The sequence below is a fragment of the Strix aluco genome, chromosome 3 (assembly GCF_031877795.1).
Source record: "Strix aluco isolate bStrAlu1 chromosome 3, bStrAlu1.hap1, whole genome shotgun sequence".
Classification (NCBI taxonomy): domain Eukaryota; kingdom Metazoa; phylum Chordata; class Aves; order Strigiformes; family Strigidae; genus Strix; species Strix aluco.
In genome coordinates this window covers 88,300,992-88,445,170 of record NC_133933.1, presented here as the reverse complement: position 1 = coordinate 88,445,170, position 144,179 = coordinate 88,300,992, and the positions used below count along the sequence as shown (strand labels likewise).

General features: G+C 37.7%; 1 protein-coding gene across 1 annotated transcript; it reads left to right on the top strand.

Annotated features, from left to right (window-relative positions):
• Window positions 1-29,833: 29,833 nt before the first annotated feature.
• FUT9 (fucosyltransferase 9) lies at window positions 29,834-143,812 on the top strand. Its single transcript, XM_074819518.1, has 2 exons — window positions 29,834-29,958; window positions 134,286-143,812. Exon 2 carries the CDS (start codon window positions 134,294-134,296, stop codon window positions 135,371-135,373), a length of 1,080 nt encoding a protein of 359 aa, XP_074675619.1. The 5' UTR covers window positions 29,834-29,958; window positions 134,286-134,293; the 3' UTR covers window positions 135,374-143,812.
• Window positions 143,813-144,179: the final 367 nt, after the last annotated feature.

Sequence of the window (144,179 nt, the reverse complement as noted above, 5' to 3'; positions counted from 1 at the left end):
TTCTTATGTACTTGTAGAGAGCAGTCATACCTGGTAGTATTTTGCACCTAAATAATACAGATTTTTATAATTTTCCTTCTTGCAAAAAATAAATTAATTACCCTGATTATCTCACAGCTTGTTGCTGTGTCTGCTGTAGTTTAAAGTAATCTTTGTTAAACATGGGGACCAGAATTGTGTATGCTATGTCCGAGGAAGTCCTACTGCTGTCTCTATTGGTGTCTTATCTGTCTGTCTCGACCTGCTGTATCTTACAACTTTACGTTCTTTTCATGACCACATCACATCAATGACTCATAGTCATCTTGTGATTATTAATACACTCAGTGTATTATACAGCTGTCATGTGTTGTTTGTTCATTCTCTGAGTCTTTTCCCAGGAGGAGAAGCATGTCCAGAGATGTGTCAGAATTTAGTGGCTCTTTCCTTTTTTGTTTCACCGATTGTTCTATGGTACATGTCACAGCACATTTTTTTAATTGCTGTTTTAATTTTTCCATTTGAATGAAAAGGTGATGACATCGGTGATTGTTGGTAGTTCCTGAGCAGTTAAATCCAAAGTCTCAGACCAACCACTAAGTTTTGTCCTTCACATAGAAATGTTTTGTCCCTAGTGCAAAGTGTTGAAGAAGCACAGTTGTTGACCATGTTCTTATCCTAATACTCTGTGATGGCCATTTAGGTAATCTGGCAACAAAGGAAGAATTTGGCACCAAATTCTTCAAGATATAGACAGAGATCTAGCATCAAATAAATACCATATAGCCCCCACACAACAGCTATGAGCTGCTCACAGATGCCATTATTAGTGCAAAAAATAATCTGCAGTATTTCGTGCCACCTGTAATTAGCACTGAAGAATTCATACCTTTTATCCCAATACACCTATACTGCCTTGATACAGTCAAGAGGAGAGGAATGTGTAACTACAGTTAAATCACTCTGAAACAAAGGTCTTCAGTCTCTTCGGTGAGAGCTGATATGGTTGGTCATACTTAAACAGGTAGCTCATTGATTTCAACATGGGTGAGGGTTACAGAAAGAGGACCCTGTTATCCACAGAGAATAAGCACAGCAGTTCTTGTGTTAACAGACAGAAGAGCCAAATGTTCTCAGGTCCTGGAACTTTAACTGAGAAAGGAAAAGAGGTTAGCTTGACTTTTTTTTAATCTAAACCCCCCTTTTCAAGGAATATAAAGGAAAGGCAGATTTTCAGATGACTATCAATTCCGGGAAGAAACATGAACTTTGATATTGGTAATGAGGGTATCTAAACACAGAGTTCTCAAGATATTCTTAACTGACGATTTTTAAGTTGTTTTTTGCCAGAAAAAATTCACTCAGAAATTCAAAAAAAGTTAAAAATATTCAAAATAATAAAAAAAATACAATGATATGCAATCATGAGAAGAGATTATTTTTAAAATATGGAGTAAGAAATAAAAAACCTATATAAAATACCTTGATGGTTTATTTTAAATATTGGGTGAATTATGCAGCCTGTTTTCTTGTTTTGTTAATGAAGTATCAGGACCTAAAATATATTTGCTCTTTCATGAATATGCAATGAAATGTTAAATGTTTGCAGCAAGGTTTGGCAGTGTGAAATTTCCTGAAAACTCACCAACCTGAACACTTAAAAGTACTTTGGATCCACCAAGAAGTCAAGCACAGGTGCTGATAAGCTGCTCTCTCCCCCTTGAGGCAGGATTTCTAGTGGCTTTTCTTCTTTTGGTCAGGCAATGCAGAAGAGCAGTCACTATGGATGAAAGAGTTCATGACCTCAGTCAAATAATGTCTCAACCGAATAGCAGATAGAGGTGTTCAAAGGTTTCCCAAATAGGCCAGTAAGGTGGTAGAACAGAATTGGAGTAATAAGTATTATAGAACACAACTACTTGTTTTGCAGCTGTCACCCAAAGCAGGACCTTTAGTGTGCTCAGTGAATTTGAAAACATTTTTCAGCCTTGTTACACACCAATTTATTTGTAAAAGATCAGTCATAAATAGAATTAGACTAACTGTAAAACACTGTAAAATGGAAGCAGTTTTGCCAGATAGAAAAGAGAAAAATCATCATCTTGGAGCTCTTCCTTTACTTGGAAATATGATCAACCCAAAGAATGGACATAGGATCTGCTTTTTAGCCCCCTCACTGGGTCAGCTCAATGCAGCACTGGACCCTTCCCACACTTTCTTTCAAGAATGGTCAGAAAATGATCTGGCCTCACCCTCTCTTGTTAGTAAAACTGTAATCAAATCCTTTTGACAGTAAGTTTTTTTAAGTCATAGAGACTCTATTTCAAACTGCTGCTGGTAGCAGTGTTTTAATTAGAGCTCTGAGTCATGTCAGGACTCTGTGCGGCCCCGCTCCTGGAAAGACACAGGCATAGCTGCACAGGGTGCGTTTCTGCTGCTCAAGTGTGAAGGCTGCCTCGTTATTCCATGCTTCTGTCAATTGTTCACACCAAAATCACAGGCTGGAAATTGCAAGAGCTAAAAGGCAGATATTCCTCCTATTTAGTTACGCTGGTGGAAGGGAGGCACAGCTTTTAAGGAGAGCTGGAGTGGGGAGCAGTAATCCTATCATCTGTCCCACTCAAATTCCTCCAGGCACGTACATCAGGGCTGGAGATGTGATGCTACGCAAGACAGTGTAATTGCTTAGATGACTTGTTTACAGGTAGAAAGGTGCCAGAAAAAACTGCTCAAATGGCTCCAGACTGTGCACTCCATCTCCAAGTCCAGTGTCTGCCATTAGACAACCTGTAGCATGCCCTGTTTTTCTTGTTGGTGATGCCAAGTGTTTCATCTGACTTGGGAGGATCCCAGGGTTTTTCCTATAGTGGCCAAGTCAAAAAGAGCAAATTGCCTTTTATTTTAAAAGTCTCTTAACTTTTATTAATTTTTTTTTTACTTTCAGATCTTAAGATTCTCCAGTTCAGCAAAAATGAAGATATTAAGAGTAAAGAAACGAGATGGACGCAGTGTGTCTAAGCCCCAGTCTATGAAAACATAAACTTGTACTTGTTGCTTCTGTCATCCAAAATAAAAAGAGACTTACTTAAAACTTAAAAAAAGAAACAAGCTTGAATCTGGTTACCCACTCTGTCACAAACCTAACTAATGTTTCCAAGCACATATTAAAAGTACGGAGACTGCAGCGTGAGATGAATACCAAGCATATCCAAGGGATTAATGCAAAACCTGTCAAGTGTCACAGTTCATGCCTGAATCTGATCTTTGGTAGCCCACTGAGGTTTGTACTACTAAATTAGACCAGTTTTTATAACAAATGGCAAACGAATGGGGAAATGTGACTAGCATTCAGCAAAGATCATTACTAACATTCAGCATAAAACATCACCGGTAATTGTTTGAAAAAAACCGAAAGTGTAACTTTTTTTATTCTTAAATATGCTGTGGTAGCTCGAGCTCTCAGTAAGGTTATTAGGGTACCCCTGTACAAGCATCTGCACAACCTATAATCAAAGGATATTCTTTGATGTGTAGAGAAAATACACACAACAAGCTGACTGGATAGCAGCAAGAAAATGATGATGGCATTGTAAGCTGTGGTTGCAGCTTTTTACAATTTGTATTACGTCTTATCAGACAACCGTAATTTCTAAGAGCAAAAAATGTATCATCTTGTCCAAATCCCATTAGAAAATGATAGATGAAAAATAGTTAGCTGTTTTCTCTTGCATTCGAGGAGAATTTCAGGTTATTCCTGTTTGTGTTATTGAAAGTTAGGTTTCTTGACAAATATGAAATCCTGGCAGAAGCTGGTATTAAAGGTATTCGAGTGAAACCATTAGTGCTTTCCTTTTCTAAACAGCCAGGGCAAATGATTCTCTTTGCATTTCTTGAAACCATTTTAATTGAATTTGGAGCCAGCTCAGGTCTCCCAAATTCAGGCTCTGAAGATCCAGTGGAGGAGAAAATACCAAACAACACTTGTAGACTGAATGAATTATCAGCAAAAAGCCTGATGCCGTAAAATGTTCAGTGACTTTGATTCCTGTTTAAATCACAGTAAGCTGTGATTGTTCAGTGTAATTGGCCCCAGGTGTCTGAAGCACAAGATTGCCCTTTAGTATGAAATATTCCCATCCTTGTTAGCACTAGTGGAATGTTAGAAAGCTGTGTAATTCCATAACAGCTTGATTTTATGTACAATAGGAAGAAGAGAATGCTAAATCTTAGAAATGTATAGAGATTCAGGAATTGTAGAAGTTGCTTTGGAAAAGAGTACATTTCAGATTGCTAATATTTGCAGGAAGTATCTATTTTCAATCAACATTTCTTTAGGCCGACATACCAACATAAATTGCTGTGTCACTGTATTCATCCAGTTTATATGTTAGTCACCTAGAGGAATGTAGGAAAGATTGTGCTTGCTGTCTCCAAAGCTGTGAGCAAGCAGGAAATATTAGACCTCTGTTTTTAATAGCATGATACAAAATATTATTCAATTTCTAAAATGCCTTGTGTAACTTTAAAATATTCTCATGTATGAATCCATAAACTCTATGAATATTTCAATTAGCATTCCAAGTATAAAAACACCATGATTTCCTCTAGTTAAGTAATGTTTATTTGCAAGTCTGAGGGTCAGTGGTTGATGGACAGAGTATCAAAGGATTTACTTGTACAATGGCAGGCGATTATATGCAGATTTCATTCCATAATAGGAATAAATACAGTAACTTATCCAAATCACAGGAACACTCCCTTCTCGTTTTCAGATATGTCATAAATCTTGCTCTGGTACAGAAGCTCATTAATAAGAAAAAAAATAACAAACTCTATGAGCATAGCCACTCCATCTTGAATATCTGAGTTCAGATGTGATCACCAGTAAAATGAATAGTCTTTCCTTAGGAAGAATGGTGTACTAAAATAAGCAAGAGAACAGCAGGGTGGTATGATGATGGCATGCTTGCAAGACGTTGTTTGCACCGATCACACCTGAGATTTAATTGCTTCCATTTAAAGATATGAGGAATCTCACTGTCACTGAGGATGAAAAACATAGTAATCACGAGCTGACAACAGATCTTCAGCAGACGTCTGCTGTCATAATGCTGCAGCACTCATTGGGGGATGTATCTTCCCTTTGTTGTTCGACTTTACAGTTTGTGATTATGGTCTCCCTTAAACTGTGTTTTGGGGTACAGCAAGTATTAAAAGCAATACGGATGGGCTAGAATGTGTTCTTTCTGGGCTCAAAGGACCTGAATCCTCAGTATTGCTAGCGTGGTCGTGCAAGTCCAGTCTCTGAAGCAACTTGTTTTGTAATCAATTGCCCAATGCACCAGGCAATGCACCACCATGACATAGTGGCAGAGCTTCCCATTACAGCTGAGATTTAATGACTAGGACTGGAGCTACGAGACAGTAGTTTTGGAAACTACCTCTGTGCCAAACTTGGATGTGACTTCAGACTCTTTGAACAGTATGATGAACTGCTGCAGTTTATTTTCCAGGTTCCTGGTGTATTCTGGTGACATTTGTCAACTTTCCCTTTGTCCTTTGACAATAGAGTCTATATTTTTCCACTGTAATGTAAGTTAGTACTTTTACAGGATGCCATCTACACAAAAATGATTTCTCCTTATAGTGTGGTATATCATAGTAGTTAATTATATTGTAGCATTCAGGGACTATTAGGAAAGACATACATCCCTCTCATGTCTAATTCAATGCTTTGATTTCCAAAAGGTGCCAAAAAGCTGGTTCATATGGGGAAATTATAAGAACTATGACCTGTGGAAAAAAAATGGTAGAGAAAAGAAATGAAGAAGTTTAGGGGAAAACAGAAAACCAAGTGAAACATGAAAGAGAAATTATACATTAGGTTTTCCACACAGTCTAAACAGGGCAAATATACATAATGGATTATTGTGGTTCATTAAAAGCATTTTATAAGAATGACATGTATCAAACAAAGCAAGAAAAATGCATACAAACAGGTCTAAAAATAAAACTGATAGGCTGAGTGAATCATTGAAGAAGAAAAATTCAAAATAATGGGCAAACATGACATTTGTATCTGAAGATGATATAGTGCATTTTATCAAGCATAAAGAATACATCTGAAAGAATGTGGAGACCAGTAAGCTTTCTGTACAATCAGGAAAAATTGTCTGAGCATGAGCAGGCTAGAACTGCATTAAATACCTGTAACTATTTAACATTATCAGTCAACAAAACCAGAGCAATAAAAATGACTGCTCCCCAGCAGGTGGCAGTGAAGTTAATGTACTCTAATCCACCCCAACATCTTTCTACAGTCTTCATAAAGATTGGTAGATTTTCATACTGGAGGGCTTCCTCCTTTTTCTAGAAAGTCCCTATCCAAGATCTCAAGGAATGATAGAACAAAATAGGAGTCAACAGAAAAATTTCAAGTATCACAAAGTGCTGCCACTCAACACTGTCTGGCTAAAAAGAAGGTGCCTTTCTCATAAACACTGGGGAAGGAAATTGCACAACATTATAGAAACTTGGCTGTATCATAATTACTTCAGAAGTTTTGCTGCCTAAAACTGCTGAGAACTTGAGGGTTTTTTCCCTAGTTTGTTTAATCTACTTTTCTTGAAAAGCTTTGCAATTCAGACTAATACACACCTTTTATATTTTCAAAATCATACGCAAAATATTTTTAACATGACTGCTGACAAAGCCTCTTTAACATGGTTAGTGTGAGATACATGGTGCAGTCCTGGGGAAGCACAGCGTGATAGATGGATGCTGTACAGGCTTACCAGCCATCCTGATTTGTATGCAACAATTCTGTCCTCATTCTGAAACTCCCGCATTATGTCAGGGATTATGATTGTTCTGAGACTCCTGATCCCTAGGAGAGGCATGCAGAAAAATATCTAAAAGTGCTACAGTGAGGCAAAGTTGTAAAGGAACAGCTGGAGGAACCAGACATCAACAACAAAACAGGGAAAAGACAATCCCATAGGCCTTAGAGGGATAATTGAATGACATCCTCTGTCTCTAGCATTCCTGATATTCTGCCATTCTTTCTTCCTTGTCTGTTACTATGTCACTGCAAATAATAACCCTCTCTTTAATAACACGGAAGAGATGCATACTTGACTATTGTAATGTTTTCTAAATCACTCTACCTTCAACATTTGTCTACTGCGTCCCTGAAAGTATGCTGGATACTGAAAAATCCTGTTAGCTGACATGATCTGTTGTAAAGAAATCTTGTTTTTTCCTTTGTATATGTTTAAATTTTAAAGTACTTGTTTTAAAAAGTGATCTGTATGGCTGTCCCATAAGTGAACTTGTTTAAATTTTAAAAGTAATTTACAAATTACTTTTCTGTACTGTATGTATTAGTTCATTAATAATGGATTTCCATGTGATGCTTCCTTATTGTTTTTTTAATGGAAGAAATTTAGCCAGTTACTTTTCTAATTGTGACTTGATTATATTCCTATACAATAGACTCCCTAAGCTGAAATTAAACACAATTATCTCTCTGAAGTGTCAGATCCCCTGAAAATGTGTATCTAACTGGTACAGCAGGACTGCTGCCTGTGCATTCACACAAGAAGCTGAAAGCAGCCCATCAGAGAAATGATGAATTTGGGATGCTATGTTTATTAGAATTGAATTCTGTGGAAAGTAACCAGGCATACTGGCAAAGAATAATATTTCAATCACAAAATAAGTCAGTGAAAAACATATTTTTTCAAGGTACTTTGCTGGGAAAAAAAAAATTTAAAAGCACACAGAATTAGTTTAATTGTCAGAGGAGTCTAAAATTCAGCTGTTTGGAAAAAATAGCTAAGGCTGGCTTCAAAGAGAATGCAGATAGTTGCACAGATATACAGATATTCTGACCAAAATTCTCTGCTAAAAAATATTAACATTGCAAATCAGAGTTTCTCAAAAGCTAATAAATGACATAAACAAGGTTTTCTGTGGAAGCCTGTGTATATATTATTCAAAGGGTTTTCCTGAAGGACCCTGCCTCATGAGCTTCCTCTTCATAGGATCAAGCAGGGATTCAGATATGCAGCACGATGCTCTTTAACACTTAAAAGAAAAGATTAGGCAGTCAGTGCAGAAGGTTGTTCTCTTCTGTATGGGTCACCATGCAGAAAAGGACAGAAACATGCAGTTGGCAGTGTGGTGGCAATTTGTTAGATGGCAAAAGAATATCCAGTGGTGTGATCAAAGAACTGCTAGGCTTCTGAAGGAGGGTGGTTTTGAGCTATTCTCAACTCGTATTCTCTTTAGCTTATATTTACCCTCCCCCCTGCTTCTTCTGTCTCTTCCTTTTCTGTTCCTTTTCTAATCTCCTCCTTTCCTTTTTTATGAATCTTCCTTATCCCTTCCCACCTTCCCTGTGTCCAGTCAGGTAAACCTCTTTTCTACATTTTTTCCTCATTTCTCAGAGCTGATCATATTATGGGAACTTAGTTACAGAGACTGGACCCACAGCACCACTGAAAAGGCAGGAGCAACAACAGATACAGAAATATTCTTGTAAACAGGAATATCTTCCTAAACATCTTTACCCAGGCTGGACCATGCTTGAATGTTTGGGGTAGCAGGGACAAGGCAATAGTACAGGAGGCAACTAAGAAGACAACTAAGCAAAAGCATCTTCAGAGGACAGAAACAATGAGTTCTATCAAGTCATACATAATTAAGTTAATAATATTTCAAAAAGCTTTATATTTTATTCAAATTTGGAGAAGTGTTCATAAAATCAGCAAAAAAAATCATATTCTTATTACCTCAGAAATCACACTGCCAAACATCAAGTCCTTGTTCCATAGCACAGAGACCTAATGAGATACCTTTAGGGAAGACTTTTAAAATGTGCAAAATAATATTAATTTTGTCCTCTGAAAATTTCCAAATAATTTGAGCTGAAACTACCCTAAATAAAGAAACATACAAACCAGCCACCTATAACAAGAACACAAATGTTTAAAATCTGGCGATATTTTCAGAAAGTAGGAATCCTAGGCCAGAAATTACTGGGAAACTTTAATCATTAGCCAGTGTATAACCTTGTCAATAATACTGAAGGGGGAAATGATCCATTACTAAAACTGATAAACACAAAAATTACAAAAACTGTGTCTATATTATCTGCCTGTCCTCCAGGACAATGCCTAACCTTCACCAATACGAGTACAAAATAACATCTTTTGTTAGCTAAGCTCTTTTTTAATATTGATTGATAAAGACCTTTCTGCTGTTGATGGTAAATTGTCGATTACACTCTGATGATTCCCAAGCTCTAGCACAAAAAAGTTGTAGTAGGGCTTTGAATGGTCAAAATGACAAAAAAAAAAAGGTACAAATTATAAAATATTAATGTATCTTTAAATTGTGTACAACATTTGCTGACAACAGTCATTTTTTGATAAGTATCAAAAGAATGATAATTTTTTTTCTTCAGATCTGCCTCATAACAAGAATGGTATTAATATTACTCAACACAAAAAAAATACACTTTGGTTAACACAAACTGCTGGAACACCCCAGCAGAGCTTGGTAACACATATGTTATAGTTTTGATTGGCTGTGGTCTCATAGCTCTGATCAATAAACTAATTGAGCTGTATCAAACTGGTCTTCTGGGCTTTTACTCTTATTAGAAATAATTCATACTCAAATTTGGAATAAACACGTAGAGGAAATGGGCAGAGTGATGTCCCCTCTGTGAATAGCCTAGATACAGCTTCTCTCTCATCTCACCTCATAGCTCATTCTGGAAGGATAAGGGCAATTTCTTTTCAGAGTTGACACTACCCTGATGTTGCTTAAACTCTTACCTGTTTGTAGAGCAACTTTCTTTTTGTCCTGCAACAGTTTTACACATGCTGTCCTGCTCTACTAATATTCCTCACCTATTTTTCTGTGCTGAATCTTTCATTGTCTTCCTAAAGTTTTTTTCTTCAGTGCCACATTTTTCACTTTCATTTATGAGGGCTTGCAAAAACTCAGTCCTGTGTTACTTTTACTGTATGCTATTGTTATACTATGCATGTGAAATTTCAAATATGAGGATCAATAATACTTGCATTTTGATAAAAAGAACTACGGGAGATAATCATGTACATGGCTTTTATTTCTTTTTTTGGTGGCTTTCAATGGCATTGAGATCTCTTTGAACTGCATTTAGAAGATTTCACAGGAGTGTCTGCTCCAGGACTAATGGAACCTTTTCCTGTCAGCTTCACTGTTGACTTAGCAGTGTCTCCAGAGCTTTATTTTAAAACAAATTCCAGCAGCCATGCACATGTTGTCATCTTCTAGTAGCTTTAAAAATAAATGCAACAATGTTAAATGTGGATTTTGGGGAATTAATTCCTATATACAAGGTTGTACCTTCAGTTAGTTCAGCATCAGGTCCTTTTTTATCCCACATACAGGTCCTGCTCACATTATCACTTTTTATACCACACAGAGTATGTTTCTCTGGAGATACATAGTCCTGTACATACTACTGAGGAGCTCCCTTAAGAAATCTGTTAGGCACAAGCGTCAGGATCTGAGTTTGTACTTCTCTTGCTTCTGGTCCCCACTGATTAGTTTCTTGTTTGGAGAGTCTTTTGTGGTTTTGCATCAGATGTACAGAGAGAGATTTTCATTCCAAAGAACCTTGTGCAGTAGTGCAACAAAGAGATATGGGCAGATCCTCCTTAAGTAATCAAAATAACATCAAGATGAAACTAAAGTTTAGGAAGTGCTTCATTAATGTTTATTCTATTAACATCAAGAGGTTTTGTCCTTATGCTCAGCTAGGGCTTTAAAAGATGTTAATTTTAATAATTATGCAGCAACACTAAACTTTTTATGTTGTCATAATGAAAGGAGGTGTATGTTGTACTGCTGCAAGTTGTGCAAACCTTTGAGTATCATAATATCATTAGCACTTCAGTTATTAGAGATACAGGTTTTAAAGAAAGTGATTTTATTTGTGTTTGCAAGGATTCCTAGGATTTGGTGGTTGAAAAAATATCAAATGCTGTGACTTCCCTGGTAGCAAGAACAGTTCTTCAAACGGTAAACTTTTTTTGGAGAAGGGACAACATCTTTTGCACTTTACACACTTAGGTTATGAACCTACTAAAGTTCCTTTTAAGGTCACAGGTGGGAGTTAAAACTACTTTAATGACCACTTTTCTTCTTCCTCTCAGCTGCACTTTTCAGGTGAGACAAATGTGCCATTTAGCAAATGCACCCTGACATTTACTGTCCTGCCCACAATTAACAGTGATTCCTTCACTAAAGAGTTAACTGGGTTTTTTGCCAGTTAGTACTACTACATTTCCTATCAACAAATAACATTTAATCTGCTTTTAGAAGTGATTTAAACCTGCACTAACTGAAACTCTGACTACCTAGAAAGACTGTGATGGGAAGGCCCCTGAGTTATGCTCTGACAAAAGCACATTTGCCATGAACTGAGGACATGGAGAAAATCGATCAGTTGTCATTACTTCTTGAGAAACATACCATAATTCTTGCAAAGAACGGATGAGTTGTCCTGTAATTAACCCAATTGATGGTAAAGGGTTCACAGGACATTTAACACAAAAACCACTAGAATTGACTATCAAGGTGTGTAAACAGAAGCAATGAGAATATGGAAATAACTTGCTGAAGAAGTGTTTAAACCTGTAGTAAACTAAACCACGTGGGTGCCACTCACCCTGTTTACTCTGCATAGGAGATAGTCTTGTGGACTGGCTGGCTGAGCTACACTATTTAGTATGTAAGCATTTTAGTATTTGCCAACACTTATCAGACTTTTCTCTTTGAGCATCTGGCAGCAGCTGATTAAAATGACTGAAGACCAGCATCTTAAAGTCAAAGTAGCATGTAATTGCCAAATAGGACATAAGATTTAGGAGTATATTAACACAAAAAAGAGACCAAATGCATCTTCTTCTGTATGAGCTCAGAGGGCCTATCTGTTGCTCTAGCCTGTTTCTGTCCCTTGGTTGGGAGAGCTAGGGTGCTTGCTGGAGGTAGCAGCCAGGTAGAATTCAGTTGTGAATATTTTATTATATAGTAAACACTGAAATCAACTGATAACTAATATGTCAGAAAATTTGTATATATGTATATATACAAATATACATGTATATACATATATACATTTTTATATATGTATATAAAAATGTATATAGAATAATTCTTGGAAGAATTCAATAAAAATACGACAAAAACATTTAGATTGTTAAGTATTTGGTATCTAAAAAATCACGCTATATTTTCTTAAAGGACATGGTGTTTCAACACCAATTATAGGTGATAATTTCTCCCATAAGTTTATGATTAGCACAAGTCTCCATTCTTGTACTCAGTAAGTCTGTAATCAAAACCAGTGTAATGGCCAACATATTAGTGAAGCTATACTTCTACCCCTTCTACATGTGTTCTTCATTAATACATCAAAACTTTTCCCCTACAAACTGTTAAAAGACCAGTAATGAATAAACCATTCAAATAAGCCATGCAGCAGAGCTCTATGTTAACAACAATAATCAATACCTGAATTTCCCACAGGAAGGAATTCAGTTTATAAAGTTATGCACTTCAGGAAGCATTTGGGCAACAGACATTCTTGGTGCTTCAAAATGATGGCAGGGAGTCTGAAGCATGCTGTTAACACCCTTTTGAGTAGATGTGACTACAGTTTCAACCTATTGAAATTCCTGCTGCGTTGCTTTGCATTGCTTTGTATTTAATCACAATCTTTATTAGCATTTATTCATTGTAACTGTACTTTATTCATTTATTCACTTAAATGGTTATGCAAAATTGAATATATAAAACTGTGGCAACATCTTTTATGAGCAACAAATAAAAATTAAGCCTGCTTGCATTGCATGTGCATGTCTATTCAACAGATGCCCTGTTATTGTTTGATGGATGTCTGTGCCAGAAAAAGAGCTAGAAGCATATTCTGTTTAGTTTAGAAATAATTGGTTCTTAAAAGATTTTCAGTTTTCTATTCATCAGATACACACACATATGTATATGCATACACTCATTTTATAGTAAACATGTCATTTGTATTTGCCACAGTCAGAATTCTGATTAAAAGGAAGCACAACAGGTCAGAGTCTCTGCTGCTAAAAGTCAGTCTATTTTCACCGCTGCCAGTCATAGCAACAGAGTAGTGCTGGTACAGGCAGACTGAGAGTATGGCCAGTGTTTCTCATAACTCTGTCAAAATAAAAGTTCTTAACTTTAACTTAATTTTATTTTTCCTTGTAATTTTTTCCATGTCAGTCTAGGATGCAGTTTTCTATTTTCTGCCAGGGAACAGAAACAGAAAAGTTTTCAAATTCATACTCTTTATTACTCTATTGTACCAAATTCTGCAGTCACGTTCCCAGGATTGGTGCCAGTCAGATGGGAATAAGCCACCAAACTTTACTTGGTGGGCCAGAGTCTGGTTTCCCATGTGTGTTGTTAAAAAATCAGAGGTCACAGGTATACTATCCCATTTTGAAAATATGTATACATAACCAGTCAGAATGATATTTGTTCTCAAGTGAGAGGTACTCAGCCCACTACTAGCACTACTAAACATTCCCAAAAAGCATGGCTAGTTGCACCAACAGCAGGATTCCTTTTGTTCTGCCAGCCAATGTTTCAAACTGGCCACTGGAGAGACCATGTTATATATCCAGTAATGAGACCCATGGGACATTTATCTGCATGCAACTCCAGAGCCTTTTCTCTTACTTCTGTCCTCCAGAAGGATGTGTCTGGGAATTATTTCTAGCACAATATCTCTTTGTGCCTGCAGTACTCTGGCGCCTCACCAGAACAGAGATGGTACAGGTAGAGGGTTTACCTCAGGTATAAATGCTGAGCTTAAAAGAGAATTTTGAGGGGGAAAAAAAAAAAGAATCAAGAACAAGGTTTTTGGTCAAACAGCTGCCTCTTCAGGCACTTAATTTTGACCCTGCTTCATGGGAGTTACCTACTCTCCTTTTAGTCAGCAAAGCTCGTATGGCATTTAATTCCTTAATTCTTGAGCACAATGAACACTTCTGTGTCACTTTTATGCCTAAAACACAGTGGGACACACAAGTACCTTTAGTCTTCATAAGCTGTGGGGTTCTGAACTAGAGCATATGCTCTAACCACATGGCATAAACCCACAGGAAGAGATATCCCTGACCACTCAAGAGTCAACACATTCACTTTGCACTGACCTTGAGCCAGGGACAGTATGCATGAATTAGTAGACCATAAATTTGAGCACTGGCTTGGAATAAATATTTAAAGCATTTATATAAGTAAGAATTACATAATCACCAGAGACTAATATTAGTATGTCACATCATAACCTATAGCTTGAGAGCAAAGATGGGATGACACATGGGAGACTGAAACTTCCACCTGTGCTATGAGTGGTTTGGCCCTTTACAAAAAGGTATTGACTTCAGTACCTAAGTCTAGGAAAGAGTTAATGAGGGCAAAAAAGTATGTCTACCGAGCTTGGATTTAGGCATCTCTGTCTCACAAAGAAGGGGGCTTTAAGCCAAGTTCTTCACTTCAGTAATTCCTCCTAATTACCTTAGAAGTTCTGTACACAGGGTTTTGTGAATCCTGTTCTGAGGTACCTTCCTGGTCGTTAAAGTATTTCTCTAATTATTGTGTGGAAAATGTACTTACCTAACTTGTGGCTGGGGATGCTGCTAAGTAGAACTTAAGAGGTAGTTTGGCTCACTGCTGTACTGAACCACAATTCCCAGTATGAGTCCAGGCCTCTGAGATTATTAAGTGGGAGAAAAATCCTCTTTAAAATAGTCTTTCATGCAGCAATTTCAGACTGATGGAAGTAATTCTGAGAATTCTAAATTACTCAAAGTAATGGTGATAAGAACTTAAGTGGCAACTAGAACCAAGCTACAGACTTGAATTTTGGGGCCACTAGGGACCACTAAACTCATCTAGTCTGACCTGCTGCCTAGTGCAGGCCAAACAATTTCATCTAATAGTTCCTGCAACGAACAGAAATATTCTTCCCTACAGTGCAAGTTAGCATTAGTCAATCCCTTAGCTTGTAGCTGAGCAAGAACATAGCCCTTAAGAAGACATTCAGTTTTGATTTAAACACTTCAAGCTTGAATAAACCCTTTTCCAAATATAAAGAAAAAAACAAAGAAAATACAAGGAAAACCAAGTCTCCACACTGCTACTTATTGGAAGGTAAAGAAACAGTAAGGACAGTAGTTACAGTTGTGAGTTGCATAAGAAGCTGCTGTATGAGTCCCGTGTAAGCCAAAGATGTATTTCTTTGTTTATTTCCTTTATTCTTCTGTACACCACTGAGGTTTTAAAGTAGGTTAATTCTGAGGGCTGAAAGTGTTTTCCTAGGGATTCCAGCCAATATAGCTTTGGACATATTCCAAAACCACTGCAACTAATAGAAACCTTTCATTGTCTTAGACATGCTTTGGAGACAACTCAATGTCTCAAACATTCTCTAAAATATTGACACACACACTAGCCAATGAAATGAACCCTTTATGACTAATTTTACACTTACCAATAACGAAGTATTAAAGTTAAGTGGCATCTTGAAACTCAATTTAAATCCTACAAAAAATAAAGGAGAAAACCTTAACCTTAGTACATGGTACCTAACTTTGCAAAAAGAAGCTTCCTTCTGCTGCCACTTATACTGAAAGAAATAAGTAAAGCAAATGCTAAGATAATCAAAGACTGATCATAATATGAATCAAAATCATATTGCAAATATATATATGTAATACATATAGTAGCTTAATCTGAACTAATAATGGAATATATTTTATATTAGCATTTCATTGTCTCTCAGAAGATACAGTAGATAGGCTGTTGTCACAAAGAGACAGTCCTGAGACTGTTTCAGAGGAGAATTTGGTCTATTGAACTGATGTGGTGTGAAGTTACATGTCCAAAAATAATTACAGGATCAAAAATAACTGTCAGAGAAAATTGCTGAGGTCATTTGACTCCCTCCTGGAATTTGTTCCAATAAGTTGAGAATAAATGGAGTATCAAAATCTCAGAGATAGCCTAACAAAACCTAATTACTTTCAAGAAACTATTGAACTCTCTGTCACCAAAGCTTAAGGCTCAGTTCTCAACTACCATAATGCATCCCTGTGTAACCTCCTTCATCAATAGTCTGTGGTAAGATATAAGGAAACTTTGATTGAGAGACTCCTCTGTCACTTTAGATTCAGTTCAGCATGAATAGTCCAATATAGAAAGGAAAATAATTTATATTAGGCATGGGGCCATCTATCCCTTCTTAACTCCTCCATGGAGTGGTTTAGGAGCTAAATTACAAAAGTCTGAGTCTCAAAATAATCTCTGGTCTCCCTGATCAGCAAAAATGCCACCGTCCCCCATCACCCACCTTGGCTTTTGATGTGTCATAATTGGTAATTGTAGCTCAAAAGCTGTCATGGAGTATATTTATGGTAATTTCAAACCAAGCAAGAAGTCATTTGCACTGCTATATGCTGAGTTGAGAGACATCCAATCAGCTAGTAGAAAATGCTAAGGAGAGAGCATCAAACTTTAGACAAGCTTGAAAAATTTTTAGCCTGACAATATTTTGTATCAGAAATGCCTCATGGTTTGGCTGTTAAGCAGAGTAGAGCAGACTTGAATTGTTTCAGTGTGGAGCAATGTAGTTCTGAGTAAAGTGAACCTTCATTCGGTGCATCATTGTTCTGCAGTAAAATGATGACCTTCTGTTGAGTAAAGGGATTTGATTGGTAACAGAAAACAGTACAATGAGCAGAAGATCCAGAGGAGAGCTCACAAAGAACAGATAATGTTAGATGAATGTAGATAACAGCCTTCTTTCTTTGACAAAAACACCACTTTGCACTTCTTAAATGTGCCAGAAAGCATTTTTTTGCTATCATCAGCCAGGAACCTAGGCTATTTTCATTAAGGCTTCATTTGTGGCATGAATATTTTTTGTTAAAATATGTTAAATGAAGAGAAAAAAATGGTTTTTTTCAATCCTCAAACAACCCCAAGAAATTCCAAGGATGTTCCTCCAGCCCCTCCTATGAACAGATTTAAGAGATGCATGCTGAACTGTTGTCTCAGATGTCCAAATCTGTAGTTAGTTCTGCAACCTATTCATAAGGAATTAAAATATAATAATTTCTTAGTAATCACCGCTTGCTTTAAATCATGTTTTATTACTACCATGTATACCAAAATATTATTTTATAGTTGCATGTCTTTAAAGATAGCCTTCTGTTTTTCAGGTGGAAAGTGTAAAAAGTAAGTACTTTTAAACATTCTTCTGTGTCTTCTGCAGTATCTGTTCATTACTCAGTAGCAGCACAAGTTACATGCATTGTATGCTATTACAGCATAAGATGGTTTACAGTCAATGCCATCAGCTGGAAAGTGTTTGATCCCAGCTCAATGGTTTGCCAAGGATTGTGTGATCCTCAGGGGTTTTGCAGGCTCGCAAGATTTGAAATACATAGACATTTTACAGAGTGCTTTGTGGTGCCTGCTGAGTGGTTTCCTGCAGGTTGCATCAATTCACCACACTAATCAACTGATGACAATAAACAAGAGTCATTTAATTACTATTAAAGACCACTTTCTGCCTCTGGATATAGATAAGTAACTGCCAGTGACTTTAAAAGGAGGTACTGATGTGAGCCTGAGCCTAGAATCTAATTCTATGCAGTTTGGTTTTACTCTTTTGCTTAATGGTTTGGCTGGAAGTCCAAAGACCTAGATCATGTTTTCAGGTGTCTTTCTTTGGCTGCAGCAAAACTGATTTATCAAAATGTTCCATCAGCATTCTCATGGCCTTATCTCCCAAATGCAGACGTTTTCCGGTATTGGAGTACCCTCAGCATACCAGAAGTGAGCATCAAGAAAGAAAACTCCATTCCACATGCAGCCTGAGCATGACCACACCTGAAAACATTGGTGCTGCAGATCCACCAAATCATGGTCTGCAAGGCAGAGGCAACACTCCAGAGCACTGCACATGTTGTTTGGTTTTAATTTTCTAAAATTTTGCAGTGCTGGCAGAGGTCACTATTACTATTATACACTATTACTATGGTCCACATGCAAACGTGGAGCCAGAGTCTGCCCACAGCATGCCAAACAGGGAAACACCCAGATGTACTGGCATGCTTTACACTCCCTGCTGCAAGTTGCCTAGCAAAGACCCTCCTCTCAGCCTCACGGTCCAACCTGCATTTATCTATTAATTTATAGCAGAGCTTGGGACATCATTAGCCAATCAACTAAGTCCTTCCTTTGAGTAGTGAATTTAGACTAAGACTAAAAATAAAAAATGTCACTCTAGCTGGTGAGATATCAACACCACATTGGAACTTCTACAGTAGGAATTTAACTCTTGGAAATTCATAGGAAATTATTCAGCATTAGAAATTAAAACACTGGAAAGCTCATTATACTTTTAGGCCTTCAAACTATATTGCATTGGATGACTGATACAGCCCAAAGAGCTCTGAAGTTGTATCTTTACCATGATTACTATGGCAGGCTGAGGAACACACCTTTTTGCTCCTCATCATTGGTAGCAGCCTGGTATAGCTTGGTCTCCAAAAACTAGATTCACCTCATCTAACTTTAGATTCCTAAATGGGGTAACTAGTGTGCCCCTGTAGCCAAGTAAATGCAGCATCACCGTGGCTAGTAACAGGCTGCAGGCTTTTTAATAACTGCAAGGACTCAGGATGAGGCTTTTCAGACTCTCCTTGTCTGATCTTGCCTTTGTCAGTTACAAGGTTTGTTTCATCTTGCTTAGTTGAAACTGCAATTGGCTAATGACCAGGTGGACATTACCTAATTTATTTCAGTCTTGTTTAGCTTTGTATAATTTTGTGCTGCAGCACCTATTGCTGTTGTAATGTTGATATATTTCCTGTAAGTAATAGATACTGGTTACAGGTACATAGATTCTGGTAGTTAATCTGTGTAGGATGAATTATCTGTGACTCCAGAATAACAACATGGTGCAGTGCAATACAAGTGCAGGATGCTAGCAGGGGACATGGAAGTGTAGGCCCAAGCCCAGGGGCTTCAGGGCTGTATACAACTTGCCTGTTATCAACTACGGAGCACTAAAGGCATGCAGATCCTGGACCTCAGTGAAACTGATTTTAGGAGTCACCCAGAGAACAAGGAAACAAGTATCTGATATATGTAATAAGTACAATATAGAAAAAATTCAGAAGTAATTTGAAATTGCAAGTCAATAGACAAAGAGCTAGGTGTAGGCTTTGTTAGAAAGCCAGAATAGCCCCAAATTTACACTCTGTTGAGGAGGAAGAAACCATCAACATCACTCTCCTCCTGACTTGAAAGGTTAAGTATTGAAGTAACCAGACTATAGAAGTAAAGGGGAAAAGTAAAAAATGGTATGCAGTGAATGGAGAAAAAATGACTTAATGAGTGAAAGATAATAATAAGAAAGAATTTTTGTAAATATTCAACCCAAGACATATGGGGACTGATTTATAAAAGTGCTGAGTGCTCACATTTGTAAGCAAAGTGTTCTGGATATACAAAATGCTACAGGAAGCCTAAATATTCTAAAAATAAGGTTTCCCAGGGCCTTATTTTTAAACACATTTAGGCACCAAAAATTGCAAAAATCACACCACAGGGATTTTCAAAAGGACCTGAGAAGTTAGATGCCTAACACCCATGTTAGCATCTCCTTAGGCTAATGATCTCCTTGGACTAATTTGCCTACCTGCACTTTTAAGATTTTAAAAAATCTGTCTTCAAGTATCTGAAAGTTGGCAGCCTAAATGGATTGATATTTTTGACAGCATTTGTCTAAGTCACACTGTGCCTCAGTTCCTTTTGTTTAAAAAGTATAATAATACTATCTCGTGTCACAGGGCTGTCAGGAAGATATATTGAACTAAAGGCTTTGAAGCACTCAGAAACAAGAGTGAAAAAGCTATTGAAACATTTTAGCATGTGATCATGTGCAGGTTTATCCCACAGTGCAGTGTTTGGGTAATGTAGACAAAATACAGCTCAAGCTATAGCTAGTCAGGAAAATCAGGCCTGTGCAGAGGATATTGAGGGATGGGATCTGTGCTTTTTCTTTTTTTTTTCCTAAAGAATATATGAATACAATAAAATAAATTATTAAAAAAATATGCAGCCATCCTTAAAAAATTCTTCCAAATGTCACACCATTATCTGAGCCAGAGTGACTTTAGCACCTTGAGACACACATCATCAGGTCTGCTATCCTGATTCACAACCTACGTATCAAACAGAAGTTTAAAAGGCAACTTCATCATGGTTCATAAGGACCCAGAGGAGAAGATTTCTGATATTTGGGACACTTTAATCTGACAGAAAACAGCATAACAAGATTCAGTTTCCGGATAAGCTGAAGACAGAAAAGTACAAATTAGGAAGAAGAAACAAATTTTGGCAAGGAGAGTAATTAATCATTGGTACAGCTTACCAAGGGAAGTGGTAAATTTATCATAACTAAGTCTTTAATTCAACACTGAATGACTTTCCAAAGGATGGGATGCAAACAATAAATAGGATAAATAGGGAAAAAAATTCCTACCTGCAGAGGAACATTGGCTGCCCTGCGATATGCATGCATCTAGACTAAGTCAGTGTCATTGACTCTGGGCTTAAAATGAATGTATCTATACTTGGCTGACTTTCATGATGAACCAAAGATGGGCACATACTAGAAGATGTACAGCACACAGTCACTGAACTAAACACGCAGCAGCTATCTTTGGGGCATGCAGAGTGCCTTTTTTTATTCAGGAAAATTAATTACAGATAATTATTATGTATCATTTTTTTAACATCACATATCTGCACTGCTCCTTAATGAATATAAATTAAAACACTGTCCTGGACTTCTACTCCATCATAAATTAAATAAGAAACAGCTCAAAGAAGGAAAGAGTAAACTACATTATAGTTTGAAAATTGTTTACAATCAGTCATATGCAATGGCATTTCTGGTTTTTGCTTTTGTTGTTATTTGCTTGTATTTGCTTTCAATGTCATTATTTCAAAATAGTGAAGGTTTTAGATGTTCCTCATCAAGAGTAATATAGATAACAAGAGTAGATTTTGTAACTGGTTTTTTTTCCAATCATTAAACATAAATAAATTTATAAATAAATGTATGCCATTAGTTTTGACATGGTTGTATCCCTTTGTAGCAACCATGAATTTACATCCTAATTTATATGTTCCTACAATTCAATGCAGCTTAAAAGATAGTTAGGAAACCTTGACAGAGAACAAGCCACTTTATATTGGACATTCTGTCTGGGATGGTTTAGTGACTGAAAAAGAGGGAAGAGAAATTTCTTGTGCTAGCCACTTTAAAATACTTGCATTTCAAAAAGTCACATATCCATTGGTTTTCTCCTGAATAAAATTCCAGAGGGGAATTTAGAGTTCATATAAATTCAGGTAGTTGCATCTAGACTCTGATTTGCAATAGGTTATTCAGTTAGTCATTTAAAAAGAACATGACAGGACCTAATCTTGCCTCTTGTTATTCATGCTGCAGATAGTCCTATTGCAGTCACATTACTCAGATTCATCAGACACAGTATTTATATATTCAATATTATTCAAATAAAGGGGAGGTAATAAACTGGAGCTGCGATGGGAGTACTGCTTCTTTTCCAAATCCATCAGCTAGTTTTGCAAGAGAGATTTCCTCTCTCCACAGACCTTGCCTCTCTTATGTCCCTACACCATCACAGCCACAACCGTAATTATGCAAATTAATACTTTTTGATTTTAATATTCTGATTAATCTTCTGGTTTTGGGTTTAGTAATAATTGCTAGGTTTCTGGAAAGTGTTTACCCAGAGGAGTGAATTAAAATGGATTTTGTGGATTGACATCCAGTGTGATTGATCATGTTCTGAATGCACCAGTGGAGTTCTGGAGTTTGTCTGTATTCAAAATATACTAATTACTGTATGGATTTTCCTCAAGTGGAACTTTGTGGAAAAAATTGTAATCACTGCCCAACTTGTTCTTCAATCTTATGCCCTCACCAAAAAGCTGAAACTTTTCCAAATGTACTTTCTTAGAAGTTTCAATCTGTTAGATGGAAGTGGATTTTGTGACTATTGTTTCTCTAATGATTCATGAAGTATATGAATGATTTTATGTACTTAACTTCAACCAGCATAAACAGTTTAAAAAATTCTCCTACTTGCTCTGCAAATTTGCAAAGAAATTTTGAACATTAATTTATCATTAACTGAAATGAAAATCTTTGACTGTATACATACCTGAGGTGGAAGTTTCCAAAGTACAAAGTGGTTTTTTTCACCACATCTCCCGCAATCAGCACAAAGGCAGATTCTGAAGCCCCTCTGTGGGCTACTAACTTTGGTTTATCTGCATGCACAAACATTTCACGGCTGCTTCCCACTCCATTGTATATTTTTCTAACATCAAAGGAGTTCGAGGCTTTTCACATCTCCCAGCTGTCTAGCCTATGTGAATACAGGATTTGGAGCTGACACATTATCATTATTACTAGCTGTTATTTGGAGCCATACTGGTGGACCATGACTCTGTTGTCCTACATACTGTAAAATCTGAGAACACAAAGATGATTTGTGACTTCAAACAGTTTATGGTCCTTCCAGGCAAATGAATGAAGTAAGGAATGTTAGAGAAGAGCTCAAAACAAAGAGACAAATCTATAATTAATCATTAACAGTTGTAATGTATACTCAAGAACAACACTGAGAGAACAGAAGATTAACTCTCACATGGGTCAAAATACTTTCAAAGCTTAATATGTCCCTGCAAGGACACTGTAAAAAGGGTTACTATGAAGTTTAATGCTTTGCTCGTCTCCATTAATTCAATCTCATCTATAAAGGACCGTGTTTCAAATAGCAGACATGTTCATCTTTTCTAACTGTAGCTTCTGCCCAAACAGAATGGCCTCTAACATGAAAAGGGTGTATTTCTATTCCCCTCAGTGTTAGCAGTAAAATTGCCAGAGAAGTTGGGACCTCGGATATTTTCTTCCAGTAAGGCACTCAATAACATTTCCAATATTCTGCCATCTGTACCAATCTGAAATCAAGTTATGCCTACATTGTAGACTTCTGCTGGCATAGCTTTGTGAGCCACTGATAAGAAAATGTCTTCCAGAAGCTCCTGTAATAAGCTCACTTGCATTTAAAAAAAAGCAAAGCAAACACAGAAAAACCCAGAGCTTTTAGCTGTTTAACTTGTTTAGCTGTTTAGGTTGTTTAATTCAGAGGTAATCAGATAAAGTATGCAACATATAGCTTTCACAAGATAAGCTGCATCCTTGCCAGCAAAGAGTTGCTGCTATGGTACACTACTGTGGGAATACCTTTAAATCATTCCTAGTGAAGACATCGCCCTTAGTGAACAATTCTGTTGAGGATACACAGAACAGACTAGAGTTTGCAGCATAGCTGTATTGACTTGGTAGCGCTAGCTAACATTCGAAGAAATTGGTACATTCTTTGTTTCCAAAATCACCATATTTAATATTGAATTATTAAAGAAAAAAATCTATTGATGTGTTTATGCTCCTTTTTTCCTGTATTAAGCTTCATTTTAGTATACCACTGCTGGAATATATATATGAAGTATCAACGATAAAACACTGGCACAGAAGATAGGAGTCAAGGCAGGAGAAATCCATAATTAGATTTTTCTCAGTACATCCATCTTCATTTATCCAAGAGGCCAAAGTCATTATTATTTACTCAGGAATCTCCTTGGAGGGTAGAATTGTAAAGATTTACTGCATATTATGAGAATCTGTAAGTATATTGAAGTTCCCTAGTTCAATTATTTGTCCCTTTTACATTTGATTATAATAGGAAGAAAGTTACACCAGTGCCTATATGTTTGGTTTCTGATTATATCTTCCCTCTCCTAAATTGTTCCTGTAATGGAAAAGGGGTAACTGTATTTCACGTCTTCTCTCACGTTTTGTTTCTTTTTTCACCAGCTGATAGAAGCTTACCTGTAAAGTTCTTTGTGTTTGGTAGAAGACAATCAAATTTGTTAAGAAATTCATGACAGAAAGTCTTAACTAGAGAAGCTGTACTTTTCACAGCCATCTTTTTTTCTCAGTGGAGACTGAGGCTTAGATGCAGCAAATCATGTCTCCCAGACCCGTTTGGATTCATGAGTGAAGTCCTTGCTTTATCTTGGCTTGTTAGAGCAAAACACTTTTCTCAGGATCAATCCTATGAGCTATAGTGCAAAGGCATTTAATTTTAAATTTTAAATCTGATTGTCCTGTATAATGTGAAACTGCTGTTTAGCAAACAGCCTTACTCAATAAAAATGGCACTGTGCACATACACACAAAAAAACCCCAAAACAAAACAAAAACCACCCTAGTTTACCATAGATTACTTCATCTCACTTAATCTTTATTTTTTCTTGATAAAACGTATGGAGCAAACAAAATATTCTGTGAATAAATTAAAGCTACAATAAAGACCAGTAGCTACACTTCGACACAGAAGATATTTTAATAAGTGATTTATTTTCTCTAAAATAAAGGCATTAGCAGATGTTATAACTGTGCCTAAGAATGGAGACTTAAACCACTCAGATATCAGAGTTAAATGTGTTCAACCTGCTGTAAAGTAAAAACTGAGGACCTACAGTTCTTTCTCAGATTGAAATATTAGTAATATTTTTTGTTATTTTTTATCTTAATCATATCCAAAGCCTCGGCCTGGGTTCAGCTCTTACTGTACAACACAGTTCCTGTCTGAATCTAGGATGTACTCCTCATCCCACAACCCTGCAAACTGCAACGGGCCACTGCGCTCATCAAGGTCATTAAGGCTGATTGCACAGCACCAGGTACTGGCATGAGTCAATCCAACTGTAGAGTCAGGGCCAAGTTTAAGGCAAGCCATAACTAATGAACGTCAAGAACAGTAAGTCAAAGGATGATAGATTTTTAAATGGTGCTGTTAACCCCCAAGCCAACAGTCAATTACAAATAGGAAAGTGCACACAAGACTCCTATGAGCACAGGTTCTGGGTCCTCGAAAATGAATGCAGATGAAAAGATAAGCCCTGCCCCTGCAAACACTGGTGGGACAAACTTTATGGAAACAACATCAGTGGAAAAGCACGTTTCAGTACTGCATGTCAGTTTTTACTTAGTGCTTAAATGTTCTTACTTTAAAATAAGCATGCCTCACGTAAATGTCCAGACCATGTTAGGTAAAAAATAAACTCTCATCTTTTTTAACATGATTTTGATAAATATCTACTTTGGTGTTTGGGGAACAGTTTGGAGAGGGGATTGTTTCATTTTGGTTTATTTTTGTAATTTTGTTCTGTTTCTTTTGACCTTTACAATATTCTGCTTAAAAAAGAATCAGTCCCTATCTATTTTTTTTTTATTATTTTTAAAACATCTATTAATATCCACATGATTTCTGTTATGTGAATGAAACCTTTTATCAAACTGTGCTCTCAGAAAATATTTGGAACCTTCAGAAAACAACATAGCATATTTTGAGTCTAAGGTGGCAAGCTCAGCAAGCAGCTTTTGCAAAGGCAATTTATGTAGCAATGGTATAATCAAAAAAGGCTTGCATTTTCTCTCCAATGAAAAAAAAAATGTTTACTGCTCTCACACAAAGGTTTTATAGAAGAGGTGCAACCTCATATCTAAGAATAAACCAGTTCACCACAATGACTCTGAAATATAAGGGTTAATGTTTGTATTCTTCATAAACCAAATGCTGCTATAATTTAAAAACAGAAAATCTTGATAAATCCTTGTACATAAACATAAATCTTTGTACATATATATAAAGAGCATGCAAGAATCTGAAGAGAGCCCTGTAATTTCCTGAAGAACTGACAAAATTCCAATGAAATAATTTTTGTGAAAAAAAAAATTCTGTGGGCATATATGTTCTTGCTTTGATGCAGGCTAAATTTGTAGTCAAAGCTAGGAGAGAGCTAAAGTCATTCATCTGAGAACAGACAGGACCTCAGCAGTTCATTTCCTATTCTGAATCTCAGAGAAAAAAATGTTAACACTCAGTCTCCCATTTCTCAGGAATCACTCTAACTACCAAGCTACTATTACACTGGTCTCAGTTATCCCTACTGAAGTTGTTCATCAGCAACTACAGAGCAAGAAAGGAATAAAAAATTAACTATATTAAAAACTGCTTGAAATATACAAACCCCTGTACTATGTTAAAAAAAAAAAAAAGCCAATTTCTGTGCCGTTCACGCTGGATAAGTTCTTGCTCAGAGATGTCGTTATCTATGCAGAGTCCAAATCTTTCCCACTGACCAGTTTCCCTTCCCTTCCCTCACTACTTCTCTCTCTGTTAGTAGTCTATAGCCCTTGTGGGAGAAGGCAGAAGAAGGATGGGGGGGACAAGTACAGGGGAATCATAGAATGAATCATAGAATGGTTTGGGTTGAAAGGGACCTTAAAGATCACCTAGTTCCAACACCCCTCCCATGGGCAGGGACACCTTCCACTAGATCAGGTTGCTCAAGGTCCCATCCAGCCTGGTCTCCTTCCAGGGAGGGGGCATCCACAACTTCTCTGGGCAACCTGTTCCCATGCCTCACCACCTTCACAGTAAAGAATTTCTTCCTTATAGATAATCTAAATCTAACGTCTTTCAGTTTGAAACCATTACCCCTTGTCCTATCACTACACTCCCTGAGAAAGAGTCCCTCTCCAACTTTCCTATAGCTCCCTTTAAGTACTGGAAGGCCACTATAAGGTCTCCCTGGATCCTTCTCTTCCCCAGGGTGAACAACCCCAACTCTCTCAGCCTGTCCTCATAGGGGAGGTGCTCCAGCCCCCTGATCATCTTTCGTGGCCTCCTCTGGACCTGCTTGAGCAGGTCCATGTATTTCCTATGTTGGGGGCCCCAAAGCTGGACACACTACTGCAGGTGGGGTCTCATGAGAGCAGAGTAGAGGGGGAAAATCACCTCCCTCGACCTGCTGGTCACACTTCTCTTGATGCAGCCCAGGATACAGTTGGCTTTCTAGACTGTGAGTGCACATTGCTGGCTCAGTCAGTTTTCCATCCACCAATACCCCCAAGTCCTTCTCCTCAAGGCTGCTCTCAATCCACTCATCCCCCAGCCTGAATTTGTGCTTGGGATTGCCCTGACCCATGTGCAGGACCTTGCACTTGGCCTTGTTGGACTTCATGAGGTTTTGCATGGGCCCACCTCTCACGCCTGTCAAGGTCCCTCTGGATGACATCCCTTCCCTCCAGCCTGTCAACCGCACCACACAGCTTGGTGTCATCAGCAAACTTGCAGAGGGTGCACTTGATCCCACTGTCCATGTCACTGACAGAAATGTTAAACAGTGCTGGTCCCAGTACCAACCCCTGGGGAACGCCACTCATCACCGGTCTCCACTTGGACATCGAGCCATTGACCACAACTCTTTGAGTGCAACCATCCAGCCAATTCCTTATCCACCAAGTAGATATCCATCCATCAAATCCATGTCTCTCCAAAGTAGAGAGATGGATGTCATGCAGGACAACGTCAAAAGCTTTGCACAAGTCCAGATAGATGACATCAGATGCACTTCCTTTGTCCACCAATGCTGTAACCCCATTGTAGAAGGACACCAAATTCATCAGGGTTGATTTGCCATTAGTGAAGCAATGTTAGGTGTCACCAATCACCTTCTTATTTTCCTAGCACAGAAATCTGCAAGTTAAAGGGATGTTCAGATCTAACCCCAGGACTGAGACGGGAGAAGAGAAAAACACTGAAAGAATAATTTGTTAAGAATTTTCTTGTGAGCAGCATTGAGTCCTGCTCCTACTGGCTTTAGAGATGCCCAAAATTGGACCTACTACTTTTACAACGTCCCCTCTTTCCCTCCCCTTGCCTACTGTGTTTTGTGGCTTGGTTGAGCCTATGGAGACCAGAGGACATCCTCCAGCCAGGGGCTGTAATCTGCCTTCTAGAACATATTTTTGCCAATGGCTACAGGGGAGCAGAAGCAGGTTCCTGACCTTCTCTCAATGATTTAAGAAAAAGATGCCCATCTTAGTAATTTTTCTTTTTCCCAGGGAGTTCTTACTAGTTCTTACTAGCTCTTACTAGAATTGTGGCACTCAGAAATACCTTCATGCCAACAGTGAGCTCACAGTGTTTTGAACCGGTTCCCACCATGGTTATAGAAATATTTGTGCTGTCTTTAGTGAACTTTGGGTCAGGGCTCTCTTTTGGAATGAACCTGTTAGAAGACCAGACCAATTCTCTAAGTGACTGTAGCCCTTACAGCAAATCAGCAGTTTGAAATGTAGAGCTGTGTGGAAATCTACCCAATCTCTCTCTTCCCTGGCTTCACAAGTGGGAGCTGCGATACCTGCACAGCTCTTGGTACAAGGCAGAGCAGAAGAGCATAGTAAATTAATAATCCACAAGCCATTCAGAAACGTCTAGGACAGAGACACTGACACCAGGGAATCATATGTCTGCATTGAGCATCTAGTAAATTGTTTACTTGGAGGGCTGATGAGAAACGCACAGATGAACCTCTGAAACAACTACTTGGCAGGTAAGGCTACTAATGTACTCTAATACAGTGCTATGTTCTCATTATTGCTATATCTTTTCCCCAAATGTACTCGCAGCAGTTTGTCAACATTATATAATGCAGGGAGAGTTCAGAGCAAGGATAAAGACTTGATAGCCAGTGTTTTGTGTGCCTCTTTATTTGACATACTTGATTTACAGGTCTCCTGTTTACACGATAACACTTTGGGATGTTGCTTCTTTTATTTTTAATGTTAAAGTAATTACTCTTGATCCTAAATAAACATCCGGGAAGTCCTTTAGGTTTCAGGAGCAGGCTTGAAAGACTGCTTTTAAGGACTACTCCAGTGTATGGTTTATTTCTCAGTCAGTCAATGCTTATCGTCCTCTATATGTTTTCCCCTTGTTTACCGCCTTTTTTCCCTATCACAGCACGGTTTTGTTTCCTCCTGCCGGGTGGGAAAAAAGAAAGAAAAAAAGGAAGAGCAGCATAGGCAAGCGCTAGCAGCGCTTCTCCCCTCGGCGTTGGGGGGGCGCGGAAGAGGGGCTGGGGACCCCCTGCCCTTCAGAGGAGCAGGTCGCCCTTCCCGGGGGGGGGGGGGTGGAACGCGCAGCGAGGACGCGCCCGCGGGGCAGCAGCGCGCCCGCGCCCACCGGCGCTGCCTGCGCGCCCGCCGCGGCCTCGGGGGGCTCCGGGGCCACCCTGCGGCGGAGGACGGGGGGAGTGGGGGGGGGGGGGAACCGGACCACGGAAGAGTCCGCGGCTCCGCGGCCGGGGGAAAGGAGGGAGGGAGGGAGGGAGGGAGGGAGGGAGGAATGGCGGGATGGATGGATGAGGGGTGGAGGGATGGAGAGGTGAGGGATGGACGGATGGAAAGATGGAGGGGTGAAGGATGGAGGGATGGGAGGACGCGGGATGCAAGGATGAGAAAATGAGGGAGAAGGGATGGAAGGATGAGAATATGAGGGCTGAGGGACGAAGAGATGAAGGGCCGAGGGACGGAGGGCTGCAGGAGCGAGCGCCCGCGCTTCCCAGCTGCTCCCCCTTCGCTGCGCGCCTCCGCGCCGCTCCCCGCCCCCCCTTCTCCGCCGCTGCGCGTGCCCGCGCCCGGGGCTGACTCTCCCTCGCATCCTCCTCCTCCTCCGGCGGCGGCGGCGGCGGCGGCAGCGCCGGGGATGGGCAGCGAGAGCGCGCCCAGGAGCAGCCCGGGCCCCGCCGCTCGCCCCTGCTCCCGCGCCCGCTGCTGCTCCTGCCCCGCCGCCCCCCGCGCCCCGGGGGCAGCGCCGCCGCCGCGCTACCCGCAGCGCCCGCCTCGGACGGGTGAGTCACCGGGCCCTGCCCCCCCCCAATAAAAGCACCTGCCGTGCATCCCCTCCCTCCCCCCTTCCTTCCCCCGCGCCTCCCACCCCGGGGCGGCCCCGGGGATGAGCGCCGGGGGAGCGGGGGGTGGCGGCGGGAGGCACCGCGCTCACGGCCGCCGCCGGGGGAACGGAGGGTCCCGGCCCGGGCTCGCGCCCTCCCCGCGGGGGCGGAAGGTCCGCGGGGCAGCAGGGGTGTCCCCGGGCTCCGCGGGGGCTGGGGGAAGGGGCTCCCGCCCTGCTGCCCCTCCCGGACACCGCTGCCCATTCCCACGGGGGTCTCGCACACGCACAGACACCCCGACAGCCCCGCTCCTCAACCGGGGCCAGGAGCCCTCCGCAGCCCCCCCCCCCCCCTGCCCGGGGCGGCTCGGGGGAGGGGGCAGAGCCTTAACTTTTGCAAGGGACCGTTTGAAGGCGGGGTGGACCCGGCTCAGCAGAGTTGGCGGCTTCCCCGGAGTCGCCTCCCAGGGGGCAGCGGAGGGTCCCGGTCCCCCTCCCGCGGCCGCCCGGTGCAGCGGAGCGCGGCCCTTCCCGCGGGGCACGGGGGGCGGCTTCGGGCGGGACTCAGCGCTCAAATGGACTTTTCTGACGCTTCCCTCAGGAAATAATGAATTAAATAAAGAATAAAGCTTGGAGGGGTGTAGGGGGGGGGGGGGAGGGAAAGGTTGGAGAATTCTGTGCTCGTTTTGCTGTCGTTGCCCATAGCCGAGAGTGCAAATGACGGGATGCTGAGGTTGAAAAGCGTTTTCTGTTTTTTATGTGTCATGATGCACACGGTTGGTTGTAGGTAGTGTAGTAACTATCTGTATCCCAATAGTTCCCTGTCGCAGGGTTGTTATGGCAGCAGCGCTTCCCTCTTGTTTAGCATCTCTGGCTCAGAGTAATGTTAAAGACCTGGAAAGTGCCTTTAAAAAGAAAAAAAAGAAAAAAAAAAAAAAAAAAAGAGCAACCTCTTGCCTCTTTGCCAAATAGCCAACAAGTACGAATATAAGATTCACACTAAATCTTCACTCCCTTCTCCAGAAGCTGGTGCTGTGATAACACTTAAGACTGAAGGAGGCTGGGGGAAAACATTTTTTTTTTTTTCCACAATTCCTGCTTTTTGTTAAATTTTGTTGGAGTTTTTGCTTGGTTTTGTGGTTTTCTTTTTCATGTGTTTCACTTATACTTTTTCATAGTATTCTTTCTCACTTACAGAAGACATCTTAGTCCTGCATTACACTGGGTAAAGGGTTTCAAGTGGTTCTGCGTACAAGTAACACACAACATTTGTGGGAGGGGAAAGCCTGTAATTCTGTAGATTTAGATTTTCTGTACAATTTACAGGATGATGAGTTTTCTTCTTCGATACAGAGAAGAATCTGCATAAGACTCATCAGAAAGGTTTCACCACATCTTAACTGCCACAGCTGGTCACAGTCTGAAACAATAGGATTTAAAGGTTATTATAGAAATAAGTTTCTCTGTCACCTGTAATGGTCACCCTGTTCTCAGTCAAACCACAAATAGTTGTAAGGGGAACACTCTGATTCTGCTTTCAGTTTAATCAATAGTGGTTTTTTGGACACAGTGTTTAAACTGTGAAGCCTTTTCTGAGGGTGAATGTTAAAAACACATGAAATCGGTAGAGGGCTATATTATTTTGCAGTTTTTAATCTGTGCTGCTATAGGTACCATTTATTGTCTTCAGCTGAAGTTTGCTTGAGTAGAGGTTGAGCAGTAAATGATAAGGACAGAAGGATTTTGTTCTGGTAGCTCCCATTTTTAGTTCCGGCAGAATATTTGCAGACTGATATTGATATTGCAGGATGAAATTTTACTGAATTGTCATACCTTGTGTCCAATTGTACATTTGAAATAAATTTGGCTTATCAGTAGGAAAGCAACACGAGTGTGCAACTGTTCGTTTAAGAATGAAAAAATGCTGTCCCAGGATGATTCATGTGTTGAAACAGACTATATTCAGGTTAAATAGGTGAACTAAAATAATGTAGTGTAAGTGATCCGTAACTAATTTTCATTGCTTATAATGAAAACAGGCACTCTTGTCATCTTCAGATTGGAACAGAAAGGTATTGGAAGAGAGATGAAGAACAGCAAAATATATATTTTTAATGACAAACTAAACTCTTGAATAAACCTCAGATATTTCTGAGGGCATACCAGCACATTTCTTCGTATAACTGTGGTCATGATTCTGATCCCAGCTAAATCAGTATGAGATTCTCCCCAGGCACTGCTGTAAGCAGAATCAAAGACATCTCTGCTAACCATTTTTGAGGAACCAGCACATGAAAAGATCATTTGTATTTTTTCCCCATTGCCATAGCTGGAAGGATTTATTCATGTCTTGTATGGAATATTCCACGCTTTACCCTTTCAAGCTGTACTCAAGCCTATAGTTCTTACCTGACCAGACAGCTCAGCTGAGATAATCCTTGCGAGAAAGAATAATGTATGTATAGCTAGGGGCAGTTTTACTGGGACCAACTAGCTAAACTATAGTCATGTTTACTGGAAAAAGGGTTTGACTTTGAATGATATTTTCATATCTGATACCACTAAAATTTCATTTTGCATGGTGGTAATAGCATGTTTCTTAAAATGGCATTATTTGTTTTATGGTTCTGATATGAAAGGACTAGCTGAATTTAATCAAGCTGGAGAGCAGATGTTTCCAAATTTAGTGATTTAAAAATATCCTTAGTGATTTAAAAATAACCTTAAATTGTAATGAAGAAAGACAAATTTGGTCACTCTGAAAAGGGCTACAGCTGAAGTTATTTGTTACAAATGAACCAACAGATTAGTATTAGACAGAGGTAAAATGGAAAAAAAAAAAAAACAAAACATCAACCCTGGCAAAACCAGTCATCACAGGAAAATACACAGTATAAACCTGTAAAGACTATTGCAAAAATTACCCAAGAGGTTCTGACTCCCTTATGGGAGTCGAATGGAAAAAGCCCCACTGACTTCACTAAGCATTAATAGCTGGAGCAGATTCTAAGAAAGGGGGAAAATTAAAGCTAATTTAATTAAGTACCACAAGAATTCTGACAGATAGTTACTAAAACCAGATTGGAAATGTATGGGATTTCTTTGGTTAGGAGGAAGTGCTGGCTCCACTGAACTGGAGTTTTGCCACTGATTTCACTGGGGCCAAAATGTCACCCTGAGAATTATGTTTCAAGTGACTTTTGAAATACGTTGCATGTTATATTTAATCTGGTCTTAATTTGTGTGCTATACTATTAAAATGAGGTTACCTTTGCCAAGCTTGAGTTATTAATTAGTTATTAGCAATCATTTTCCCTTTCCTTTTACATGTTTTTAAATGTCAATTTTTCAGAAATGGCAAGAAGTACAAAATAGTCTTCCTGGAAGAGTGCACTCATAAACTGAATAATTCAAAGCCTCTACTGTCATTGTGCAATCAAATTTTTAATATGATGCTGTCAAAGTCATAAAAAAAGAAAATCAAATGTGACATCATAGAAGACAATGTATATAGCTAACATGACATCTGAATGTTTTAATTTCTCCACTTTATATTTAGTTGTTAATGAAGATAGACTTTCTTTCCTCTGAGGAGGCTCGTAATACAACATATTAAAGGTTCAGAAAAAATGATGTATTTTTGTATGCTATATTTTCTTAAAAAGAGATATACCTCTTGTGAAGAAAAGTCCCTAATGGAAGAAAATGAACTTGTAAAGGAGACGATTTAAAGCCTTCACTGGGAAACATAGAACTGAGGTAATTTGTAGCTAATGAGAAAAACTGTTGTCAGATAGGTTTTCTAGAATATGGTAGGTATGATCTTGACAAGGGACAATTTATTAACTGTTCCTAACTAGGTATGTACTTCTGTGTAAAAGAGGAGACTAATGCGCTTTTGCCCTCAAAGAACGGTCATTTCTGTTGTGTCTTTCTGCAGTTTTTCCTCCTAAATTAAGTATATCTAACGCTAATGAAAAGTACCAGATTGGCAGAAATGGAAAATGAAACTGTTTTTACCCAGCATTTATGGAGCATAGAAAGTAGCAGTGCAATGCAGTGACCCCACACTGAGTTGCTGTTGCAGCCCGGCTTGCCTGGGTATTCGACATGGAGAAAATATTTCCCCACTGAGGACCTCTTTGCTCCAAGTGGTCAGCGTGTGGAGGAAACTTGCCTGGAACAGAATTTTATTTGTTATCCTGAGCCTCTGCCATCCTCAGAGTAACCAGCACCCTTTGAGGCTCCACAGGGGTCTGGCTGGATCCTGCAAGGAGCTCAGCATTCTCAGGGCTGGTGCCTTCAAAAGTGCCGAGTGCGTTTTCCAGATCCCCTAAGAAATGGAGTGAAACAACCAGTTCATTTCACACAGGCCACAAACCAGCTTTCAAATCACAATGATTTTCCGTCACTACTGCATGTTGGTTGTATTTGAATCAGTGAACTAGAGGTGAAAGGCTCCAAAAATGTGATTACCAGTCCCCAGAGACATTTAGTCCTTCAAGGATATCTTACTGAAAATGCATGTTTGTATTTCACAAACTGGAGCAGAGAGAAATGAATTAATAACACACAAATATTTTTCTTTTGTTTTAAAAAAAGCTCTCACTACTTTTTTTTTTTTTAATTTTATAGGGGAGACCGTTAATTCTATGTTGGCAGATATCTGGTTCTGGAATACATATATAATCCATGAGCAGCCTCATACTTGCTCATATTTCATTACCACACAATGCTACATTTTGATCTGACAGTAGACAGTTGTTTAACCATGAACTCCCATACCTGTCTAAATTAAAACATTCCAATACTTATGTTTGGGATGTGGTTTTATACCCCTAATGTCTGCCACTCAGCAGCAGAAAATGTCAGAAAACCAATGAAATAAGTAACAAATAAGACTCTATTATTCATAATGGATTTTTATGTATAATGGCTTATTTTGTATAAATTAAGCCTATTACTCTTTTGGGAAAAAAAAATCAACTTAAAACTATTGGGATTGTTTTATAGTACAATGTAAACCTATTATGTAAGTAAAGCCACTGAACTAAGGGAAGCCACCAATTGAACACCGAAAATGAATATTTAAGTGATACTCCAGCTGTTCAAAGGTCTCTTGTTTTTTCTGCAGATGTCTTCTTCCTTTTAGTTTATCCAGGACAGCAGCTACAGCAGTTTCAAACTGAGAAAATGTGTTAGAACTTAAATTGCAGGAAAACCTGTTTTCTCATTTCAGTGTTGGAATGGAAGTGAGAGACCGGGATCTATAAGGTCTAAACTTCAAAGGACACAATGACATAAAACATATACTTCATTCAAAATTATTTTTTTATTTAGAAAATGAGTGTGGGTTTATTTTAAATATGGAATGTATTTTTAAAATCTTGTATTTATCTAGCACTTTTATTATTATTGTATTTACCTGATAAAACAATCCTAGAAAATATTTTCTGAACTTTAATTGTATATCAACTTCCACTCTAAATCATCTAGCTAACATTAAAACATTAATTTTAATTTTTCATATTAAAATGCACAAATTAAAAATCTGAACACATGACATGCAGACTTGTTTGTGATTAGCAAAAAGCAGTATCAAATTTTGCCTAACGTTTATATTTGTTGATTAGTGTGCTTTACTGGTTAAGAGTGGCTGATGTTCAAATATTCTTTAAGAAAATAACTAAAAAGCATAAATATAGTCCACAGTTAGGGTAATCTAATACATGGTGTCTTTCTTATTGCTTTGAACGACGATTCAAATTGGAGATTTAAACTACTTTGAAAACTGCTAGTACTTACAATAAAGTATTCACTAAGCGTCATGGTTGCATTTCTGTCTTTACATTTCCCCACAGTTTCTCCTGAAGCTTTTTTCACCAATTTGCTTCACCCCAGATGGAGATACTGGGTAGGAGTTAAAAATATTTTTAAATAGCTTCTAAATAATTAAGCAGCATTAACTCTCTGTATGTTCAAAGACTTTCTTCAGATGAGTCACCACATCTTAGGAAGTCAGGTACCAACAGCAGTACCCAAAGCAGATTACTAACCAAGGACAGATGGATGCAGGTGGCAAGTAGATCATGCCAGACACCACGGGGTGAAGCAGGCTCATAAAGCAACAAAACCAGTTTTCTCTACTTATCAGGGTGACATTTCAGAGGTGTTTGAAACCAAAAATGTCTCCTTTTGAAATGAAAGAGGCAAATTTAGAAGTCCTCAAAAGACAAAGTTTCTTTCCCAATTTGTTTTGGATAGACTGAAATGTAAAATACGTTCCAACATATCAGAAAAAAATTTGAATATTTCTTTTTTTGAGGTTTGTCTTTCAAACTAAGACTTAAGCAAGATTAGTTCAATTTTGTGGAGCACTGTGATTTCAGTAGAACTGCATATTCCAACAGACTAGGATTTCAGTGAAGTTTTCCAGTGGCTTAAACTACAGAAGAAGAAATACCTTCCTCAAAATTAAGGTTATGCGGAATGAAGGCATCAATCCTGAAATCATCTGAGTATATGCAGAGCTTTAGGAATGTGTCTATTCCAATAAATTGGCTGATAGAGTACATTAAGTTTCTCGTGACACAGGTACTCTGACTGTCAGAATTGAGTCCTCGCTATTCTTTGGCAAGGCTGTGGGAGTCTTGGCTTAGAGGGAGAGGGTAGAACTGGTGGTAGAACCTGATTTGGAATTCTCCGTCAGAAATATTTTTCAATAGAAATAATTCATACTTTGAAATTAGAAGTGGCATTAGGATGGGTCAATAGTAGAAGATCCCTAATTTAATTTGAAAAATGGAAAACTGTAAACTTTTGAAATTAAGGATTTGAAATGGGAAATATTTTATGGTCACTACTGCTGAATATTGTATTTAAATGGAATGGGAGATCATCCAACTACACTTAGAAAGCAATCAAGTTATTATTATTGTCTGTATTGTTATGTTTAGAATAAAATTTATCAGCTAAAAAGCCAAGGCTATCAACCTAGGCTATACCAATTTTATGATTTATTTAAACTGGCAATACAAGATTTTCACAGACTAACTGATTAAGACTATTATTCAGCAGTTCTAAATACCCATAGTTTAAAGGCCAATGTTTAAGTATAACGAAGTAAGCTTGCTCTGACACAAATGCTAATTAGTTTCTTGCATCTACCAGACTTAAAAAAGAGTTTTTAAGCAACGCTCTTTAGCTGAATGGAGAGAGAAAATGCAATAATATCCAACAAATGCCATTTTGGAGAATAACAAATTTGCTAATTCTAGAACTTGCAATAATTAGAATTTTAAGTGAGAATGCTTGGCCCCAAACAACATTCACCTCAACCACCTACACTAAGAGACAACTGATCTCCTACATTAAGTATTAGCACTGATATTAGAGTTGCAAGGGAGAAGATCAGGGAAAGAGTCAAACTTCACTTCCCGGCCAGTCTCCACACCTCGTCTCCAGCTGCTTACGAGTCACCCTTGCTGAGCAGCCTGACTGGGGAGCATAGGAATGACCAGCTGCCTCCCGGGGGACACGGCTTCCTGGGGGACACAGCCAAAATTCCCCATTACTTGACCTTGCTGAGCCTGGGTGCTCCGCACATGCCTTCCTGAACTGCTGGACCTCCAGCAGTGGCCTGCGTGCCTGCTCACAGCAAGCTGATAGTATTTCAGATTCTAACTAAAGAATATTTAAGGAAAAAGCAATGAGAAGATTTCAAAATAACTTTTGAAATATTTTGGCAGTTAGAATGTACGTAGCTAAATAAAGTGTGTCTCCTTAAGGCCCCATAGAGATGAAGAGCCTTCTTTCCACACGTATGCTAGGACAGGCAAGTTCAAGCAGCTGAGACCATTCGTATTGTTAAACCAATCATAGCGATAAAAGTGTTAACTATAATTACATTTGGGTTTTAGATCTTTCCAGACAAGAGAAGTTTAAGCCTTGCATGACAAGGGGTACTAATTGTTGATGGGAAGGAATTCCAAACTGATTGCACGTTGGAGCGAAACACAGCAGCACTGCTATGAAACTCGGGACTGGAAATTTTAACAGTTGATAATATCCAGCATGAGCTTCAGAGGAATTTAATTTCATGCAGTCAATGAAATAAATAGGAAAACGGTCGGAGTGTGTGTGTACATATAAACTACGATATGAATGAGTCAAGTCAATTCAGTACAAGGAAAGAAGTAGTTGACCAAAACCTGCAAACTACATCAGTGGGTAACCAAAGAAGGTACCAGCAGTCACATTTTTTTCACATTTATAAAATGTGATTACAAAATGTGGAGACAAATGCCAGTCTTAGAAGTACAACTTGAAACTGGGAGACTACCTGTTATTAAAATAGGTTTCTTCATCCCACATCATTTTGACACTTTCAAATAAGCCTAAATTTAATTAGCTCTCACATCACTACATTCGTCTCAGTCTTGTTATGAGGCAAAACAGACTAGCTGTGGAGACAACTCACTTTCTCAAATAATGATTTTGTGACCATATTATGCACAATGTTCGTCGCTGAGGAACAAAATCTGTTTCCTTAACACCTAGGATACACAGGGAAAAAATGTTATGAGTCTGTTGCATAGTTAGCAATGAAGCACTCAGCCATATGAAAATATCATTTTTAATGGGAAATTTTACAGTTTTGACAGTTTTCTATTCTGAAAAGAACAAAAACATAAGTTGAATGTTTCTACATATTAAGAAGTGGAGTTTTTTCAGCCATTAATTCTGCTTGTAGGACAATCTAGTTGTAGTTAAATTTATAAGGTTGATTGTGATAAAACCAAAATAATTTGTTATTTTGTATGATGAAAAAAACACTGCAGTGGAAAGCTATTTCAGAATAGAAGCTTGAAAAATATACCTTTTTCAATTTTCCAAACCAATTTTTTCTGGAAATTTTTACAATTCCAAGAGAAGTTTTGATGTGAAAACATCATTGTCTTTCATTCTTCTCTGAAAAAAAAAAATCATGCAACTTTAGATCTCCAGGAAGAATATGATATCTCACTGGCTGTTACTGGGAAAACCTGCAGCTTTATGTGTTAAGGTATAAAAACACAATAGTCTAATCTGCTGAACAGAATCACTGTGCCTTAACTATATAATTTTTTAAGTATATATACACACTTTAGAGGAATATACAAAGAGAGAGATATATATACACATACATATATATATGCTCCTATTCCTCTTGGTCCACAAGAGCAGCTGAGCTCCTCAGGCACCCTACCCGGTTAAAATCCTCCTCCCTGAAAGTCAGCTTTTTATTTTTTTCCCCCTAATAGAGCAATTTCCTGTGGTGGATTTATGAATTTAATTCTTTTCTTGAACTTTGTTGGATTGGCCTAATTTGTAATTCTTTTTGCTCATATTACTATGCAGATAATATTTTTTCCCTTCACTGCATTGTTATAGAATAAGTCATTTTGATGTTTGTGCCCCATTTTTGTAAGTGCTTAATGCTGTGTAATGGTTATGGATTATCTGTAGTTTTCAGGTAAGTAGAAAAAACGACTCCAGAATTATGCCTCTCCAAAGGTCAGAGACACACAGCTAGAAATGGAAGCCAAGGCACTAGGTTCCCAGTCCGCAGCTCCAACCATGCCTCCTCCTACAGTACAAAATTGTTTTAGCACAGATTTTCCCCAAAATATGGAGAACAATTTTGGTGCCATGAAGGGAAGGTAATATGTGATAATCACAGGCTATTTCAGCAGCAGTGAGAAAAGGCTGGCATAGACTTGAGCGAATAGCCACTGCTCAGTCTAGATAGTAAACTATGCAATCTACTGGTATGTATATTTTTTAAGCTTTCTACAAAGCATTGCTTCAAAATAGTATTTTCCTCCTGCTTCATTACCACCTGTTTTCCATTCTAGTCTGTTCTTTCTTAGTCATTACTCATCTTTCCTTAACTTCTGTGACACTTTTTCCTGCCTTTGTTTCTTTTGTTCCTCAGATTCATTTTATTTCAGTTCTTAATTTTCATCTTTTCCTTTGCATCATTTCCCAAGTTGTCACTTCTTACTTAATTATTGAAAAGTTGTTTTATTTGCCCCAGGAAAAAAGAGGGAGTTTGAAGTTTTAACTAACAATTATCTGTGATGTTTGAGAACAAAATCCACACAGAGACTTACAACTAAATACATTAAGAGTTTTAGACAGTGGAAATGTGACTTGGATGTATTTGTCTGTATTAGCAAGTAATTCAGCACAATAGGAGCAGACCAGTAGATCAAAGCAGCTGGTGCTGAGGTCCTTATATTTAAGGTATGTGATCAATGTGTTTTACCATGGACTAGATTTAGTTTGGTGCCTTGGACCAAATGTTATTACCCTGCATGTAGTCTGAGGCTGTTCAAAGGACTAATTAGTTTAGACCCTTTTGTCCCCACTGTAGATAATAGTACATTTGGTACAGACTGTAAGCAGAGCTTCCAGTTTACTTTGGTGCAAAAGAAATCTAATCCATGCACACCAAGGCTGCTTTGCAAACCAAACCAATGTGTGATAATTGGGATTCACTGCAAACTCATACCACTTCTCCCAGTCAGATGGCAGTCTCCTAGGCTTTGAACAGCAAACTCCACCACCACCTTGCCCTGGAGTTGCCCATTCCTAACACAGTTTTTAATCTTAAAGTTTACATTTGTGTATGTCCTTAAGTCTTCTGAAGACTGAACAAGTCCAAGGACTGTGTAAATCTTTCAACATGCCAGCTCATGGACTAAGTAGTGCAACCAGGCAGCCATTCCTTGGGCAGCTCTGTCAGGCACTAGGCTAAAGAGTCATTCACCTCTTCTGTGTGGGCAAATAAATATTTAATTCCCCCATTCTGACCATGTAGTGACATGGTTCCTACAGGTGTGGCCAGTGTCTTACTTCAGAACAGTCTCTGGGAGTAGCGGGTTGCAGTGCCACAGCCAGAGCAGGGAATCAGCAGAATTGAACCCAGACTGCCAACATTTTGGACAGCACATCTAGTCACGATGTTATTAGGGGAGCACGAGCACATGTCTTTTTACTTTAGAAGAAAAGCTTTATTCCATTTCTTTTTGTCTTCCATCCAGTTTCTAAAAATAAAAAATAAATTAAAAAAAAAGTATGTCTACTTTGATAACATGATCTGAAGCCTGGATGAATAGATCCTTCAAATCCTAAGCAGGGTGCTTAACTTCTGACTGGGTGAAATTTAAAACAGACTTTGTGATTAGCCTTCCCCTCTGTATCAAATTGACTGTTCAGTGTTGTGACTTTACATAGCTCTGTGCTCTGTGTGCAGGTTGCCCACTACCCAATCTGTACCATTTACCTTCCTGGGGGATGGTGTCCAGCTCATAAACACTTCAATGTGGATGTTTCATCTAATGTAGGGACGAGACACCGAAAGTAAAGTAATCAATTGCTCTGCCTTTTTTAGTACCCAAACTTCTTTTTGGATGCAACCATTAAACATTGCAATGTCTAACTGACAGGTACTTTGTTTATAAAGACTTGTTCTCTACCCTGAGTTAGGCTTCCCGTGCAAAGCATAAGGATAGATGAGTAAGAGTGGGGTCCGAGAAATCAGCAAACAGAAGGAGGGATAGCTTCAATGAAATATTGTGGGACAGTAATACATGTACAACCTACACCTTAAAGACATCTACTTTCAGCACTGGAAAAGTGTCTACTGTCCCCTGAAAGTAAGCGTATAAGACAGACCTGCCTTTCCTCCAAAATAATTAGAACATGCTGCTAATGGATGCCCAAATATCCAGTAATTAGAGCACTTACCGTTTAGGTGGATGGCCTTTTAAAAACATACCCACACTTCTGATTTGGAGAAAAAATTTCACTCACAGGCACTTTCAGGTCAGAAATGTGCCCTAACTACTGACTGAATGGTTATTTTGGGATGAAGCTAGTGACTTTCTCCTCTTGAAACTTTGCCAATTTGAATAATTGATTAAATAGCTAATGGAGGAGGAACTTAAACCTGTCCCCCTTTCTCCACAGAAGAGTGGATTAACATTGGTCTGAGGAGTCAATTGCTTGCTATTTGGCTGAATAAATATTTAAAGGCAAACTGAGCAGCTCTAAGAGGGGAAAATGAAAAAGTTGACTTGCCAAATAACAAGTACTTTCTGTTTAACAAGAACCTCCTGGGAGGCAGACAGTCTCAAATCTAATACTCTCTATAGATCAGATGAAGTGGGGTTGTCTGTCTCCCAAGAGAAAATTTCATTTACTGTAGTTTCAAAAAGTCTTGCTTCCTGCCTTTCTTTTTTTTTTTTTTTTCTTTCCATGCACATGATGTCTACTCTGGCAAGCATGTTCTCAGAAAACATATTGGTGCTCTCAGTGAGTGAGACTGCTGCTTCTTGCAAGTGAGTTTGCGCTCCGAGAACCTTGGCAGGGTCAGGGCTTGAGGGACCTGGTGCGTGAGCTCCACGAGCTTGGACATACTGGGCTGCAATTGCGCAAGGGCTGGAAAAGTGTTAGTGGTGTCTGAATGCTCAACTTGGCAGTGTCCAAAGTGGCAACTAAATCCCTTGATAGAGTTTATACTTCATTTTTGGGTGTTAAAAAGCAACACTTAGGAACCTTTAGAAATACAGAGAGGTATCAATAATGGAAACCTTCAGCAAATTTAATGTTTTGTAGAAAGTGCTTAGTATCCAGTTTGGGAAGCTGAAGATCTCTCTCCTTTCACAGATATAGTGCAGTGAGCAATAATATAGCTTTCCCACACTACTTTATCACTTTGTCTTCATTTTTGTTAGAAGGTATCCAAGTCTGTGGCAAAGGCATAAAATAACTTAATGTCCAAGGGAGTAGAAGAATGTGTTAATTCAAGGAATTATGCTTCAGATGAAAGTAAATATCTATCACTTGCCCATAGATACTCATTTTTGACAGACTATTTACTCAAAAAGATCTTGACTTTGCCAGTCCTTTGTCACTCTTCCTATTTAAGAGTTTTAAGTCTTCACATCAGAGACTTTTATCATGTTTGCTCCTGTATCCTTGAAAGCAACTATGTACTAACATGATAACTCAATCTAATCTAGTTTTTACATTTTATTTTACAAAGCAAAACCTCACATAGGTTTCTGTAGTACTAAAAAAGCTTTGCTGAAGTCCTTAAAAATCTGATTTATTCAAATTGAATAAGGCATTCATACTTCCTAATGCTCCTTGAGCCATTATCCCATCATAGATATGATTTTAGTGAAAACGCTAATATTTGTAGTAAGTCTTCTCTAGTATGGATAACGGAAGAGAACAAACCTTTGAAATTTATTACTCCCTGTTTAGACTGAAACCTTTCTGAAGCAGGATTAAATTGACAAGGACATTAGAATTTCCCAGATAATTATTTTGTCAATGGCTGCAGATGTGTTGGTGGTAGGCAGGAGCTAGGCTGCCTTTTGCTACTAACATTATATGACCTACTCCAACCCAAAGAAAAGCATTTTCATGCAAAAATTTTATCTAAATTATAACAAGTTGGAAAAGATTATTTTTCTAATTATATTGTGTAGTTTCATAGTTGCATGTATAATTCCTTTTGGATGAGTAGCCTGCAATTCTTCGATAGACCAGTTTTGACAGATTCTTCCTAGACTTACATTCCAGTGACTAGAATATATTTATTCCACAATATCTCAATCTTACAAATTATTCTTGGGTTTATGTCTCTTTCTGAATTCTGGAAAGGCTAGCTTTTCTTTCTGAAGTGTAGATATACCAGAATGGTTATCATTTCCCATTAGTCAAATCCTCAGCTACTGATTGGTTGCACATTAATATGCCTGGGAAAGCTAACTTTAAATATTTGCATTCTGAAATCCCTGAGTTTTCTTTAAAGGCAGTGAGTGAAGCTAGAGATGTGCTTCTGACCATGAAGTATTTAACTAATTTAAAAGACAGCCTAACCTTCCATGTGAAACCACCTGAAACTTTAGGTTTAAGCATAGATATGGCAATGTATTTTAATTTCTGTATTTTTTCTCTTTTTTTTGTTACTAATAATCTGCACCTTTGCCTCTCATCTTCTTCTGTATTTTCCCATCTTCTTTAGCAGTATTGTGTCACTCAGGGTCATGCTCCTACTTGTAATGCTATAATCGACCCACAGCTGTGAGCCTGGAGAGGTTCAAAATGTACTCATGGGTGGCTTTCCTCTCACTTAACTTTAGCCACAAAAAACTATGCTAACCTTCAAGGTTTCCTCTGTAGTTAAGAGAGAGAAAGACATCACCAGAGGGCAATTCATTGCGTCTTCTGGACCTCTCTCTTAGAGTCTCTCCCTCTGTATAGGAGAGAGTCTATATAGGACTATACATGAGCTTCAGTGAGTACCATTAAGAATATGTCTTTTTTTTTTTTTTTAAATATGATGGTATTATTTAAGACTATAAATTATATTTATATAAGACTTTCAGTTTCCAACATCATCACCTGTGGTTGACTTGGGCTATGTGTAGGGAGCAGGAAAGGAGCCAAATGTGCCACCCCTGCAGTTGGGAAAGCGAAGTATGGTACAGAGATATTTGAGCTGGCAGCACAGAAGCTATTGTGGGGCTAGGAGCAGCACAGCTGTGTTATGCAACACTGCATACTCAGTTAAGAAACACTGCTGAAACCAGCTTAATTCCCTGGCACAATACCTGAATTTATATAAAATGTGTTTATAACAAATAGACCAGTAGAATAGTCTATATATTTAACAAGTTTCTTCCAGTTTACAACTTTGTTCCAGTTTCTGACTTGGTTTTGAACAAACCATCACAAAAATTCAGCAAGTTTAGAGACATCTTGTACAAGCCATTTTCTGTTACAGAATGTATGCTCTCCTGAGAAGCAGTGCAATTGTTCTTTTTGTCCTGCCATTTCTATATGTATTCACATCTATATTAAGGATTATGTCAATCAGGGAAACAGTGAGAACATCCTGATACTCAGTTCTGGAGTAGTAGTAGTAATGCAACTAAATTTAATTACATAAAAGTCCTTTCATTAATTTCTGTGAATGAATACAAGCTGAATGCTAGTAAAGGAGTGCATACTATTAATTATGGCTGAAACGAAAGGATACACAACCTAAATTCCACAATAAATGCTCACAAAACTATTCCAAAGAAAATTTTCTGAAGATGTTCATGACATATCAATACTTCTTTTTGGAACTGCAAGGCTATGGAGGATAAAACTGCAGTCTTCTCTGAAAGTGTGCAGTTATTGTCATTTGGCCAGCTGAATGGATGTCATTTAAATTAGACCCTGTAATATTAGTGCTACATACTGTTTCATATTTTGACTGGGTAGAATCAAATTTGTCTTTGCCAAATTTGTCTTTTACATTGGGATGGAGACTGCTTCCTGTTTCAGTTTACTGTTTTTCACAAGGATTACTCTATGCTGTTTACCTAAAAGTCCTTCTAGTTTGGGAAATTAAAAACTATGTGTAAGGAAATCCTAAACCAATCAAACGTAGGGCTCAACTATTTTATCACTGTTATTCTCAGCAAAGGTGAGTTGAGAGTTGATCTGCTGAGAGAGAATTGTGAATGCCCCTTCCCATTAACTGTCAGGACAGCATGAGCATTTGAACTTCCCTACTTCCCTAACTTGCCTTTGCTCCAGGAGAAGAGCGTGGAGACAGCAGGTTTGAGATCCAGGTCTGTTTTCTTGGAGCAGAAAGTTGACTTCAATTCTTTTATATATACACAAGTGCCTTACTGGACTTTTGGGCTGAATGTAACAAGACACGCAAAAAAAAGGAACTAAAATTGGCTTTATAGCAGCAATATCTTTATATTCACTTTACTCTTAAGAATTCACTGCTTAATTTCCCTACTGCTTATGGGCACATGAAAGGCCTGGTGATACCTAATCTCATAATTTTATGATGTGTGCTGTGAATTTTTTGTCTTAATGCTCCAACATACAAAATTAGAACATTGCATGAAAATCTCAAATGCCATTAGACAGGAAAAAAGAGAAAGCTAGGAATATACACAGTACACTTTCTATGCAAAATCCTTTCCAGCTTCTAAGCCTACTAAATATTACTGTCTTCTTAGTTCTGTTAGCAAACAGATACTATTTAAAGTATTTAGGTTAGACTAGATGTTTTAGCCTGAAACAAATTATGAGCAAGTTATATGAGCATATACTAATGTGAGCAATTGACCTGCCTGATCACCGAAGTTATAACTTTCAACTGACAGGGTGATGAGAGTAGGTGGAAGTTAATCAAGTTAATCATATCTGTAACCAGAAGATGATGTAGGATGAAGTGTTTCCACATTCTGGGTTTCTAGGATGAGTGTATCTGTCATGAATGTAGACTATCGCTCCAAAATACATCCCATAACAAAAAAAAAAAACCACAAACAAACAAACAAACAAAAAAGGAAAACGTATTTTAAAAGTGTCCACATATCTTTCTTCTTTAATCACATGAGCCCATCTCATAGTCTCATATATGTCTTCAGTTACAATTTTTGAGCTTTTTTGGCAGTTCTACAAAACAATCTGTACCACTAGGGCAGTTACAATGGAGCCTGGAGAGTGACAATCATATTGGGTGAATCCACTGAAGTCAGATAAATTTGTGCTTCAGAAATGCGGCGGGAGAATTTTCTACTTTACAGATGTTCTTTATACAATTTGACAAACCTTCAAGTAATTTTTTTTTCTCACCTTTTCTGAGAACTATGAAGTTGTGCAGAAATAAAGGCATCTTTTTTGACTTTTACTTCTTGTGATAAAAAAACCAAGGCCAGTAGGAATGACACCACTCTACTTCGACACAGAGTAACTTTCATGGGCGAGCTGTTAGGAAATTATCTTTCTGAGATATAACTTGAACTGTTTTAACCTTGGGAATCTTAATCCCAATTTACCTCCCATACTTTGATGTTCATATACTTAGTCAGGTAGCACTATTTAGATCAGTGTGACTACTCACCAGTAGGAATATAAATAAGAGTGAGTAATAAGGTGGAAACCTCTAATGCTATAATTATAATCTTTTACAAAGTAGTACTCCCCTTGACTGCTCATCTTCTTGCTTCATACCAAAAGTTAAGCTTTACACATGAATCTTTGGTTAGGTTGTGTGTCTTTCTGTTATGGGATAGGCTGTGGGGAGTTGGTGATGCTGACTCATTATGATTTGATGCCATGAGCTGCAGCTTTCCCAGAGCAGCTGCTTTTTCTGACAAACATAATGTTCTACACTAGGCCTTTGATTTTCTGCATATTTTACTTGCTCATTAGGTCTTGCTCTTTGTATATTACTGCTTCATTCATTGTACTTATTCTACTGTATGTTCCCAGATGGTCAAGTATTTTCATCTGTGTTTTCTATTTTGCTTTTGCAGAAGTTGCTGAAAGTTTGATAAGCATGAGCGGATGCAGGTTCAAAGTATAATTTAAGAAAATAATGTAAGAAAGCGGTCTGAATCACTGGGTGCTCAACTGTAACAAAAATGTGGGGAGGCAGAATACTAGAGGTATACACTTTTCTACTGCGGTTTTGAGAGCTAAATCAGCATTATGAAGAGCTAAAGGTCTGCACATGAGCACATGCCACTTACTGGAAATTGTTCCTCTGACTATCGCTTTCACTTGGAAAATACTCAAATCCTTGGCAGTGTACTGCCAACATTCGTTCTGAGCCCTCCACATGGACAAAGAAGGTATTGTTTAATATCTTGTGTATCTGATGATTTCCCACTTTCACAGGAGAGGTTCTTGTTTGAGTTCTGCCTAAGAAAAAAGGTAGTAGTATTTCTGTCACTTACACTTCATGTTTACTAAGTAATTTCCTTTATCAATAATCACAATGGATTGTATCAGAGTTTTAGCTTTATGTGTTTTTTACTGTTCTAGGAACTTGTCACTCTAAGCATCTGCATATCCTTAATTTATTATCAACACTGTGCTGTAACAGATTAAATATATTATCTACTTGATATCTTTAGAAATTAATGACATTTTCATATTTTTCCTGGTAATAATACCCACAGGCAATAATAATTTCCATTTTTAATTTTATTCCCATATTACTTTCTAGACCATGGTATTCTAAGGACTTATAGAATTAGTGATTTCATGGCAATATCAAATACAGGAATTTGTTTCTTTTTATTTTCAGGTAAATTTTTGGTTTGCTGTATTTTATTCAGATTATTGAATTTTAGGTCCCACTGTGTTTGATTTTTTTATGGTTTTTGTTAAAGTCTCATTAAAATATGGCCTGGTTCACAGGCTCTTTTTTTTTTTTTTTTCGTTTTGGCAAATAGATTTTGAAAATATAAAACTTCAATTCATTTAATTTGATACTCAACTATCTTGTAGCCCAACAGTGTATCCTCTACATGACTCAGGGATCACTGTGCTTTTGACCTATTATATTTATTGCAGGATCGTCAACTGACTATGCAGATAAATATAGATTTTTCAGATAGATTTCACCCTTCTACTTCTGGTACAAGACTGAGAAAGTCCTTGAAGAATTTCGAGCATTGAGTTACCATCCTTTTGTGACCCAATTCTTATAAGATGCCACTGGATGACATTCAGAAGTCTAATGCTGGAGACCAAACTTCAGAGTAACTGAGAGAATTTTCAGTTTTAACATGTATTTTGAAAGATTTTATCTTCTTGAATGTTAGTTGTGGTTTGCAGTTAACATAATTTTACCCCAGATGTTGGCAAATAGTATCAAATGAAGTGTATTTTGCTTTGTACTCTTCTTGTTATTTCAGTTTAGCAGTCTTCCATTTAGGGAGTCTTGCACACATATAGAATAAGTACCAGGCCTCTAGGAAACACCTTCACAGCATCATTTCCATTGCTCTGTGTGACCCAATTGCCTTGTGAAAGGTCAGAGCATCACAGATATGTTGGAGCATTCAGAAACAATCCTTGACGGCCTGAAGATTTGTTGCTCCCTGCTGATTTGAACCTGGTAATTCTGGGTCACAGCACCCAGCAGCAGCCAGCACAGAACCCCGGGTGCCCTCTGGGGCTTCTCTGCTTACACCCATTAGCTGGGGAGCCATCATGAGGAACTCACCATAGAGATGAAGGGAGAAGTTTTAACCTCACAGTCTTTCACTAACACCATGTCAAGCTCCCAAAATAGTCTTGGAAGGTCTGGGATAATAGATCTGCTTCTTCACAGGGGCTGCAGAATCAACCCTGGTGTATATGGCTGTTTGCAAAGGCAGTGAAAAGGCCCCTGTAACATCTGTCCTCCAAGAAATCCTGATCATCTACTGTTTACATCTGCTGAATAAAATCACTTTCTAAACTATTTTCTAATTAAGGAAATGCATTTTTCCCCCAAACCAAAAGAAACCCCATCCCCAAATTCGTAGCCAAAATATTCCACAATTGGCATTTGTCATCTTTGTTACACTGTTTAAGAGGACTTAACTGTTGCATTCAATGTAATTTGATTTCAATGTATTACAGCCGTAATAATCAGTTCATTCTCCAGAACTTGCCAAGTGTTGATAAAAGTGATAAATTTCAGTCCTTGGAAATTAAGATTATTTTTATGATTGTGTCAAGATGTGTTCATTGGATAAAGAAGTAGTTTTTCTTCATATAGATGCATAGTGAGTGCTAAATGAAACTGAATTATGCTGAATATACATATATTTAAATAATATGAAGCTTTGCATGCATATAATTAGATCTTTAATGCTAATTTTAGAAAATTGCTTGGGTATGGTCAGCATAATCTATTTTTTATCAGCACTTCAAATCTATTCTGGCTTTGATTCTTACTATCTCTTTACAGTAACAATCATTTTTATTTATTTAAGAAAGTAATTAAACTCAGTTCAGCATATATTTTTGGAGGTAGTATAAAAAGCTTTTGCTGGGATACTAAATGTAAGACGTCTGTTTTCTGGGTGAAATTATCATACTAATAATTAAGAATCCATTTTTAACTCTAACTTTACAACTTCCTTATTTATACAAACAGCGTTATTTAAAAAAGTTTCTTACAGAGTTCCTTTTGAATTGAGATAGTTCATGCTGATATTCACACAGGTTGTTTTTCAAGACCTTTAAACTCCACTGACTGATATAGAAGAAAAGCAAATACAGTTTCAAAGATTAAAAGAAATTTTCTTATTCTTTATTTGTCCTGAATATTTGGGGGGGGGGGGGCTTTTGCTTGGGGATATTTTTTGCAAGAAACAGAATTTGTGTCAAATAAAGACAAGTTTAAGATGTGATTTTTCATTTTTTCAGATCTCTGTAGTTTAACCTGGACTCCTAAAATTTTACTGTAGTTGAATGATTATGAACATGCCTGCTCTGCCATTTTCTCAGGGAGATAGCATTTCTCTGTGAAGTTTGGGTTGATTTGTCTGCTTTTTAAGAAGATTGAGAGAAACGTGGTTAGTGAAGGACAACTTTATGTCCACGAGGATCTGTCTTTTGATGACTAAAGATTTTTATCAGTAAGAAATTACAGTGAACTTATTCAAAGTGGGTGATTTGATGATCTTTCAATGTTGTGCTAAAATATAGGGATAAAAAGATTTTTTTACTGACTAGAAATAATGGCAGCATGTAACAGAGCAAGAATGTTTATTCAGAGAAAGATCTTAAAGAAAACAATTAAAGACAGAAAAAATGAAATAAAACACTTTTATACTTAGCAGAGAGAGGGAAGGAATAAGAAATACTGGACTGCAACAGCCACTGCACATAAGTTGTTGAAAACACAATGTCTGAATTACCAAAATAATTTCCAAATCAGTTTCCAGATAGACAAATAGAAATTGCTTTTAAAATTAGTAAGGAAGGAAAGCAGATCTATTAAAAACCAATCTGTTAGCATAAATTCTAATGGACAAATGATTTTAAAAAAGAGAGATAACACATACCTAGCTTTATACAGCCTGTTTTCTGAAGTATACAATTGCAAATGTCCCCCAAATTCCAGCTGAAACCTACTGAGGGTAGTCACATATTAAGTACTTGAAAAGACTGAGCTGAACTTTGCTTAAGAAAAGAAAAAAAAGAAAACCGGTGTGGTTGGCAGCAAAAGTGGTCATGTCCATGTCCATGTCATTTATGGCAGATTCACCCTCATTTAAAGAGGGAAATTTGCTTTCTCTTTGCCCTTCTCAGGGGATCATAACCTACAGGGTAGTTTCGTTTGTTCCCCCAAGATATGCATGAGATGACAATTATTTCAAATATTAAACAATGAACAGATGCTAGTTGTGTCACTGTATATGCATTGTTCGTTTCTCATTTTCAATAGGAAAAATTAAATCTGTTTTATGTTAAAAGTAGATTGTTCTTCTTTAGGAACTGGGCACTGTCAGGGGATGGCACCAGATGATATAATATTCAGTTAGATACCCATCTTCCCTGTCTATAGATATGGACCAGTGTCAGCTTTGATGAAGTGAACGCTGTTCTCTGTGCATGTGCAGAGTTTGATGAGCTAAAAATTCCACACCAAACTTCTGTGGAGACCTGTAGTTTGTGAAGCCTAGTCCTTGGGCTAGAAAGACATTCCAAATTCAGGGATCCCATCACAGGACTCAACATATTTCTATGTTCCAGAAAGTCTAAGAAATCTTGTATATTCCAATATATTTAAAGAAAGCATACATAATAAATCCCAAATTAATTTTGTAAATTTCTGAAAATAATCAAAGACATCACTTTTTCTACTAAAGGAATTAACCAAATTTTCAGATTCTGTGCTAAACTGTTACTGAAATATTACATTCCATAAAAAACTATTTTTGTTTGTTCATTTCATTTTGTTGACATGAACAGTAAGCGGAACTTAAATTGTGCAAATAAAGTAAGAGGAAGACACAATCCTCTCTCTACAGAATCTATGGGGTCTGTTGGAATCTGTGAGATGAATCTGATTTAGGGATCATCATTGTTGGACAGGAGGTAACTGAAACCTAGAGTTGCAATTCTTATGTCCTGGTCATGACCACTAGGAAAATGTTAGACTGGCTAAAGAAAGGGTTGTGGGAGGGAAATCTCCAAGCAAGGGGATCATCTTTGACCCTGTAAAATTTTATCCTTTAGCTCCTTGCAACAGCGTCTAACTCTATAGGACTAAAGCTGGTCAAACAAATTAATGAATAATAAAAATAATTTCCACTAGTTCTATTTAAAGGCAAATATAGCAGGTGGAGAATTGTTTCTTTTTAATCCTAAATGAGCGACCACATTAGCTTGAAGCGGGGGCTGTGTTTGGGTACTGAATTAGGCAAAATAGTAATTTCTAAGTCTTGATTTATTAGCAAAGACACATACATTTTTTCATCCCATTTGAGTCTTGCTGATGTTCTTACTAGCAGGGAACAATCTGTTTAATGTTTCTTCTGCATTTATGACATTTTCAGTCTTCTGTGCCTTTTTTAATGATTATAGCATTAAAAGCTAAGAAGAGGAACTATCACATCATCTAGCTTGACCCACCTTCTTTTATTGTTTGATATTCAGCTTCGTTATCTCCTACCTTTAAAGGGTCAATGCTAGAGCCTGTAACTGATCACTCCTGCTTTCAGCTTGAGAAATCTGAGGCGCTGTTACTGCATACAGTTTTGTCCTGTTTTGCTGCCCTTAGTTGTCACTAGATAAAGCTTTTCGTATTCCCAAGAAATGAAGTGCCTCCTGTGAATAGTTCCCTTATACAAGGTCCCTTTGTCTGAGGTCTTCTCACTCAGCAGAATCAGCAGTATAATAAAAATGTCAGTTTAATTTTTAGTAGGAAATGCTTGACTTTTTTTAACAAGAGAGGAGCACTCAATGTTGAAGCAGTCACAAAAGAAAAACGCTTTTCATGATCACTGGAATTAGTGGACAGGGACAGTGAGGGAGAGAGTAAAGGGTGGGAAACTGGCTTTCTTCCAAAACAAGAAAAAGCTACATTTAAGGACATAATTGAGTGATTTGGCATTACTTTGAAGAATTAATGCAGCATAACCTTTTTAAATGAATAAAACCTAAGTGTATAATAATCCTACGTGAAAAATATATAAATGAGTGTTTGAAGTATTAATGGGTGAATTTACAAATATTTTAAACTGGGAAAACAAACAACAATACAATTGCCGTTTGGGTTGAAAACTACAAACACATGCACACAGGGCAGATTATCTACAATGAGGTAGCATTAGAAAAAGTAAATGAGAAAACTTTAAAAAAATTAACATTTTTTCAGCACACTGACTTCACTGCTTGCTTAATAGAAAAGGGTGTTATCAGCTTTATTTCCTTTGAGGATAGGGAAGAAGCTATTATAGTACAGAGTCCCTTGTGCCTATGAGAAAAGAGCTGAAAATAGATTGAAAAATGTGTGGGGAAAGCAGCCATAATCAAAACTAGTTACTGTACAGAAACATTTCATTTTTTTTATATCCCAGCTAATGATACATTTTACACATTTTTCTGTTTACCTAAAGAAGCCACTAATAGTATTTTATGTAAGCACAGAAAGGAGAGAAACTGAGTTATGGCTAGTTTGCAGAGAACTCAAATTCAATAATTGCTACATAAAGCATGCTTAAGCAAAGATATTCAAACCCAATAAAAAAGGGCATTCCTATAAATACCAACAGTGTCTAATTAACAGAGAATCATAGCTGAATCTATGACACACCCCAAAGGTTAAATATTGTTTTGTGTTCCCAGAAGCAGGCGTAGGAGGCAAAAAATAAGAGCTATTCATCACTGAGGCACAGCGAAACTTGTCAATAACAACCTCACAAAGGCCACAACTTCCATCATCTTTATAACCGATAGCTGCATAGCGTAGGATGATTACTGTAAAGCATGTCTCCTGGGAATGGAGTTTTGTAGTTAGGATAGGTAGAAGTGACTATCAAGTGACTAACAACATTTAGATCATTCTAAGACATGTTTTTTCCCTTTTCACAATCAGGCCTGGCATAGCTGTGTGCTCCCAAATATTGGAAGCCTGTACAATGCCCAGACTGGAGAAGGACAAGTTCAAAACACGTTTCAAGGGGTGATCAGCACCAAAATGGGAATTCGGGTCTACACCACTAGGGAGGCAGAGATTTCTCTGTTAGTGATTAGAGCTTTTTACAGCAAAAATAAGACTGGAGTGTTGAAGAGGTGTTTAATAGGGACTAATAAACAGAAGGATTTGAGATGTATGGAAAAGCACACATACCGACAACACCAAACTCATCATTCCCAACTAAGCCTTCTCGCTTCTTATTCCTCCATGGTTTTCTACACAAGGAAGTCAAGCAGAACAGCTGTCTTTATCTTGATTTGCTGTGTTATTGGCTAGGCTACTTCCTTTGACTGCTTTCTCCTTCTCTTGGTTTATAGTGTATTTTCACTGCAAAGTCCATGATACAACAGGAAACAACACAGAAGAATGTATGACATGGAAAAATTACTGAAAAGCTATTGGCAATGAAGAAATGAACAACTCAGACTAGCATTGGAAGAGAATAAGCAGGGAAGATGATCCAGTCAGCTGATAGTTGTCTTATCTACTGCTACCGAATTAGTATCTTGTTTTAATTGGAAGTGGACAGGAAACCAACACAATCCCTCAGAGAAGTCCCACTTCAGTTACTTTTTTCCAAAGAACAAAGTATGAAAATACCACAAATTATTTCCACTTCTTAGCTTTTATTATTGCTTTTCAAGTGCTCATAATATGTTGTATCTTTTTTTTCATGTTAACACATAGTGGCTTTTTTCTTTAGCCTGTTGTAGTAGCATTGCAGCACTCACCTTGCTGCCAAGTACAGTATAAGCTGAATATGACATCTTTGACCCAAATTACAGTTGTTCTGTTGTGAAACACCATTGTGAAGAGAAACTCTTCAAATAAACCGATATAATTGCAAAGTTAATCTAATAAATGTAAAAATACAAGATAAACTATTTTCTTTAACAAACTGCCATCGTCTCCAAAATGCCCTGAATTTTTCCTTTTCCATACTTTATAGAAGTCATCCAAAATTCACTGGAAGTGGAAGCAATCACATCTTATACAAAATGTTATAAGATGTATTCCCATTCATAAATATCTCTGTACTATATTGACAAACTTTTGATGATTAGCATATATTTTAAGTTTATAAATGATGGTTCTGTTTGATTATAGCATAAAGATCAACAAAAGCTAACACAAAGAATGGCATCTTTATTACTCAGTTTTCAGTGTCTTCTCCAGCAGAATGTTGCTGAAGGTCCTTTTTTGCTGCTGGAGTGACAAGGAGCGAATGGTGTAGCTCCCATGGATTTCAAAGGAGTAAGATTTAATTTTTAGAAGAACCTGAATTCCATGTCAGATATGTGACATAGAAGAGGATATGTACTCTTCAATACCTGCAGAGCCTATTGACTGAGACTGAATGTAAAAAGCCTACCACATCCCAGAAATCTTTTTCTCCTTCTAAGTTTTGCAAAATGAATTTTCTGACAGATACATCTGTACTGCTTGGCTAATAATAGCAATTGTCTGTGTAATTGGGAGCATAAAAAGAGGTGGGTACGCCTTTGAGGAAAGCCAGCTAAGCATGCAAACACTGCTTGTAATTGGTACATAAATTTAGGTGATCTAGCTGCATATGTATTTCCTGCTTAATGGTGATATTTAGAAGCTCGATACTTGCCCAACATTCCAGGCTCTAAACAGTAATCCTTTGATGCATTTGACTTTACATTGCTTTTACAAGGCTCTACACTCAAAATGGACTGTTATAAATGAAACATATTATTTCATCCACCTGCCCTTTTCCATAAATATTAATAATAAAAAAGCAGAACAGTATGGAATGATAGTTTGGAGATAATTCACACTATTTTCTCTTGTGTTGTTTCAAATTTAGGCTTGAGCTCCACAGATCCAGCTTTGTCTGGGCTGTCTTCTGCATAAAATGGTTTTGAGGATAGAGTTCAGTTGTCTGCTCATATAGAACAGGTTGCTTTTCTTCTTCAAAATTTAAGTTCAAGGTCACTTCCTCCCATAATTTTCCTTTATCCTCAACACAAAGCAAGCTTAAGTGGTTCATATACTCTGATTTCAAGTTTTTTCAGGATTCTGTTTTGATCAATTAATTATATTTCATCAGTCCCTGCTGAACTGATCAACAACTTCTTCCAGCTACAGCTCATTTTTATTCTAATGCTAACTGTACTTAGATTTAACTTTCTGGAATTCTCTTTCTCCTTCCATCCCATTTTTCCATTAAACTAATTCATTAATTCTGCTCTGTTCTTCATATCTGACAGTTCTTCCTCTCTCTGCTTCACATCATGTAGCCTCCATGCTCTTTCATGTTTCTTCTAGTCCCTCAGATCGTGGTCATATTGGCTACCTACTTCTGTCATTACTGGTTCCAGTTTATGCAGGTCATCGATTTCTGGTAAATCCCAAAATAGAATGATAGGGAATCCTAGTCTACTGATGACTGGTCACATCTTCACAAGGGTAAATAATGGTAACATGATTTCTGAGGTCTGGCTCCATTTCTGGGAGCAAATCACTTTCTGTAGCACTTCGAAGAACATGCAAGGAACAGCAATGCTTTGATGAAGCTGAACCCAAAAAAGAGATATCTGGCTGTTAGGCAACAATCTACAGTTGTGTTCACACCCTTTCTTATTGAAACTGAAGCCCATACAAACCGTAGGAGATTTGCAGAGCAAATACTAAATTAGGATGTAAATACTAAATTAGGATGCAGTCAACATGTACAATGACAGTGCTGATGACCGCTTTTTATTGCTATTTTTTACAGGTAACAGCAGTTACAGATTTAATCCTCATCATTATAACTCTTGACAGTAATTGTCCCATTTATTTTGTGTGGAGGTTTGAAATTGAGACATTATCAGTTAATGAATAAATGTTCTACTAACATCTCAATTATATCAATTGTCACTGCATGCAATCATGAATGTAATCGTATGCATGAATAGTTGCATTGCCATTAAAATGTGTGAAAACTAGATAATTTAGAAAAATAACAGAATGCCTGTTGTTTTATTTTACTACTTTACACAGCTAACATCATTCTAGGAGTTTGCACTCTTCAAGGTTTTGCAAGCATTTGTTGTTTGTAGCATATCATAGCTGTACCATTCTACATGATTTCCATTTCTTTTGAAAAAATACCTTCATAGTACTCGATTGTGGCATACATTTTAATTTTCTGAGTGAATAACATATATCCATAGCTTCTTTCAGAAAGATAGAATCTCATTTTAATGTTGAGAGATGTGTAGGAGAAAGGATCAAAACACATATGCAGGAATAATAATACAACGCTTTATTCATAAACTTAACAAAATAAACCATAAAATATGTTACAATTAATAGTATTTTACTGAGTCCTTGCAAGACCTTTTTTCAGCAAGAAGTCGTGACTCAGGTCCAAAGTTATAGCCCAATTCCCAGCTGAACTGAGAAGAAGCTTGAAACCTCAATCAACAGAAAAGTATTTTCCTGCTTGAATTAAGGATATGAAAGGTACTCAGGGGAATTCATTAAGTTATCAATACTTCTATCATCCTTCAGTTTAAGTATTCCTTTTATCTCCCATTTTTACTCTCATCTTTATTAGGCCTCTTTTAACTTTTCCTAAAGAACAATCAGACCTCTTCAGACCATTATAAGGCTTTTCATGTCCTTTTCCTGACTGAATAAATTTTACCTAAATGGGAGGGAACAAAAATTTCTACCAGATTTCAAAATGTGCGTGTGGAGAAGTTTACCAAGGAGAATATTATTTCCTGTGATAGAAACATTGCCTGATATAAACAGGAAAAAAAATCATTAATTGTTTCTCAAACTGGGACAAATATGATGGCAAGCTTCCCCTGGAAAGGATCAAACCCAAAGATGATAGACAAATAAACACAGGAGGTTTAAGTGATCATCAATTCCAGTTTTTCAAGTCCCTAGAAAGGGAAAATGAAGCTCTGTCAGATGTTATATAGATGTTACAAAAGCTGCTATTACAAGGAAGCTTTTGAAGGTGCATGTTATAAAACAGACCCCAATGCAGATAGATTTTTTCTGGGATTAGTTGTCTGAGACTGATGTTGCTACAACTGATATGAATTGGCTAAGAAATAGGAGAAAACTGAAATAAACTTATTTTCATTCATCCAGCTAAGAATGCAGTTAAGTATAAAAGTATATCAGAGAAGAGGATAGTCAGGTAAGAACAGCAGTAGATTTCCAGATCTCCATTAGATTTCTTTATTTGAAGGTGGAGTACAGAATAATTTTGACTGTTCCACCTACTTTTCTCAAGTGCCCATTTTTGCAATTTGTTTTTCAGCAGCAAATTCTGTATCACTGATTTTGCAGTAACTCTTCAACACTTCTGTTCAATCCTATGGCCCACAGCAACATTATTTAATTAAATCATGAGACCCATCAGCTCTACTGTAGTAAGTGATAGGTCATTCACTGTCATCAACAGGATCAGGATTAGATTTCTTACCCTTGTTTGATTTACTTGTAACTAACTGCTGAGATCACAAAAGCTGCAATCTTAGATACATTTAGCAACATCAATTATATTTCATGGTATAAGAAGATGTGAAAAATAATCTTAATCTGCCTACATATATTCCTTGATGTTATGTTTTTAAACACAAGACATAAAAAGAAATGCATTTTTTTCTGTAGTATAGTTGACAAAAGGTTTATTTTTATATTCTTTAAGAAGAGCAGATATTTCAGACACAGTTTTGACAAATTATAATTAATATCTTTTAAAATATAAAGGGAGAACAGAGAAGAAAAGAATGTTAATCTCAGAGTAGTCATCATTTTTTTCCCTGGAAAGTACTGTAAAAATAGGTTTGATCATTACTATCTTTTGTGTTTTAAAGATTATTGCAAGTTGGAAAGAAAAAAACATGAGAAGCTGTTTGCTGTATGAAAAGGAAGACAAATAAGAGTGATGTGCAGTAACAAAGAAACACTGATATACCAATTGCTGTAAGCAGGTAGCCCATTTTTCTGAATTTTCTGACATCTCGATTTTCAGTTTCACCAATATGCAAATTAGTGCCTTGTGGCCATTCCAGATGTTCTAGGCTGGACACATGGTCCTGATTACTGCAAAGCTGATCTCCAAAAGTTATGCCATACTTTCAGGAGCCTTTATGATATTGCCTGTTACTGGGAAAGACATTGCTATTGCTCTGAGAAACACTATATTCCCTGAAATATAAAATATACAGTAATGACAGTAATACAACTAAAGTATAAAAATACCATAAAACATGGAGTAAGAATTTTATGACAAAATTCTAGTATTTATAGGGTACATGTAAAATAAAGATAAAACCAAAATCAATATCTCTTTTATACTTTCCTTTTAAAAAATTGCTTGTAGCTCACTACAGACTTAGCAGAGCAAAGGTTTAAAATAAGAATCTAGTGGCTTATGGTTCATGGCATTAATTATTTATTAATAAATTCTACATTGTATTGAAAAATTAGTAAAATTATCATTTAGAGAAGGTACATCTTTCTAAAGTTTTCTACTTTAACAATATATCAAAACAAACAGGACCACAAACCCTTTATTTTCCTTCCCAGCTGTTATTTTCTCCAGAAAGCTGATTTTCCTATGGGGTCTAGATGCTTGTATTTTTCATATTCAGAAACTTCCTGCACAAATAAGCATTACTCCCAAAGCATATGCCATCAGAAACCCTCTTCTGACAAAAATCGTTCCTGGTTGCAGTGCCTTTGCAGGTCACAGCAACGTTGTGTGGCAAGAGGAACAGTCTTTCCAGTAGGAAAATGGTGAGCTGTGGGGAATTTTGAACTCTTCCAGCTGACAAGCAGCTGCTGTAGTTTACAGGGTGTTATTTCCAGTCTCATTAGTTACTGAATTGGATTCAAAGTTGCACTGGTTTTGAGTCTTTTTGTGGCCAGGGCCCAGGGTATCTAAACTGAAGTTCCAGAATAAACTTCATTCAATCATGAATGACTGATGATTTTATTCTACTGGCAAAAGGAAACCTTTGCAAGGACAGTAAATCTTATTAAATAGAAAAGAGTGTTTTTGCTGGGGCCAGTCTGAGACTGAGAAATTGACTCCTCCAGGAGGCAAGGGCCGGCACAAGTTTGAGTGTCACCTTCCTTTCCAAGTATAAATTGGATTTTCTTAACCTTTCCATCTGTAACATAAACATTTAGACAAACACTCAGACAAGCATTATATGTTGTAAAACAAAACTGCACAGTAGACACATCTTCCCCTGGGGAGAGGAATGAAAGAATAAACATGTAACAAGCATTAGTCACATTGCTTAATGCACTACTGGAAGACATTCAAATATTCATTGCAAGTAAGCTATAAAGAGATATATAAAGTATAATAAATGTACTATATAACTTGTCAAATAATGTACTACATTCTGAATCATCCCAAGTTAGAGTGAATTTTAAGAGTAGTTCCATGTACAGTTGAGAAACGCAGCAAAATCTTGTCAGAAAGGCAGTTTTGCATGTGTCTTACTAACCACAGGTACAAAAAGCATTCCTGATCTTTTTTTAATAGAATTCCTTTGCAGCACCTGTAATTGGCAAATTGTCAAAGGTAATCTTGACTGACAAACAGTAAAGAGATATCCTCAAGAAGAGAGGCCAAGATACTGTCCTCACCAGCGTCATCGTCATCTGGCTGTTTCCTAGCAACCTTTTAGTATCGTCTCAGTTTTATTTCCATTTCCATAGGGACTGGGGCAGGAGCAGTTAACAACTGCAGCACACAGACACAATCCACCAAGGAACAGAGAGAAGTCAGTGGAAGCTGAATTGAAGGAAATCAGAAGTTACTTCTGTGCTTAGCAGAAAGTTCTTAGAAATACTTGTTGCTACACAGGTGAAGCTTCCATCTCTGGTTGAAAGTCCATATCCACAGTCAGTCACTTGCAGTCTGTAGCTTATAAGCACTAGTTTGTTAGAATAGAATAGACTATTTCAGTTGGAGGAAGGGGCTTACAATATCATCATTTCGTCCAACTGTCTGACCAATTCAGGGCTGACCAAAAGCTAAGGCAAGTTATTAAGGGTATTGTCCAAACGCCTCTTAAACACTGACAGGCTTGGGGCATCGACCACCTCTCTAGGAAGCCTGTTCCAGTGTTTGACCACCCTCTCTGTAATGAAATGCTTCCTAATGTCCAGTCTAAACCTACCCTGGCACAGCTTTGAACCATTCCCACGTGTCCTGTCACTGGATACTAGGGAGAAGAACTCAGCAACCTCCCTCTCCTCTTCCCCTCCCCAGGAAGCTGTAGAGAGCGATGAGGTTGCCCCTCAGCCTCCTGTTCTTTGAACTAGACAAATCCAAAGTCCTCATCTGCTCCTCATAGGACATTCCTTCCAGCCCTGTCACCAGCTTTGTTGCCTTCCTCTGGACTCATTCAAGGACCTTCACATCCTTCTTAAATTGTGGGGCCCAGAACTGCACACAGTACTCAAGATGAGGCCACAGCAATGCTGAATTCAGTGGGATAATCACCTCTTCTGACTGGCTGGTTATACTGTGTTTGATGAACCCCAGGATGTGGGTTGCCCCCTTGGCTGCCAGGGCACACTGTTGACTCCTACTGAGCCTGCTGTCAACCAACACTCCTAGATCTTTCTGCAGGGCTGCTCTCGAGCCACTCCTCTCCCAATTTATACTTATGCTTGGTGTTACTTCATCCTAAGTGCAGAATCTGGCATTTTGACTTGTTGAATTTCATCCCATTAATCATAACCTAATGCTCCAATCTGTCTAGATCCCTTTGTAAGACAGTCAACATACCTCCCAGTTTGGTATCATCAGCAAACTTGCTAATGTTGCATTCAATAACTGCATCCAGATCATTGATAAATACATTGAACAGGACTGGCTCTAGAACTGAACCCTGAGGAACACTTGTTCATGATATTTAATTATTCTTTAGATACAACCACTAATAAAACCTCTACTCTCTAGTTGGCCTAGGGAGTACCATTCCAACCTTGCACATAATGGACATCAGCCCATTACACAAGTGTTTCATACCTCATGTTAATTAGTACAGTAAGTGTGGTGAGCATCAGTCTTTCATAAGCACAGATTAGTTCTTCAGCCATATGAATTGGAGAGAGTAAACAAACCCCTCACTATCCTGAGCTCCTATGTCACACCAAGGCAAATATATGGTCTCAGGTATGTAGTAGTCAAAAGTAGGATATTGAAAATTCATCAGTGGTTACAGCTAGACACTGTGGTTTATAACTGTGCTCTGCTGTCAGAATTAAATTTTCTGACATAATAGTAAAGTTTGTGCTGAAAACAGCAAGTTTGCAGTAATTAGGTTTTATAATAGGGACAGTTTTTCTAAAGGTTTTGATTTTGTATGTTTTTTTTGTCCATTTGCTTGATTCTTTATTTTGCTTAAATGGAATATTTCTGTTTCTCATCACTCCTTACCCCCTGGCATGGGATTTTTGAACTGCATTAGACAGAAGTCAGCTTTGTCATCATTCCTTTTTTAGACCACTCAGTCGTGAAAGGTGAAGCATGTCACATCTTTCTGAGAGTAAATCCAATCTGCCACAGCTTTCTACTCTTCTTAACACTTGTTCATGTGGTGTCATCTTTAATAGAATTTAACTTCTGATGTGGGTTCCACTACAGTCACTGGAAGTTGTTCAGTATCTATTGTCATAATATGTAGGGACAAAGAGAGACCATGAGCTCTCCTCAGAACCGGACAACAGGGCTGTGAGGACAAGTCTGCAGCATGCAGCCGAACATGTTTCTCTAAACATTCCTGCACACTCTGCAGCATGCTGGGGATACAGACCTAATTTTTTGACTGCACAGTTTAGGGGCCCACCTGTGTTTCATAGATCAGAATTGAAGAATTTTATGTGGGGTCTCCAATGCCCATTTGGTTCTGCTCTTTTGACTTTGTTGAGTGGTTGAGGAATCTTGGCAGAGTTGTCAGGATATGAGGAAGAATATAGATGTATCATGCAGCAGCAGTGCTTCATTTCAGCACTGAGTTCTATAGGCCCCATGTTCAGGAAATTACTCAGTATTGTGGTGCTAACAATGTTATAGTGGTGACACAGGAATTTGTACAGATTAGGCCAGAGCTTTCCTGAGGCTATGGAAAAGACAGAGTAGATCAGCAAGCATACTCTCTACCAGGGAAGATGCACACACTAGTAAGACAACTTAAAAATGTAGGGGAATGGGAGGAATCAATTCATTAAAATATTTAATACTATTATAGGAATTATAAGAATTTAATGCTATTATAGGCACTATAGGAATTTCAACATATATGTGTAATGACACTTACTAGAGAGTAAATTATGCAGAACTCCGCCAGTCAGTGACAAACCTTCCATAGACTTCAGTTGTTCCAGGATTTAATCAAGTCATCTCAAGCACCACAGAATTAATGCTTCTCTTTGAAAAGCAGTAATTCAGGCTTTGAGTAGGTAAAACGTTATACCTCTCTCTTGTAATGCATGAAGTGAGTCACAGATTTTAGGCTTAAGTTTACCTTTCAATTAGTGTTACATCATTTTTTACTTGTATACATTATTTATATCACAGGTGCAAATTCTGAGAGTGAGGTTTTGTAGAAAACTGTAGGCCAAGGGAAAGAGCCTTGGACTTCTCCTGTTCCTTGGCCAGTTCTGGTTTTATTACTCTCTTTGGCTTTGCAGCACGCCTTTGAATTGCCTCTTGTGCAGAATCACTGAGTTGTTTAGATTGGAAGGGGCGTCTTGAGAACACCTAGTCCAACTGCTCAGGTTCATCTTCTTTTATCATGAGCGTGATCACTTTCTACCCTTTTCTCTGAGCATTGCGAGCACATTATCCACACCTATTTCTTCTGAGCCTTCTTCCCTTGTAAGGGAACTCAGTCACAGACAGCCATTGGCTCTATACAGAAGGTGACCCAGTTTAGGGCCTTTTCTGAGACCCAGGAGTGAATGGTGCTGGGGGGCTGATACCTGTTGTCCCCTGGGTAAAGCAGGGAGTATTAATTGGATCTGACAGAGAAACCCTCATACCCCTTGTTCAGTCGGCACGGAAGGGTTGGGGGCAGTGTGGGGCAGGGGCAGCCTCTGGGTGCAGAGTTGGAGTCTGGAGGACAACAGGGGGGCAGTCTCCATGGTGCCCAGTTCAGGGCTCAAAAAGGTCTGAGCTCACTGCCAGGGTACGGTGCAGGCCAGTGGCTTCCTCAGAGTTGGGGTGCTGGGGTTCAAGGGCAGTCATGGTGCAAGGGAGCAGCAGCCACACCAATAGGGTGCAGCCCCACAGCACCCAAGCCAGCTGAGCCAAGCAGGGAGATGATGGCAACAGGCCCTGCTGGCAGGCTGATGAACATCAGCCAAAACAAGGTAAAAATCCATGGCCAAGGATAAGCTAGGAAATCCAAATAACTGTTGAGGAACAGGGCTGGAGACCCTGCAGCATCTCTGGAGGGTGCTAAAATGGGGTCCTGGGTTGTGGGCAGAGTTGGGGTAGCCCTGGAGGAGCTGGGCAGGGGCAGTTAGCTCCACAAATGCTCTCACAGCCCTGAGGACTCTCTTTGGCACCCAGACTACTTCGGAATGTGTCATAAATAAATAATGATAATTGGCTGGTGCAAAGCAAAAGAGCATTCACTCAAGCTGAGCAATACCACTTCATTTTTGTTAACCAAAATAAACAGTTGAGAAAAAAAAATCATAAGAGAATGGCTTGTACTGGCAAAATGAATAAGTGGTGTCAATGTAACTGCAAGGTGGTCTCATTAACAGCATGATTTTGTACAAGCTTTGCACAATGATTGTTGAAAAACTTCCAGTATTACTTAGAAAGTTCAAACATACCTCTCTTAAAGTCCACTGGATTCTGGTTTAATAGTTTCTTCCCTGGGGAACTGAATTATTTATAGATTTGTTAAGGAGAATAATGATCTAAATGCAAGAACTGAAGTGTACGTAATTGAGATCCAATTGGAGGGACATTAACTTACTCACTAAATTTAAATGCAGACACTTAAACTGGCCCCAAGATTAAAAGAAATTTTTTTTCAGTTGGATTCTTTCACTGCCAGAAAGTACATTTTAAGAATGAAAAGACATAGCTTTTTCCTTTTTTAAAAAAACAATCTGAGTCTAAAAGTGGAAAGGCAACAGAATGTATTTTTAAGATGACCCAACACTTGCTTACCTAAAATTACAACCTCAGACTGTATTGTAAATACTGCTATAGCTAATATGATTCACTAAGTAGCTTTCCTAGCATGTCACATTAGAGCAGAAGTTCTAGGAGAGTAAAGTAATGAAGGAATTTCAAGACCTGGGAAAAAAAATTATGAATTAGTATGCTTTTTAGTCTGAGCATTGGGAGAGTTCAGTGCATTTTGCTACAGTCAAGAAAATAGATTTATTGTAAATTATATGCCGTTAACCTGTAAAAGTAACTTTCCTTTAGCAGGAGTGGTGTTCTACCAGAGTCTTATTATACTATCAGTTCCTCTGAGTAATAGAGGCTGGTAAACTACCTCTTAAAAATTAATTTCTCTCACTGATAATAGAAACATCACTGGTCCCCAGAAGAATAGACTATACTTGAATTGACTCAGCCTGGAAGTACTGCCTTCTTCCAGTAATGTGTTTTGTGAGTAAATAGTGAAAAAGTATTTGAGATTTTTGAAAGAGAAGTGTTCTCATCTGTTTGACTTCCACAAGATATAATTAACTGAATTCCCAACTGGGCAGTTTGAGCAGTTTCCTTTCTTCAAATTAAACACTGTCAAGAGGTTGGTATCCCTCTAAATAGCTTGTGAGCCCCGCAATGATGCTTGCTTTGATATTGCTTCCAAAGCTACTAGAATGCATCCAAAACAGGACCAAACATGATTAGTTAGGCTTTACATGTGGTGTGTGGTCATTTATCTGGAACTACATGATTTTCAATGGGTAAATGATAGGCTCATATGAATGTCTTCAGACTCACTGAAAGAAAAGTCACTCCATGGAAGACATTAATTGTGCGCTTAGATATGCTGTGCTAAACTTAGTTCTTCTCTGTATCTTCATCTGCAATTCCATATATACTCAGGATAGAATCTCAAATCAATTTGTTTTACACAGTGCCCCCTGTATGTCTATTGGATTGTGCAAATTATAAGTTATAAAATTTCCTTGAAAAACTAGAATAATTCTTCTCCATGTGTGGTCATACTTTTAAGTCCTTTATGAGCAAAAACAAAGGACAAATTCAAGCTCAGGGAACAGTGTTATTAAAAGCTTCTCTGTTTCTAATATTTATTCATTCTCCCTCCTTTCTCTCTTTCCCTCTCCAATTCTACCCCTTACTTCCTTTGTGCTCTTATGTGTCCTCTTTCTTTTTCTTTTCTCTCCATATGTTGTTTTCTCTGTCCTTTACCTTTGTCCATTTTCTTTGTCTCTCTCTAGGATATCCAGTGCAAAAATTTATTAACAGTATAATTTGGATCTACTCAGCTAATTTTGCCCTAAGGTTGCCAGAGATATGTTGAAATGCTCTTGTGCATGGTCACAGAAGTGGTCATACTTTGTTGTTGTGGTTCTAACTGTTGTTTTTAAAGTATCAATCTCCGGTTTGTTTGAGGCAAATAAGAGTTAATCAGAAGCTTGGCATTCTCACAGTCCAGAGCCAAATTTAAAGCACTCTTGTGTGTGATGTGTTGTAGTTAACAGAGATTTATTTCTGGTTTGTCTCCCATTTATTGTGGGTTGGCTGCGTGTTGTAGGACCTCTGCTTGTCTTTAGTAAAGGATGAAACAACTTTTTATTCTGCAGGTTACAACTTTGACCAGTCAACAACTGTAAGTGTAAAAACTCCCATGGTCTAAAATCTAGTTATAAAACTTGCCAGAGATTTTTAATGAATGTTGAGACACTGGCAATATCACCAGTGTTATTCATAATTGGATATTTCTTTTGGCTGATCTTATGCTTGCTTTGAGACCCAAACCAAGATACTATGCAGAATTTTTAAAATCTTTTTTTTTTAAGTAAATAGGAAAAAAATCTGAAACAATGTATTTGTAGAAATTTTAATTTGTAGATGCCTAGGTATGTGATATTTTTTATTTTATTTTTGACTCTTTAACACACTCCTGTCAAAATGAATTTTAAAGATTTAGATTACAAGTCAATGGCTGTAGTCCTGTGTTGGATAATGACATTCTTAATTTTAAAAAACAGTGGTTAAAGGCTAACTAAAGCAAAAATGACGTGGCTTTGCAGGTCCAGTGTACAATACAGCATTTTCAATTTTGAGTGAACATGGAATTCAGTCTCAGGAACAGCCCTAAAGCAGATTACTATCTACTGCACTTTGACCTTAGAAACATCTACACCTACCTTCAAGATGGTATCAGAACCTAGGACCAGAACTGCAATCATTGTATCCATGCCTGGAAGATATTTGCTTTCCTTCAAACACTGAACTGTGTTAAGAGTTAGTTGATTTGATCAGCTTTCAAGAAGTGACCCCCTTCTCTTTTGCTCTCCTACATTCTCTGCACTGCTTCTGCACAATTTCAGTACAGTAATGAAAAAAAAAAAAAAAAAAAAGAGCCCAAGTCAGTACTGACTCTTCTATAGAGCCATTCACTAACACTTATTGTCAGATTTATTTTCATGTGGGTAACAGGAAACATCGGAATTTTTGCCCTAAAAAAAAAAAATTATGAAGATACAAATACAAAACTGCAAAGCACATAAGTGAAGTGAGATTTTTTTGTCATTTTTTACTTCACTTTACTTACCAAGATTATAAGTTCAGACACCCATGGCAGGGAATCAGCAATGATAACAATTATAATTTATTAGGAATATCTAAAGAAACATTACTTCCTGCAAAGATATGAAAAGCTTCCACCAAACTATACACCAGCTCTAATGAGAATATATCTTACTTCTTTCCAGCTTAGTTTGCAAGCTGCTAACGATTCCTTGTCATTCTCCATTCTAGAAAAACCACTCCTAAAAAAAATTAATTCTTCTGGCTAAGCCTGTGGAAAATGGAACAGTTTCAGAAGGAAAAATTCAGATGGCTGTGATTAATGAGGTCTCCTGTTTCCTGGTGACATATTTTAATTACCATCCTTATTTATTTGCTCCAGAATTTTTCTGCCTTAGTAGCAGAAGTAAATGTATATTATCCTCTTGGTCATGACACCCTGTGGCTAAGCATATCATCCTAACCTGAAATTAATGGCTTTTATGTTAATGTCATAGGTTGTGAACCGTGGCAACTCAGAAGACAATGCACTTTCATTTTTGTTAGCAATAACAGCCAGCAGTAGGTCAATATGTATAGGAAGACAATAACATCTTAAAAAGCCACTGTTAATCAGTTAGAGCCTTGGCTCCATACTGATATAATGAAATGAAAATAAGGCTCAAGCAGTTGTTGCAAAGTCTAATTATTAATACAGAGAAGTCAGCATGGGCAGGGAAGCAGTAAAAAACCCATCCCACGAACAATATTTTCATTAAGCAGAAGATACTGGGCATCTGGAAGCAAAATTTCTGTGCGTGTCTCACATGCACAAAACCAAAGCAAGAGAAAACTTAAGGAGAAGAGTCATCTTCCAGTCCATCCAGCAGTATGACAGCTCATGAACTATGTTACATGTCAAGAACCTCAAAGAGTAAGACTGGGAGGGAGATATAAAGAAGCAGGTTTCAGACACATCTTTTGTGATCAGTGGGTTTCCTGAAATCCTTGAGCATCTCAGCTAAACTGCTATTTTAGAGGGTACTGTTGCCAACTGGTTCCATGAGCTATCATAGCACATATGTATATTAATTGCCAAAGGTGTCAAATAAATCCTTCTGCATCTTGGCTTTCTTACACTTGACAGCCTACACAGAATGTGTTTTTACTTTGTTATAGGCTGCTACACTTCAAGTGAAATAATATACTGAGTTTGTGCCATTGACTTACACCCTCTGCATCCTACTTATGCCAGTAGATTTATGCATTACTGACAGTAGGCACAGACCATAATCATATATTTCCCCCTTTCATTTTACTGGAGTAAAATTAATGTGTCTGATTAAAATATCTTCACAGACTGACAGGGACAGCAGTATCACTACAAGAGAGGTTCTCCTTGTGTTTGAAAATTACCTGAGGGGTTTCAGATGGTCTTTTAATTAATTTATAATAACTTCTGAATATAAATGACAATACAAAATCAAGTTATTGGGACAAAATGCCCACATGCCATTTGAATTTTATTCAGTAATTCGACAGACCTACTGAATTGGGATTGCCTCAGCATATGGCAAAGATTCAAGAAATTTCCGACATAGAATAGATGACTGAGATGGCGTTTTACATATTGCACTACTTGAGACATTAATCTATTGGAACATATGTATTACTACAGGCTTAATTTTAAAGAATGTGTGTTTGCCCTTGTTTCATAATTACCTGTACATCTGAAAGATGATGCCAAAATTACCTTTGTGATTACATTTACAGGCAGATCTTTATACCTATTTTAAACATACTGAAGGTGGCTGCACAGTGATACAAGTATAATTATACACACAAAGCAAATAGCAAAAATGTTATGTGTGCAAATTTATTTTAAAATTAGATTTCTGGCAAGTACATGAAAAAGAATTGAGAGTATGTTAGAATATCTGAAAATAATTGCCACTAAATTTAATCAGTTATGTGGAATGTGAAGAAGTCAACCCAAGGTCAGCTTAAAAAGGAAATGAACAATTTAAGCAGCCATTGCACAGGAACAGATGGCATGACTGTGAGGTTAAAAACAAGAAAGGACAGAGTTCTTCAAAGTTGTGTTAATTTGTTAATGCATGTATACTACAATCATGTAAATGAAAGGTTCACTGATTATTTACAAATTAAATTTCCTAATTTCCTAGTTGCTTCAGGGAAAGAATAGAGATCAGAGGCTTTAGATACACATAACTTTTTCCTATTCCTATGAACACAAAGTGCATATATTTTCTTCAAAATTTTCATATTGTTCATAGACATCTCCAGCTCTCCAGGCTCCCCCTACTCATTTCAGAATGTAAATAAGAACAGGCAGTCTGTGTCTCTGCTCCTGCCACTTTCTGCCAGCCTCTTTACAGAGATCTTCAAGGCTATTTTCATCTTACATCTACTTATCCTAGATTTTAATACAGATAGGAAAATACACACCTAAGAATTAAACATGCATAATTTATCCTTTTCTATTAATCAGGTTTCCCTTCAGACTATCAGTTCCCCTTGTTGTTTTCATCTCATCACCTCACATCTGTACTCCAGACAATAACATTCTTTATATTCCTTGAAACTATTCTTGTCTTTGCTATCACTTAAGACATTTGTCTTTCTTGACACCAAAGGACACTGCATTTGTAATTTAAGTACCCTTCTATTAATGAATTAATAGCTCATAGTTGTAGGGGACTAAAAGACAGATGCTAGTCAGAGACATCTGTAAGAGCATTGGACCTGAAGCCAAGTACTGATTTGGAATCTAGCAGATAAGATATGAGAGAAATAGGCACCGTTTGAATAAAGCATGACCAGAAGCACCTTGGTCCTTGACTTTTTCATCTTATTAAACATTATGTAGGATGATAATTTTCAAGGAGGACCATCTGATAAAGATGAAGGCTAGACCAGTGTCTATAGAAGTAGCTTAGAAACCAGAAAAGCAGTCTTTCTGGGTCTTATGTCCACATCCATAAACAGAGAGTTATAGTAACCTCCTGCTCACTGAGGTAAGTAAAACAGGCATAAATACAGTTTAGAAACTACAGAGAAGTGCTGATACTGCTGCAGCATTGTTAGTGTATGTGTGAATGTGTGGGTGAAGGAGGAAGATATATAAATACCTTTGATAGGAATTTACAGAAAATGGCTTCTCCAATGGAAAAGGCTTTTGGTCACTATTATAAGGGTGAGATTGGAGAAGTGGTTTGTCATTTAAGAGTCCTTTTCTATGATTAGTTTTATCACTCAGTCAGTTCATTATTTGCATTTATGTTCCCTAATGAGATGACATTCTTATTTAACACCAGCACCTTAAAAATCAGGCATCTTAACCCAAGAAAGGATCATTCCATAACAGTTTAGGCACCTTGTGAGGGCAATTAGCTCTTACAAAGAGTTAAAATCATAGGATAATTCAGGATGGAATCCAGGCCTTGGAACATCTCCAGTCCAACCTACTGTTTCTCAGGGCTTTCTCCAGTTGGGCCTGGAAGACCTCCAAGGATGGAGGCAGCACAACCTCTCCAAGGCAGCTCATTCCACTGTCTGACTGTCCTCAGCAGAAAACATTTCTCCTTATGGCTAGTCCGAACCTCTCTTGTTTCAACCTGTGCTAATTGCCTCTTGTCCTTCCACTGTTCATGCCTGTGAAGAGACTAGCTTCACCTTCTCAATGACCTCCCCATAGCTACTAGTAGGCTGCTGTTCAGTCCCCACAAAGCTGCCTCTTCTCCAGCTGACCTCCCTCAACATCTCCTCACACAGCAAGTGCTCCAGCTCCCTGAGCATCTTGGTAGCCTCTGCTGGGCTCTGTCCAAGTTACTGATGCCTTTCCTGGACTGGGGGGTGAGGGGGTGAGGGATGAGGAGATGAGAAAGAAGAGCCTCAAAAATCGACACTGTATCTAGATGTTGTCTATTAAATATTGAGCAAAGAAGGGTTATCACTTCCTTTGATCTCCTGGCTGAGCTCCTGTTAATACAGCCTCCGATGCTGTTGGCCTTTGCTGCCATGGCACACTGCTGTCTCACTGGCACACTGATGTCTTCCAGGATCCCCAGGTTCTTTTCCACAAAACTACTCCCCAGCCAGTCAGTCTCCAGCCTGTATCATAAGGGGTTCTTCCTTCCCAGGTGCAGGACTTAACATTTTCATTAAATTTCAAAGGTTCCTGCTGGTCCATTCCTCCAACCTATCTAGGTCCTTCTGGATGGCAGTCCTGCTTTCAGGTGAACTGACTTGTGCCCTCAGTTTCATGCCATCTGCAAACTTGATGAAAGTGCACTCCATCGCCTCCTCCAGGTCACAGACAAAAATGTTAAAGAGGACAGGTCCCCATTTAGACCCCTGTGATGCTCGCTTGTTACTGGCCTTCAAATAGAGTATAACCTATTAACTGCCATTCTCTGAGTCTAACCCTCCAGCCACCTTTCTAGCCATACAGTTTTCCACCCAAACAGACCATAATGTCCTAACTCAGGTACAGTAACACTGTGAGAGACAGTCAAAAGCCTTGCTAAAACCCATGCTAATGTCATGCACTGCTCTCCCCTTGTCTACAGATCCATTCACTTTACTACAGAAGGGAATTAGATTAGTCACACATGATTTACCATCTCCCTCCATCGACTCTAGAAGTTTACATGGATTACTGCTTAGATTAGATGCATTTATACTGCTAAAATAAGATTAAACAAATCCTAAAATTGGTCTTTCATAATTCTAGGAATTTTTATTCATGTTGTCCTTTGTAAACATAGGACTGTTTTCCTCACCAAGTGTTTGAATACTATCAGCTCTTACAGAAAATTAAATAAAGATGTTTCAAATCATAAAAGTGTGGCACTGCTTTCAAAAAAATAAGGGCTTCTGACAGACTGGATGGTAATTGCAGCATCAGGTATCCTGCCAGTTCTAGGTTGGCTCCTCAATACAGCTCAACTTGGCAGAGCTAGCACAGACACAAAAGCTGATTAGTTATGGTTAGAATTTTTTTCAAGTTTGCCATTTTATCTTCCATTAGAACAATTAATAAAGCTCCCATTGCTTTTTATGGAAACTAGGTTATGCCATTAGAACAATTCAGAAAATCCAGCATGTGTCATTTGGTTTTGAGGTGCTTGAGAACAGTGGCTTAAACTGGAAATTGGGTCATTCTGAAAGAAGAGAGAAAGCTTAACTCAGAAAAATACTTCAAAATCTAGAAACTAATTTCCAGTTAGAGAATAGAATAGAATAGAATAGAATAGAATAGAATAGAATAGAATAGAATAGAATAGAATAGAATAGAATAGAATAGAATAGAATAGAATAGAATAATAGAGAATTTTTGAATAGAGAATTCTGAATAGACAATTCCAAATAGAGTAGAGAATTTTTTGGCCCCTGCGAAATACGACCTCTGCAATACATTTGAGGAGAGATTAGGGACAGAAAGTTAGCCAGTGCATTTATGTGAGGAGTTGCTAAGAACATTTCAAGCTTAGACCAGATTCCTAGCACTTAATAATAAAAAATACACCAGATTTTAAAGTGTATCCTAAATAAAAAAAATATATTTTATATTTCTAACAATGTTACATACAGACAAAGATAAACTACAATCAGAATGATGTTGCCAGTGACAATGCAGTAGGTAATATTATCCAGAAAACATTACATATTTTGGTACTCTCTACCTCTTCCCTCCTGGAAATCTCTGTTTCTGCAGCCTGTTGGATAGTCCAGAGTGGTAAGGAAACATCTTTGGACTATATACCTTTAATACAGTTTGTTTTCTTCATACTCAGTTATCTGTGAATTCTATCTCATTTGCCGGTCTGCAGGTGTTGTTTCCCTATTAAGACAAACATTTCCAAGGTCTACAATCATCTTCTTATGATCCTTAGAGCAGATATGGGGTTAATTATTTGTGTATATATAGCTAAGTACCAAACAAGACTCAAAAGTTTATATTGTCTCTATACATCAAAGATCTCTAGTTCACAGTTCCAAAGAATAGGTTGAAAACCCAACTTTTAGCTCTGTTACTCAAAAGATTGAATCATGGGGCTCAAAGCCTCCCTTGCAAGGAAATATTTGAGGAAGTAATCTATCAGGGGGAAAGTAAAGAGTCTGACCTATAACATAATAAAAAAATAGGAGTATGCAATAGGAGAGGACTAATGGATGCCATGTTATTTATAACTACAACAGAAAACACTGCCTACAGTTTATAGCTAGGCACATTCAAAGTGCAAATATGAGACATTTCTATCAGTGAGAGAAAATAACCATTGGGTCAATCCATGAAGGAAAGCAGTAGATTTTCTGTCCATCACACAACATCTAAAATCAATATTGGTTTCTTTCTAAAAGGTGTACTGTATTCAACCATAAATTACTGGACTTCATGTAGATGTTATTGGGTGAGGTCTTACCGCCTGTGGCACATCGCAGGTCAGACTAAATGACTGCAGTGTTCTCTTCTGGCCTTAAAATCTATGGAGTGATCAATGACTGTTACAGGACTGCAGCCATGGGAAAAAATTAATGATTACTTATGGCGAAAGGAAAAGGAGACACCATGTGATCTGATAGGCCTATTCAGTCAATACCAGCCTATGGAGAGTTCCAATACTCATAAGGCAAAAAGTGATCACATCTACTCACCCTGTGCTTTCCGCTTTTAGATTCAAATGCACTATTTTGTCATTTTCACTCTCCTGCATAGAATGTAATGAGTTCAGTTAAGATGTCATTTCATTTAATGGAAATAGACACAAGTATTCAAATAGGACTGGCATTTTAATACATATAAACAATGGGTGCTTTTTGTCCTGCAGTTTGTGATCACTGCTTTATTTTACCAGTTTTCTGATATGTGTCATTCCCTCTGAATACTGTTTCTTATTTTTTCTCACCCCCCCACTTCCAACCTCTGGACTAATGCATCATTAACAACTTTACATTTATTTATGATTTAAGGAAAAGATGTCTGAAGAAGTAGAAAATATTTATGATTGAATGACAAAACTAAGCACTTCTCGCAGCCATGAGTTCAGTATGTTCTCCTTTGCACTCTACACGTTACCAATAGCTTCTCCAAGAAAAAAAAAAAAATGAAAGAATTTTTTATTATTTTGTTTTGAGGTTGGAATTAAAGTGCTTTTGAGATTGATTATTCTTTGCTTTCCTAAATCTTTTGCATGTCTTGGAACACAGAGGAGTGCTACTTTTTTTAAATAATAAAATTAAGAATTAGTGCCTTGTTCAGACAGAAAAACTCTGGAAGGACCACATTCTGACCTTGCATATTATGTGCTATCTTAATTAATTTAGCTGTAAATTAGCCTTCGGATTTCCATGCAGTCTGTCTAAAAAGTCACTGAGAACGCTAATAAATGTTCTTGTCCTCTTTAGCTATTCTATATACAGTAGGCTGCATAGTGAGAAGTGACTGAACTTCCTTGGAGACATTTACTCCAAAACATTTTTTCTTATCAGAACTATGTATTACAAGGAGATTAAGGAAAGTGCATGTTTTAAAAATAAGAGTAAGTTCTAGATGTTACTTGTGGGAAACCATCATTTTGTTTTCATCATGAATATCAATTTCTCATATTGAGTGCAGAGCACTGTGCCAAGATGCTAATGGAAGATGGAGTTTTGGGTTGTTTTTTTTTTTTAAATATATATATAATTCCAGGATCCTGAGGAAAAAGGAGGCAGAAGGATGGAAGGAATGTCTCATATCTCTCTCTGAAAACATGTTGCTGGATGATCTTCCTGGCCCAATATCATTCAAAAACCCTGTTTCAAAAATCAACTACATGGACTACCCCTCTGAGTTGATATCTTTTCATGTTTTGTACTTCACAAAAGAATTTCTCAAGCAGCTGTATAAAAGAATCTTGTACGTGCATGAGAATTGCTTTAAATTACATTCTTATCATGATGTACAGCTATAACAATCACACCAAAATCCTGTTAGTCTTAAAAGAGCTGACAATTCAGACATGACTTATAGAAGTGCAGGTAAAATGCTACAGTCTCATTCTGTGGCATTGTATCAGTGATGTGTAGATTAGATGATTCTTAATAGTATGTTTTGCTATAGTACAAGATGACAGGTCTTCTTATATGGATTACAAAGTATTGTATGAATCTATACTGTTACTATCTACATAGAGTGACATGCCATTAAACTGCCAAGGTAAGATGTAGCTCATCTGCCTGTTCTCACACCAAAAGAATTCACAGAACTCTGTGAAAAGTTGGGCAGAATTGTTTTGCCTTCATTTAATCTTAAAACCTTTTTCTTTCCACTATATGTATTGCAAAACAGAAAAGAGGCATGAAAAACTGTATAAAAATATTGTCTTTGTTCTGGTAGATTATGAACGGATCTAGTCCAAATTCTGGAGGACTGAATTAAAAGAATAAGCACAAATGCATTATCTGATGAATTATCCAATGTTTCCAGTAAGTTTTGTTGGTAACTGTAACTTTACTTAGCATCTGTAATAATGATTTGGGAAAAAAAAAAAAGAATCAAAAAGATATATTCACAGCTGTTGCTATCAAGGGTATCAAGAGAGAAATTTAAAGCCTGAACATCGTGAAACCTGATAAATGTGTAAAAAAGATCAACATATACTCATCTTGCAAGAAAAAATTATCTAAGAAAGCATCATCACAGATGAAATTACACAGAAGAAAGGAAATACTTTAAAAGTTATGTAATCAAAATGCAAGTGTGGTAAATAATTTGAATCTGTTATGATACCCATTTTTTAAAAGCAGCTTCAGATGTGGTTATACATCTAAAAGCAGCACCTAAAAGTCTAATTAGAACACACTGTGTCACTATAAGCATGAGTAGTAACATCAGCTTGAACCATTCTATAGTGCTTTCAGTCCTGAGTGTTTGGTTACGAAGACACTGGTACTCAGAGAAAACAACATATGCACCCTTATACACCACATAGCGCTCTAGGGTAGCCATCTGTGTCACAGTGCTATTTCAACCAACACTAAGAAGGGTATGTCTACAGCTCACTGTCACATAATATAGAGGTTCCCAGCTCCAACAAGCAAGCTCCAGAACAGGAAGCATCAGAGCAGTAGCATCAGTTCAGCCAAGTGCCTGAGTAAATAACACAGCAAATCAGAAGAGCAAAAACACCTAGGGATATTCTCTGCTATTGAGAGCATCATACTAAGATCACTAAACAAAGGTGAAAAGTGAGTCACGTGGATGTTTGATGACTTGCCACAGATTTTTCTGTAACAGCTGTTGAAAACTAGGCTAAGGCCTTTCTCAGTACTGACCTTGCTTTGGTCAGTATGAACACCACCATTCTTCTTCTCTCCTACTTCATATGCTTTGTTGTTAATGCCTTTGTACTCAGGGATTCAGAAGTGACTGTACTGAAGTGTCTTGAGCTAACCTTTTCATGCCCTTTTCTATTGAGAGGGAATATTTACATTTTGCTCAACTTTGAAAAATAATAACCTTGAAAATGAAGGGAAGACTGGAACACTGGACGCTAAGACTACATCAGCTCTAGTAAAACAAGCAAGTCGCTAGTATCATCATGCACCGCTCAGTTTTTGGCATGTTCCCTGGCTCGATTTTCTCTGGTGCTAAGAAATGCCAAAACATGGTTCAGGGTCTGGCAAAACACACAGAATCAGTTCAGCTGGCTGTATTGATAAATCTGACCCATTTCAGGAGAAATAGGTTTGTGCATAGCCATGTGGGCATATGCCACCCTCAGGCTGTGACTTGGTTTTCGTTCTATTCATTGTCATCAGCTGTCTTTCTTGAATCAGATACTTGAATTGGGTCTTCAGTATCTGTTCTTAATCCTAACCATCCTGGGTTACAGATCATTTAGACAAGAGGAATCTGATCATGCTCATGGTTTTGACCAGAGTTTCATTCCAGACTGCAGAGAACTTCCCTAAAAAAACATTACACTGAATGTGTTGTTTCACCAGTTTTTGTTCTGACAACTCATGATTTTCTTATAGAAAAATATTGAATCCAAATCTGCTCCAAAGAGCTTCCTGTTTTGTTCCAAGAGCAAAACATTACTTACCTTTGAATTATAGGTTCTTTCTTCTCTGTCCATATTTACTACAGTTTTATTGTGCAGAAGAAGCAAAAATGTATTTTATGCTATGTATCTATTTTTGAACCATACACTACACAGTTATTTCCAAGTATTATTGATCAGGCATAGCTCATCATTTTGAAAAAGGAAATAAAATACATAAGGTCTTCACTAATGCTATTTTATGATTGAGTATTTATACATACCCAGCAGTCAGAAGCTGGCTTTCAAAGTTGTTGCATAACTAATTTAATACCCGGTTTGTTGAAACCATAGGTATATGCTTACATGTTCACTGCCAAATATGATTCTAATGTAAGAAATATGGAAAATACTAGTCCAGTTTATCAGCTACTCCCATTAATCTGCTACATTAAAGTCAGAGCTCATTCCTCCACACATCCTTATTGCTGAATAAATGTCTTCACATTCAAATAATATACTTATCAGGACACATACCTTGGTTTCATATGCATGTCTTCTATCAGTACACACATTTACAGATAATATATCTTAAGCATAAAAGAGATCAGTTCAGAAATTGATCTTCTTAAACAAATTTATTATTTTAAGACTGCTAGAATTTACCCTGCACTACTGAATCAAATAAAGTTTTGTCCTAGACTCTCCTGAGATCAGTTCTGTAGGCTGTGTCAGTTAGCAACCAGGGGAAAATGAGGAGAATTCGAGTTACATGTCCAACAGACCAAAGATTTCAATGAGATTGGGATGAAATAATAAATAATGCATTTTAGCACATCAGTCATGGCAGCAACTTAATTCACATCATATTCATACAGTTAGAGTATTCCACAGACTCAGAAGTACTGAGAAGTACTGATCTCAAAGTTTTACAGAAATAGAACTTATATTTATTTAGAGCTAAAATTATATTTATTTCTCAGGCAGCCATTTTATTTGAAATTTACTGGTAATATTCCAGGAGAAATTTGTGATTGACAATTATATGTTGATATGGATTATTTTAATAAAAGCCTTATTTGTCAAAATATATGCTATGAAATATAGTGTTTTCAAGAACAGCAAAAAGAACAGCCCTGTGTATAGAATACACAGCACACACAGTGAGATTTAGTTTTAAAGGGTGAGTGGTTTCTTTCTCTGTTGATTACCCTTCGGCATATTCAACTAAAGCGCTTTCCTCTCTGACCACCCCTTTCACTGTTCAAGACTTTTTCTCTTGATACAGAATGAAAATTGCAAGGCTTTTTGAATAGTTAAGTGAGTCAATTTGACAACAAGTCTAAAATATTTTCCTATAATCCACATTATAAAGGAATCTTATTTCTAGCAAGTTAGAAACACGTATTTTGTATTGTAAGCAAAATTGAATCAGTTTCTAAAATTTCATCCAAGAAAGAGAATTTAGCAGGTATTTAGTTTACTGGGTCTTAGCCACTTAGCTTATTTGGATCATAACTTACAGGAATGCAGTTATGATCCAAAATTAAACTCTGTCTAAACTGGTGAGGTCTGATTCAATGTCTTCTCTCCCCTCTCAGCTTTATCTGCACGTGTTTATCAGGGCAAAATAACTCCAGAACGGACATAGACCAGCATGGTTCTGATGTTGTAGGTTGTTACACCAACTTAGAAGAGTTGTGAGTGGTTACACAAGATGTAATATAGTGAGAACAATCCTCAGATGACCGTGTTTGCATTATATCTTGTGTCATTCAATAAAGAGGGAACAAAAAACAAAACCTGGTATAATTACTACCATTACTACTTACGAACATTATGAAAAGTCCTGAGACTTCATGTTTTGAGGCTTAAACAAGCTGTGAGATAAGGAGAAAAGACCAAACTGAGGAAAGCACATATTTAGAAAAAAAAATAGAAGTTTGTAAAATCTTTTTCTAAGTACTATAGCATTGATTACAAAGAGAAGGAAGAGATTGCAGTAGAGAGCCTGGGAATCTGCTATAGAACAATAATTCCTGTTTCATCTGAAAGTGCTTTAGAGTTGTAAAAGTCATTTTTGCAAACTGTTACTCTTATGACTAGATAGCCCAGATAAGTGAAGAATATAGATATGAATCAAATAAAGAGTATACATGTGAATTGAAGATGAAGGATCACGACCTTATTTAATGAACACTGAGTTAATCGAAGCCACCAAAAAAAAAAAAAAAAAAATCAACTTGAAGTTAAAATGCAGCATCAGATCAATGGCACATAGCAACAAAATAGAGAAGTTCAAAGATGGAAAAGGAAGCATATCTTCTCCAGTTCGAATTACAAAATCAATATAGACAGATATTACACACATGCAAACTAGCTAAGGCACTGACATTAATGTCATAAAACTCAGCCTGCGTTGAACCTCTTCCTGGTTATTCCTTTGCTTGTTTTTGCTAAACTCATCAGCTAGGCCCTTGAGAAAATTTGCACTCAATAATTAAGTGTTCAGTAAATTGCTCAGTCCCTGTGATGTGTTATGGCCCAGAACCAGAGTTAAAGAGGAAAAAGGATTTTGGAGCTTTTGAAAAAATGAAAATGTGTTCTTGGATTCTTTAACAATGTTGTTTCAATTAATAGAACTTACTTGCTGGAATCAAAGCTTTTAGGCAGGTGCACAAGTTAGACTTACCCTTCATACCTCCATACTCACGATGCAGAAGGGCTGGCACAGGGACCAGGAGTTGGCTCTGCAGCTGGAATTCACTGAGAAGGTGAATAACTTCATCGCCATCAGCAGCAAAGCAAAGGTGACTGCAGAATCCAGACTGGTGTGAAGATGTTCATTTGCCTTCACAAGTTCAGGCTCTTGACCTGAATGAACACAGGACTGTATTCCTTTACTCTTTTTCAGGAAGTAGCACAACCCTAGATAAAGTCCCTTCTTTGGATACTTTTTAGGTTACTGTTCTCTGGTAAATTAACATAGAAAATGAAACTAAATTATTTGAAAATTATTATTACAATTGTAAACATTCCATAGACTGAAACTACTGATACATGCCAGAATTACTGCATTACAAGATTCGTGTATTCTTGTAATGCTTTGCATTTGAATAACATTGCTCCAATCAAACATTATCTCAGTCACTATTTTCTCTTTATCCTACAGGCAGTAACTTGTGCATGTTCTTGAAGGACCATATTTCATTCTCTACCCAGTAAACCATTTCTGTGAAAAATATCAATAATCAGTCTGTAAGTAAAACACAGCTCCATATAGACCCGTAACACAGTATCTATATGGAAGCATATTTTAACTAGAGAGAGCAATGCATTTAGAAATAAGTTGCAACTGTATCTTCTTCAGGAGGTATAATCATTGATACAACTTTCTTCCTAAAACCTGACAATTAAATCACATTGTGTCTTTGCACTGTTTATTTCTGTTTCTGTTCTTGTCATGCAGATTAAAAACCTACTAGTGTTTGTCACTGTCTGTATTAATGTTTGTTACTCCTTCAGTTATAATTCCTCTTTGCCATTCCCAAGTTTTGTGTTCTTTTTCACCACCATTAGGATTACACGTAACCGTACACTCCTTCCATTTTACTAGTCAGTCCTTCAGGTGCAGAATTTAGTGGTAATTCTGTCTGTATGCTCTGCAGGTACCTCAGCTTCTTCAACATGGGTCCCACAACCTCAAATTCTTGTTCCCTTTTCTCCCATGACCCTTTCTTTCCTCTGTGTTTTGCCTATACGTCATTCTAGAAACAGCTACAGATCTTCTACTCTTTCCTTTAAATACCTTTTGAATAGCCTATTCTTCTGTGATGTGATGTCCACAAGAATCTCATCAGTCATTGATCTCCTTAGAGATGTTTTATCCATTTACCTAGGTAACATAATAAATAATCCTGATTTGGATCTATCCTGCCAAACATCAGCCAAGTTGTGACAAGAGTCTGATCCTGGTATGCAGGAAACTCTTCTAATTCTATTGTTCTGTCCTTCTGACATCAATCCTTACTCTCATATTCATTATGTTACATGCAAATATTTGGCATAGTTTCTTCAGGTAAGGATTCTTGTGTTTCAGTACAAATATTTGCTAGTTATGAAGCGTCATTAAATTGCAACATATAACTATTTTTTTGCATCTGGAAACACAAACATACATCAACTTCCAAAGACAAAATAGTGCACGTTCTCCATATTTGTATTAATCTAATTATAAATATGGTACTACATATATATTTTAATACTTTGCATTCATTAAATTGTTTAATAATATTTTGAAGGCATATTCAGCACTTGGAGAAAGTAACCACTGCTTTCAGACTAGAGAATAGACAGAAAAGAAACACAAAACAATTATACTCAGGCTTTGAGCCACATAAAAAAGTGTTTTGATATAGCGTATGAACAGATTACAAGTCAGATAGGGATTTATCTGCAAAAGAGAAAAATTTTCTGCTAATGGTGTAATAAATGTACACAGTGGCAATTACTAAAACACACGTATCAGAACAAAGAGAAGATCACATAAAAGTGTAATCAATATAAATGGTAAAAAATCTAGTTTAATATAAAATGTATTTAGTATTATGAAATGTAGCAATAGCCTAAAAACTGAAAAAAAGTAATGAAGAAAAATAATTTACATAATTATGAGGTCATTTGTGCAGGACTGGAGATATAATATCATTTATCTGAGAAACAGCATGTGATCTTACAAATGAAGACACCTATCGTGGCACTTCAGAGAACACAGTGAGAATATTAGCATCTAACTCCAAGGAACCAGCTCAAAATGTAAAAGTGCTTCTGAAGCTCTGCTTCATCTCATGGATGTCTTTCCCTTTTGGGATCACAAAATCCTAATTAAAATGTCTGTGCCTACACATACTACAAAACATGTCAGGAATACAATTTTAAGAGGTAATTTTCCTTTTAGTAAAGTGCGTGTTGAGTCACACAACAAATGTGTCTTTTGCTACTCTTTGCCCACTTTTTGTTAGCATGGACTAACAGTGTGATGACTCTTGAAGAATCTCTCTTAGTCAGCAAGACACGACCTGTCCCTCTCTCTGCTGCATCATCAAACATCTGTGTTATCCCTAGTGACTATGAAGGAAGAAACACATGAAAACAAAGGGAAACTGAGGCATTTTGGACTGTCACATAAGCAGTAGCTCTTGGAAGAATATCAAAACCCTGTGCACAAGCACTGAAAGTGAAGAAGTTGTTGAGAGTCTGGGATAACTTGTATATGGCGGCACACATTGATGTCTCATCCTCCTCTATAAAGATATTCATAGAATGTTAATGCATGAAAAAAGATGGCTATTGGGGATCTTAAAAGCAAGAGCCAAACAGCATATTTGATTAAGGTCTACTGTGCAGGACAGTTGTTTGCAAACGTCTCTGTGGAGTTATGTTGTGTTTCTCCATTCTGAGCTGTAACTTCCTCATTATTCTGAACATTTCATCCTTAAAAAGCTTTCTGTTCATGGTATGTTATCCCACACCTTCTCACTTCATTCATTTTTAAAACCAAATTACATTCCTGTTGTGAAGTTTCAGTACCATATGCCCTACACAGTGTACCTGTAATGGGCAGTACTTCTTTCAGTTATGTGCTTGCCACCTTATTCTAATTTTGTTGAAGCATGATTGTAAATTGTCTTGGGAAGTCTTGCTAGTATAACTTATCAGACCTGAGAGTAGGGTAGGACCACCTATTTTGTTAAACTGGCAAAAATAAGGATTCAAATCTTTGTGCCTTAATATCAGACTTGGAAGAAGACACTCCATGTTTTAAAATCACAGCAGGTCACTGTGTTAAAAACCATCAGTTTGAGACAGAAATCATGCATGGGGACTGACGCAGAGCCATACAAACTGTTTTCCTCTAACTTCGTTTATTTCAATATTTTCATCATAAAGCATGCAGTATTTCTGTAATAACTTGTGTATGATGTATAAGTACTTCAAGTCCTCATAAAAAGTATCTTTTTCTTTTCACCCCCCAATAAAAATAAGTTCTTCCTGTCCTGAATAAATCCTAGTAAATGTGTATATTTTGAAGTCAAAATATCCTCATTACTTGTGACGGTGACTCATGTTATCCTTAATTGCTTGATGGATTTTTTTAAAAATCCTAAGGTATATAGTTTGGAAACTACCTAACTTTTAAAAAATACATGTCACCAACTTTAATGTGATATTAAATTAATTTCAATTTAAGAAAAGTGATACGTTTTGTCATGTTGTAATGCCGGTGATTTCATATAGTAACTGTTACATCTCAGAAGACTGAAATATATTTCTTCTGATAAAAAATATAACCCTTGTATTTGAATATAATTTCAGAAGCATGTTTCTAATATTACTTCTGAACACAACTGTAATAAATAGCTTGATATCTGGTTTTTGTGTATAACTTGTACATAATTAGAGTCTTGTTCTTAGAATGAAAATTAAGCAGCACTCTGACTTGTTTACTTTTATGTTTTCATATTCCAAGGGGATGAATTCCATAATTAGAAATTTTTAACGTCTTCCACAGCCAATTAATTTGCATGTTTCTCATTATTTTAGGGTAGTCACAATAGTCTCTTAATTATGCAGCTTGTGGTGAAAGCATGCACTTGATAACCAAAACACATTGTTTAAAAAGAGATCAATTCTGGTATCAAAATATACAGAAAGGAATATTAGCAATTTTCTAGCTCTGAAACTAGAAACTCAAAGAAAGGAAATATAATAAGAATGATGGTGCATATATATATATGCAACTTTTTTGGTTATAATATGATCTTGCCTTCTTCCTATTTGGCTTGAACAAGGCCATCACAACAGTGGCTGTCTGCTGATGTTTCATCACACACTTGTTCCATCTATCAGTCTTAGACTCCTGATATCTAAGGCACAGTGAGGGCTGCCTGTGTGTTCTCTTCTCAGCTCAGCTGTCCTCCCATACTGAAATTTTGTCCATTCCTCTTTTCAATAGGTTGCATGCTTCTCCTGTTCCATGCTATTATCTCTCATGAGATACTACAGATTCCGTGACATCCGCTCCTAAGAATAACAAATGGACTGGAATAAAAGGCAGATGTATCTGTATGAAAGAAGGGAAAGGAAGGAAGGAGGAAGTTAGAGACTAAGTAGAAAAGAAATGTGTAGTTCACATACAGAGATAACTTGGATAACTTCCAGAAGGTAAAGGAGGAAAAGAGAAAACACACATAAAAAGGAAGCATTTGAAAGGTAAAAGGAAAGTGAATACATAAACAGATAATTTTAAACCATATCTATTATTGGTACAGAGATTCTTAACCCAGCACAGCAAACATAAATGAAAATCTGCATCCACTCTTACACCAAGTTAATCCAGTACATAACAAATTTGCTTTTATTGTACCTTTGTTATGATAAAAATGTATGCTAATATAGACAGTGTGTGCAGATTTTAAATGTAGATTTTCCAGGTGTATCGTGAGTGCCTTTCATTTCAAATATAATATCTTTGGCAGCAGAGAAGATAACCAGGAAAAAAAAATCATCAGCTTTTTGTTGGCAAAGCTTAGGTATAAAATTGGCAGCCTTGACAAAGGTAATTTCACAATAAAATTAATGTCCTTCTATTTAAAATAATTTTGTGGATGGAAGTTAAATTTTATAGTTCCTGAAGTATGTACAGTTTCTTCCCCACCACATCTGTACTTAAACTAGAAAAGACTACCTTGCCTGATGCATTGCTATGCTTGTTGGTTTAAATAAATTAGATTCAAAATGAAGCCTAGGGAAAGTGCTGGTGTATTGTCAGTCACTTGAGCATGATTAACTTGCTTTTTAAAAAGGCTTGCTAGCATAACAAGACTTCTGTATTGCTTGATTAAATAATATATAGAATTAATGGGATGAATCTTGTTCTGGGGTGCAATCCATTAAAAATTATACTTTTTTTTTCTTTCTGTTAAGATTTTTGTTTGTTTGTTTTTTAGAGATTTTATAAATTATGCAGGTAATCCAGAAAACAGTAATATCAATTCCATGTGCAGCTCTTTTTCCCTTGATTGCACACTGCATCATTATATTTTAGTTGCTACTGTTATGAGATATCAGTGAATGTACTCCTCTTTGCATATGCAAAAGTGTGGAAAAGCAAGCACTTAAGTCAGTGTAACTGTGAGCAGAAATTAGCTTACTCTTTTTTTCTTTTTTTTTAATAAGGTGGAACTCTAGTACTGCTGAAATTATTTAAGAGGTCTGTGATACATTTCAGTAGATTTGGGTATTAAATCTAGTGCTCTAGTAAAATAGTTATCTACAGTCCTCTCTGATTTCAGTTCAACGTAATACTCTCATTTAAATCATGAAATCAGTAGTTTCCAATTGCCTAGATCATGGAAAATGACCCTACTGAACTGGCAGTTTCCCCTGAATGAAGACTACAGAAGTCAGCCTAAAGATTATTTTCCAGTTTTATCATTAATACTCTCACCTAATCCTTCCTATGCTTTGCATACATCCTCAGTATTTACTGAGTAAGAACCCTAGGGTAATTCAGGTAGGAATGGACCTCACGACATTTCTGGTCCAATCTCCTGCTCAAAGCAGTCTCAGATCTGAGGTCAGAATCCAAGTGTCATCTGAATGCTGAATAGTGGAGGATAATCACTTCCCCTGATCTACTGGCTATTCTCCCATGCAGCCCCACGTGCTGCTAGCCTTCTTTCCTGCCAGGGCACACTGATGGTTCATGTTCAGCTTGCTGTCTGCCAAGATCCCTGGGTCCTTTTCAGCAGAACTGTTCCCCAACCAAACAGTCCGCAGCCTATATGACTGCAAGGGGTCTTCTTCCCAGGTGCAGGACTTGGCATTTGTGGTTGAATTTTGAAACCTTTCTGTGGGCCCATTCCTCCAGCCTGTTTAGGTCCCTCTGAATTGCAGCCCTGTCCATTAGCACTTACTTGTTCTCCAAGGCAAAAAAAATCTTACCAAAACACCCCTCACCAAGAAATGCCTTAGTTATATAAAGGCAGAAGTCTTTGAAAGTTTTGCTATGTGAAAAGATGACAGAGAGCATCTTCTTATATGAAATTTGGTTAAGTGTCTGGCTTTTCTGATATCCAGATCATATAGATTCTGTGTCCTAAATGTGAAAATGTTCAGCACTTTATTTAGGTTATGGTCTGGGGCACAATAAGCTTTATGGCTTTACAGGCACAAGAGACTCCTGGAGCTGTGTCCTGTGTGAAGTACAGCAGCCTCATAGCTGGTGTAACTGGTGTGGCTGGGTAATGGTCATTCATGAGTAACCTAACAGTCAGAATCAGAGAGATTATGAAGGCTAAGTCATTCTTAGTTCACACTAACATGAATTTTTAGTGAAAGGGCCATTTGTGGTGCCCTCACATGACCTTCACTGCTGATTTAGTGCAACTTTGGGGTTTGCTTTGTTTCTGAATAAGACTGCTTCAGAAGAACACAGGATCTGAACCACCTTTGTTGAAAGCAGTATTGAGTGAGTTTGAATCTTCAGATAATACTTTTTCTCTCTTCTCTGATACACTAAATCGCACTCATTGGTTTGTCAGTGCCAGAAATCCTGGAGTCAGGCTTGTCATTGGCAGACAGGAATGTTCATACACATGCTGTGTTTTTCCCTCACTAGAGTATCCAGGGAGTTTCATCTCATCCAAAAGAGAAAAAAGTGAACACCTTCCTCCTGGCTTTTTTACCCTACAGATGTACCTGCCAAACTCTGTAATTCATATGATAAACTCAGGGGTGCCCTTTGGAGGCTGGTATCAGGACCTTTCCATCAACTCACACACCAGAAAAGCCCTTCAGTATTTGATTTCAGGTCAACAAAAGGTTCTTTTCCAAGTGGATGGCAGTATGTCTGTGGTCACTAAAGGAGAGGTCATTCATCTGTCCTCATACAATGACTGATTAAGGCAGATGAATTCAGAGAGTCAGGCACTAATTACAGTGAGCAAGGTTCAATTCTTTCCATAGCCCCATGCACTCAATTTAGGTTGAATGAATGTTTTGTATCTTTCCTGCCTCACAAGCAACTTAGCATCACAGGTATACATGATTCTTGTTTTCCTTGCCCAGTGTGATAGAGGTGATCTGTGAAAAAAGGGAAATCATGTAGACTGAGGCCAGACACTATAGCAGTCAGCATCACCAATTCTTTCTCCCAGCTCCAATTTAACATTAATATGCTACCAAATTGGAATTAAAAATCTAGTCCTCTTGTCTCTCTCATCTGTATCAAATCACTACCTTTTTTTCTACCATTGTTTTTCTAATGTTAGTCAGCCTACTGAGCTCTTCTATGAGCTCATGGAATGAGTTCACAGGGCTACTATTCCCCTAAATCCCCATAATAATCCAGTAACATTTCCCTGCATGGTTATAAAGCATACCAACTTCTATTGCTCTCTTTTATCCTTAGTCACTGCTTAGCTATAGATTCAAAACTAAAAAAATCTTACCTTTTTGATCTTTGTCATAAATCAATTCCTCCAGGATTCTTTATCACCTTGCTTCCATTTCATGGTCTCACTCTGTTTTCATCAATATCCTCTGAAACCTTCATGTCCAGGACTGTGTCCTCCCCTGAGTGGTACACAGAGGTGTTTCTCTTTTTATTCTTTCATATGATGCATCTTCAAAAGCAGCCCTTTCTTACATATTATTTTATTTGAGTTTATTTATTAATATCTTAACATGAAAAGAGGCTTTAACTATAAAACCAAAAACATCTAAAGAAAACCTGAACTGGAGCAGATTTTCTTAGTTCTCTGGTAACCCTGAAAATTCTGACATCTTGTATTCTCCTCACCATGGACTACAGCCTTGTTCTTTTCTGTTCAAAATAAACACTTTATTTGTTTGTTGGCTGGTCAAACATATTAATAACAATTCAGGAGAATATTGCAAGAGTAAGCATAGTTATACTGATGGAGAACTGAGATAACAGTGTTGACTTTGCATGATCATTCTAACCTGGATCTTGCATTATCTATACTCCAGACTTTAGAACTGCCAACCAAACCTCTAATTGTGAGCTAATTCATAAATCTCGAAAAAACTAAAAAAGAAAACTGACTTTTTTCCATTCAGATTTCGAGGACTGATTGGTATTTTTCAAATTTATTTCTTGTTATTTCTTAGATTTCCAATTAAAATTTTGAGGAAATAAAAAAAAAAAAAAAAGAGAGCGCAAATGAAAAAGATTCCAAGGGACTCTGTCATCTTTAGATGTTCAACTCCTAGCAGACTATTCAGGCTCCTATAAGTCTTATCCATGATCAAAGAAGAAGACTCTGTCAAAGCTCTGAATAGAAGTCAGAACAACCAGTTCTCTATTTTGTTCAAAACAGCATTCCTCTTAATCTGAATCTACTGGCCAGAACAATGTTGTTCTAAATCTACTTGCACCTACTTCTTTTTTTCTTATTTCTAGAAGGCATTTTACTGGTAAGTCTGAAATTGTTCCGGCTGCATCTTTGAACAGATGACAGTAAGAGCACCATATTAGTTCATAGTGAGTACTGGACAACCTCAGACATTCAAGCAAATATAGCAAAGCTAAAATTTGTGCAGTGTCTCACAAAATGAAATAGAAATGTTATGGTTAACCTGTTGTCAATTCTCCTTCCAAACCTGATGATTTTACAATAACTTCTTCTTAGTTTAAACTGTCATTCATGTATTCCTTCCATCTCCTTTTTTAGAGCTCTTTGCTGCCATCCATTTTACACCTGACATCGGTACGTTGTCACCTTTGTCACAAGCTCCAAACCTCACAGTCGCTTGAGCTCCTCGCAGGCAGTGCAGTTTCTCCTAAAGCCACCAGGGACCTCTGTGAAGTAGATTAGGACTTCACCAGTAGCATACTTTCCAGCTTTTAATTAAGTGTTTGACATCACAACCTTAACTTACCTTTTTCTATGTATAGAATTATTATTTTTTGGTGAAAATGGAAGAAATGTCAAACATCTTTTATCTCTATTAACATTTTTGTTCTGCTTAGGGCTCTATTTTTATCTTCTCCTTTCTGTTTCCTTGCTGCTTCATGTTTTATAGCACATCACACACAATAATGGTCATATGCCTCACACCTGATTATTTCTATGCTCAAATTTGCTGGAACATTTGCTGGAAACTTTCCAGGATTACAAGAGCAAGAGCAACAAATAATCTTCATAAAGCAGAACAGATGGCAAGCACCTTTGTCTTTATTATGACATTGTTGCTTTAGAAATCTACAGGTCCAGATGCTAAGAAAACGATGGAGCTTTGTTCAGTGAGACCAGTATCTGCCTCTTGTTTCACACTGTGTTAAAATTATGGTAAATATGTAATCTTTTTATGACCCAGTAGCTTGGGTTTATATGTGCAATTGTCTGTGTGTTTTTATTTTCCCACTTAATAAGACAATTGCAGGCTCAAGTGTAATCTCAGAATAGTAGTAGTCAAAAAATCCCATCCTGTTGGTATTTGTTCACAGCTAAAGAATTCAAATTCAATTAATATCCATCAAGCTGCTGGGGTGAGTGATGAGAACTGAGCAAGGGTTCCTTATAAGAAACTGTCTCTGTTCCCTCAAGGAAGGATAGATCCAATAGTGGAACTGAAAAAGTAATGGGAGGTTATATGCTTCTTAGGATCTAGCTTCCATAGATATTTTAGGAGTATATTTTTTACTTCAGACGGCAGCCAGTCGCACCAAACAGGCTCTCTTCTACCAAAAACTATTATAGCTGAGTAACAGCATGTAAGAACCCCTCCAAAGTTGCTGCTGCCCTGTCTCTAAACTACAAAGTTCAAATACTGTTCTATTGTGGACTAACTTGGAAATTCAGTCGTCATTTCCTTAACCTACAAGCTGAATATATAGATAGCCATAGATAAACATACCTGGGAGGAAGATAATTACATGCTATGATGAAGAGCAGAGTTGCCTCAGAGGCACAAAAAGATATAGAGTAACATGATGATGTCAAGTCAATGCATTTTGAGAGCAAAGTAGGAAATGTTGCTTAGTCTACATGATGCACAGTGAAATCACCTTCCTTAGGAAGTTGTGCAACATTTTAATTTAGTTCAGACTATTCCGTTCTTTATTTGAATCACACTTCCTACAAATGTTCACTCATATAAATCAATACTTCACCCACAAAAAATAAGTCAAACAATGTTATTCAGGTTGGAAAGGCAAAACACTGATCGCTAGGAAATGCCATAGTCAAGGCTGTTTGTCAGTCTTCAGTCTACTCTCGTGTGACTGTGCATATTAAATCTTTGATTACATGATCACATATTATTTTTCCCAAAGGAAAATGTTCTGACTCACTAAGCACAGAAGTTGGAAAGGGATGAGTTAAATAAAGGATCAGCTATTCAAAAGGCACTATTATCCGGAAAGAAACTAAAGACTTTTTGGCCAGTAGCACAAGACTGATACAAAAGAAATTGATTTTCACTTGACAAAGGTGAAGTAGGCAAATACTTGGAAGTGGTATCAAGGTGTCTAAATACTGATAAAATATTTGACAAGGGAGTTGATTGGAAGCATCCTGGTTTTGTAAACAATTTTTAGAATATTTAAGTACTTAAATTCCAGCAGGCTTTAAATAGATCAAGCTGTGTGACTTCTATTAATGTCAACAGTAGTTGCACAACTAAACTCCTCTGCACCACCTCAAATTTTCCTCCATATTGTATTTGATAATAGAGATTATCATGCACAGTTTGAAACAAATGAGAAGACACCCTAGTTACACTGACAAATTATAAAGTAAGTAATTGTCTTTAGCTGTATTTAATTGCTAGTCAGTAGAGCAGCTGGAAAAACAAAAGTGCTGCTAATTTCAGTGCTAGGAAGATAGAGCATGGCAACAGTAGGTTAAGTATATTGTGGATGATCAGGTAGTTCCAGTATATGCAGCATAACTGAAAGATCATTAGACACAGGAAACCACACTGCTCCCATTCAGCCTGACTGCACTATTTTTCTCTGATTATGATTTACTGTCTTACCTTATGAAGATTATTCACCATCTGGAAGAGTCTATAGATCACCAAAACCAGGAGACGTTAGGCAGGATCTGAGAAAGAATGCCAAGTGCTTCGCTCACTTACTCCAGAAAAAATCTTGGATAAATCGAAAGCAATCAGTGCCAACACTCAGGATTTCTGACAACGTCTTCTGAAGACAAAAAAAGACATGAAGCAGCATCCTAAAAGTCAGCTTCTGAACTCTCAAGGCCACGTCATTTATCATAGCTAGAGTTAATACTCAATATATTCGGGTAAAAGATCTTTTTTTCCAGTTCCTTGCCACTTTGTAAAATTTCAATCATTTGAACTAGATATTTCTGTGTTAGGTACTTCAGTTCATACATGCTCAGTAGAATAGCTACTAATTTATTTAAAAAACTAGTTAAACTGAGAATGTGACATGCCAAACTTGTGCAGACTGAAAAGGACATTCCCTACATTTTTTTCTCCCAGATTCTACAGGTCACTCTGTCCTCTGACACTGGGGACCAAGAGCACAGAGACTGTCTCTGTTGTGCATAATATTTTCCAAGCTAATAATCAAGTTGAAGGCTGATTGGAATAAAAAAGAGACAAGATTAATTGACCTTAGGTTATTATAGCCATTTCATAAGATGGAGTTTTCTCAGGCATTTCTAAGCTACTAGATGCTATGCCAGCCAATAAAGCTCACTTCTATCTGTAACTAATCAGCAGTTTAACCTCCTCCATAGAGACAACTGGTCAGATTGATTCATGAGTGCCTGACATAAAGTCTGACTACTTTCCCTTCTATCTACAAAGCAAAGGTCCCAAATCTGAAAGTCAGTTTTAAAGACATTGAGTTTTGCATTGACTTAACAAACCAGTATGGTATGAATGCACAAAGTAGGTCTAAATGAAAGGAAGACAAATCTTCTCAGATAAGACAGCCATGTGGTTAGGTTCCTGCAAATTATTTAAAACATAAGGCACATAAGTCTCATTGGGTTGCCTGCACTTTCAGACTCTGTTAGAGGGAAACAAATAAACTTTTTCACTGTGTGTTACTTATTTTATGTCCAGCTGTGGAGCTATATCACACTTTGAAAAATATCTATGTTATGCTCTAAATTGAAATAACTGGATGATGTTTGCGTTGCATAATTCATAGGGGCTTAATCTGAGGGAAGACAATTTTGTTTCTGTCTTTCCAGTTTCATTCTGAGATTTCTTATGTGTGTGTCTAAAAAAGTCTCAAGTTTTCTGTATTGCTACCTGACCTGTTGGTCTGGTTTTATTTTACCTGCAAAAATTTTGACTTGCTTTACTCTTTCTGTGTTTTTATGTTAAAACCGGTTACCCATCATAACTAGCTTGAGTTTTATTTTAATAAATCGCTAAATAAGTACAAGTTTGAACTACAACTTTAATGATCAGAGGTAGGGCAAAGAACAGAGTACCTAACAAAAACAACTACAGAAACAGATTGTTGAAACAGAAGAGAAGTTTGACCTAGGCATGTCATGTTATTATTGTCTGAAATTTGAAGAGGCTAAGCTTTGATCCTGCAAAGGCATGCTCAGAGGCTTAGCTTAACTCATTAAAATCAATGGGGCTCTTTGCAATGCACAATGGCAAGCAGGTGCATACACCTTTTTAGTACTGTAGCCTAAATGTGCCTATAATCAAAGCTTCATGTGAAAAGCCACAGTGTCACTGTTTAACAGTTTTTAGAGAAAGCAATAGAAATCACATGTTAATCTGAACGCCATGTTTTTCTCAGATCATTTTATTTGTTAAAGATATAAAAAGGCCCAGTTTTAAGGAAGAAAAAAAATGAAAATTATATTTAAGAGACCATCACCCTTTGTGATGTATTTCCACACAAGAATTGTTCACCACAACATAGCTTTTGATTTTTTTGAACCATTAACTGTCATCCCACAGAAATTCATGCAAAACTAGTTTAAGTCAGGCAAACCATTTACTCCTGCAGGCCTTGGATCATTGAGAAAAATGAACAGCTCTGCTTTCAAGAAAAGGAATCTTTTTTATTGTAAAGAACTTTGGCAAAAATAAGGCATTGGTTGTCACAGCATTCATTCTGACCATGATTATTCTCAGTAGTTATCTGCTTCCATCTGATCAGTTCTCAGTAGCCTAAATGTAGCAGATATGAAGGGATAGGAGCCAAGCCAAATTATTTTCTCAGTCAAGACTGTGGGAAAATACACACTGGTCTTAGTGAAATTAGACTTTCGGTTTTATTTCGGTTTTTGACTTTTTCTTAATTTCTGACAGAAGTGTAAAGCGATAATCTTAGTTTATGAAGATAAGGACACTTGAGTGGTATGACTACAAAGAGGTCCAAACCAGCTTTTCATGCAACCACAGAACACTTCATATTATTAATTTGCAGCTTAGTAGTGTATCATGAATACTTGTGAGTTTAAATGTATCAAGAGACAATCTATAAATTAACAGGATTTTTAAACATTTATTTCATTCTTTTATTTAAATCTAAACATCCCCTCTCTGAAAGAGCTGGCAGATACAGAGAAGTGTTGCTTATAGGTGGGATTGCAAAGCTGAATCATAGAGAACTTTACTATTAGTTCTCGTAAGTGATGTCTTCATTATTTTGTCATCTTAAAAACGAAAATTGAATATTTTTTTAAACAATTTTTTTAACTTGAAAGTGGTTTATGTATTTATTTATTCCCCTTCACTACTCCCTTTCCCATCCTCTGCTGACAGATTATAATGAATTACCAATGTATTTTTCCCAAAAAGATTAAGAAACACTTTGATTTTTTTAAGTTATAGATAATCATCTCCCTTATCCATTCCATACATGTATTGGAATCTGGATTCTTTTATAAGGCAATATTGTATTCTTTGGTAGTGCAGTAGTATCAGGTAGGACAGTTGCACATGTTCTTTGTCAGTTTTCATAGTGGTGGAATATTCTAATTCCTGCGCATATACACAGAAAAATATCCTTTTTGCAATGCAACTATTTTTTTGGATAAGTATTAAAGACTACACTAGCTATTTAATTCTTTTGGTGGCATAAATCACTTCTGCATGAAGGACACGCTAACAAAAAGACAAACATGAGCTGGTTGGAACTGCCCATTTCCAACATTAAGATCATTTCACTTCAGAGAAAAGTTTCATAGAAGTGGATCTCAGCATTTTATAATTCTCTGCAAGAAAAGTCTTCTGCCTATAAAATCTATACTACATCACTTAATCGTCTTAGGTGCATGAGAGAGAAATGCAGCAAAAAGTCGTTCATCTTGTGCTAGTTCTAATACTGCCAACTCATGTGTGTCACTTGCCCCTGTTTTAAGGAATAATAACAGGAAACAGCAAGCAGGGAATAGCTGTGAGGTATATAGTTTGCCCTAATACATACAGATGAAAATTCTAGGGGCAACACAGGTCAGGCTTGTAGTGTGTAGCACTGCAAAAATATAGCAGAAATATAATGTTGCTATACATCCACAAGACAACAGTTCTCAAATTCTAAAAGAATATTTTCCATAAATCTCAGCCTGTCTTCACTGTTTGTGCAGAATATTCTTTCCCTCTAAGGTCCCGTAGCCTTGGATAGTTGCCAATCTGCTAGTAAATAACCTGATCATGCAATCCTTATTCAAACAAATCTGTTGTTGATTTTATTAAGCCTGTTCTGCTATCTAGCATATTTACCTATACGTAGCCGCAGTATCTTCAAAGGACACAGGATACAAACGTGTATGCTGGGGCCAATGTTCTTATAAACCTTGATCTAGGAATTGATCGTGAACTCTTCATTCATGCAGAATTTCCAAAAGGAAACCACATATCATTTTTTTAATATATCATACAGACAAACTACAATGACATTGTCCACATTACAGTTATCTAAGTTGATGCTCATTTTTTTAGGTGGAGATGCCAAAAATTTTAATACTCATATGCAGGTGTGAAGAAATGTGTCTTAGTTTTCCTTTTGCAAATGAAAAACCTGGCACTTGAATTCAAATTATTCCAGAACAATATTCTCTAAATATCAACACAAAGATGATTATTGTCTTAAAATTATTCATGTGAAATGCTTTTGCATGTTCTTAACTCTACACACGTGAGTCACAATTCAGTAGAATTACCAACATGCATTAATGCAAATGATTGTTATAGTCCCTTTAGAAACATATTACAGTAAGGAATACTAACATCTTTATGGTATTTTGAATTGTGGAGAAACACAGAGTGATTCTAGTTATTAATTTATGCAAAATGTTTGGCTTATAATGCAAACTATATTAAAATCTATTTTATGTCTTGAAGTAAGTCAATGAAGAAAGTATTGTTAAACCAGCTTTTTTATGATATATGTAGATATATCATAATTTGTTAAATAAAAACATATCCAATAGCATAAGAAAAAATATATTACAGACTAAGATAAGTAGCAAAAAGATCAGTTCTAGGGAAAAAAAACAACAGCAGGATCAGAATAAATTGTGACAATGGAAAAGAAGCAGAAAAGTGACAAAAATTAAAAGTCAAATTAAGATAACCAGTGGATATCAAGTACAAAAAAAATTTCTTAGACATGGTGAATGCCATTTCAGCTAACAAGGTAAAGGAAGTTATTTGATCTTTTAAAAGTAACAGAGAATAACTTGTGGTGGAAATGGCGCTCTCAACTTTTCTGATGAACAATGTGGATTGACTGTCAATCAGCTTAATAATGTTGAAACAGACACTACCTGAGGTTGAAGCAGCAGATTTGTTTTATAAAAAGACTAGAGGTTCACTTTAGTCATAAATTCCTTTTTTAAAAAATTATTTATTTTTTTATGCCAGCTGAACATATAGGCAGCAAAAGGAGTTAAAATATTACCCATTAACAATATGTTTAATGTTAATAAAAAGAATTAACAAATATAAGTTCTGAATAAAGACAATTATGTATCATAGTGTATGTTTTTGTAATAGAACATTAGTAAGTCTTAATCATTTTTTCAATGATATCTAGACCCTTAGTGGAATTTACAGAGATGCGTGTTGGTATTTTTGTGCCTATATGAACCAGGAAAGAAATTATCAACCACTAGCACTTTAATATAGAAGGGTTTTCAGGTCTCAGGAGACTAGTCCCATTCTAGAAAGTATCATGCAGCCTGATTCCCATTAAGAGGATTTACATAGTGTCAAGATCAAAACCAAATATATTTTCTTGCATGAAACTGGAGAAAGTTTAAAAAGGCTTACAAAAACTTGCAAAGATCTTTCCTGAAGAGAAGGACTTTCCCAGCAGATCAGAAGCAGCTAAGGGCCTCCTCATTTGGAGCCAAATTATCCATGTCAGTTGTGTATATAAGTTAGAAGGTAAGAGAGACAAGTCTACACTAACCTGGATATGTATTCGTGAAAATTCCATTCCATTACTGAGCATTATATATCTGACTTCATGATGTAGCCATCCAAATACTTTGCATGTGCTCCATGCTAAGTTCATGAGTAGTTCTGCTGAGTTTAAGTGTGAACATTCAGAAAGTTCAAATGAGAAAAATAAACAATTCTGAGTCTAAATTCAAGGTAGCATCCAAGCTTCACAGGCTGCTGCTTCTGTTTTGAAGATGAGTGTTTTAAGGCAACATAACTACTCTGGCTTTATGCCTCCTCAACACAGGGAGAATTTACTTATCTTTTCAATCATCTCCAAGTCAAACAATATATTTACTGAGTATCTATGAATAAGCACATTCGCAGGAGACCTCTAGCACACTCTTTCTCAGGTGAATGTTTTAAACACAAAGCTCTATGCTCCCAAGATATGCAAGATATGAGCCTTTCAGGCTTTGGTTTTGAAGTGACTCCATGTCTTTCATATTCTTGGTTGACAAGATGCAAAGAGACAAAAAAAAAAAAGTTATCTCACCATCTTTCCACAGTGAGTTGCTGCTTGTTGGTTTGGACACTCTTCTGATACTACTCGCTGCAGCTGAGTGTTGTACTCTACAGTCATGTGTCCTTCATGTCACAGGAAGCACAGATCAGTCAACACCCAATTTGGTAGTCAAGTTCAGGACCAGCATCTATATTCTAGTTTAAGAAACATGACTACTTACCACCTTAAGATGCTTGCTTGTAACAGAAATAGAGTTGTAGATTCACCCTGCTCTGCACTGGTTTAAGCATCAAACTGTTTCACCTGCTGACAGGTGCAAATCCCTCTTGTAGGCTTCTAGACATCCCATTCATTCAAGACAGCAGGGACAGGTGTCCCATGAAGACTATAAAGATGTAGTGAAGCTATACAGGGAGAACATTAGGAGAGCCAAAGCACAGCTAGAGCTCAACCTGGCTACAGCTGTTAATAAAAAATGTTTCTATAAATTCATTAACAACAAAAGGAGGATTAGGGAAAATCTCCCTCCTTTATTGGATGCAGAGGGAAACATAATAACAAAGGATGAGGAAAAGGCTGAGGTGCTCAATGCCTACTTTGCCTCAGTCTTTAGCAGTGGAACTGGCTGTTCCCTGGACACCCAGCCTCATGAGCTAGGAGATGGGGAGGGGAAGCAGAATGAGGTCATCACAATTAAAGAGGAAGTGGTGAGAGACCTGCTACACCACTTGGATGTACACAAGTCTGTGGGACCCGATGGGTTACACCCAAGGTTGCTGAAGGAGTTGGCAGATGTGTTTGCCAAGCCACTTTCCATGATTTACCTGAAGTCATGGCTAACTGGGGAGGTCCTATTGGACTGGAGGGTAGCAAATATAACACCCATCTACAAGAGAGGCAGAAAGGAGGATCCAGGAAACTATAGACCTGTCAGTCTGACCTCAGTGCCAGGGAAGGTCATGGAGCAGGTCATCTTGAGTGCCATTACAAGTCATATAATGGACAACCAGGGGATCAGGCCTAGTCAGCATGGGATTATGAAAGGTAGGTCCTGCCTGACAAACCTGATCTCCTTCTATGACAAGATGACCCGACTATTGGACAAGGGAAAAGCTGTGGATATTGTCTACCTGGATTTTCAAAAAGCATTCGACACAGTTCCCCATAGAATTCTCATTGAAAAACTGGCTGCCCATGGCCTGGATGAGCGTACAGTCTGCTGGATCAAGCACTGGCTGGATGGACGGTCCCAGAGAGTGGTGGTCAATGGAGCTAAATCCAACCAGCGGCCAGTCACAAGTGGTGTTCCTCAGGGCTCGGTGTTGGGACCACTTCTGTTTAAAATCTTTATTGATGATCTTGATAAGGACATAGAGTGTATCATCAGTAAGTTTGCAGATGACACCAAGCTGAGCGGGAGTGTCGATCTGCATGAAGATAGGGAGGCAGAACAGAGGGACTTGGATAGATTGGATCGGTGGGCCAACGTTAATGGGATGAGCTTCAACAAGGCCAAGTGCCAGGTCCTGCACTTGGGCCACAACAACCCCATGCATCGCTACAGGCTTGGGGAAGTGTGGCTGGAGAGCTGTCTGGAAGAAAAGGATCTGGGGGTTCTAACTGACAAGCAGCTAAACATGAGCCGGCAGTGTGCCCAGGTGGCCAAGAAAGCCAACGGCATCCTGGCTTGTATTAGGAATAGTGTGACCAGCAGAAGTAGGGAGGTGATAGTCCCCCTGTACTCTGCACTGGTGAGGCCACACCTGGAGTATTGTGTCCAGTTTTGGGCACCTCAATACGAGAGAGATACCGAGGTGCTGGAGCGAGTGCAGAGGAGGGCAACGAAGCTGGTGAAGGACCTGGAGAACAAATCCTATGAGGAGCGGTTAAAGGAGCTGGGACTGTTTAGTTTGAGGAAGAGAAGGCTGAGGGGAGACCTCATCACTCTCTACAACTACTGAAAGGACATTGTAGAGAGGTTGGTGCTGGTCTCTTCTCACAGGTAATTAGTGACAGAACAAGAGGGAATGGCTTTAAACTGCAACAGGGGAGGTTCATACTGGACATTAGGAAAAAATTTTTCACAGAAAGAGTGGTCAGACAGTTGAATAGGCTGCCCAGGGAGGTGGTGGAGTCACCATCCCTGGATGTGTTTAAGGGTCATTTAGATGAGATGCTGGGATGTTGATGGATGTAGATAGTGTAAGGCATGCTGTTTTGCAGAATAGAGCGGCTATAGATTTTTGTTACTGGCACAAGGACATGGAAGTGAAGAATTTGAGGGCATGTGTTGTATGAATCTTTCTGATCACTCTCAGTGGATATTTAATCAGCTTCAGCAACTGCAAGATAATATGCATAAGATTCAGCAAGTTTCTTCTCCTTTGGATGGGTTTTTAAGAAGTCTAGGGTGTCCAAAGTGGATTATAGAGATTTTGAGAATGTTAGCAGGACCAATAATAATAATGGGATTATTGATATGTTGTCTTCCTGTTTTAATGAGATGTTGTCTGTCTTGTGTGGAAAACAGTATGGAGGCTTTAATAAAAAGAAAGGGGGAAGATGTGGGTGCACATGCTGGCTTACTGAACTTTCTGCCCACACTGACAATGGAAAAGTACAACCAGCACTCAGGTCAGAAGATTAACGACGTCTGAAAACAAGAAATAGTTAAAAGAAGGCCAGAAGAAAAGAATGGGCTCGTTAAGGAAGAAACTGATAAAGAAGGGACCTTTTGGAATTGCAAAAGCGGGAACTTATCTACTGGCTGTGTGCGGGTAGCAATGTTTGTGGAAAGTACCGAGGGGAGCTATTCTTAGAATGCACAACAGTATATAAGGGCTTGCTGCTATTTTTAGAAGGCACAAGAGTATATAAGGGCTTGCTTGCTAATAAAGTTTGAGCTTGACTTCCAATCATATTGATTGTCTGTGGTCTTGTTTCCTGTGGCCTGCATGGGATTTCATCCCCACACTGGGGGATATTGTGTAGGGGAGAACTTTGTAGAGTAGGGCTGATGGTTGGACTCGATGATCCCAAGGGTCTTTTCCAACCTGAATTACTCTGTGATTCTGTGACACTTGAATTTATATTGCAAACCCTGCTCCAGGTGCTCCACTTCTCAGTAGCATAGGGCACTTTCCAGTGCAAACATTACACTTAGCTCTGAGTGTATAGGTTCTAGGCACTGCAGCATGAAACTGTAGTTGCCTGAACCATTTTCTAGTTCTTAAGACAAGTGACACTGAGCACTGTATTGTCCCGTTCTCCATTTTTTCCATTGGCTAGAAAAAAATGACAAAAAGTTGCCACAAGAGTTGGATTATAATCAATTTACTACAGAAATAAAAGGCATAATTCTACAGAGAAAAGCCAGAAAAAAAGTAGCCACTTGCATAGAAGATGCATACAAGTTCAGAGCAGAGGAAATCACACTTAACTCCTGTATAGAGTTTATTTTTAAAAGTGTTTAAGATTATTTCACCTTGGAGATTAATGTTTAAACTGAAGAGAAGTGAGTAGTTGCAGGATGGAAAGCTGGTTTGTGGAATGTAACCTGGGATAGAAACTTTCAGTTTGGGAAAGGATTGCAGTATGCTAGGGTAATTTTAGGGCTATTTAGATAATGTACATGTGATTTGATGGAGAAAACTGATGGAAAAATGGGTAAGGAAATGATTAAACTCAGGAGCAATGTAATTATTGAAACATAATTCATACAAGCAACATCCCTGGGATTGGCAATATATGCCTTTTAACTTCTACTTGTTAAGTTTAAATGCATTTTATAAAGCTCCCTCCCCATTCGTGCTCAAAGAGAACATATCCTGTAGAGAAATTTCCTTCATTAAGAATCGAGGTGAGACCACATTCATTGTGGTGGCCACACTGCAGAAGGGAAAAGAGATGACAATGCTGGCCTCTGTGGCAGACAAAACAGTATCCTCACAAGTTCTAGTGCCTCAGAGGCTGTGTGCAAAGTTAGTTGTCTACTCAAAAAGCACTAAGCTAATAAATAATGCAATGAGATTTAAAGAATTTGGATCATTTCTGGGATTCAGCAAGCACTGAGCAAATAGAAATCAGCCTGGAGAGACTTAAGACCGTGCTGGGAAGTATTTGGTAAATAGAACAATTGTAAAGTACACCGGAAAGAAAGGGAATAAACTGAGGAGCAGTAGTGAGAACATTAAATCAGTGTGTGGGCATAGAGATACTCTGTGTTTCTCTTACCCAGATGGCCCATCCCTTCTCACCATTAGACTGGATTGCCATGAGGCAGTATATACTCTGTGTTTCTCTTACCCAGATGGCTCATCCCTTCTCACCGTTAGACTGGATTGCTATGAGGCAGTATTTGCAGAGTGTTCAGATGATCCAAATGATATAAAAGACAGTGAGTCCTTAACTTGCTAGAGAAAATTTTCAGTTCCTCACTTTCCATTGCCTTGTTGCCATGATATGGCCACTTATTCCTCCAAAGGGGTTTATATTATGTTTTCCTGCTATTGCTGCTAAAGCCCTCATCTGCTCTTGGATTTTTAATCAGTCTCCTCACTGCATTATTCTGCTCACATGAAATACAGTTGCTGAAATAGTCATGTCAGTTACTATGGCAGGCTTACCTCTGTTCTGTTCTGTCAAGCTCTACCTTCTCGTCGTTTCCTACCACACCAGAGTCAGCCTTTGTGGTTTTGCCATTGCACATCACCTTGGAATATGTCCATATTTATTCACTTTGTTGCTATGGTGGCAAACATATTTCAAGTTCCTTCTAGGTAACTCCTTAATGCTACAATAGATTCCTAAAGCTGATCTTCCCATTAAAACCTAAGGACACACTGTTTGGAAAGAAAACTGAAAAAAAAAAAAAAACCAAAATTAAAGCTACCCATAAAAAAAAAAAAAAAAAAAAAAAAGAGTACTCTGATAGGAATTCACCAGTAAACAGGATGGCTGATACAGATCTATTTCAAGCTTTCTAAAGCAATATGGACATGCATACTTAAATGCATGATCTTACTTCTGTTATCTTTGTTTTCTTATCTTTCTTCTTATCTTCAGCTGCAATCATTTATTGTATCTGGGCTCAGGCAAAATACTCCTTGTGGCATATTTTCCACCTGCACGTGAATGTTCATAATGCAAATGCAATCAAATTTCTGTTCTGTTGGGGGCCTCCAGGAACCTGCCAAAGATATGTTATTTCTATACTATTTTAGAAACTGTAACTAAGTGGTACATCAGCCAGCCAAACCATACACCTTTATAGAGGAGAGGGCTTATGTGGTTTTCACAAAATATTAAAGAAGTTTGAGCCACCCTCATGACCCAAATCAACTCAGTTATGGACTAGGCTCTGTCCATCATCTATTACATAAGCAAGACATCAGTCTTAAAAGAAAAATGCAAGGCAAATTCCACTGAACTAATGGCATTCATAATAAAATGTTGTACACAGAAGAATATTTCAGATTTCCAGATGATCTAAATCTTTTCTGTTTGGTATTAGGAAAAAAAAAAAAAAAGTGACAATTTTTCTGGTGATATATAACAGCATAGATTAGAGCCACCAGGAAATTACAACTGCCATTTGCAGTCTTAACCTTACTCTTTTCCACATATGTTTTATAGTACAGCCACTATTTACATGTATTTCAGTATTTCTCAGATAATGTAATGCCCTCTAACATTATGTTTTCTCCATACATATTAGCTAACATTAACAAAAACTAAGTCTTTAAAACAACAAAAGAAGTCTTAAAAGCCCACACTGAAAACCCAGTTTTACAGATAGAGCTGAAGAAACTTACCTTTAATTATTCCATTTATGATCCCTGAGAGCATCAAGCTTGCTAACCTAGTCCCCAAGCTCACATTTGCAGGAAGAAACTCAAAAACACCTGAACAAATGCATATGTGAAGCAACCTGACCTTGACTCTGTAATACGTACTTTATACTAGTGATGTCTTTGTAAACTGTTGTTTTAGCTGAGTTAATGAGTACGATTCCTAGACAAGATCAGACTGAGAGCTCATGAGAATGCGGGTGACTGAGAGCTAATGTGATATGAGATGGAGCAAAAGAGACCAAAGACAAACACTCGCTTTTGATTTCCCTGAGGGGGTAAACAGAGACACTGAGAGAAAAGTCTGTTGGAGGAGAAGGAGTGGAAAAAAATGCCTTCAGTAAGTGTAGAGGATTGAGAAGTTTTGTGCTGCTATCTATTTTCAATATTTTCTGTAAGAAACAGCTCAGGGTATCCAGGAGAGTCCTTCACTGGGAAATCTCACTGCAGTAAGTAGCTGTTAATTCCCTTTTAAGTTAGTATGTTTTCCTGCAGTACAATTTTGGCCTTATAAGCATAATTTAATAAGTGATCTAACCCAAGAGTTAAACTGCTTGAAGGTAAGGGTGTGCAGTACAATCTTTATCTCCTGGAGCTGTTCTCCAAAATCTGCTGTGTATTTGGTACAGGCCTAGCTGTCTGTGTCTTTAGCAGGCCAAATAGACAGTTTCAACACAAGCTACAACACTCACTTGAAGTCCTTGCACTACACAGTAGCAAGCTGAGAATATTCAAAAGGCTTTGATCTCGGCATTGAAGGAGAATTTGGCATAATCCAGTGAAAACCAGAGGCTAATCAAGAGCAACACTGAGGCATATATTGAAATGGTCAGTTACAGTGAACTAAGTGAAATCTTTTAGTGTGTATGAAGAATATAAAAATCAACTTTTTTTCACATTTGTAACCTTTACAAAACAAGAAACTCTTCTGTTTAACTTCGAAAATACCTAAACTACAACTGAAACATTTAATGGGTTCAAACTGGCTAGGAAAGGGGAAAAAAGGCTTTAAGTCTACAAAATAAGACACATGATGTTTTGCATGTTTGGTTGTTTTTCCTGGAGTTTGGACCAGAGAGGTGTGACAAACACATGGGAAAGTTGGATAGAATGGCATGCAAAAAAGGGCTAAATATGTGGTGCCTTTTTGGTATTCTAATTGCATTGCTTCCTTCTGTTGCTTCAAATCACATTTGACACTTACTTAGTTAGATTAATCTGTTAGATTGCAAATGTGTATCCAGGGCTGTAAATGTAATAGACATGTGTTAAAACTATAATCATGTTGCTCTGAAGTACCTGCATCTTGTCATCCTAAAGGCATTCTCATTTTTTTGACCTGTAAATCAGAAATAAGGGGTTTTTTTTCTTTGCATTATTAGTTTACTCAATACTTCTGGATTTTATTTATTATGTGGTTCAGATTTGTTATTTTCAGTTGTCATGGCCAGTGGCTGTGATGTCCGTAGCTGTCATTCAGTAATATGAAATTGTACTTTTTTCCTCCTTATATCATTTTTTGTGAATTTAAGAATGTTCACATTGACAAATGTTTAGTTCTCTTTGAGCTTGATAGAAGAGATTATAAATCTGTCCCTTAAATACATTTTTCTTCATCACCGTAAAAATTATTGTCTTGCTTTGAGTGAATGGCAAGGGGGGTTTGGTAGCAGAGGTTGGGGCTACAGCGGTGACTCCTTGTGAGAAGCTTCTAGAAACTCCCCCAGATCCAAGTCGGACACACCTTTGCACCAAGGCTGGGACAGTTAGCTGCACCTCTGCAATAATGTATTTAAGAAGGGGAACCTGAGAGGAGTGGTGGGAGTTGTGAAGAGAAGTTGTGAGGACAACATCTGTGTGAACACCGAGGTCAGTAGAAGAAAGGGGGAGAAGGTGGGGAGGAGCGCTGGAGCAGAGACTCCCCTGTACCCCATGCTGAGATGTCAGGGCCACCCCCCCTGCCACCCATGGGTGTCTACAGTGGAGCAGGTACCAATTTGTGGCCTGTGGGGGGCCCCACGCCGACCCAGGTGACTGTGCCCAAAGGAGGTCGGGACCCTGGGGGAAGATGACCCCGCTGTTGTAGTTTGGCACTGGGAAGACTGCAACACATGGGGGGGACCCACACGCCCATGGGAGTGACTCATGGTGGAGTTGGTTTGTGGAGGACTGTCTGCTGTGAGAGGGGGACCACGCTGGAACAGGGGAGGAATGACAGAAGTTCCCCCTCCCCAAGGTGGAAGAAGCAGGAGGACTGACTGCACCCCCCATTCCCTGACCCCTGCGCCACTTGGGAGAGGAGGTAGAGATATCGGGAGAAAAACTGAGCCTGGGAAGAAGGGAGGGATGGGGGAATGTGCTTTCAAGATGTGGTAGTGCTTCTCACAGTCCTACTCTCTCTGTTAAGTGTTGTTGCTGTTAGTGGCTGTATTAAATTTATGTTCTTTTTTAATTCCCCTAATGAGTCTGTCTTTTGCCTGTGCCAATAATGGGTGACATCATCACTCTCTGTCCTTATCTCAGTTTCCTGAGTCTTTTACTGGTCTCCTTCCCAGTGCTGTGGAGGAAGGGGGAAGCGAGGAGCATCTTTGCTTATTTTCCCCTTCTCAGTGCTGGAGGAGAAGTGGGGAGTGAGCGGCTGTGTGGTGCTTAGTTGCCCTCTGAGCTCAAACCACGACACTTATTTATACTTTTGCATGTTACTAACATCACTTTAAATGACAAAGATAAAATTCTCATTTGAACCAAATAAGTAAACAGTAATCTTTCTTTATTATTTTATTCTGATATTTTCTTTGCCACAACATTTTTATAAACTATGTTTGCATCTGTGTTTATTGTGGACAGATTTTATTTTCTGAGTTGTTTTTTGGCTAGTTTTTTTTTTCCATTTCTAAGTTTGCAATGGCCTATTTACATGGTGGAATTTAGATCCTGGGTTGGTGTTGACAGCTGACCAATAAAGAGGTCCTCATAGTCTGCAACGTCCTAGCTAGTGATGCTGTCCTTTAGATCTTTATTGTGAAAGAAGGTAGAGAAGACATGTACAGACAAGAGGTGTATATATACTGCCCTGCACCCTGTTTATACCAGTTCAGATTATACAGTTCAACTTCAGTCTATAGATGAGGTGTAGAATGTTTCTGATATCACCACATTTCATACTTACTGCTCATAACAACACATCCATGCAAAGTCCACAGAGTAGAGATTAAACATAGATAGGAAAATGTCCTAATCCACTGGTTTTATTTTTGTTACATATTTTGTGTGATAGCATTAGATTTTTCTCCATATTAAAGAAAATGCTTCCTATAATGATATTAGGCTTTTCTTTGTGAATATGTGAATTCCTTTATCTCTTTACTGGACAAAAAGACCTTAGCCCTAGGATGACATTTTCACATTAGGATCAGCACAGATGGGATCTTGTTCTCAAGAAGTAACGAGTGGGCAGGATTTACCTAAGAGTTTTTGATCCTCAGATTTCTCTGCCTTTCATATATCCTGTCAGGCCATAGTAAGGTTTTATGAGGTGATTGACTGGGACTGACAGCCTGATCAGGAAACTTGGTTCTGTCATATAAGATAATTGTTTGGGGGACTTTGTTTTTATTTTAGATTGGCAGATCAGGCTTTTCTTGCTGTTATGAGTTGGAATAAGGCTCGGGGGCGGGGGGGTGGTGGTTAGCTGCCCTCAAAACTTTCATTTCTGTTCTGTGTGAGGAAAATGTAGTGTGAGGAAATTTTGTGTTAATTTTTCTGTCTGCCTAATACATGACTCTGTCTCTGAGAAGCAGTCATACAAGAACCAAGCTGCTTCAGAGCTATTCCTGGTTTTACTCTTTTTCATGTTGTAGAACTATCAGGACTTTAATTTGCTCATCAAAATCAAGAAATACAAGCTTCCCCAGGCAGCTGGGGGTGATAATGCTTGTTTACTGCAGGTCAGGATCTAGGGTTACTCAGAAACAAAGTTTCCAACTCCAAAGGTGATACAGATATATATAAAGTATGATATAAAATTCAAGCCACAGCTGCAAGATCTTTCCCATATGGCATTTATATAGGTTAGGGTATTTAAAATTATCTGTTTTTATACTGCCACACTCAGAGTTCACAGAAAGTCAGGAAATAAGAAAGGTAATTTAGACAGTATATTCAAGCTTCAAGAACCCTTACAGACTGCTTCTTTCACATAGTGTAATCTTTGCTTGTAGCGTCACTGGAAGATCATAGTCTAATTCATGTCTGCTACCCCTGGGTTACCCCTGAGTCCCCCAAGGCTCATACAATTAATCTTCCTTTCACAGGGGACCTCTTTGTTCATGAAGACATGAATCAAATACATTTGTAAAAATTTCTTATTAAGCTATGAGGTTGGTATACTCTCCTTTTAGTGGCATCATCCTGACATAAAGGTAGCATAGATAAAATCATTGCATTTCTCTCTTGTCTATTCTAAATCTGTTGGGTGCCTTATTAGGAAAGAATGAAGTCTTGCTTTATCTTTTTTTTCTCCAAAGTAGTTGCATGAGCTCTTTGTTCTCCAAACTGTACCTCAGCTCTACAGTTAAAATCACTTTTCCTTGCACGTAGGTAGGGAGAGACCACAGATGAGCTGTGAGGTAACTCGGGCTTTGCAGTGTGCCCTGCCTGTGATCAGGAGCAGACATGAGTATGCAGGACTCATCTTAGCATATGGTCACAGAGATAGCAATCATCTGCTCAACACCTCATTCCTTTAAATACCAGAAAGGATACATGCCACCTTCTTCTAGTTTGTGTTGACAAATAAATCAGGTGGGAAGTTCAACTTGCTCAGCTTCATCAGATATTTAAAGAAGTTGAAGACCTTTGTCAGAACACCCCAATTCAAAGTAATAATTCATGAAGTACAGCCAATAATAGCAAGAAAGTGTTTGAAGAACACCATGGTTAAGAAGATCATTTACTTCTGTATATTGAATAGAACTATGTAGGAAATTTCTAAAGACATTTGTTGGTAATTACTTGTTGATTCAAAATGACAGTACTTGTACATCATGAATATTACTCTGCAATTTCTCTGAACAATTCATCAGCATCATTTAGAGTGCATTTGGCACACCTCTGGGGCATGTATGCAGCCTTTTTCTTTTAACTACTGCTTGAGAGGTTTGCTTAATATGCTATCTGAGGTAGCCAGATTCATCAGCTCTGTGGGCCAGATCTGTGCTTCAGGAGCCCATCACCTTCAAAGCAAGTCTCGTCTGTTGCCCATGAGCACACTCTCCAGCTCTGACCAGAAGCAGAAAGTATTTTATTTTTTTTCATTCTCCAGTAACTGCATGCTAAGCCTGCAGTCAATGTCCTCTGTGTTGGTTTTGGTTTTTTAAACCATTAGATTGTGGTAAATATACATTATCTAGAAGATACCCTTTACTTATCCTTTTTTGGAACTGGCAGGTGTAAGCAAAGAAGGTAGACTTGCGCATTATTGTTCTCTGATGCTTCTGAGTGTATTTGGGCATTAATTAGATTTAAGAGCCAAGAAAAGGACTTTATGTTTGTTGCTTAATACATTTCAGGCAGGTTTGTTGTCAGATACAGAACTATAAAAAGTGAAAATTTTTGTAAAATAAAATAGCCAGGCTATAATCTTAGAGCTTGGTAACAGCAAAATAATATTAATCATTCATCATACTCTGCAATTCTATCTGTATTCTATCTGAAGATAAAAATATTAAATAATTAATCCTCACAACCTCTCAGCAAGTTAACTGTCATTATTTCCATTTTATAGATAAACTGTGGAGTAGAATACTTAAATACTTTAGTTGAGGTCACACAGTAAGTCTGCTGAAGGTGTGAAAATAGAATCAAACTCTGCTGATTCCCAGTTTGGCTCTTTAGCCAAAGAACAGTCTTTTTCTGCAACATCTCTCTTACTCATGATACATCTCATGCATAGTCTAATTTAGAAGCATCGTTAAGAAGTGAAGTTAATTACCTTCTCTCCTTCAAAAACTATTTGTTGATTTTAATATTGAATACATTTAAGCAGTTTTTTCATGCGATTATGATGGCAAAAAATCTAAACACAAATCTGAAAATAATCATGCCGTTTCTCCATGTATTCATGGTAGAAACATCCAATAACACCCACAGCAACTTTATTAAGACGAAGATTAGCAAATATAGGGATTTAACTGGATTCCGTTTTCAAACATATCAAAGCCCTAAAAGACTAGCATTTACATTCTCCTTCTTTAGTCTTCTCCATGACATTTTAAGAAAACTTGTTGCTATGAAAAGTAAGGCACTACTTGAACCAACAAAAAATTCTTCATTTTTCTAGATAAATGGGAGGGTAGTTTTTAAAAGCATGTTATACAACAATTTCTAAAATCTCATTTTCAAAAGAAAGTACAAGGGATGGAGAGAGCAGAATTTGAAGGTATGAATGTTAATCACTGAACATAATAATAGCCAGAAACTTTAGAAAATTCTACCTGGTATATTAGTTGAATTTTTAGGTTCTGACATAAAAGGAAAATATTTGACCTAGAGGCACTTCTGGAAATTTTTCATATACCTAAAAAGTCAGAGTCTCATTGAAGATGAGTGATTCTAAACCTAAACCAACATGAGGACTTGGACATCTACTTTATGTTCTTAAATTCAAATATTTAGGCACCTGTGAAACACTACACTCTCTCAGCTGCTGTGTGGGCTTCCCATGTCTGGAGACCTTTGTATCCAAGGTTTTGTCAGTGAAGTCTTCAGTATAAAAGTCCACATATTAGCTTCTGAGCTCTGACAAAAACATGTACCCTTCTACCATGACTGAGCTGTTGAAAGCCCAGGGCATCCTATTATCCTGCCAGGATTCTCAAATCAAAATGGGTTCTCCCTGTGCTACTTGCATACTCAGACCCCATCACCATTTTTGGAGCATGCCTGAGTTTCACGTGAGTTAGCACAGAGAGAGGGGAAGGATATCTATTTGACATGTAGCTTGATGTACTCACCTACAATATCACAAGATGTAGTTAAAATGTGTTTTATTTTAAGCTTTGAAACAGATTTATACTTCTGCAGGCTCTCACATGAAACTGCTCTGTTCTGGGATGCATCAGAGATTCAGGTTGTTTGTCTCCACAACCACAGTGTTTTGGTCAGGTTCACATTCTGCTACAGTAGTCAAGTTTTTAAGTTTCACCTGGGATTCACAAAGATCTTTAATTCTGGATGCCTCCTTACAGCTTAGTTGTTAGGCCTCTTTCCTAGAAGATAGGAAACCAAATCAAACACAGAAAGGATTTGGATTTGATTCTCCTGTTTCCCAGAACAATGTTATAGACAGCTGCTTCCTACATCCCCCAACTGCCAACCCAGAAAGCACTGACCTTGCTTCCTCCACTTGACTCCAAAAGAGGATTAATGACTCTACATCCCAAGAGGAAATAAGAAATAAGCATCTACTCTCCCTCCCAGACAGTTATTTTATGATGAGCTGAATTGCTTACTGAGATGTCTCTCTCTCTCTCTCCTTTAATATGAGAAAAAGATTATACAACCAGACACCTAACTTTTAGGGGATCAAAGTACCAAATAAAATGCCTAGGTTAGTTTCTAAAACTAGTTTTTGAAAATCATAATGGATTTCTAAAGCATATGGATAACAGATGCTTTTGAAAAGTGTGCCCTTAGCAGTTCTGCAATTAGGACCCCAGTGCATTTCACTGAGCTTACTGGTTTAACTTGGGCCTTTGCAAAGTTCTGCAACATATAACCATAGCTTAAATTATACCTGTTTTCAAAACCATTAGTACATATTAAATCAGGAATTTTAATGTAGCCATCATTATGAAATATAAATTGTAAGAGTTAACATTTTTTTTTCTATGTAAATGAGTTCCATTAAAATTCATTATATTTATTTAATTTATCATCTAAAATTGAGCAATTTGCTTATACTCTGTGTAAAGCAGTTATAAAATACTATGCAAAACATAGTTATAAAATACTATGTAAGAATCTTTAAAAGGTAATTTTTGTATAAATCTCTGCAGAGAGGAATGGAAACACTTGCTGACCCTTAATATTTAATCTTCTGGTTGTCACTACATAATTTTTCTTTCTTAGCTTTTCCTTTTTTAGCTCCAACATAGAAAGGATTCTGGAAGAAAATAGAAATAAGGAGCTTCACTCATCCTTATTGTCATTATAACTAAGTTTATAGCATAATATTATGAGTTTACAAAGAGCATATTCTTACAGATTTGTAATTGACAATTTCAAAGTTACGATACAGGAATACCTGTGATCACAGCTGTAATTCGTATGTCATTAAAAAAAAGCTCTGAATTGGAAATCATGATTTTGGGGAAATAATCTGAAGAAACTGAGAGAACTAAGGAAGGAAGTGGGCTAACTTTTACCTAAGGAATAGTAGAGTCCATCCCAACCAAAAAATTTATAATCCTTTTCAAAATATTTCTTTGTTATTGTGTCTTAAGAGCAACATGCCGCAATGGCATAATACAATAGTAACATGCAGTAAGCAGTTGACATGGCACAGATGTCCATAAATACATTTTCTACACTTACTAATGCATAACTGTCTCAGTTTACTTTTTTTAATTGTAAGGTTTTTTTTAAGGTCCATGCCAGCTAAAAAACACTTAAAACATCCCTGAAAGCAATGAACAGGTGAACAGAGATTGTTGATACTATCTATTCTTGTGTTTCTGAAAAGGAAATGAAAGATTGGGTCATTTTTATGTTGAACCTATCTTTACTTAACATTTACTTTTGTATAGCATACTGATTGTTTTATCACAAAGTCTCTAATCATACAATATACAAAGGGAGAAGAAATGGAAAAATAATAGCTGTATTGCATATCAGCTTGGAGTATATTTACCTATTCTGTTCTTCCTCTGTATCCATCAGTTCCATCTATCTCTTCTTTGTATCATCTTGAGACTAAGAACTGCTTCTTCCAGGCGTTCAAGTCATATTAGAATAGAGGTTGTATTTTGCCAACCTAAAAAGCTTGATGTCCATCAAAGAAAGTGCATAGCAATCTTTCAGATGGCAAAGCCTTTACACACAAGTGCAGTGCAGTGTATTATTACCTGTACATGCCTTCTGTGAGCAAAGTTCAGGTCATTTTAAGTTTGAGAAAACTAAATCAGGCATAAGATTTGAGTGTCACCATCACCTGTCCCACCACTCAAGCAAACCAGGTACAATGTTATCCACACTGCAACTCTGAGTATCCTCCTAACAGGTTGCTCTTATTTCCAATCTCTTTCAAAACTACCATCATAGCTTCTTTTTTACGGTAGACTAAAGTGTGCTTGTCTACGTGAAGGGATTAAATGATATTTTAAATGTGCAAATGAGTTTAACTGAGGTAATCCTCTGTTGGTCTAGAAGATTTTATTTATATATGATAAAACTTTCATTCATAGCAAAATTTAATACCAGCCCAGTCATTATATTTTCCATAGTTATTCTGAAAAAGAGGCTTCTTACAGGCAACAGCTCTGTCTAACTATGCCTTAGAGATACTGGCATTTCAAACCTATGCTGTAACAGTCAGCAGTCCTTTGGGAGCCATGATAAAAACTGATACCTTGATTAAGTATTATGATTGAGAATCAGAGGTAAATCTGTGGAAGATATTTTGATTGAGAATCAGAGAAAAATCTGTGGAAGAGACCAGAATGTGAATTGGGAATACATGTGCATTTGGGAAGACTTGTTGCAGATCAAGGTCCTATTCAGAGCAAACAGTTCTGAAGGTTGAGGATGAGGTTCTTGCCCAAGAACAGATCCCAGATCTGAGAGCTCTGTAAGCATCCTGACTTCTTTTTTTGAAAGAAATAAGGAAAGAAACACTTTTAGCTATTTATAGCATAAGTATCTCTGAAACATTTTTTTTTATTGCAGCATATCTTTCCCCAGCAGAATAAAAGTTCTATGTATTATTACACTATTACAAAATAAACCCATTCTTCATCTTTCTTCAATTTTAGAAGTGAAGACAGTGATTTTAGAGTTACTGGAAAACAAGAGGCGTTGCTTTCTTTACCAAATGGCAATACTGTGCAGACAGCAGTGCTATACCATTCTCAGGGAAGAGACAAGCCTAAGCAGTTGTCTTTGTTTTACCAGTGTCCTAGTCCTGGAGTATTCAAGAGAGGATTGGACTCCACTACCAAAGCTCATGGATCATTTTAGGAGAAAAACAAAAAAAACCTCAAACTGTGCAGTCAATATTTCACAGCACATGCTAACTAGCATAACCCTAACATGCAGTAAAACAGCACGGGAGCATCTAATCAATGGCAAATTTCTCTAAATTATAGCAGTAATTCTGTGATAGTAATCGAGCTGGAGCAGTTCAGACCATATCCTTTCCACATCTCTGATGAGTTCAAAAATACAGAGAATATCACATAAACACTTTTCTACTCTGGGCCTACTAAATTGTTAAATCGGTTCCTAATGAAGCATTGCAGCCAAGTGTATTCAGCATAGTTTTGCTCCAGACACAAAGTAGTCTGCAGTCATGGTTCACATTCATGTGACATCAAAAAAAAGAGCATTTGTTGGTGACTATTTCAAACCTTCTACATTGGAAGTCCACTGTCTTGAGAGAACAAGAAGTGAGTTCTGTAAACTCTATTGCAAGTATCAAACAGTGAAACTCAGGAGCTACTTTCCCACAGTCCCATAATAGGATTTCTTGTAATCAGCACTGTATTTTTTTAATCTTAGGTTTTGGGGTACACCAGGTTACTTTTCAAGCTTTGCCCTACAGCTGTGATTCCTAGAAATGTATTTCCTTGGGAAATGGAAGCTCTGTGCATTCACAGGGCTGTGGTACCCAGGAATCTAAGGCTTCCTAGGTTTAGACTTACCACACAATTGAATAAAAAACAACTGGTGAAAACATTTCTAATAAGTCTATGCTGCAGGAAGTTTTTATGTGTAAATTCATATGCATATATGCAAGCATACAGGGAAGATACTAACAGGCATAAATTATATTGTTTTGTTGTTTCTTTACCAGCATTCAATATTGTGGGGTTCCAGGGGTGAGGTGAACTGAAGTCTGGAAATTCTCATCCATATTTAATTGCTTCTCAATAGCCACCTAAGCCAGAGGAGTTCACAGTGATGTGTACTTTCCTGCCACATTTAGCTGTTCAGATCTATGTTCTACAGTGCAGTTGGGATGTTGAACAAGCTAGGATTATTTAGTGATGTTGTCCTGCTGCTTGATTGCCATAATGCTACTTCCCTCATCAGAGACATTTTGATTGGAAATCTGCAGTATGAGTCACAAAGGACAATGTTGATGTAATTAGGATGCTAAAATGACAGTGACAGAGTGTTAGTCGAGCTGTGGGAATGACATTCAAATACTAGGTTTCATACTCTGTATTTACAGTGGAAATATACCTTCAGACTTATGATGCACGGTAGCAAACATCTGCCACTGTTATTACAGAGAAAGTAGGGCTTATTATTCAGGGAGTATCAACAGCTTTAAAAGAGGCAAGCAAAAGACAAAGTGCTGATGACTGAGGACCAGGAAAGCCCACATTTGTGGGGTATGTGCCCGTATACTTTTGCCCTTAGAAGAAAGTGCTTCTGTTATCCTTCCTCAACCCTCCATTTGGAATTGTTCTGCTTAGGAGACTTTTCCATTAAAGTCAAAAGACAGAGGGCTAAGAATTATCATCACTGTATCATTTATTTACCAAACCTCCCTTGCTTTGTTTTATCTAAGTCATTTTTCTCCTTGGCCGCTACAGCAAGTATTACTTTAGTGTGTTGTATTCAGTTTGGTATTAGTTATTCTTTATATCATTCTGTAACTTTATTATGCTGCTTTTTATGGCATCATAGCCTGACCAGTTTGGAGTATAGAATTTTGATATCTTAGTGGTCATATTTATACTGTGGCCAAATATTAAGGAAACTTCAAGAACAGCGATTCCCAATTGGTAAAGTAAAAACATATTAAAAGTGAGGCCCAGCATGGAACCCCACTAACCATCAGAGCAGGACCTGTGTCGGCTGGATGTCTGGCCAGAGCAGGTCTCTGGAACAGGCATACTGAGGAACATGGGAAAAAGTGGCTTGGTGGTTCAGAGAAGCATCATTTGACAGCAGCACTGTCACCTGCATCCAGAGTCTTCCGGAATATCTGAGAAGCAGGGCAGGGAGGCAGCTGGGGTTGGAAGAAGACAGAGCTGAACACATGTGGAAGAACATAATGACTCTTATTTCGAATGAGGTATTTACATAATAATCTACACGAGGCCTGCAGTCATAGGTCCAGAAAACATATGCAAAACATCAGTGTTACAACCAAATTCATAGGATTTTAATTCAAGCTCATTAATCAGACAAAAATTTCACATCAGTGAAATGATGTGAAAACATCAGTGATCTGGATCCTGCAGACATTTTTAATTCGGAGTGTCTACTGTTGGGGGAACGAGGAATAACTCTAGTAATGAATAATGAGCAGAGTGAGGTGGTATGAAATGCATGTGAGATTAAGAAAGTAGTCTGCAGGAAATGTCAGGGATGTAATACATGCTGTACCACGTCACCGTGAAAGTAACTCTAGCACCCTTAGTCAAGTATGCACTTGTAGGCATGGAAATTAATTCTGCATAGCAAATAACATGGTAAAGCCATGGTTCTTCAATTCTGAACCCATTTTAAATAACACAGTAGGACATGTATATATACAAAATGTCTTGAACAAATAACACTGTCAAGAAACTGCCTCTATTATGCAAGCTTTACTCTGGGTGAGCCTAGAGATCCTGTCTTTCCTGAAGACTCTTGAACTCCTAAGGCTTCCAGTTCTTTATCTAGCATTAGTTGTCGGAGCACTGATAATCCTTTCCCTCTCTCAGAGAAGTAGTACCAGAACAAAAAAATGCACTGCTTCCAAGTCCTTTTCTGCCAGTCTCCTCATGGGCCTTTATTCCAGCAGTTTCCATGTGTGTAATAGTTGTTGGATTAACATGCCGGGCCCTATCAAGAACACTCAAAGTTCTGATGTGCCTTAAAACAGGTAAATGCATATAAAATAGCAAATTCTAAATGAGGACCAAGGGTAGGAAAAGCAACATTGGCAGTATTGTTTGGTTAGTTCAGTAAGTTGTTAGGATGCTGCTGGAGCTGCCAGATTTCCCTAATTGTTGCTAATTCAAATAAATGGAGAGGGTATGACATTGCCCCAAAAAGGAACAAACTAAAGATGAAAATAGGGTCAGAAGATGAAGAAAAGGGAACAGAAGTGGAAGTAAAAAAATAAGAGAGAGGCAGTTAAGAGAGTGGGTCGAGGCTGTTTTTAGCAGGAATCATGAGGTCTGAGACTGAGACCATGAAGTTCTCACTATAATCATGCTGTTTTAGAGGTGACTAGTATAGGACCATAGAGGAAACTGACATTTTCATAAGGTATCTCAGAAGCATTGTACGTGTGCATGTTACAGGTACAAGCTCTTTAAGGCAGATCCTTTGAGCTACCCTTACCTAAAAGCTTAGGGGACACTGGGAAGCATAGTACTCCTCTGGGTACTTGATGCTAGAGCAACAGTTGCTGAATTGTCTCCTGATGGAAAATACTAATTACGCAGGCTATGTCTGCAGCAAGGTGAGATGTATTTCTTCCACCCTTGCTTTCCTTTAGAAGGTAATGGAGTTGTACAGCTCAGCAGAAAGATGTGATGCTGTTGTCATATCCCATCCTGACAGCATGTGACAGTGTGTACCTGTCCTCCAGGCTTAACCGAGGATGAGAAATCTTTCAGCTAAGGGTATCATAAACTGATAGCTGGAATGATTTTTCGTCCTCTGCAAATTTTTATGATGTTGAAATTATTCTTATTTTTATCAGGGCAAAATTGAAATCTCAAACCGTTCCCTCCCTAATGAGGTCCACTGGTATTAAAGAAGCTACAGACTTCCTTGAAAATTTGTTCAAATCTGACAAAAAATATCCCTGAGAAAATGTTAATAAACACAACATTCTCGAGACAAGATTTTGTTTTGACAAACTGATAATGGACAAAAAAAACCCCAAACATTTTGTGATCAAGTATCCTTGAACTTTCATAGATCAAAATACAGTTTTATGCCCAATGCAACAGAATCCAAAATCATTTGAGAACCAATGTATGGAGAGAGAATACGAAACACAGGGCATTTAATTCACCTTGTCCAATGAAAACAAGAAAGTCATTTCTGCCATGGTTTATAGTTACTGTCCAGTAAATCTGAGTTTGTCCTTCACTAGCAGAGAACAGCAGCTTATACACTGCAGGAATTTGTAAAATAAATAAAAAATCTTTCCTTTGCATTTGAAACAATAATAGCAGTGGAAATATTTCTATTGTTCTTAGGTTTAGTAAATCAAGGTATTCCAAAGCTAAATTCTGTGCCACATTTGCCTGAATGCTACCCCTTTTATGTAATTTCCCTTATATGTGGCAGTTAAATAAAACAGTGATGTAAAATCCCAATGGAAAAATAAATCTACCTAGAGCAATCATGCTATCAACACATCAGCTCTGCAAAACTCTGTCTTGCTTCCTTGCACAAAATGACAATTTAAAGTATCTTTTCAGAAGTCTCCTGGGAGATTATCGTATTTTATTCTCTATTTAGAAAAAAAAAAAAAAAAAAAAGTAAAAATCTTTGAGAACCTATTAGAAGTCTCCTAGTGAAATACTTACAGTTCAGTTCAGCATTATTCACCAGTTTCAGAGAGGCTGAAATGTAATTTATTTCATTTTACTTTCATCAGCAAGTAAAAGTCATCCATCCAAAACCAGCTTTTCTGGATGCACACATTTCATTTGTTATCATCTTAAATAACACAGAAGTGCAGTCAAATTCCAATATCTGTCAACTGCGCACAAGTTCTGTTAAGTAATCTTACTTTCTGTTTAAATGCTTACACCATGGACATTGAATAAATGGTTGCTTGGCACTCAAACAAACATCTTAAAGCAGGAAGACTTCCTTTAAACTGTAAGGAATTTCTAAACATTTCATGAGTACCTGAAAAACTATATTTTCCAGTTAATATTCAATTTTTTTGGAATCTAGAATAAGTATTCTGCACATAATTACACCTCTAAAAATCCAAAGTAACTCAATTTTTAGAAGGATTCCTCTGATCTTCAAACGTAGTCTTTCTCCTCATCTGTTGTAACAATTGCTAATAACAGGTGTCATTGGGATCTCATTAGGAACTACAAACAAGTACAGAAATAGCTTGCACATACACTAACTGTGCTAATATACTGTTAGGCATACAGCTACTATGTCCAGTTATTTCTGTTTCTTTGGCAAACATAACAGATCTTGGCATATTTTACTGTTGAGACTGCAAAAAAAGAATCAAACATGGTTAATTATTCTTGTGACTTTTTTGCTGTAGTTGTCTGTGTTAGTGATCTGCTTTGAAGCCAATATTGCAATTTTGAAACAGATTCCCTGACTGCTTCCCCTCACTGTCTGTTGGTTCAGTTCTTAAAGAGACTTAGGTGTGCACAAACTATTTTCTTTTCCAAGGAGAAGCAGTCAGAGGCTTTTGTTTCAGAGCTTCTCCAGAGCTTCATGAGGATATTCAGCTCCAATCCAAGGTGAGGGCTGGACCACCCAGGGATCCTGCAGCATGAACCCTACCTGCATTCAGCAGCAGGGCTTCCAGAACTGTCAAAGCTCCTACAGCAGCCTGAAATGGTTCTCATGCTTTATAAAAGGCTATCCACTTTATAACATGCTAGGTATGTTTTCCTCTTCACTGCCAGCTGCCACCAGCAACTACATCTTCAGGCTCTTTGCCACTCCTTCATCATCCAAGAAATAAAATCATGTATTCACTTCAAATACGTGCTCAAAGAGATTGACATAAGGTAGAAATGACTCACGGCTAGGTTTTCAACCTCAGGTTTCTAATGAATATTTCCAGCTTCTAACAGTTTGAAACAAGCATTTTTTGTTCTACTTGTTTAAAGGAAACAAAATGCATTCAGTTAATATGTATAATACATATGGTGTATTTATCTATTATGTAAGCATACATTAGCTGCCACCTGCTGAATGAACACAAAAGACTGAGTTACAAAATCTCCTCCTGCCTTCATATATATTCGTACAATGTCTTCCTTGTTCTGACTTGGCCAAACTTTCTCTAGCAGCAAATCAGTCTGCAGAAGGAATAAAGCTCTGTGAAAGAAATCTTCTCTATTGCTGAAGGTCCTGTAACATGAGTGGGTCCATGTGAGACTGATCCTACACAGAAACTGAGTTCTGCTGAAGATCCGTTTTCCCAGCCAGGCAACTAGTCTCAGCAGTGCTAAGAAAGCAAACTGGATGTGTGCACTCAGGTCATCCTCCTCTCATTCTCACATGCAGAACAGAGCAAAACAACCACATCTATGAGTACAGAATTGTTTAAACAGAATAAACTCCCACATATTCTACTTACATTTTAATCTTCCTTTTCAGCATTGCAGAGCATAATTTCAGAACAATAAATAACGAAGCCAGATACTAAGGTGTCAGGCATGACATAGGAACCTGAACAGAATAACTCAGAAAATAAACAGAAGATATGTGGAAAAAAACCTTTGAAAGAGTTTATTCTAAAACATCCTTAGAATTTTTTGCTTTTTTTAAAAAACATAAATCTTAGACCTTTGTATTGGCAGTTAAAATTAATCCACTAGAAATAGCTGCTTGAAAACAATTATATTTGTCATATTCATGACTCAAAACATAAAAGCACAGAAAACTTGAAAGAAACTGACTGGTAATAAAAATGAAGCTGATAATCGTTGCTGACACTGAAAATGCAAAAAGGGGCAAAATAAGAATGAAAACTGAATTGGATTTTAGGAATCCTTTATCTTTAAAGCTTTCTAATAATCTCAACTATGTCAATAAACATGCTTGTTTGCTTACTAGGAAAGATTCTTGAGTAAATCCACCCCATTCCCCCATGACATATTTCATCCACATCCTAGTCTGAGCGACTGCCTTCTCTTCCTTGCTAGAGTTTTTTCCAAAAATCTAAAGGCAGATTTCCCATCTCCAGATATGTATACAGAGGTCTCATGCATCTCATGCTGTAAATAATCTTCAGGATTGCAGGATTCATCTTGCTGCTGTGCTTCTTGCTGAAGGAACTGTTTGAGAGAAATGTCTTCTTTCATGTCCTCTCTGATAAAAGGGTTAAGGTATATAAGAAAGAAAAAGATTTTATTTCTCATATATCATAATCCCCATTTCCACTTTCTGCCTCCTCTTCCCATCCACTCCTCCCTGGCTCAGTGCCTCAGTGAATTCAATGCCCTATTTCTCTCCCTCCTGTTTGCCAGTACGGCAGTAGTGGTTGCTCTGTTGCCTTCTGCACCTGCGGGCTGTCGCATCGCAAAGCAGCAGCACATCTCATTAGGACCACTGCCTCTGTCCATGTCCAGCAGGTTGGACAGTAGTTCCCTACATATTCATAAGCATATGTGTGCATGTGTATATACTACATGCATACAGATGTATGTAAGGGTATGGATACAAAGAATTAGAAAGCAGAATTGATAAGACATTTCAGGGAATCTAAGGAATTAAGTGTGCTACAAATACCACATAAATGGTGTGTGTGTGTGTATATATATGTGTATATACAAGTATATATTCATATTTATAAAATGTTGCAGGTGTGAAAACTGAGACACACTTTTAACAGGTGATTAAACCTTTCCTAAGGTTACAGATTGTGTGTGCCTGCGTATATGTGTGTATATGGGAGAGTGTTTATTATTTGTAACTTGTTCCAGCATTTAGATTCCCTGAGCTCTGAGTTACATCTGTCTTGCTGTCTCCTGAGTTGCCTTAGGTTTTTCATTTCTAAGTTAACTTTAATCACAGAGGAATAGCTTTTGAGCTCTTTTTCTCACTTCTTATATGTTGCTGCAAACAACTGAAAGAACAACACCCTAACCATACTGAAATTAATAGAAGGTTTTTCAGTGTTTCTGTGAGCAAGATTTCATCTCTGATACTTCTTGTCTTTCTGACAAGAAGCTTTGCTGACAGAGTTTCAAATATAGTTCTGAAAAAGGGTTGTGGTTTTTCTTATTGTACAGAGAGAGGGGTCATTGACTTTGATTAAATCTTCCATTTCCCTTTACTAACTTAATACAATCAAGAAGATTAGGATGTGTTTTCAGATATTTGAAACAAAGATACATGTCAGAGATATCTGATCTGAATAAACATGGTATGACTAGTTTCTGGTAACATTTGTTCGAAGGAAAGTATTCTATCTCGCAGACTCAACTCTTTTGATGTAAATTGAAGTCATCACTGTCAAATATCTGTTAAAATCTTTATGATATTTTGAAAATCACTTTATCTTTCTGGGACTCCATTTCCACCCCTCCTTTACTGCACATAAAGCAGTTTCAGTAATAATTTTGTGACTGTGCTTTGATTAAAACATAATTAATGCTTGTAAAAGTCCAAAAGATTTTTTAAGGGAAAGCATTTCAGAAGTGGGAGTATTATTATTACTAGAGCAACATTTTATTTTGCCTGTATAGTAGTTTTAATTTGTGGATTTTAAAGTATTTCATTAAAGGAGGGAAAATGTCATTAGTCTCATGCTATAGGTGTCTGTGAGATAGAAAGTGTTTAGCACTTAAATGAACACAAATTACATTTCACTCAACTAAACTCAGGTTAAACTGACAGAAGAGCCAGGAAGTCCTCCTACTACTTTGTTCTCTGCTCAGCACTTGAGACTTGTCAGGGCACCAACAGGGTCTAATTGCCCTGGCAAAACTGCTGCCCTCATCAGACCAAGATGCTGGCCAGTAAGATCAGGATTTCCTAACATTATTATTGCCTTTGGTTTCACTCCCTTCACAATATATATGTTCTAGCAGAAATTCCATTTAATTTGGCTGAGGGGAAGACTTTGTGGCATTTTAATCTTTGTTTTGTGTAACATCTGACCACATCTGATCATGCAGACCAAAGGCTGCACTCAAAAACCAGCATGCATGCCAAGCATTAGCATGTCTGGCTCAGCCCAAAAGCCTCACTAGGGTGCCCAGACCACCTACCTGACAGAGGAAATTAGTGAGGCACCTAAGGATGGAGACACACAGCACAAGTACTGGAAGAGGCGGCCCAGAACAGGACTGGGATGTGTCTTCCTCCATCCCTCACCATAGCACATCCAGTGCTCTGAAGGAGTGGGTCCTTCTTGGGATGCAGATCTGGGAAGCCTCCTTTGAGGTCAGGGAGCTTGTGCCTTTCTTTTATGAAGAAATTAGGAAATCACACCTTTTGAAACACAGCCAGAGGTGGATTCACCCAAAATACAGACCGGTTTTTGTCATCTTTCCAACAAAGGAGATTCAAACCTCCTTCCCTTTACAGGTTTGTAAACTTCACAGGGAAGGAAGCTGACTCCACCATCTACTGCTGCAGATGTACCCCTGGGCATAATTCGTTAGGAAGTCAATAGGCAAGAGACAGAAAGAGGTCAAGGGAAAATAGCAGTGTCTTGATTAGCAGCTAGAGCACCAATGAGGAAAGGATTCTTCGTCCCTCATCCTAAAGCTCTTCACACGTTTTAAAATCGGCAGCCATTGTTGCCTAGGAGCTAGGAAATCTTTAAGGAAAATGAAATATCTAGACCTGAATCACTTCAGGATGAAGTAGTTTTTGTATCTAATAGGTCATAGCTTCAACTGCTGCATAAAAGGACTTCATCCTATGCTTGTTTATTCTAAAATCAGAAAAATAAAAAACAGCTGCTACCACTGCATTTAAGATGGAGTCTGCTCTTGTAGGTACATCTACATCCTTAGGGCTGGGAGAATATCTAGTTTATCGATTTAGAATGGCCCGTCCCGGTGAAGAAGGAGCCCCTCCTGGGGATGTGCTGGCACCAGGCTGTTAAGTCCACAGGAGCCTGAAAGGCAGAGGGCCAGGGAGAGTTTAAGCATGACCAGCATTAAGAGACAAATGAACAGACGTTTTCAGGGTTGCAGTTTCAGAGCCAGATACCAGCATTTCCCCCGATTCTTACTAGTAGTGCCTGTTTTCTGGTTTGGGGCTCCTTAGGACTTGGGGCAGCCTAATCAACCAGGGGTTTAGGTCCCTCTTATCATTCCTGTCATCAAATTAGTCCTGCCCACATTTGCTAAAATGTGTTAATTGCAGGGATTCACAGACTGTTTGCAAAGGCAACTACCTGCCATCATTTTTCTTTACACCAATGTCTTTAAAGCAGAGGAATACAGAAATAAATAGAGTGCTGCTGACCTCATATTTAGCTCTTTTTTTTACCCTTTTCCAATTTATTTCCCTTGCTCCTTCTCTTTCTCCTTGTATTTCCTCCTAGCTATCTCTGCTGACTTTCTTTATAAAGTTACTTTCTGAGCAAGATGACTATATAAAGTCTTCCTCGTGTAGTAGGAACAAATGAAAACTCTTTCTTTCCCCTGTTTAAATACCTGTTTTTAATATGTACAGTAGGGTTGTACCAGAGAAAGACTATGGGATGCAAACCTTAAGACAGGAAAAAGATTGCCTGGCAAATTGTATTTCCAAGATATAGTAAATAATTTTATATTAAATGGTTACTGTAGTGATAAAAATTTTATTAATTCATTGTGGAATTTTTTACTCTATTAAGAGTAGAATAATGTATGACAGTAAAATCCGGTAATTGGACATCAGAATGAACTGCTTTAAGTTACACTGCAAATATTTAACTTGTCTCTTTAACAAGCATAAAAGGAACACAATAAGCTAAGAAATAGCAAAGCTTGAGTCCTTTCAAATGAAGTATGGTCTCTGCACTAACTACTGATCTGCTTTATACAATGTCCTGTCAACAGCCTGTGCAGAATATTCTTCATTCCTGTTTTCTAACCTTGAGAGTTGCTCTCAGAGGCATCAGTGCATATGTTAACCTGGACAGTAAGTAGTAACAAGAAAACATCACCTTAGAGCATGTAGGTGTTTGTAACTACTGGAAGATTTTTTCAGCCTATCATTCCTTCAACCCATTCCTCTTATGTATTTGCTATTTCTTGACTGAAGGATTTCTTTTTTTTTCTTTTCTACAGAAAGAGTCTTTTCAGTGACTTTTTGTTCAGCTTTGTATTTCTCAGCTTGTTATACTAGTAGTTCCAGCTCTCTCCTCTTCCTTTTGTTATGCACACAAAGAGACACTCCAAGAAATTAACCACTGGTTTCTCTCAACTGCGATTTTGTTTTCTTGGAGGAGTGTGCAGTTTGAGAATAAGTTTTCAGTCTTATTATTTAATGTTTTAGGTTTGGGGGATTACATTTTTGTTTCTGTTTGTGCATATGTTTAAACTTCTTATAATATTATTGGGAATCACTCTGAATTTACTTTGTATGGATCTTGCTCTTTCTCTCTGTGCATGAGTAAAAAGCCACTGGATTGGACTTTTAAAAGTCTTCTGTTCTTGTTTTCAGTTTCCAAACATGGCCAATCTTTATAGTGATTTACTAATTTGTTTGCTCCAGCAAGACAAAGCACTTCATTTAAGAGTCTTGTTTTATAATCACCTTCTAACTTACACCTACCAGCCTCTTTCTTTAAAATATTTGGCACTACCAACACAAGTCACCTTGAAAACATAGCTGTTGATTCACAATGGAAAAATGATTGGTGCTATTGCTCCATTTTTCCAATTGTCCATGAATTTAGTGCTGATGTCCGTACACTCACGAGTGCTTTACATTACATCGCTTACTTGAACTGCACTTTTCCCAGATGGAAAATAAGCAACCATCATTTTTGGCACTCAGTATCTTATGATATGAAGGATTTGTATCCTCTATACACAGACTATCCTGAAACTTTGAGTCACTGATGCTCTTATATGAAAGCTTGAGCAGTGAGGAACACTGCTCAAGTTATTTAGACAACAGCCAGCAGAACCGTGAGTCCTGCTGACCAATGCTTAGTTACTATTTTGTTCAGAATAGTCAAGAAATCCAATTCAGTTGTCTGGATTTCTAAAACAAATGTCTATCCTTCCACGCTGTGAGGGAAATTAAAAAAAAAAAAAAAAAAAAAAAAAAAAACAAACAAACAAACTAAAAAAACTCCCAAAACTCTTATTTGCAAAGAATATGGACATATTTTTAAAAATAGGCCTATAAATTGCCACCTCTCTTCTCCACTTTCCTTCTGACTATATTAGTAAATGCTATTCTCCCTTTCAGCCATAGAGCAGATGGCAACTGATTTGAGCACAGTTGCTTTCTTTTCTCTCTAGGGCATTTGTTGTCTCTCTGGCAGCTAGTATCCATAGCACTTAAGACACTGCAAATTAAAGCAAGAACATTGACCTGCATCCTAAAAAAACAGTCACATCAGTACAGATCCCAAATCCAGAGGTATAATGAGTTTCTCAAGGAAAAGGTGCTAGGCAGGCAGAGAAGTGAAATGTTAAATAGAGATCAGATTATGAGGATTTTATGGTATTTTTTAGAGGCCTCTCAGGCTTTCTTTTTAGGCTACAGAGCTGTCTCAGGAGTTATGCTGCCACAGGCAGAATCCTCCAGATCTATGCAGTTGTATCTGCAAAAAAGGCAGCATTAAATCCCAATTAAAATTTTTGAGCTTGCCTATGCAGCAAGATTCAGCAGTGTAACTACTGCATACAGTCTCTAATCATATCTACACAAACAGCTGGTGCTTAGAGCTCCAGAAGTCTTGCTTTGCCACAGAAGTAATGTTCCCTACAGTAAGTGTTCACTATTATAAGCAGGAATCCTTCTCTTTCCTGGTTCTGATTTGTCTGCTTTGCATGGGGAGGTGTTTTTCCATTGTATTAGAGAATCATATACTAGGAAATCAGCCAGAAGCAACTGTGATTCTGGGATGTGGAGTTTAGCACACATGCACAGCAAAGCTTATGATTCTTCTGCCACTTCATGCTCCATCACTGTTTGGTTTAGCAGCTCACACCATTTTCACAGCTACTGTGAGTTAACTAGGGCTTTCTGGTGGGCTGGTGGCCATCACAAATACATAGCTTGTGCAGGTATGTTATTCATACTTCAGCTGGTCGGCTGCAGTTTTACAAGCCAGCCACAAAGCCACTGAAGAGCTCTTTCTGCAGTTCTGGCAGAATCAGAGAGAACAGCAGTTTGCTGTCCTGAAACCACATGGAAAGAAGGGAGAAAGAGACCACTTGCTTCTGAAACAGCTTTTCTTTGATCAGCTTCATTTGGTGCAGAGCCTTTTCAGGGCTTTTGAAAGAAGTGTGGACTGGCTTGTGCTGCATAGCTAGGATGAGTTTTACTTTCAGGAAGATAAAAAGTACTTTCCTGGCAAGGCAGATAAAGTTTGCTACTAAGCTACAGTGGTGAAGAACTCCCTTTTCTGTAGCTAGCACAGTATGGAAAGCCACCACCCCTTTCACAGAACCTAATCGGTCATAAACTAGCTGTGATGTGGACAAGCCAACGTGGAAGTTAAGGTAAAAAAGGTCATGTCTCTGCATGTTACCAAGGCTGGCAATGCTGCTGAGGTTTCTGATAGCTTTGCATGTATGTATTTTCCAGTTGTGCCAGGGAGGGAATGGAGAGTACTCATGTTCCCTTTGAAACAAACCTACAAGCTCATAATTAGAAAGCAACACAGTGTGAAGTGGGGTGTCCTGACACTAATACCAGATTGGCTGGAAAAGTTCCTTGCTGATAGGATTATTTTTTTTCATATGTGGCAGTGAGGGTGGAGATAGGTCACTCCAGTATGGACAGCAGTGTTGCAGCCATTTCCCTCTTATTCTGAGAAACTCCCTGTCCTGGCTTATGCCTTTTGCTGTACCATACATAGCAGAAAGGGACCACTGAGTTGTTGCCTAAGCAGCTGGAGAGTGACAGTGTGTGACTGCGGTGGGGAGGAGAGGATAGATGACAATCACAGGGGAAGGCTGGGGCTGCTGAGGCATAGCAGCATGCTGTGTGTTGCACAGCAATTGAGAGAAGAGAGCTGAGAATAGGGTTTTCCTCAGCAAGGCCTGAGGGGACAAGATTCAGAGATTCTCAAAAAAGCAGCAGTACCACAGCTAGCAATTGACAAGAAGATTTACATTTAGCCTTTGAAAATAGGGACTTTGTTGTTGTCCACACAATTTTTCAGTTTCCTTCATATTTTCACTGTGTAGAGTATAACTGTTTCATAGTTTGCAAAACGAGTTTAAAGATGAGGGGCTTTTACTCATTTATTCGCAATTCTTTGCAGTTTTAGACTGTGTTTTTATTAGGTGCATTTTACAAGAATCTGTGTTTAATATTATCACTGAGCACAAGGCTGGAATGAATCAAGTGAGGTCATCTAGCCCAGTCCCAGGACCTGGGGGCAGAATCTGATCTCTCATTGCTTAGTGGTGCTTGTCTAACCTGTTCTTAACAGTCTCCCATGGTAGGTTCGGCACCATCCCTTAGCAATCTATCTTAATGTCTACCTGTCCTCGGGGTGCTCTTAGATCATTTTTCTAAAAATGTTCAAAATAAAAATTACCACTGTTGAATAAAACGATTCTGTACTGTTCTCAAAGTGCAAATACACAAAACTGGAATCTGAGAAATTGAACAAATAACCCAAAAACAAAGAAGGCGGAGAGGGAAAGAAAAAGAACGTTGCAAACAAAAGAATAGAAATACGCAGTCTGAGATTAGCAGCTCACTCAGCTTTCAGCCTTTGACTGTATGCAGCTCTGTTAAGCCTTGTCGTACTGGGATGCTTTCAGAAATCTGTGGGGCAGGCACAGAAAGGCATGGAAGTAAGCCCATGTTTGGATAGTGGGGGGAAAAAATTCACCATTCCAGTTGCAACAGAAAAGGCATAACTGGGAGTGGTGAGAGTTAATTCCAGTAAAAAGAAGCATTCTTCAGTCTCAGAGAGCCAAAGCAAAAACAGTTTGGGGCACGTCCACACAGCAGTGACTTGGAGATAAGTCACAGGCAGGCTACCCTGAGGCAATCAATCAGTTTTCTTTTAATACTGCAGGTGAAAAATCTCCAGCTAATTGGAAGCGTGGTCTGAGAAAATACAGCTCTTAGCATAAAGGCAGATATGCCATGGCCGAGGCTGGTGAAACATGCCAGAGGACAGAGAGCGCCATTTCAAATGAGCCTCCTTTCTAACAATAACAATCCTTTGCTTGTGATTCCTATCAGTTCCCACTTCATTAGACTGTCTTTCAATAGTCAGGAGTAACAACCTAGCTAGCTGTCTGCTTCTAAATGGGCCTGCCTCTGACCCCTCTGTATGCCTCTGTGTCCTTCTGCTCCTCAATCTTGATAAGTCCTCTGTGCTAGAAATGCCTGGTCTGATCCAGGGAGTGATCCTCAGAGACTATCTTGAGGTTGTTAAGTATTTCTTCTTAAGTTATCCTGAGACCAAGTGATGATGAAGATAACAGTTAGCCCTGAACACATAAGAATTCTAAGATGAGAAAAGTAACAAGTGATTTTTTTATTCCTTATTCAGTGTCCATGATTTAAAAAATCTTTGCTCCAGCTTAATCTTAACATACTGCCCTTTTCCTTGGAAAATCTGAGTACTAGACTAGTAATGAAAGTTATATCTCTGCAAGTAGCAATATATTTTGGGCTACTGGCAAAATCTTGAGGGTATACCAGAGAACCTGGTGCAAAAATATACTGGAGAAACAGACATCAATATTACTGACCAAAACATTTTCTCCCTCCTGCAGTGTTGCATAAGCAGAAAAAAAACATGTCTATCCTTTCTGGAATGATTGAGAAGTCATTGTTGTAATGAAGCCATGATGACACAATTACCATAAAATTCTATTTTATTTCTTAGTGAACATAATGCATTCACAAAATAGATATATTTTTGCAAGCCTTGCTTGGTGTACTTGGGGTTAATGTTGTTGGTACCCTGTTACTATCTCCCTGTTTGTGGTTTGTATTGCTACTAAATGGAGTTGCTTGCTGATGGAATGCCAAGTTTTGCACTTAAAAAGGAGCCTTGCTAAGTTTTGTATCAAGAAAAATAGTCTTGTACTGATGAAATACTATACTTTCAACTTGGAAAAAAGGCACCTAGAAAATACTTGCTATGCCACAACACTCTGAAATGTACTTTATAACAAAACTATCAAAAGTACCAAATTCTTCCAGTTGGCAAAAGTCTCAGTAAACACATTTCTTTGACAAAGTTTTCTTTTCAGAGTCTGGTCTGCCACAGATTGATGGGGGAGGGGATCCGCGAAAAGGAAATTTGTGATTCTGTGGTAGAAGGAAAACCATGAAAGAGGAAGGGTGAGCTAAGGTTACTTGGCTGGATGTCTTGTAACAAATGTCTCCTTAGCGTCACCTTTATAGTGAGAATTTTAGCAGGAGATTCATGGTGATCTTGGTCACAAAAGAGAAGGAAATAAATAGATATGGAAACGACTCCACATTTTAGAGAATATTGTGAAAAAAAAATTTCATTAATTCTAGTGGACAAACAAAAAAACGCAACCTATACTTCCTAGCAGTAAGGACAAGCTACTTCTCAAGAAAATATTTGTCAACAGCTGCTTACCACATGACTTCACTGTACTGCTGCCTGACTGTGTAAAAGACTCAGTCCCAAAAGCCATGAAGGCAGAATTTTCTGGTCCATTCCATAGGTTCCTCAATCTGCTTTATAAAGCACAGATGTTATTGTATCTGAGGTTAACACTTCTTCCTAAAAAATTACTGCTATTCCCAGTGCACGTCTTAATAGTTATTACTGGAATTAACACAGAATAGTTTACAAAAATAGAATTCCATGACAAAATCCTGTCCAGCCTCTCAGGGTATAGGTAAGTGGTATTTTTAGGAGTCTGCTCAAGTCTTCTGTTTCCTTGAAAGTCTATCATTCCAGGTTTTAATGGGTTTTGATTTTACAACCCTTTTCCACCATCCCATTAGCAGTAGCTTCAAAGTGAAGCATGCCAGTGACACCTATACATCTAATGGATGTATGAGTCTGCATAATGAACAGTCACTTCTCTGAATCCAAAGATGGAAAACAAAAGAACTATCCTGACTGTAGTCTAGTGTTTTGGTGAAAGGCAAAATCTAAGAACCATGATCCCAGATCAGGAGAGGACACATGAATTCACAGGGAAGAAAAGCAGTGAGAGGAAACAGATCTGGAAGGGATAAAATAGGTAAACTCACCTGTTCAGTGTTGTGAGATGGTACTCTGCATAGCACAAACAACAAGTGTTTATACTCACATTGGCACTACAATTCAAAGCTTCCTACACAAATGCAACACCATGGACACGCTAGAATTTCAAGCAGAGAACAGAATACATAATATCTAGTCATTTCCTATGTAGCAAGAATTGCCACATGATGATGCAGGGATTTTTATTAGTTAGCAGAAGAGCTTAGTGTAAAATAATCCCTATAAGAGAGGCTTGTGTCAAAGGGCTTTTAACTGGACAGTGACTAAGTTACAAGGCACAATGTTAAGGTCCTTTTCTGATTTCTCATCCATTTCAATCCCTAGAAAATGATTAGTTTCTGTGAATAGACACCTTTCCTAACCTATTGTTCAAACTCAGCTCACAATATCTGTTCAGTGGAAAGCTATACCTATTCTGTGTGTTGGTTTCAATAGCACAGAAATGAAGAACAGTTACACGAAGATGGGCTCAGCCTCTTGTTTTTCCCTTGAGCTTCATCTCCTAGAGCCGTGCAACCTAAATCCCTTCTTCCTCAGAGACTCCATTCTGACTTTCACTGTAGTAAGCAGGGAATCAGCCTTCTGCTCTCGTGGGTCATAACCTCCCCTCTAGATATATTTTCCAGCAAAAATCAACATAGGCTAAAAAAAGCCAGCATGATGTTGCTGTAAAACCACATATTTCTTTCAGAAGAATTTAAACTGGTGAGGATAAGTGGAAAAATCATGGACACAACAGTTCCTCCCCTTTACTCCCTTCAGGATTATTTTGCTGAAAGCAGAGAGGAGGGTGCTTAATTATGTCCTAAAGAAAGGGGTCAAGACAAAAGAGGCAGACTTGACATACCACTATATTTTATATAATTGCGTTGGGTGTTCGTGCTGAGGTGCTGGCAACGGGGGGCTGCAGGGCAGCTTCTGTGAGGAGAGGCTGGGCCTGCCCCATGCCGGACACAGACAGTTCCAACTGGCTCAGATAGACCCACCACAGGGCACAGCTGAGCCCAGCAGTCAAGATGGTGGCACCTCTGGGAAAGCGTGTATAAGAAAGGGATAGGCAGTTAGGAATGAGGGGAAAAAATGTGAGAAACAACCCTGTGAGCATCAAGGTCAGAGAAGGAGGATGGGAGGATGTGTTCCAGTCACTAGAGCAGGGACTCCCCTGCAGCCCGCAGAGGACCACAGTGGAGCAGTACCCACACTGCAGCCCCGGGAAGACCCCACACCGGAGCAGAGGGATATGGCCTGAAGGAACTGCAGCCTATGGACAGCCCATGTTGAAGCAGAGCTTTTTTTCCTAAAGGGACTCTATCCCATGGGAAGGACCCATGTTGGAGCAGGGGAAAAGTGTGAGGAGGAGGAAGGAGCAGCTGGGAGGAATCGCTATGGACTGACTGCAAACCTCCCTGCTCAGAGGCAGGGAGGAGGTAGAGCAATTGGAAATGAAAGATGAAGTTGAGCCTGGGAAGAAGGTGGGGGGGAAGGTATTATTTTAACTTTTGTCTTTGTTTCTTACTATCCAAATCTATTTTAATGGGCAATAAAAGACATTAATTTTCCCCAAGGTGAGTCTGTTTTGCCTGTGATAGTAATTGGTGAGTGATCTCCCTGTCCTTACTTCAACTCACAAGATTTTGATCTATTTTCTCCCCCTGTCCTGCTGAGGAGGGGGAATGAATGAGAGGTGACTGGGTGGGTGTCTGACAGCCAGCCGAGATTAACCCACCACAATAACTAAAACCAGAATTAAGACCACCTGCCTTCCCAAAACAGGGCAGACATTGTGGCAAATTTCTTTTTCCTCAGGATATAATGCTAAAGCTAAGCATAACGTTCCCTCCTTTTTCCTTTCCTCAACAATGAATGTGAAAACATTTTCGTTGTAACTGTAGTGCTACACTCACACATCAGTTTTTATACTCACAAAGCAGCAAAGTTATGTTGTATTCATGGACCTCTGAATCACATTCTACCATGTCTTCATTCTGAATTGAACTACTTATTTCACAGGTTAGAGGAGAAGAGCTATGAAACTGTCTTAAAAGGCCTGAAATTATCTTTCTGCTTTCTGTGACTTTGATTTTTTTAAAATTTATTCCTATTTATATTATATATATTAAGTATGTATTTAGGGGTGGGATTTAAAAAAAAATTTATGTGAAGCTAACCAGTTAAGATAACAAAAACCCAAGGAATTGAAAAATATGCAGAAAAAGAAACCAGAAAAATATTATAGTCATTGAAATGCACTGCAGAATTACCTTTCTACAGTAGACCAGTATATTCAGAGCACTTCTTTTTGGTAGTAAACTTCTACTTCTTTTTCCTTGTATGTGCTCTTTGCATGTTTAACTGCTTTAATTTTTAGAACACCTCTGAGTTCTAGGGCTATGTACAGGAGCAAAGGATAGCAATAAGCAATGACCAACTTTGCTGGGTTTCACAAGAACCATATGGAAGAGTTGTTCTGGAAAGAGATTTATCACTTCTCTCAGGAAGAGAGAGGACAAAGAAAGCTATATGAACTCCTCACCCCTTTTTCCCCATGGAAAAAAAAGTACTTCACAAAGATGCAGCACATCTCTACTTTCCCTAATTTTTAACACAGGGCTATGGGATAAAAACATAATCCAATATTTAAGGACATCTTTTTACCCATTTTTCTTTATGTGGAAACTATGTGAGGCTGCATATGGGAACAGAGGAGCTGAGAACCCCTTTTGCTGCTTTCCTTCCCTAGCTGTTTTAGGAGTCCTCTGGAGAAGGCATGAATGTTCATCCCCACATAGCCATCAGGCATGAACCAGTTTCCTAACAGTCTTATTGATTACAGAATTAAAGTTCTAGTCTCTTCTTTTTTTCATTCTTCTAAACCTATTTCCTCCATGTGTCTATACACACAGATACAAATGGACCAAATCTGCAGCATGTTATCCCTTACACAGACACAAGGACAGAATCAAAGGATAATTTTGTGTCTTGTGTGTCTCTTAAACTCTTGGCCTAGGTTCTAAGCAAAACGACTTCTCAAGATAAATACTGATTTCTATCAAGTATGAGATGCATTAAAATCTTGCTGTTAATTTATGTCAATTAGCTTTTAATGTGAAGAGGAGAAATATTGTCACTTTTTCATGAATAGCATGCAAGAACCCATTCCTTTTCCACTCAAAGGAAATTTCTGAGGTTACAGCTCAGTGATATTGAAGTTCTACCCATTTTGATGTCTGATGTTTGATTGCTTTAACAGGACATATATACATAATTTAATACCTGATGTTATTTTCTCTCTTTCTCTTCCTCTCTTTTTTCTCAGAACAAATTATGACATCGACATCTAAAGGAATTTTCCGGCCATTTTTTATTATCTTCATTGTCCTTGGTTGTTTCATGGCTTTTATACTAATTTATATCAAACCAACAAACAGCTGGATCTCTGGTCCTATAGAATCAGCCAGTTCAGTTTTGAAAATGAAGAGCTTCTTTTCTTCCAAATCTGATAATCTTAATGAAACTACTGTTTTGATCTGGGTTTGGCCATTTGGTCAGACATTCGATCTAACATCCTGCCAAACGATGTTCAATATCCACGGGTGCCATCTGACTATTGACCGCTCACTATATAACAGATCCCATGCTGTTCTCATTCACCACAGGGACATTAGCTGGGATCTGACTAACTTACCTCAGCAAGCCAGGCCACCATTCCAGAAGTGGATTTGGATGAACTTGGAGTCTCCAACTCATACTCCACAAAAGAGTGGCATTGAACACCTTTTTAACCTGACCCTGACTTATCGACGTGATTCAGATATTCAGGTGCCTTATGGCTTCATGATGGTCGGTACAAGTTCCTTTACATTTGAAGTGCCAAGTAAGGAAAACTTGGTCTGTTGGGTTGTAAGTAACTGGAACCCTGAACACGCTCGAGTCAAGTATTACAATGAGCTTAGCAAATACATTGAAATCCATACCTACGGACAAGCCTTTGGAGACTACGTCAATGATAAAAACCTGATTCCAACTATCTCCACTTGCAAATTCTACCTTTCTTTTGAAAATTCAATCCACAAAGATTACATTACCGAGAAACTTTACAATGCTCTTCTGGCCGGATCGGTACCAGTAGTACTGGGCCCTTCCAGAGAAAACTATGAGAATTACATTCCAGCAGACTCTTTCATACACGTGGAAGATTTTCTCTCCCCCAGAGAGCTGGCAGAATATCTTCTGATGCTTGACAAAAATAACAAGATGTACCTTAGTTACTTCAACTGGAAGAAGGATTTCTCAGTGCATCTTCCTAGGTTCTGGGAGTCACACGCATGTCTTGCTTGTGATCATGTGAAAAGACACCAGGAATACAAGTCCATTGGAAATTTAGAAAAATGGTTCTGGAATTAATCTCTGTGTGTGTGTGTGTGTGTGTGTGTATGCGTGTGTGTGTGCACTTTTCTGAAGAAGTCAGAAGAACCTTCAGTCCAAGTGGAGAGGAAAGGAAAAGAGAAAAAAAATAAGGAAAAGAGAACATAATGTCATGGTATATCAGCTATCCTCTCTTGGCTATCCTATTTATATTTTGTAAGAGATTTTAAAAGACCATCATCAGCAGTCATCAATACTCAGTTTTAAATTATAATGTACATACTAATTATGTGCACTGAAGAATATTTGATTGTTTACTATAATTTTTAAACAATATTTTCCATATTTTCTGTAAAATATGTCCCAGTCTTACACTTAAAGGTGTCATTTTTAACAGTGGTTTTTTTTTATTTTTAACATTACATTTGCTGTTTAACCCATTTGGAAAATGAGGACACAACTTTTAAATGCCAGAGAGAACTTTAAGAACATAAGTTGCTGTTCCAGTCTGAAATGTGTGTAATATTTCAAAAGACAGTAAAGTTTTTTATGGTTCATCTTACATTTTAAGAACACGGTAAATTTCAATACCTATGATTATTCCAGTGTGATCAACTGCACCCCTTTTTAAGGGTGATGAACCTAGAAATATAGTTTTTAAAAGATATTACGATAGTAGTCAGTCTAAAAATAAAATGTTTCTTAACAAATAGCTCCATTAAGTTACTTTAGGAATATGTCTGCTCTTACTCTGCGAAGAATAAAGAATTCTGATACAGAGAAGATGAACACCTCAGTGACCAAAGCACAGATTCATCCAATTTTTGAGTGTATTTAAATGCAGCATATTCTTAAGTCTCATTGTGTCTCAAGTATTGTTTACCTGAACCAGGGCTGTATGTTATATTGATACAGAGATAAACAGATTTTAACATAGGCATTTGATTAAATCAGCCTCAAGCACTGAATTCAGCTGATAATAATGGATTTTCAGAAATACCTTGTTAAGAAATTTTAACACTTTCTCTCATATAATTTCTTGAATAATTGTGAATATGTCCCCAATTCTGTAAAGATCTGTTGAATTTTAATGGTAGCTGAACAACTTGCTGTTATGACTCATGAATGTGGAAAAAAAATGATCGAACAGTTTATTTTCTGAAAGAAATATTCTGAAATTCGGTAAATAAGTTATCAGGCTGACATATGCAACCATTCAACTCATTAAGCTCATGAATTTTGGTTTTTGGAAATATTTTATACTAGAGGCATAAACAAATGCACTCTTAAGAGCAGCAGTTGCTATAAAAATTTGAATATATAAATAGGTTCTTAAGTATTAAATTTGCTCTAATAGCAAATACAAAAATGTGATGATTGTTACGATTGTTTAAAGTATCTTCTTTTAATATGTGTTATTTGATTTTATTTTGTCTTTCAGCTAAGACTTAAATATCTGATTGCTATACATATTCATATGTACAAGGTTGGTTTAATGACATAAATGTATGGATATGTTTTGTTATCAAGTGAAAGCCAATCAGCTTGTTTTTTCAGGTTCAAATCACACCTTCTATTGAAAAAAAGGAAAGTTTAACTGGAAAAACTTCAGCTTGTGTGATGTATAAGACCCTGATCAAGCAAAGTAGTTGATCAAGTACTTAAGCTTAAACTTGCAGAAAACAACATTGCTGAAGTAAGGAAATAAAGAATAAACAATCATAAACATTTAGCAAAAGAGAAGGTGATTTTTCAGACACTTTTTTTACCCCAGGCTGGAATAGAAACACAGAGGGCTTTAATAGTAATGTAGTTAAATTTCTAAACCAGGAAACTTCACAGAAAGGTTATAGAATCATAGAATCATAGAATCATTCAGGGTGGAAAAAACCCTTGGGATCATTGAGTCCAACCATCAGCCCTACTCTACAATGTTCTTCCCTACACCATATCCACCAACATCTCATCTAAACGATCCTTAAACACCTCCAGGGATGGTGACTCCACCACCTCCCTGGGCAGCCTATTCCACTGTCTGACCACTCTTTCTGTGAAAAATTTTTTTTATAGAAAAAATTTTGTTATAGAAACACTTGTGCTCTCCCTATGGCTTCAAAAGCTGTATTCTGATCCAGATATTTATTTATACTATTTATTGCTGTCTTTAAAAGCTAGTTTGCAATATACTGTGAATCTCCTAAACTCACCAGCATTCCAGTACAAAACAAGATGAGCTTACCTTGCAAATTAACGCAATATAATGAAACCCTGTCTTCTAAACAAAAAGTGCTGGCATGGACGTAATGTGAGTAATATTTCTATCATTTTGAAAGCAAGTGGCTATTGCCCACAGTCTGTCCTATAGGACATCATACCTTTTGCTTTCAGGGGTGCTATGAAATTCTCAGTGACTTAATATGCCACTGCTTTGGCTGGATAAACTGATGCCCTTGATTGCTGGAATTTGGAAGTTCTCTGCATTAATCTCAGTGGAACTACATTCACCCTTTGGTGAACGTGCACAGTCCCTTACCTCATTCCTCATTTCAGATAGTGAGAGTTGTGCTGTGTGTTACAAGGTCTTATGTCAAATCAGTCTGATTTCTTGGCATCAAGATTCAGACAATAAATTCTTGTATTAATAACAAGTAAGCACAATAATAAGATATATGACCTGTTACTACAAATATCAATCAGTGTATACACAGGAAAGTTTTGAAATATAAGCTAAATTTTAAGCCTGTAAGTGATGTCATTACCTCTGTGAGTACTGGATCCAGTTGACATGGCTAATCTCGGGCTGAATTTTAAGAAATGTGAAAAATCTTTTGATGGAAGTGGAAGGACAGTTGTTCTCTTCACAGAAACTTCACACAAGGCTTGTATACTTTGCATTCAGGATGTATTGCTAAAATTGTTTCAAATATTAATAAAACAGGAGAGAAATCTAATCTAGATTGAAATGACCAAGAATCATGACCAAACCCTAAACAAGAGGCATGACCCTAATGCCTCACTGACATTCTTGAAGAGTGTGGGCTGGAACATAAGTGAACCAGCCATTTTATGAAGATTTTAAGGAGATCTACAGGTATCAAGTCTTAAGCAGTTCTGGATATAAAGAGCTTTGCTGACAGAAGATGAAGCATGTCCAGCCTAGGTGGTAAATGATGTCGAGCAATGGATATAAAACATCTGGACTCCATGCATGCATGAAGGCAATCTACCCAGACCTACACACCTAACTCACAGAAGATTGATTCCAGTCTATATATAACATTAGGCATTGTGATGTCTGTGCTCCTTCAGTGAGCTACCCTACATGAACAACTAGCATAAATAGACTCAAATAGTAAAACACTGTGAAGGAGAATGGGCAAAACCAATTAATTATGGAAGGGTAAATTACATGGAATTAGTTAAAGCAAAGAGCAAGATATTATTTATGCCTTGGTACCACTGGCAGAAGAAGATATTTGTACAAGAAAAGAGAAATGAAAGATGAGAAATCACACCATTTCTTACTATTTTCTCAACAATTTTATTTCAGGCATTCAGTTTATTTTATTTGACAGCCCACAATAATCTTGCATATGCACTTGTCACAAGTTAACTCGGCAGTCACTGAAGACAGAGAGTAATCATTATTCTTTCTTTTACAATGGCTTCTTTTGGATGTTTTTCTAGGTTCTCTGTCGTGCACAGAGCTATCAACATTACTGCCTTTCTCAGCGTGGAAAACAAGACTCAGATAAAATACTAACTGGAGATGCATTGCTACTCCTCTGAATGTGAACAGGCATTAGACAAAACTGGCAGAAGATCCTTCTAAAGCAGAGTTTTCCCTTCATTTCACAGACACTCAGTGACCACAGCAGCTCTTGCTCAGTATGACATCTCTATTCCTCAGTGAATCCTGGTCACAGTTTCTTTGAATACTTCTTGTCATCCAAGATGGCTGTACTCACAATGAACAAGCAGTCTGAGTGAGGCCTGTAGAACGTGCAGGACACATCTAGCAACATATTTGTCTCTTAAGAAACAGATCAAGTAAAATGAAATTTGAACTGAGAGAACATGAATGTGGGGATTTGTAGAGTTCATGCAGGTTGAGGAAGATAGGGGAAACTGGTGCTACTGAGCACAGTAAACAGCTATTTACTCTTTCTAGCTATTCATGTTTGTTTTTCAAACTGGGCTTTTAAAAACAATAATATGTCATTTTCTTCCATCTCTAATCAAGCAAGCTTCAGTTAAATAACCAATAACTGTTGATGATTAGTCAAGAATGGGACTCCTGTTGGATTTGTATTATCTCTTTTATTAGACAAAAAATAACATTTTGGGGGAAGAGTGGTCTGTTGGTAAACTAATCATATTTCTTATCTGACTTCAAGAACCCTTATTCTTATTTTCTTTTCCTTTTTGATTCTGAAGTAAATCTTCATGTCCTCATACAACAATACTTTCTGAGCTTGATTCAAGAAAGACCTTAAGCGCATGCATATGACCACGAGATTCAAGCACATGTTTAAATTTAAGAGCATCTTAAATGCTTTAATGCATTGGGGCTTCAAACAGTATGTTTTTCTTGCCTTTGGGAATTGCACAGAGAGCACAGTCTATAGCCAACAGAGGCCAATTTGTGTGGCCTCTTTTGCATCATGTGTGTCCATCCTGTGAGTAGACTGCCTGTTCCACACTGACTAATTCTGGCTTAGTACCTATCCAATATACCTTGACCCTACTCTTCTGCTTCAGCATGCTACATGTGCCACCATCTTCTCATGCCATCCACTCAGCACGGCACTCCACCTTATAGACTGCCTGTGCTGTGCAGGGTGAGTGAACTTGTGTTTGGTGAGGTGAGAGGAGCTGAGGCTTGCTGAGATAGTATTTCAAGGGCTGTCCTAGGAAGAAAACATAAAACCTGGTCATGCATGTATCCTTTTAATCTGGACTGAGTGTGCCCTAGAGGGGGTCAGTCTCAGCCATACCTGATTTTCATTTTGGAGAAAAATATTTGGTTCAGTCTAGATGGGACTCTGTGAGTGATCAACTGTGTGTGCAAAGTGGGAACAAGAGGTGTGTCTGTGCAGGCTGACAAGAAGGCTTTTGACCTATTTAAACCTAACGGTGAAAGTTAATCAAATACTCAAGTGTTTCCTTGGTAAAAACTAGCACATTATTTAGAAGAGAGTTCAGAAGTATCTGTTTATCTACCAGTTGTGGACTTTTGCATTAATATTGGCCAACAGTTCTGTTTTGTTTGGTTGGTTGGTTTCAATATCAGCAATTTTTAAATGTTAAAAATCAATCAATACGATTCATACAAGATAGTTATTTCAGTTTCATCTTTTGTTCCTTGTTCAGGCAAATCTTCTACCAGAATCAGCAGATGATTTGGGAGATTCCCATGCTAGTAATAAAGGATTGATTCAAGAGTGGAATGACTTGGGTAAAAAACAACCTTCTTATTCATGGATGTTTTCTTTCTAATATTTGAATAACTAGCTCTAGTGCTATAGCTGATTCTACCTTCAGAAAATCAGTGTATAATTCATACTGGTTAGATATGTTCATAAAAGGTACAGAAATGTCAAGAAATTGATTAAACAAACCATGCAGTAATAATTTTAATTCATGGCACAAATGCCACAGAATGATACAGATGATAAAACTGCAAACTCATGAGAAATAATTAGGCCTAGAGACATCACCCTGCAGTTTTCGTATTGGAAAAAGTCACTTCATTACTCTATTGGAAAGGTAATTAATTGAGAATCTTTTATGTCACCATATTTTCTATGCAATTAACTGAGACCAACAGTCTCTGCACAGTGAATAGTTCAGAGATTTGCCCATGTGGCAGAGACCCTTTCACTTCCAGGTTAACAGTCTGAATTATGAGTGAGTTGATACAGACCACTGTGTGGCTGCCTCTAGTAGATGACTCTGTGATCTCAGTCAGGTTTCTTGTTCCTGCTTTCAGACAAGGAGGCAAAGAACTGACCTGAGACTCATCTGACATCTGTGTATTTCCCAGCATGCTCATGGGGTGGCTTTAGTACACTCTCACTCCTGCAGACTGTACCATGACTGTCTATGATTATGAAGAAGACTGCTGTTCCAGGCAATAAGAGTATTGACTTTTTGAGGTATGATGCCAGCCTGTACAAATGAAGTATTCATACATGGGGGAACTCTTCATTAACATTACTAAGTAAATAATTAGTAGGAAAATCATTTAATCATTGCAAATTGGCAGCAAAAGCAATTGTTTCTTATTTTTTATATGAATTAGTTGAAAACAGGCTTTGATGAAACTTTATCCCCCTGGCTTGATACAGCCTGTTTGGATCCAGATACAGGGACATGCATGATAGTAAAATTTGAAAGATATATGGTAAACCAATACTTTTATATATATATATATAAATTTGGGATAAATATCCTATAGAGCCTTGAAACTATAAATAAACACTTTAGCAGTTACCAGATGAAAAATGTTCCCATCAATCCTTTTCTTTATAACATGATAAGGAAAGCCAGTCTGATATATGCTGTTTGGCAAAAAAAAATAGCTGCAAAATCTACATTTTCCTTTGCTGTTTTGTTTTGTAACACACATGTTATAAGAGATGAGATTAAAAAGTTTGGAAAGTTAACTCCCTTGGTGCAATTTAGTGTTTTAAAAATTCAATGGATATACTGAAGAGAAGAAAGTGAGAAGCTTTTCCATCTATACAAAATCCTAATGTGCCAAACTGTTTCCAGTGAATGAACAAAACAGTTAAATATGACTTTTTATTAGGATCTGCGAAATCTTCTATTGACGCACTGTAATTTTGCACTATTTTGTAAGAAAAGAAAAAAGGAAAAAGAAAAAAGGAACTGAAAAAGAAACAAAAAAAATCTAAAAATAGATGCCAAATGTATAGTTTGTAAAATACTATTTTTCTTATATAAGGTGTCATCACATTGTGAATCTAACTGTGTTATTGTAAACTGTGAAAAATGTGATGTACTGTTGTGACACAGCCTACCAAGGGCCATTTCTAACACACAGATTAGTCACCTGGACTTGTTTATATGAAACATATTCATAAATCTGAGATCACTTTTATACTTATTTTTTGTAGACTATTTTTCCACATTTACAACACAACTGTTATTTTATATCAAACATTAATTTTGCTTCAAAATATTATTTGAATAGGTGGGTGGATGTCTTAAATGTGCCAGAGATTCAAAACTGTAACAAAGATAATTCAGAAACTCTTTGCCAAACTGTAATGCTACTGAAATCGAAGATGTTTTATTGAACAAGAAGGCACACTGTCAATAAACAATAGTTTCTATTCCATGATAATGTTACATTTGTTATGATAAATGCCTGGTAGTTATGAGCTGCATTTCTCTTCTGTCTTTCTGTATGTTGGGGAAATGAAACTGGGTGCATAGCTAAATGTCATAGATATTCAGCCACTCACATAATGTGCCATGGACTTGACCTCTGAAATATACAGATGAGAATTAGGAGAAAAACCCTTAAGCTGCTTGTCCTGATTCAAACCCACTTTCTGTGGTGGGTCATGTGAAAATCGTGTGGTTGACACACGCAGGACTGGTACAATCTCAGTAAAGACAGTAAGTTCTGTATGTAGAAACATGGGACCACATTTACTCTCTTAGTGAAAGATCAGGACCAAAGTCCCTTTTCTTGTGTATTTGAGCTTACACTCATACCATTGAGTGGGTTCTGATATGAATCCTTCCTTCATGTTCTCAGCTAATGATACTCCTTGTACTGACAACTTAATCTTTTATGTGTTTTATATAGTATATATATATAATGCATAAATTCATGTGTAAGAAATAGTAACCATGGAAAATTGAATTTTAATAAAAATAATGAAAACCATTCTTACCTGCAGGCACATTTTAAGATGCCACCTTAAAAGGAGACTTGTAAAAAGCTGTATTTTTTATTTATTAGTGATTGTATATTTTGCCCCATGATCTAGACATTTTATAACAGGGATTCTACCAAACTGTTTCTTTGTTCTCTTTGAACAATATCATCACCCTGAGATGCATCTGAAAAATTTAGAGAATCAACCACTGATGATTTTCAGTATTTTTTTAATTTGGTGGTGTTGTTAAACTTTCTTCTGATTACCTATAACTATGTTCAGAGTTTTCAACACAATTTGACTGCAGTCAGAAGATACCTACTGTACGAAACTACAGGTAACTGTAACCATTTCAAGGACTTTCATCATTTATGTGAAATCAATATTTCAGAACTCTGATTCCAAGATGGTTAACAAGCAGCTCACTGACTCTTATTTATTGACCACTGGAATTCTCCCTAAAGGATAAACACTGAATTGTGTAAATAATAGTGCTCTATATAAGCCTAACAAAATATTGTAATAGGTATATTTAAAATAAAAAGAGAACATTCTAAGTGTACTATAGTCTTTGATTATTATTTCGTAGGTGTAATGTCATTCCTTTTCTTCTTGTGGTAGTTCTCATCAAGAGCCTGATCTAAAAGTTGCTGCTTGTCATTCCCATGACTTCTGTCTGAGATCTCACAAACAGAATTTTAGGGGGTTTTAAGCTGTTATACATTAAATTCTTGTAAGTGTTCAGGGTCAGACTGAATTCATATGGACTGTAGCATGAATTTGCTGTGTACAGCAAGCAGCACAGCTGAATAAGTATGGTATTATAGTTGAGGTTACTTTGCCTTGCTTTTAGCTACATAATTATGCAGCACTGAGCAATCATTTGATTTTTCTGAATTTACAAGATATTTGCTACTGGTAAATGGGCT

Excerpts from the sequence above, each read along its gene's own strand:
- FUT9 (XM_074819518.1), top strand. The coding sequence starts at position 134,294 with ATGACATCGACATCTAAAGGAATTTTCCGGCCATTTTTTATTATCTTC.